At 35.1% G+C, this 144,179-nt stretch overlaps 1 protein-coding gene and 1 long non-coding RNA gene across 2 annotated transcripts; one reads left to right on the top strand and one right to left on the bottom strand.

Annotated features, from left to right (window-relative positions):
* Window positions 1-26,646: 26,646 nt before the first annotated feature.
* LOC123621555 lies at window positions 26,647-121,787 on the bottom strand. The gene is made up of 4 exons (XR_006729179.1): window positions 121,672-121,787; window positions 119,750-119,969; window positions 113,699-113,768; window positions 26,647-26,705 (listed from the first exon to the last, which is right to left on the bottom strand). It is a non-coding gene; the product is annotated as an uncharacterized LOC123621555 (long non-coding RNA).
* A 1,851-nt stretch (window positions 121,788-123,638) lies between these two features.
* DSEL (dermatan sulfate epimerase like) lies at window positions 123,639-129,568 on the top strand. Its single transcript, XM_045527642.1, has one exon. It carries the CDS (start codon window positions 124,099-124,101, stop codon window positions 127,735-127,737), a length of 3,639 nt encoding a protein of 1,212 aa, XP_045383598.1. The 5' UTR covers window positions 123,639-124,098; the 3' UTR covers window positions 127,738-129,568.
* The last annotated feature ends 14,611 nt before the right edge of the window (window positions 129,569-144,179 follow it).

The raw sequence follows: 144,179 nt of genomic DNA, 5'->3' as shown, positions 1-144,179 counted from the left end.
CAGCTCTGATTTCAAGGGGAAGCAAAGATGGTATGACAGGAAATAAACCACACTTAAGTAATATAATAACTGGAATCTTGTTCTAAGCCACAAAACTGGGGCTAATGACCTGCTAAAATTGGAAAGATTGTTTTCATGCAGCACTCAGCATGAAGGACAGAGTTGCTCAAGAAGAGGAGACAAAAACATTGCAAACATCTTTTCCATTGTTTTCAAGAAAGTGACTTAATTTCCAGTGTGAAAACTCTTATGAGAATCTAAAAGTGACCTTAACAAAAAGTCATATTTTGTCATTCTCTGAGGGCATATGGTTTGACACTAAGTTATCATGATTTGTAAGCACTTTTTGGTTTAATTATTTTAATTATATTACTTACGTAAATTATCTAAATTTATCATAAATCATTAAACTTAAATATTTGCTTTTCGTATCACTAGTACTTTTGCTCTAAAATAAATATATATTTTCTTCAACTCAAGAAGAATTTGGGATAAATTGGAGACACATTTTTATTTTGTGAAATGCATGTTATGAATAAATGTAGAGTGATGAGCTGTTCTTTCCCTTCAGAGATATGACATTAAATTTTAAAACACTAAATAATTACAAATCTTATGTACCTCCAAGATTTTTGTCTCCTATCTCTATATCAATTATGTTCTTTTATTAAAATGAATTATCTCCTTTAATAAAAAATCAACAAATTAAAATTTTCTTAAAATTAGTGATAATTATTTTTCTCTGTTTTAGTTATATTAGAAAAATTTAAACCATATTTTTAAAGGTCAACTTCAGATATACTTCTTTTCTCAGCTGAAATCTGAAGTTTATATTTAATCCATGGTTTATAATTATTTTTCTAGAAGCAATGTTTATTTCTATTAATTCTGTATAGTGGATTTTTCTGTCAGGCAGAGAAATGTCAAAAAAGGGAAAAGTATTTGCAATAAATAACTACATTCGGAGACAAAATACCTTAGGACAATACCTTAGATTTCACACAGCCATGCTCAATAAGAAAAAAAAAAAACCACCAAACCTGTGAACCACCAAATTCCATGAAATCTCACCCGGATCCTGAAATATTGACCTTTTAAGACATTTTAAAATAATAGGGACTGTCTGGGGGATGGACACGCTTGAAGCTCTGACTTGGGTGGGGCAAAGGTAATATACATAACCTAAACATTTGTACCCCCATAATATGCTGAAATAAAAAAATTTTAAAAATAAAAAATAATAGGGAGAAAACAAGAAATTATTACTGACGATAAAGAAAGCTTAGTGTACTGTATTTTACTCAAGTTTACATTCTTTTTGGATATTCTTAAGTGTGTTCAGAATTTTCATAATTTCACTATGTTATGAAGCATATACTTTCCATAATACATTTAGAACACTATTTCCTCTGAGTATATTAATATAAATTATTTTATATAAATTGGATACAAATTTACACTTTGTGAAGTCAAACGTTCTTAATTATATTTAAAATGTTAATGAGGTTTTATTTATAAGAATTATAATCTTCTAATTACACTTAAGAGGGTTAAATATAATTAGTATTAAAAGAAAATGGGATTTGATTATATATACTCTTTAAAAACAAAATAGAAAATGCATAATAAATTCAGAATATTTATCAAGAATTTGTTTCAGAACATAAAATGAATCAAAATTTCATATTATCCACCAAATCTATTAATACATATAATCTTCTGTACTTTGTGAATCATTGATATCAATCATGCATGTCTTATACATATTTATTAGTATAAATTATTATTACTACTTGAGGATGATGTCCTCTTCCCCTCATTAGAGAAATATTTTATGGCAAGTCCTATAGACTATATCAACTGTATTTATAATTTGCAAATATGATTAATATTGATATCTATTTTCTAGTCCCATGACATTTCACACTCATTTCCTGCTCTTAATATGCCATAAATACACAAAGACACACAAATGCATGCATATCCTCTAATTCTGTTTTTGGATGTATATATGTGTGCATAGGTACATATATAAATAAAATTACATTTGATCTTTAAAATTGAAAGAAAACAAGTTTAGTTATTCTTGGTAAACCTCTTTAAAGAGCTAGTAAAAAGTATTTGTTAAATGCAGTATTCAAGATAAATGCAAATAACAATATGAATAAAACATAGTTCCATAAAATTGGAGAAAATAAATTTAAAAAAATTAAAAAACAAGAAAACGTACTACTAATAAAATTTATAAGATGGTGACTGAAAAGTCCTAATGTGATGATATTCACAATAAATGTGGATGAAGACTATTACCTTATTAAAAAGTGAATAATAAGGTTTAGATTAAATAATAACAACACAGAGCCAGTTAAAAGCTAAAAATGAGAGACCAAAATAAAACATAATTAAGTACAATGAAGGAGAGAAACTAAACTGACAGAGTAGAAAGAGCTGAGGAGAGAATGAGTCTTGGGATCTTAATTTGATGGACTTGTTGGACTCTGATAACATTAGCTGAGAAATCCTAAATATAAGAGAAGCATCCATTGTGTTTTTCATTTTGGTACTAATATTTTCACTTGGTAATTCTTGATATCATCTATTATTTTATTGATTTTAAGTGTTTTTGTAATTACTCATTGAAAAACTTGTGTCAAGACTGCTTTGAAATCTTTGTCAGATAACTCTAACATCTCTGTCACCTCAGTGTTGGTGCTCATCAATTGTTTTTATTCAAATTGCAGTTTTCTGGGTTTTGTTAAGATTTACAAATTATGAACATTTTGAGGGGGTTTTGTGGGCTGCCACCTTGTTACTGCCACGTAAGGGCAGAGCTCAGGTTTCCCACTTTCCTCTTTTTCACAGAGGGGAGGGACTTATTACTGCTGGTGAGGGCTGGGAGCATGGAGGGTTTCCAGCTCCCTTCCAGACCTTCACACATACCTGGTTGGCAGGAGGAGGCACGTCTCCTTCCTGCTGCCAACCTGGCTTCCACTGACACCACAGTGGGGATGTCTTGTTGCAGTTAGGGGTGGTAGGGGTTCTGAATCTCCATTTTGCCTCCACAGCAGCCAAATGGGCAAGGGATGCCGCATTACTCTTATTACTGCCTGATGCAGGTGAAAGTCCTGGATCCTCACATTGTCTCTGTGACACTCACTACAGGGGATGGGAAGGTTGAGGGTGCATGTCCTGGCTCCCTATTTCTCTTTTTCTGAAGGCCACCTATGCATGAGTTTTTCTCACAGGTGGTCACAGTCTGGAGAGGGTGGAAGTCTGGGGGCCTTAGCCTTTACTTAAGCAGGAAGGAGTGGGCCCACAATTTTGTCTTGGAGGATTACTAAACTATAGTGGTTGTTTTCTAGAAGTTTATTGTCTTACTAATTACCTCTTATTTTTTTGCTTGAAAGAGTAGGCCTTTAGGGGACTTTTTGAGTCTAAACCTTCTGACATTTCAGGGTTACTGACTTATTTAGCTTGAAGTTCAGATTATATGAGACTAAAATATAATTCACGGAGTTCACCTGCCGGTCATTCCTCAAGTCCCCAGGTCTCCAGGTAGTTAGCCTTCTCTCTACGTTTTAGAGTCTTATGTTTGCTTTTATATAATGTCCAGGGTCTTTCACTGCATGCTGCAGAAAAAAAGGGAAGATATGTCTACTCCATCTTCTGCAAAACCAGAAGTCCCAATACACATAATTTTAAAAGACATAAAGCAAAAGGGCCACAAGCTTGGACCGAAAGAGACCAGTTATCAAATCTCAAAAATATCTCCAAGCCCTTAAATTTTTAGAGACCTACAGCAAGCTGAGAAAGCCACTCAACTGTAAATACAGGGTTGCTTATTACTTCTATTGAAATTATTTTATATTTCATTGAATTTTGCTCTTTACTATTATATACTACTCTGCTTCCAAACTCATAAGCATTAATCTAATCAATGAATTTTTCTTATACACAGAGATGGAGGTCTTATCAACTTTTACCCCATGGAATTTCAGCACTCCTGTGGAACTTGTGAAAGCCATATACTTTCTGTTATTCCCATTTTTGAATAAAAGTATCTATTGCAGTCTTCTTGATGCTTTATAACATTGCAAGTTAAGTATGATAGAAGGAATTAATGTTTTTATAGTTCATTTTTTTTAGATCAACAGGAGCCATATCTGAGGAGCCACTGGTCAGACCTAACACAGATTGTGAGAGTAGGTTCACTCTTTGTCTTCTCAAATGTATGTAATTTGTAGGTTCATACAAAATTTAATTTGTCTTTTTTGGTTTTTTAATATTTTGTTTTATATCAAACTATGATTTCTGATGCCACATATATTTATTATGGTTTCATTACCAGTTTTTCTTTATTGAATCATTTTAAACTTATTTTTATATTGATAGAATAATTCCTTGGGGATTTAATTCTTCTGTGTGTGGTTTCTTCTATCTCTTGCATATGGCAGATTATTTCTTTTTTTCTTTTTCTATTTTTTTAGTTAAGAATATTATGGGGGTACAGATGTTTTGGTTACATAAATTGCTTTTGTACCATTTGATTCAAAGTTATAAGTGTTCCCATAACCCAGATAGTGTGCATTGTAACTGTTAGGTGAAAATTTACCTATCCCCTCCACCCTCCCACCTTCATGATTTCCAATGAATATTATTTCCATATGTGCACATAGGTGTTGATTGATTAGTTCCAATTTAATGGTAAGTACAAGTGGTGCTTATTTTTCCATCTTGTGATACTTCACTTAGAAGAATGGTCTATGGCAGATTGTTTCTTACTGAAGTTTGTAATGTTGGATTGTGAGTTCATGGTGGTTAAGACTTCATTTGTGGAATACCATAAACTATGGTGAGACTGTGGTAAGACCCTGTGTCATTCAAGGAGCATCACAATACTGTATCCATATTTTATGTTAGTATTTTAGATAAGGAATTCCAAGATCACAAGTATTGTATGAACTTATATGCCAAATTTCCACATGGTGCAGACCCATTATGAAAAATCCTCAGAGGACATGTTTTCCCTTTCTCTGAGGATGTATAGGTTTGCTAGGGCTACCATCACAAAGTACCACAGACTGAGTGGCTGAAACAAGGGGAATCTATTTTCTCATAATTCCAAGGTCTAAAAGCTTAATTGAGTCAATGGCAGGGTTCATTTCTTCTTTTTTTTTTCTTATTTCAGCATATTGTGGGGTACAAAAGTTTAGGTTACTCATACACTGCTGTAGGGTTCATTTCTTCTGAGGGCTGTGAGGGAAGGATTTGTTTCAGGCCTCTCTCCTTGTCTTGCAGAAGGCCATTTATATTCCTATGACATTTTCCATATGTACGTGTCTAGTGTCTGTGTCCACATGTCTTCTTCTCAGAAAGCACCAGTCAGATTAGATTAGGGCCTCTACTAATAACCTAATTTTAACTTTATTAACTCTAAAAATCCTATCTTCAAATAAGGTTACTTCCTGAAATGCTACAGTTTAGGACTTCAATACACGCATTTTGCAGACACACAGTTTAATGCATAATAGAGAGTAAGAAAAAACAGTAAGTGTTCTTTATTTTTTCCTTTTGACAGTTGGGAATGTTTATTTCACCTTTTTAAGTTTGCCATTTTACTAATGATATAGCTCTTCAAGCATCTGGCTTTTGTTCATGGGTCTCATTTCCAAATCATCTAGTGTTGCCCTCAAACCTCATGTTCTATCTCTATATATGCATTAAGCCACATTAAACTTCTGCATAACCAATATTAATCATATTTATACATGACAGAAGTTTTAATGCCTTGTGTTTAGTTTCTGCTTTATTTTTGGTTGCTTGGAGTTTCCTTTATTTTTATGAGCTTAGATCTTAAGTGCATTTATTATATTGTTTCCCTTACTTTCCAGTAAAAAGGGAAGGTGGGGGCAGTTACAGGGAGACCTTTTAAGTATCTAATCTGTTATATTCCCACAACCAAAAAATTCTTAGAGATTTCACTTATCATTTACCATACAAAAAGGAAGGGCCACTGTTTTAGACGATAAAATTCATTATCTCTCAGGAAGTTCTGATTATGTCCAATAAAAATTAAATGGAAAAATGATTAAAATGCTTGTCCCATCTTAAATTTTGTTAGGCTGCTGGGTAACTCTGTGCTGAAGTAATAAATATATTAATTTTTCTGTTTTAAGATTATGCTAGCTACCAATCTAACATGGAATAATTATTGTAATTATTTAACAAAATACATGATAAATCCATCAGACATCAATTGCAGCATTAAAAAAAGGACAGAAAAAAGTTAAAATTATGCTTTTAAAAATTATTAAAAAATAATTTTTATAACTGTTTTATTTCTTTGCTTTTACAGCCTGCTAAAAATATGCATCTGTTCCTCAGGTCCTCATGGATTGTAACATGCCATGCCACACACTCCCTATGACCTTTGTCAAGGTCCTTTGCCTTCCCAGGTGGTCTTTTCACATTTTCTCCTTTTATATGAGTTATGTTCATTCTCCCTGAAGTCCTTCTCCCTTCTCTGACCTGAGCAATCTCTTTTTGCTCTAAATTCATAGGTTTTAATTACATTTTTCAATTGTTTCTCCATATATTATTTTATCTCTAGAATCAGATCATAAAGCACATGACTTATAAGCTGTTTACTCAGGGCAATTAGTTTTTGTTATATATTAGGCATTCAATGTTCTAAATGGAATTGGATTATTTGGAATTATACATATGATTCTGGACTAATAGTACCATTAAGTAGCTTGATGACTCTCCAGGCATAAAGAATGTCTGGAAGTTTAAGCCTATAATGTCTGAAATAACTTTTCTAACTTCCACCTAGAACATTATATTCACAGAGAAATATTGTACTAATATTAAATCTCCACAGCTGAGATCACAACTCCTCCAGACAGTTTATTTTGTATAGTTCAATTTACATATGAAATTTTAGGCTCATTATTGATGCTTACAATGCTATTTATTTTTATGTAATTAGAAAAGTTTTTACATTTGTGAATAAAAATAGATTAAATATCCAGGGTTTGTCATACAGGTTACCATCATTTTTTTATTATCAGAGCATTCTGAGTAACAACTCATATCATGTGGTAATTGTGTAGACTCTTAAAACAGTGCCTGTTGCATAGTGCATGTTCTATACATGTTTATTATTATTTATTTTCTATTTTTACAAAACCGATGTTTATCTATCCCTAACCCTCATGTCAGTTAAATTAAGAATACCTATAGTCAACTTACTATTTAGTAATTCACTTGATCCACAACTCAATTCTGGAGAAACTCCACATTGAATCAAGTTTGCCATGTAAATTTTGAGTCAGATTTTGGAGTTTCTCTGGCTTGAGTTCAGAGAAGAAATGTGGCAGAAATGGTTTAATATTGGCAGAATTAATCAATATCATTGTCTTTACAACCTGCTGCCTTTCTGCAGCAAAATGATCAGCAATATGTCAATTACTTTACCATACAAATAATGCTGACGTGCAGTGTTTCTGGACATTAATTATAGGCTTCAACTAAAATATATGTGAGTAACTTGAATAAGGTGAGAAGTACTGTTAATTGTACAAATTATATAGTTATGATTAATGAAAGATTAGTTCTCAAAAATGGTTCAACTGTTCTGATTCCTTGATTTCAAGAACATTGAATATATTATATTATTATATCCTAATCCTTATTAGAAACAAGTAATCATTAATTTCCTACATTAAGTTAACTAGTTTTAAAAAATACAGTTGCTATTCAAATATGGAAAATATGTCTAACTTATTCATAAAATTGAATCTATTCAAGTGTATCTGAAATACACAGGTTTTAGTCTTTTTCCTTAGGAACAAATTTCCATTAGCTAACAGATAATTTAGACAGTATCTGTAAAATTTATAATATCAATGACCGTAACCTTTCTAGACTTCAAATGTTTATAAGAAGGGGTTATGAAAATATGACCTTATACATACTATAGTGATGTGCATGCTTCTTGCTTTTTTTCTAAGAAAAACATCAGCTGGGACTTTTGGGGTAGTTGAGTAAAAATTTGGATTGGGGTCTCTTGATATCCTGTACAGAGAACTAGAAAATATCTCTCCACCCCCAACTCCCATGAGATGAAAGATAACCTTGAAGTTATTCTCATAAAGACATGATAAAATAAAGTGGCATATCCTGGGAATGATGTGATCCAACGAGATCTTTCGAATACCCTGAGGTAGAGTGCACGTGTATGTACATGCGTGTGTAATTCTAAAATAGAGCTATGCTCCAACAAAAGATAGAAAATAAAAAATAATTCTAATGGGTCAGCATCCAGAGAAAGAAGAATTATTGATTATTTAAAATAAAGAAACACAAAGGAGACCGATGCATAGAAATTTAATAAGAACAATTAAGAAGATTCAAGACCAGTGTAAATTTTTTTTCTGAATCTACATGAGACATAATCTTTCAAATAAATAATTTAGTAAATAAATGAAGTGTATGAGACTTGAATTAGTGGCTTGGAAGAAAAAAAAAATGGAAGAAATATGTCAGAAAGAAGCCATCAGAGAAAAGATAAGAAATACAAAGATTATATTCAGAAGACCTAACGTGAATAATAGAGATTCCAGAAGGAGAAAAAAAGGAATGTATGGAAGATAGTTAATAATTAAATAATAAATTATGGTAGAGTATTTCCCTTACCTGAAGAAATACCAGAGTCTACAGATTTGTACTCAGATAAAGATTAATGAGAACTTTCATACTTCTGGGCCTAATTTTGTAAAATTTCTGAAATATAAGGAAAAATAGAAAAATATATAAAATACACAATTTGTTTAAATTTACAAAGGAAAATACTCTTACTACTCTTGTCAACAGCACTGGGTTATTGAAGATATATCAATAACTTCCATGGTCCACTATGAATGAAGAACTAAAATCACATAAAAATATATGTAGACTAAGTATCATGATTTTGCCAAGGAGAAGAAAATTGTAATCCTGGTGAAAATGCACCTTGTTTATTGATTTAAATGAATACAAGTAGCTTGTCTCGAAATGAACAATTAAGTAGAAACTATGGATTCTTAAAGCCAAATGGGTATATGTAGCTTGCATTGGGATATGAATTAATTTGAACTAAATTACCTAATGAGAACAACTAAAATCCTGAAAAAAATTAGTATGAAAATATTAAAAGTGTACATGATCTGAAAAAGAAGAAAACAGAAAGAGAATCCAACTTTTGGATTCACTTTTGAAATAGAGGAAAAGAAAGCTGAGAATATGAGAAGTTAAGGACATCTTTCATGCCCAGGGATATGAAGGACAGATCTGAATATTAGGGACCAGCAAGGCCAGAGTAAATGCTCTCCAATAACCCAAACTTTTATTTAGGAGCCCAGGTATTAAATCCTAGGGTTAAGAGATTACTTGAAATAGATCAACAACTACAGAAGCAAGTTATTGCAATATCTGAAGAGTAAATGGCTGAGAATTTACAAAAATGATGAAAAATATTAAGCCAGAGAGATTTAAGGCAAAATTTACAAAGAGGAGAAAAATACAAAGAAAATCTCAATTAGGCAGATTTCAGTACAACTGCTTAGTAAAAAAGCAAAAGTAACAAAAAGAAAACATAAATGCACACAGAGGATAAAGAGAGATTAACTTTAGCAAAGCAACAATATCTTTGCACATCTCAAGAGAAACAATGGATGTCAAGAAATAATGGAATGATACCTTTAAAGTACAAAAGAAAATAACTGCCTGCTCAGAATTCTATAACTGGAAAAATATTCTGCAACAATGAAAGTGAATGTCATGAAGACAAGGGCAACTACCCAAACAGCATGTCAGTACATGCATGAAACCAGCTAGAGCAGGGGTCCCCAAACTTTCTGGCACCAGGGACCAGTTTCATGGAAGACAATTTTTCCATGTCCTGGGGGTGGTTGCAGGGGGATGATTTGGGGATGATTCCAGTGCATTATGCTTATTGTGTACTTTATTTCTATTATTACTACATTGTGTAATATGTAATGAAATAATTATATAACTCACCATAAATGCAGAATCAGTGGGAGCTCTGGGCTTGTTTTCCTACAACTAGATGGTCCCATCTGGGAGTGGTGGGAGACAGTGACTGATCTGACAGGTAGTGGAGCTCAGGGGGTGATGCGAGCTATGGGGAGGAACTATAAATACAGATGAAGCTTCACTTGCTCCCCTGCTGTTCACTTCCTGCTGTGCGGTCTGGTTTCTAATAGGCCACAGACCGGTACTGGTTCATGACCTGGGGGTTTGGGGACCTCAGAACTAGAACATGTTCATCAAAAAAATACTGCAGAGAAAGAACCAATGGCATGATTGTGGTCCTCGTTGCCCTATCACACTGAGAGGGAACACACAGTCTAACCGAGTAGAGTACAAAGCCAAGGAGGACCATCCCAATCCTTGAGCTGAAGGCTGTGCATTGCATGATTAGGAAAGTATTGGCCTCTCCTGGTCAGGATTCAACAGAACATGGTAGGTTACAGCTCTATCTTAGTAACTCAGTTTTCATGTGTGGGGTTAAACATGGTCTCTCCCTAGCTATCTTCAGAGGCTTGGGTTTCCAAGCCTTATAGTTGCAACTCTATGATATAAAAGCATCAGAATTCTCACCTGCATTCATGGTTAATAAAGTATGCTGGCTTGATAGAAAGGTTTGGATTTAAGCCTAAGTTTGACCCAAACTGATGCCCTTACACTGGGCCTTAACCAGTTTCCATGGAGCTTTACAAAAATTAACTCCTTTTCTGGGACCTCATCCTACACAGGGTCAAGGTTGGGGGGAAAAAACACTTACCTCTCAGTGAAATGAATACATTTTTAGAAAAAAATACTTGAGATAATATGTCTCAGCATAACTCCAATAAAGGAAGAAATAAATGGTGTTATTAGTAAACAAGAAAATTATTCTAGATAGAAGCTGAGAGATGTAGAAAGGAATAAGAAAAATTTAAAAAGCAAAAACTCATGTTGCCATAACTAATACTGACTTATTAATATAATAATAATACTATCTTATTGAATTTTAAATATTCATAAAATTAAAACAGTCAATGAAAATAGCAAGCAAATCAAAGGCAGGGTGCACATGTAATAAAAAGTTTGCTTAGAAGCATAGATCTATAAATTAACCAGGAAACTATTAATAAAGCCTTAATTTAAAAGAGTCATAAATTAATCAAGAGTGCATGTTGTAATCTCTAGCTTTATCAGTAAAGAAAAGAAAATAAGTATGATTAACAACAAAATAGACGCAAAAAGTAGATAAATAAAATAAGGCAAGAAAGGTGAGACAAGTAATATTAAACAGTGGGAATGAATAGACAATAGATAGGAAGAAAGTATTACTTTAGGTGTAAATGACACAGTGTTCAATTAAAAGACAAAAATTACCAGATTATTTTAAGAAACAAAACCCAACTGTATGCTTAATATAAAAGGCACATATAGAAAAATGGGTGAGGAGGATCAAAAATATTAAAAATAAAGAGAGAAAACACCCATCAAAAGGAACTTGGGATAACTTTATAAATGCCTGTTATATCTAAAATACGTCTTTGTGGAAGAGCAGGAACCTAACTTAAAGAAGCACCAATTAGCAAATACTGATGGCTTAATCACATTGACCAACCTCTTCCCTAATACCACCCAGGACTTTCCATTAGCACATGCCAGTATTTACAAATCATTTCCACCTGTCTCTCAGTAGTCTTGGGCCCTATTGTCATAGTCGTAAACAAAGTCTTCCTTACTGTTTTTAGCAAGTGTCCAGTGAAATTTTTCCTTTATAGAGCTCAAATACAGAGAAACTAAGATTTAGTTAAAATGGAATCCAGCTATATGCTATTTGAAAAATCATTAATTAGTGTATAAAGAAAGATTTTAAAGGAAAAAAGGAAAAGAATCTATACACTATTTAAAGGAAACACAAAGCAATGTGACGAAGTGTGACAAGTTTTTTCTTTTAAGTCATCCATGGATACAGCATGCAAAATGCAAACAGAGAGAGAGAGAGAGAGAGAAGGGGTAGGGGAGAATGTCACAATTAGAATATGTGGAATTAAATTAAAATATGTTGCAAAATGAACCTACATATGGAAAATTATAAAATGTTATTAAAGAAGAGGAAAAAATATCTGAACCAATGGACATGTCTACTATGCTCTAAGATGGGTTGAATTAATATAATAAAAATTCCAGGTTCCTAAAATCAGTATATGCAGTAGCATGTTAGGATGTAATCTTGACTGCCATATTTTGACTCAGGTGCCAGTGCAATGCACAGCAGATAAATACATGAGTATGAAACATAACTTCCACACCCTTAATATGCAGATTTTACAAAAGGAAAGGAAAAATCTATGCAATCACTGGAAACCTCAAATAGATAAAGGTTGCAAAAAATCAAATCTTGAAGATTGGTAGGGAAGTTTTTTTGGAGAGGGCTGTGGCAGTACCTTGTGGGATCTCCTCTCATCTCATCTACAGAAAAGGCCTATATTCTATCACTTGGATAGTGTTGACACATACTTCCTGTAAATGAGAAGCACAGATCACGAAAACATGACTTTATTTTTTTCATCTGTGAAAAAATAAAATACCATTGAAAACTACACAACATATGTTAAATGGAAAGAAAACCAGATGTGAAGAAGCATTAATACTATGAATCAAATACCCTACCTTGATATGTTTTAGTACTAGAAATATAGTATAGATAAGGATAGATACCTTTGTCCTCAAGAAGCTTAGAGTTGGTAATTGAAGACAAACAATTAAACAGGCATTTACACTTGTACTGGATGATGTGGGTATTATGGGATAATATAATCTAAATTAGGGAAGTCTCTCCCCCCCAAAAAATGACACAGAAGCTCAGTCCTGAAAAATAATTAGATGTTAGACAAATTAGACAAATTAACAGAATCAAGGAGAGTTATTCCAAGCAGAAAAAAGGGATTGTGTGAAAGGACTAAACAAAGAAAACAATAGGAAGATCAGAGCCCAAAATAATTTGGGTATTTTGAGGCCCACAGAGCAAAGCAAGAGAGGTGAGAAATGGTATTAGAGAGGTAAGGGGAATCAGATCACAAAGACAGGAGAATTATGGATTATCTGTATGTGAGTGTCCTCTGAAATTTTCAAGTTTTATTTTTCATACAGTACATACATGATTTTTAAAAGAATAATTTATTTCACTATTAAGGCAATGGACAGACTTGTTCAGAACAAGGTTCTTCAGTCTGTGTAATATATAACTCTTTTCAAACAACAGATTGAAAAAATGGTTTAACAGAGATGGGTCCATATATTTTTGCTTGTTCTTGTTTTATTTGGTTTTGTGTTTTCTCTAGCAAAATATTTTTACATATATTCAGCAACAGGTTTTCTACTTGGAAGTAAGCAAATTAAATATGAAGACCTTATGCATTTGTCAAACGAGAGAGACTGGAGCGATACTATAGAATAATTTGTCATAAAGAGTTAGCACTAACAGGGCTTCCTCCCAGCAGCAGTCGGGGGTGCTCCTGACATATAGCAGCACGGCAGCTGTCACCAGGAGAAACAATAAATATACCAGGGAAGATCCCCTCCCCCAGGGTGATACTCTAGAATGATAGGGTTTCCTCTGAGAAGGTAAATATCTCCTCTCACACTGGAGAGTTAATCAGTGCGTTAGAATCTGCAACAATACATTTGAATTGCAGAGCACACCTAGCTTTTACTGCAAATAGCAGCACAAGGCAGTGAACTACTTGTTGAGGGTGGGGGGAAGTCATAGAGAGAGAAGTAGAGAGAGAGAGAAGTAGAGAGAGAGAGAGCAGTATAAAGACAGGCCTAACTTTTTGTTGCACGATAGTGCAGAAAACAGCAATTGAGAGGGCAATTCACTTTGACAAAGCATCATTAAACAATAACTAAAGTCACATTAATTGCCAAGAAAATAATGTGTTTGAGAATATAAAGGTAAAAGAGGGTGTATTTGATTCAGAGTATGTAAGAAAGGGAACATACCTAAAAGCAAATTGTGAATGTCTACAGATTTTGGTGTAATCAGAACCCAAAAAAATAATACAAGTAAGAAATGTGTACAGGAATGTTCACAGCTCCATTATTTAAAATAGCCAAAAAGTGGGAAAAACCCAATGCCCATCAACTGATGAATGAATAAAAACCACGTGATGCATCCATACAATGGATATTACTCTACAATAACACATAATGAATTACTGACACATGCTACAAAATTGATAAACCTTGAAATCGTTTTTGGTAAGTGAAAGAAGCCAGACACAAAAGACTACACATTTTATGATTTCGTTTATATGAAATGTCCAGAATAGGCAAATTTGTAGAGAGAGCAAATAAATTAGCAGTTGCTGGGGTCTAGGGACAGAGGAAAATGAGAAGTGATTATTAATGGGCAGAGAGTATTTGGGAGGGGGATGACGATAATATTCTAAAATGAATAGTGGTGATGGTTGCACAATTCTGTGAATATACTGAAACCATTGAATCATACACTTTAAATCAGTGAATTGCATAGTGTTTGAATTATATCCCAATTAAACTTTGTAAAAATAGTGTAGGAAGGATTTAAAAGCCACTTGCTACACCTGCTAAACAAAAGATTAAAGACAGGTGTACAAGGACTTACAAGACTAGATGATTATATCACCTCTAATGATAAGACAACATTGGGTGTGAAAACTGAAGGCCTACACTTCTATTTCCACCCAGCAGTGGCAGGGTAGGTAATTTGGATACATCTGGAAATAAATACAATTTTTAAAATCTGATAAGGATGTTTTGAAAATTAAGTTTTTTAATATCATTAAGGAATTCAGAAAATACTAAGAAACTATAAGCTAAGAAATAAAATAAAAATATAATGGAGAATGAGAATCAAGATTGTCAAGTGAGGCACTACAGATTTTGCTCTGAGGGTAATAGCTGATTCAGACAAACTTGTGTTTCGTTTTTAGCTTTTCTATAGAAAGAAGGGAAAATAGGGAAAAAGTAAATAATCCAATAATATCAAGTGTTGGTCAGGATATAGAGCAACAAGAACATCTCAGGTGAAAGTGGAAATTGGTAAAGTCATTTTGCAATAAAAATGATAGAGTAATTAAAGACATAGCTATATACAACTATATTCAACAACAGAGACGAATCACTAACCAACACAATTATGGAGAAAAGAAACAACTATAAATAATGGGTGCATATATGCAGTTCAGAAAGATTCCAAACAATACAATATTGTTTAGTGTTATATATATAGTTGGTGAAACAATTTTAAAAAGAGAAATCAAGCAAATATTTATTTAAACAGTTTAGGACAGTATTACCTCTATAATAGGAAGAGCCTAGGCACATTCAAGTTATGTACCTGCATGGTAAATAACTGATATTTGCTATATTAAAAATTAGTGACATGTATAACATTATGCTTATGTTTATACATGTCTCTTTACTATAATTTACATTATAAATAGATAAATAAAACGATCAGACTCAGTATCTGTAGTATCCGCCAAGTATCTGGACCTGCTTTTCCCTCATGCGGACTGGCTCTGTTCAACTCTGGGTTATTGTCCCATGTTGATCCACATGGAGTTAGGCATTAGGGGATGAATTACATAACACCAGATACCCGACTTACAGGGGAAGTGTATCAATAAGATGAGGAGTGTTGCCTCATGCTCCACCTTTGCCTTATTATAATTTTTTAGCTCTACTTGAATTCTATGAACTGTCTTGGTATCCTTCTAATGAACTTCATATTTTTTTCATAGATAAGGAATAAAAGTGTGAAAAAGTCTACCAACTCCTTCTACAAATTAAAGAATCTTTATCCAGTTAATTGTTTAGATTTAGATAAATTGCTTTACTGATTTATATAACCATCCATAGTATATAATTGCATTACCTATAAATACTCATCTTTTAGTACAATGAACCTTTTAAACAATTCAATCATATGTCGACATTAAAAAATATCCTGATACAATGTGGCACTATTTACCATCTAACTCCTATTTGGCCAAGGAAGAATGAGTTATTTATGTTGGCAAAATTACTCTGGATACTACTAAACTTTTGATAGTAAAATCTAATGAACACATATGTGTGTTAAACCCAAACATGCTAGGTTTCTAGTCTTTATGGGCACTACACCCATTTTATAGTGTAGATTTAACATTGATTATAATATTCTAACATACTTGGATTTGATATTCATGTTTATGCAAATTATCAGTAAATTTAGTATAATCTGGGAATTTGTTCAAACTAAACTATTATTAACCACTTTTATTCTCAATAGCGGTGGTTGAGTTGATTATTAATATGAAAGTCACTGTAAGAGCATGTTCAATTGTAGAAGAACAGAGTCTGTTGGTCACGGACATGAACCAAAAGATTCAAGGATAAAGAAAATGCTGAACTGTAGTATTTAGGTGAATTATGTAGTTTAATTTTCAAAGTGTTGCATTATTCAAGAAAATAATACATTATGCTATGGAAAATTATAAGTGGCATGTTAAATTAAACTATAATTACATAAATATTCCATCATGGTCAATGAAAGGTAATGTTCATTGCTCATCAGCAAAATATTCTTTAAAAAAAAATCTGATTAGTCAGAACTGATGGCCTAATAAGTTAGAGCTGAGAGCAATTACCATCTTGTTTTTGATGGATGTTCTAGTGATCCAAGGTTACTTTAAAATTGCCTTGTAAGAAAATACAGCAGAAACGTCACTGTTTCCAGTATATTAAAATGACAAATAAATTTTCTTTACTCATAGATTTGTCTTAGAATGTAAGTTTCTATACTTATTACATTTTTACCATGAATTAATATATATAGAAATGCAGGGCTACTCACTAGAATTAGAGACAAATAGACTACTAATTGGTAATATGGTCATAAAGACTTTAACACTATATTACATAATATACACTTTCAAATAGCTAGAAGGAGGATATTGAATGTTCTCTATACAAAGAAATTATAAATGTTTGGAGTGATACACATGCTAATTACCCTGATCTGATCACCACACATATGCATCAAAACATCACTCCATACCCCATGGATATGCATAAATTATTATTTATCAATTAAAAAGATACAAGTAAATTTAATTTTTTTTTAAAAAGTTAGAGGTGTGAGAAAGGAGAAGCAAGTCAGTATGAAAAAAAAGACTTTAATAGTTTATCATTTTATTTGAAAATTACATCAGCAACTTCAAATCCTGCCTTTCTTTTCATGGGTTAAAAGTAGGAAGAACCTGCCCAAACTCTAGTAATACGCTGTGAGGAAATTCTAAGACATTTCTTTTAATTGCCAGGCAATTCACTTTTTATGTTTAGTTAAAATATATATCCTTACAATTTCAAATTTATGGATTTTGTTCTATAACATTTGACTAAATGTTCAAAATGCTTTCTTTCATGAATACGCGCTCTCTCCTCCCTTTTGACATTTTTTTCTCACACATTTTATGTCCCCAGTTTTAGTTTATATCTTACTTTTTAAGTTATTTATCCTTATCATTTTTTACTGAATGAACTTCAATTTGCTAATATTGAGTTTATTATTCCTGTTATTGCTTTACATTTACTTTTTCCCATCTTTTTGTGTTACAAGAAAATGCAGAGTTTGACTGTGTTCATGTAACCTATCCATAAGGAATGTTTGCTTTTGCTTTCAGTTTTGCAGAAAACCTATTCAAACCTAATTCTTCCCTTGAAATTTCACTCTCCCATACCATCGTGACAAAATTATTTATCATCTCAAGCACGACATATATAAAAGCCAGGAGAGGAATGATAGCATTCTGTTGATTCAGAACTTCCAATTCCATAGCACCCTGCTGAACTTATGACTCATGTCATCTAACTATATATATCACCCTATTCCTAGTATCACACTCATTCCATAGTTATTCTTTAACAGTTTTGTTGCCTGGTTTTCAGTCACTCTCTTCCCTGGGTCCTACTGATATTTATAAAATACAATTGTCTAGGCATACCATCCATCCTCTAATTCACCCTATAACTACCTGGAACTCCTTAATCCCAAAGATGTTTCCCTACACTCAACTTTACTAAGCATTTATACTCAAGGCAGTACTCCAGATCAAAAAATGACAAAAACCTGTGATTAAGATATCTCAGCTTACACTTTTCTTATATATGTCCACAATATCTGTCCAGTGGGTTTTCTTGGGTCTTCTCTACATATTCATCTGCCTTTTAACCTTGACTTTCGCCTCATCCTTTGATATTTCTATGTATTTCTTAATCTCTAAGCAACTTCTGTCTTACTTTTATTTTCCCTAGACAGTACACTACAGTTAGTCATACTAAATTTTTTCTCAACACAATTTTCTTTTCCTGTGTACTATTATTCCAAAATACCAACCAAGCGAAATCATAGCTTTGATTACAATACTGAAGAGTGCTGTCATCTAATCTTTATTTTTATACGCAGAGAACTAAGAGCTACTGGAGAACAGAACACATTATGTCCACTAATACCAATACAATTTCAAGGACTTTTTATTTGGCTACATCATCTGCACTGCTGACCATCCTTTAATTGTTATTTTGTCAGCGCACTCAGAGAACTGAGATATCAAGGCAACCGATGAGCCTGATTTTAAAGATAGGTACCTTTAAGGAGGGGACATCAAAACGGATTCACATGTGGACAAACCTGGGAGGAAGAGGAGACACTGACATATAAGCAACTAGGAAGAAGTTAGCTATTTTTGCTGATGCAGAACCTATGGATACAAAAGACCAACTTTTTGATCATGGTTAAATTTGCAGATTCAGGAGCCTGTGGATGCTGAGAGCCTACTGGGAGATTGGGTATTTGTGTATTTTGGTATCTGTGGGGGTCTGGAACCAACTTCTTCCCAATGCTGAGAAAGGATTGTACTCACAACAAAAGATTGGAGAAAGCTTCCCTCAATAGTGAAAGTCTAGAAGAAAAGAGTGGACGCCACAGTGAGAAAAATAAGACATCCCACTTGCATTCTTCTTGACTGTGGATCACAAGTTTTAATTTTCAAGGGAAAGAGAATCATAGTTTATCACCTCTGGGAACAAATAAGAGAAAAAGAAAGAGGAATATCTACTCCCTGGGTAAAGAAAAGAATACCACATTGAGTAGATATCATAGAAATACCCTAGCACTGAAGAAGAGTCAAGATTATTGGGAAAAATCTCTTCTCCGAGATTCAGAAATTTCCTGAATAATTAAGAATAATACTATGTTTAATTTTCACTTGCCTCTTGCTTTCTCATGAGAACTCGCCCCCTTGAATTATGTGTTAATTAAATTTTTTTTAAACTTTTGGGCAATATATCCTATAAATGCTTGACAACAATTAAAATTTTATTGCATTAAGTTCATTAAGCAAATCCTATCAGACTGTGGGTTTATTGTCAATTTTAACTTGTTCAAGTGTTTCAATTACAATTCAATTTTGAACTGTAATAAGGTGGCTGATAAATGACAATGGTTAACAACTGCTATTAAAACTACCCAGGGCAGAACTCCATAAATGTAGAACAATTAGAGTAACAAATGATAGTAGCAATATGCTATTATCTTTACATTATTCAATTGGTTTAGTATAGCATTTTAATAACTCTATCTGAAAAATATGTTCCACTTGTTTTCACTGGTTTATGTCATTGTTTTGAAGCAATTTTTAAAATCTATTTTATTTCTAAAGAGGAATAATCAGTGTTAAGATTTTGAGAAGTAAACATCAGATAATGTGGAGAAGTATCAGGACGTGGAGGTTAAACCTCAAGGTAAACAATTACTTTGTTAGGGAAATTGTTAACTAACGTGACTAACAATGATTTTGATTTTTTTCTTTCAACTTCCAAACATAAATTGGGAAAACATCACTCAAATGCTAACTTATTATTTCATTCTTAATATTAACTATTTTCATTTTCTTAATTTTTGCTTTAAATTATTATGGTGCATAATAATTGATTTTAATGTGCCCTTCACATTTGGAAAATACAGCTGTCAGTGCCCTGAATATTTATATTTAATAAAGAAAATGATATTTAGGTAATACCAATGCTTCATTTTTCCATAAAGTTATTAATGATTTACTTATAAATATTGATAATATGCTTAGAAAGTATTCAACATCCTCCACTCAGTTATATTCTCTGAGCATCGATCCAGTTTAATCACTAAAATGATTTGAATGAGTCCAGTGCTTTCTTCAGAAAAATTGCTCACACTTTCATACATATCTACTCTGTTGAAAATGACTTAAAATGTAGCTACTTTTAGAAAGCCCCATTTTTGAAAATAAATGTTAAAAATTTAGGAAAGATTTTTAAGAAAACATTCTTGAAATAGAACAGAACATTGGGTATCAAATAATAACTATTTGATGGAGAAAAGCTCCCACATCTCTTCTGCTGAGACAATTCTTCCTTAGTCCTGAAGTTTTAAGTTAAAAGTTTAAAAGTTCCAAAAAATATATTTGCTTTGTAATTAATTTTCCTTAACTATGTACATATATTTTGAAGTATATTTCACAAAGAGTGAGGCAGCAACATTGAATTATTTTACACATATATATTCTCAAAATAATGGAAACAAATGTAAAATAAATTTTAAGAATCCTAATGGAATTCTCCAATACCTTTTAATATCCGGAAGAATCTTATGATGGTTGCTGAAGATAGAATAATGCTTAAAATTTCTCAAAACCTAACAGTTATTTTGTGGGATGAGGTTAAAAACCTTTATTTACTTTAGATCATATTGTGGCTTTTAATGTTTTAAATAACTCCCAAGCTCGGTATTGTTATACCTCAACTCATAAACCATCAGAGAAATCTGAAAGCTTTATGGAACTTAAGATTGTTTAGAGATGTATCATCCTGACATAAAATTCAAACACGTTTAGCTTAAGTTGTATACAAATTCTTGCCCAACTGTGTGTTTGCTTTTGGTTAGTTTTCTGTGCATCCACTATTCATGTAACTTCTAAACTTCTCATGTAACTACATTGTCTGTATATGTTGAACTAATGCTTATTCCATATAATGGAATTAAGATATGTGAAAAAAAATTAATTCTAATTAAAAACGAATAGTGTTGGAATGTAGAAAATATAATTGCAACTTACAAAGAGTATTGGTCAAAATTCTATAAAAGACAACATACTCAATGATAAATTGCTAATTCTGTTTCCATTAAAATCAGGAATAAAATTCTCACTGGAGATTTTCAATATTACCTTGGAAGTTCTAGCTAATGTAATAAGGTAAGAAAACTAATGTTTAACAAAAGAAACTCAGCTGCATTTTATGATTATAAATTTAGAAGACTTTGCTACAAACATTATGATAATCTCTAAATTTTTAATATGGCTGAAGGGACGATACATTGTTTTACATACATCCTTATATCTTTTCTTGCAGCAGTACTTTTTGAACCTGCATACACTCATTCTGGAATTTGATTAAAGTAAAACTGTCCTTTTACTCAGTTTAGGTTTCTTGGTAGCATATAGAAGATAACGCTTTTTAGTTTGGATGTAAAGTGTTGAAAGTTTATCCAGACTTAAAGGCCATTTCTGTGTAACACTGTGTAACAATGTTTTTACCCTTGTTATATCTACCTTCTGAGACCAGCCTTTAGCCTTTGCCTGGATGAGATGAACTCCAGAGGATGAGGAACTAATGCCAGCCTGGCCTGCAGCATGCAGACCCCACAGGGCCCTGAGTGGGATGCCCTTCCAAGCTCCCACTGGTGTGGGGCTTATGCTGCTCCATCCAGGCCCTGGGGAAGCTATTCCCAGCTCTGTGGTCTTTAGACTGTCTCCTCAGCCACCTAGCTAGTGAGACATCAACTGAGTAGCAGAGCAACCACCTAAGGCAAAGGTGGAATATACAACTTGTCCCTTTCTAAGCCAGTTCCCCCAAAACTCCCCTTCCAGAAACTTCTCATGAGTATTGCCATGGTAGGCATTGCTAGTTGAGCACAGTATTCTTTGTAATGGAACCCAGACACAGGGCATATTCATTCAGAGTTGGCACAATACATGGAGCCTCTTTGGCATTGCTGCCCTAAGGATACCTCAGGGGTGACAGGGTCAAGGCAGCACAAACAGACCTGGGTACAGGCAAATGGGAGGACCCAAGTGCTAGAGGGCCAGGGTCTTTTAGGGCCTACCTGTACCGGATGAGGATCAAACTGCATGTGGTATAGGGAGAAATGGGCTCTGTTGACATAGACATTGAAAGAACAGCAAAGTCAGAAGAGGAAAACCAAGTGTTGGGTGTGGGGCTCTCATACGTAAACTACAGAGTAAAGCAAAAAACAGTTATTTAAAAAAAAATTGAAAAGTACTCATTTGAATGTATTGATAATATGAAGAATTTGAGTTCTTCATTTTCTAATATTAAACAGAATTTATAATTCTGTAATAAAAATTACTTAACTAAGATGCATGATTATACCTCTAGGTTAAATTTGCTAACATCTAATTACATTTTTTTAATCTGCATTCAGATTAAATTCATTCAGATGATTAATAGCTTTTGAAACTGCTCCATCATTTTCACATATATTTTCAAGGCTATACTCTCTTCATAAAATAAATGGGGAAATACAGCTTTCTCCACACCTTCAAATAGGCTATGTTGCAGGGAAGTAATGAATTTCTTTAAAGTTGAATATATATCATAATTTTTAAAGTCTGGCTAAGTGACTTATAGAGATTTCGCCCACTCCTGCAATTTAATACATCTGGAAATCCTACAGGCTTTATCTGCATAATATATCCAGAATCTGACCATTCATTTCTCATTGCCTCCCTTGTTCTTTTGAGTCACCATCCTTTCTTGCTGGGATTACCGTAACAGACACTGTAATAAGTCTCCCTGCTTCCATTCTTCACCTTCCCATTTCGTTTTCCACATAGCAGAAAAATCGGTCCTACTAAACAAGCCAGATCATGTCACTCTGCTGCTCACATCAGCAAAGTCTACACATTTCACTCAAAGCATAATAAATGCAAAGTCCTTTCCCTGGTCGCAGAGACCTGGCTTTCTGTTACTTCTAGACCTGCTGTTTTCCTTCTTACTAATTCTGCTTCAACTACACTGCCCTCCTTGGTCTATCTGGAAGATGGCAGGCAAGCTCCAAGGTAGGCTTTTCACCATAGCTGCTCTCCCTACATGGAATGTCACCCTCACGTGTCCCCTCACACATATACAGTATTACTATGCTACAGGTGTATACACAAATCCTATCTTCTCTATGTCTTCTCACTTGGCTACTCTGTTTAATACTGAAAACTCATTCCCTTTCCCTCTTACTTTAACCTCTAAGACCTTTTACGTTTTCTTTTTTATATCTGCATCACTTAACACTTTCTGCCATTGTAAACTTTGTTAATATATCTGTTAGTTCTTTGTAGATTTCCTCTCATTGAGTTGTAAAATCCAAAAGCATATTCTTTGACTGTTTATTTAATGCGAGGATCCTCTGAACTGAAAACATGACTAACAGATAATAGGAACTTATAAACATTTATTGAATACTTGAAATGTTCTTGTTCTACTTCTTAAGATAATTATAAGAATTAACTGAGAAAATCAATTAGCATTCATTCAGATTTTCAAATTTATTAACAAAATGTTTGTTATACATAATGATTTAATCATATAAATTTTATAAAATATATAGCATATGATGTGCAATATGTCATAAACAAATATATAATCAAGTAAAATAATTAAATTATTCTAATTTAATTTATCTTTATTTAAATTTGTCTACTTTATGTATAAAAAAAAGAGAGGCTGTGATAAAAGCCTCTGATAATATTGTCTTGTTCTTTATTCCTCTATATATTTCTAACAATGGCTTCTCTAAATTTTCAAATTTATTTTAATCTATAAAGTTTTCAGGAAAAGTATATGCAATGCATAATTTCTGAACCCTTGAATATTTGAAAATACATTTTTTACCTACACACATAAATAAAAACTTGAATATAGAATTCAGGAATCACAGGCTATTCTTTTTCTCAACATTGTGTACAAATGAATTCATCACTTTGGGTATTTAGCATGATGAAGTCTAGTGCCATCCAGACGTTTCTTCTACTACTGTTTAACCAGCTTTTTACCAGTTGGCAGTGATGGCTTTTGTGACATTCAATAATTTTACCAAAGAATGTCTAGAGGTTGATCATTTTAAAAAATAATAATAATTTGATTGCTATATGTTAAGTTTTTAGATCAGCAGTTAAATATTCTTTTTTCAGCTTATTTTTTTTTATCCATTACATCTCTGGTTATAGCTCTGGTCTTCCATGCATCAACATCAACCTATACAACATTTGTAATATCTCTGTCCATATCTAACTTATCTTTCCCTTTCCATTGACGTTCACTTTGTGCTGTTCCATCCTTTTACTTTGCATACTAACTGTCGCGCAGCACTCACCTGCAAGGACGACGCAACAAACTGGAGTTCTTCCAACAGCAGTTTAATGAGGCATCTAGTCTAGTTACATGGCGAGAGACCCCGAACAGGAAGGACAGTGGGCTTATATACCATTGCAGGTAGTCGTGGCGGGAAGTGATTGGTAGAGGGCCCTGACAAGGCTCCCAGCAATGATTCTATTGGCTATGTGCTCACCCGTAATCAGAGACCACTCCCAACAACTAACAGGGTATCTGAATGTTGGGGTAGCAGCTATGTTTGAGGGGCTATCATTCTTCACATTGCATTCTTATTTATATGATCTCTGTGCTAAGTATAGATTGCTGAAGTGCCCAGCCTACCTCCTCTGTGGGCCCTAGAGTTGATGCGATTGCTTTAAATGTCTAGAATTTCTCAGAATAGCTTTTTGAACATATACAGTGTGTAATATAGTTTCAATAGGAAATCTTCTGCTTACTTTCCACTATTTTACTTTCCACTGTTTTCTCAGAAGAGAGACTTAGAATTAGACTCTGGATCACTTCCTTTTGTGGGCCAAAAATCCTTCCAAGATTTGCACATGTTTTTACCTATTTTTAAATCTTTTTGATTGAACCAACAGGGACAAGGAAGAGGGGACCAAGTTCTAGTTGTCACTTAATTGTTAGGTATGTTGCCAAAATGCTACAGACATAATTCGTGCTATCATATCCATATTTTTGCATAGCATTCATACATCAAGTGCCTGATGTGTTGCCACATAAACCTCAAATAGTTTTAGGTTTAAAACAAGAGAGACCCTTTATTTGAAATCACCACTACTCTGCTATTATGCAAAGGTGCAGAAAATTACTTCTAAAACAATGACATATACAAACGTGGCCCAATCCATAAATACATATCCTTTAAAACCAGTACCAGAAACATTTTATATTTTCACTTAATCCTAGCAAATCAAACCAATATGTTCTTATTTCTTGGTGGATAAATCAATATGAGGTCAGAGGAATTTTCAAACAAATCAGTACATTTTGAGACATTGATTTGTGATTTTATGTAGAAGTAGACCTTAACATTAGGCTGAAGCCACTCTGATGAAATGAATACTTTAATAGGATAAAAATACTGTGCTGAACTCCATAAGTATTACTAGCTACATGGAAATAAAATACATCCTATTGTACCAACACTGTTCCACTGTCCAGAAAACTTTAGTTTTTATTTTTTTGTATCTAGTCCAAGCTAGAAGGCAATGTATCATGCTGTACTGTTGTTGTCAGCCCCACCATCTGACCCTTCTCCCCTTTACATAGTTACCTCTTGTCATTAATTAGTCACTTCAAATTTGGGGTCCCATGATACAGATGCCTAATAACAATGACAAATTTTTACATTCACTAGCTTTCTCTTAACTCCATAATTCTACGTGTATGTTTTCCCCTGAGAATTAATAGGAAGAAGTAAGAATAAATATCTCCAGATACTTAAATAAGAAATATATACAAATGGAAATATAAAAATATTGCTGAAATCTTCTATACCAATAATTTTATTTACATTATTACTGTTACTGTTTTTTAGAACCTGGATTATGTAAAAGAATAATCATTTCATGCAATATGGTTTCTTTGTCTTGATAACTCTATGGACTAGAAATTTAAGAATGTGAAAATGGTATCCAAATTAAGATAGGGTAACAAGTTAGATATAGGTAGGTTAGGATATAGAATTATATATTAAGAGAGAAAAATAATTTGCAGATCATCATTTTTCTAGGTATTTTTAATCTATCTTAGTGTTAATCAGAATCATAAAAATATGAAATCACTAAGAAAGTCCAAAATGAATCCAAGTATACTTAGTTTCTTACTGGAAAAAAATGATTATAGTAAAATGCTATGCCAAGCCAAAAACAAATGTCTAGTCCACTAATGTAATTTTGATCATATATTTTATAGTTCAAATAGCTGGACATAAAAACATCACAGGAATTTGGAAAGTCATCCTCAAAGCTTACTAAGAAAGGTTTAGCAAGGATGTTTGGAAAGATAAATAATGATAAATGTAAAACATCATCTTACCCAAATTTCCACTGGCATTACAGCTTTCAATATAATGCAGACTATGAGTTTGAGTTTTCCAGTTTTAAGCTCTGAAAGGTGAAAAAGAAAGAAATTTTCCATCCCAAAGAAAAACAATGGAACATGTGTAGCATATCTATAACAATAAATTGCCAAAAAATGCATCAATTTTTGTAGAAGTTCATTGCCAATAATAACTGTATCTTTTACAAGAAAAGTGCAAACTTGCAAGAAAAGTATCAAGACCAAATTAATAATACTAAGTCGCTTAAATGGCAATATAGCACTCAAAATGCAAGCATCTTCCAATTTCTAATTGGTTCTATTGGCCAAGGTAACAGTTGAAGAAAACATGCATACACCTATTTAGAATTCTGTTAATCTCAAATGTGTCTAACTTACAGTGAATCAAATAATAAAATGTGCATAAACACATTGGCTTATATAGTTATTTTCTCTATATAACAAAGAACATGTGGATTTATAAATAATTCAACATCCATCACTATCATCCACTTAATTAAAGTATGACTCTCAGTAGAAAAAATGAATTAAATATTCTTCAATATCTGTGCTTAGAACACACAGTGCACGTGGCTAGCATCAGATGATGTTCTGGCTTCTCAAAGTTGACTCTACTTATTAGACACTAAAGGCAACTTAACTATTCTTTTGTGATTTAGCACTATTTTTTTTCCTTTCATCAATGACATAGAATTACATATGACATGGAATATGACTAGAGGTATATAAAAATTAATTTAAAAATATAAGAAACTAATACTGAGCATATAAATTGGTCTTATTAAAAATGGGAACTCTAACAATTACATTAATTCAAAAACTATTTTTTAGTTACATGATATATACCAAACACTTTTGAATGTTTTGGGGGGTACATCACTGAACAAAACACACAATCAATTTTACCTTTGTGATGTTTACATTATAGTTGGTGATGTTAAGCCAAAAAACCAGTAAACTCATAATAATTACTATAATGAATAAGTAAATAAGAATTGTATCCTTGCATAATAAATTCTATGTAAAAATTGAGTAAAATAAGGGTGATTGGGCATGGGCTGTGTTGAGCTTTCATGGAAGTTTCTTTATTAACTGTGGTGTGGAGGCTAGGACTCCTTGAGAAGGTGACATTTGAGAATGTACTCCAAGAAGGTGAGGGAGTTAGGCAATGAGGAGTTCCAGCAAAGTGCATTCTAGGTTGAGAGAACAGCTAAAAGAAATGCTCTGAGGCTCATGGCTGGAATACTTCAGGAACTCGAAAGAGAGCACTGTGGCTGGGACAGTGCAAGAAAGGGGAGGACAACAGCAGATGAAGATAAAAGTTTTAAGGATGCGAATGCCATACCAGGCTTTCAAGGCCAATGTAAGAAATTTGCCGTGAGTCAAAAGAGAACCTTAGAGATTTGGCCAAAGGAGTTACTTGGTCTGATTTATGTTTTAGAAGGACCACTTACTTCGTTTGGGGTTTAGACTGTAGGGAGAAAATGAAAAAAATCAAACATTGTTTTTAGGAGAATACTGCAGTAATTCTTATGACAAATGATGGTGAGTCAATAAGGGAGTTAAGAATTCATATGGGGAGAAGTGGTGTCGTGCTAGATAGACTCAGTAGAATATCCTGATGTACAATATGAAAAGTATGGGAAGGCAAGTCTGAGACATTGAAATGATGGAGATACGTTCAAATAGGATGGGAAAGGCAGTGAGTAGAATAAGATTGTGAAATAAAGAATCCAGTTTTGCTGTCATTGAGTTTGGTATGTCTACTTGATATGCAAATGGAATGTGAGGAAGGTAATGGGATATAAAGGTTGAACGTTCAGCATGGGTATAGGAAAAGAAATAATTTAAAAGATCGGCCATGGCATTTAAGCTGTTAAAGGTGGATAAGGACATCAAGCAGGTGAAGGAAAGTGAAAAGGTGGTAATATGTTGGAGAAATGAGTGGTGTGAAAGGATTGTTATTTGGAGTGATCAAGAAACTCACACAATAGTGGACGAACAGTAGGAAACATGAAATTGGAATTACAGAGAGGTGGATGCATGATGCACTGGCACCAGAAGTATATGTGTATGTAGCAGAGGAGAAACAATGTTTGGAATGTGAGAAGCAAAAGTTCTTCTGCCAATCAATAGACATGTAAAATCTTAAGTAAATGTTTGGTTTTATAGACACCTAATCAAAACTGAAATCCTCTCTTGTTAGGAATGTACATAGTAATGCAGCATCTATGTATAAAACACACTATACGTGTTTTAGTTTTTGATGAAACCTTGCAAAATAGAGCTTATCAGAGTTTTTGTGTTTGTAGGAAACAAATATTTAGTATTCCTACAAACACCAAGTACTTTTAAGGTTACATGTTTCATGGATATCAACTAGCGATAATAAGTAACATACTTAATCCATAATGCTGATTTTTTAAAATTCTCTTTATAGGAAATTGTATTTTAAAATGATTTATAAAAAAAGACAATCAAAGGATATGCAGTAAAAATGATAAAAATGTTTTGCAGATATATATATAATTATATATGTACGTATATTCTAATTTTGTAATGTTTGGGTTGTCTGCCTTTATATTTTTAAATTTCTTCTCTTTTAAACACATACTAACTTTTGTATCTAATTTATCTCTATATGTTTTATTGCTCTTCTTAAAGAGAGCCCCTGATTTGTATTATATAAACTCCAAATCCCACAAAATCTGCATCTGCCCCAGATTCACACATTTATTTAGTATGTTAAATGAAGTTCAACCATATTAATGTCTTGTTTTTTTTCTTTCCATATGAAAATGTAAATATTATTTCATATCCATGTTGAAGGAGATGGAAAACCACAGTCAAAGAAAAATAATGTGGAATTGCCATTGGAAACATGATTGTTTCACTTTTTATTTCTTGAGTTTCAAAAGTCATAAGAATAATTTAGCACATGGCTAACTTCCTGCACACAAATATCTTTAGGTAAAGAGCATTTCAGCTTTTCTTCAGGTGAAAGTACATAGCCTACAATAAACTATTTTTTCTTCATATTATATACAATATTTTATGGGTGCTGAAATGGTTCCCTTACTAAGCAAAGCATGACATTGTTCCATTGTTTTTCTCTCTTATTCTTTTATTCACAAATTCTCTCTAATTCACCTTGTACCTTCCCTCTCTCTAGATGGCCCTCGAGACATAGAGTTGCATGTTCCAGATGGTGTTTTTCTTTTTTCTCTGTGAAGATAAAAAGCTTCTTTTTGCAGGATGTTCAAATAACCATTCCAATTGTTTAAAAAAAATAAATTGATAATGTTAATAATTCAATATTTATAACTTAGAAATGGGACCATGTGGAAGAAGTGAATATGGAAAAAAAATAAAAGATTAAAATGATCTGCATACAACAGCGTGAAACTATGATGCTAAACTGAATTGGGAGAGAGGTCGGGAGAATGTTAAATGCAGCAATTAAGTTTTAAGATGTAATAGAAAAATAGCAATACATCTTATTAATACTTTAGGATTTTTTTACAAAAAATATAGTATAATAAACTTTTCTTTGTGCTTATTTTCCCTAAAATATTTGATTTGTGTGGACAAAAATGAAAGAGAGGGCAAGAAAAAGAAGAAAAGAAAAAAAGGAGAGCAAGAAGTGAACGAAAGCACACTTCATGTACTATTTGGGTTGGGTAATCTCAGTAAGTATATTTCTGTCCAACAAAGTGGAAGAAAATCTTAAGAGCAGAGTAAGAATACATCTAAGACAAGTTAAATTCTTTCCATTAGTCATAACATTCATAAGGTCTTTCAATACCACCACACACAGAAACTACTCTGAAAACAATGTTATTAAAATGTATTATAATACACTCAATTTCAAAACCATTGTGAAAAGGTTTGCAGGCACGAAGTAAGGTATAAGGCTACAGACACTTCATTAGCATTATTTTTAACTGAATTATAAAATATTGGTGATGATGAGTAAGAAGCTGGTAAAAGAAACAGCACTGACATATTTCTGCCCCATGTGGAGAAGACAGACTGCAGTGAACAGCATGAGAGGAAGATTTTTAATATATCGAATCTGTTCTACCCATGGCCCCTGTGTGGTCCCCCAAGACATACTATGCCAGAACAAACCAGAAGTAGTATCCAAGTTGTGATCACGATGATGGAATTTTTATACATTGAGATGAGTTGATATTTTACTTAGTTTGCATATTCAACAGTAAGTGTATCTCCTGAAGCCTGAAAAAAATGGCTTTGTTTCCCTTATTTAATGTTTTGCAACCATGAACTAGCCACCTTCCATGACCCCAATACATAATGGTAGGTTGGAAGATGTACATAATTTCTGATAGCTTTAAAAACTCTAAAACTTAAATGCATTTACAAGGTTCATATTTATACAGCTTCCAATTATCTGTATTAATGCCACTGAAATATTGAATTGATGAAATCCACAGAGAAACTATCAAATTTTATTTTAGCCAGTAGTTTTAACCACCTCCTATACTTCAACTTCACAAGAAACCACAAAAAAAATTTAATAATACTATTGAGCGGTAAAGAGTCCCACTTCCCTCCCCAACCTATTAATAAACAGTAGCAGGAACCAAAGGTGAACAACAGAGGTAAACCAACAACAAACAAATTACTGTTGATGAACCATGAAGAAAATAAAAGTTGAGTAATAAATTTTTTTCTGCAGATTGTGTCAAATATAGTGACTATTTAAATTTTGCCTAAGAAGGAGGTTGAGCCTTCAAGGAAAATAAGAAAAATTAACAATATATTTTAAAAATAAATGCCTTTGGATACTGTTCATTTATTTCAAGGATCTTTAATCCAGAATCAATGCACCTGCTGATAAACAATGCGAAATTCTATGGCCATATAACATGGCTGCCATCACGTAATGTGAGTTTATGCCTCAAAAAAGTTTGAGTAATTGATATATTCTAATCATGGTACTGCTCAAAATGCTTTGAGTTGTTGATTTTGGACATTGTTCCAAAGCTAATTAGGAGCAATGAAACAAAATATTGCATTATATCATATTCGAACATTGTCTTTGAAACAAGTGTAATTTTCACTTGCCTGACTTCAGATTACTTTTTTCCATGAAACATTAGGGCATAACAGAAAGAGCATGAACTTTAGAGACAGCCTGGGTTTTGAATTCCTTTTCTGCTTGATGAATGAGAGAATGCTATTTAAAATCTCTGAACCTTGGTTTCATCATTTGAGAAAAGTAAATAATATTTACATTAAAGTTCTGCTGTGAGGAACACATTAGACACTATTGTAATGGGAATGTACTTGGCATATAAAAAGCACAACATAAAAATTAGTTTTCCTTATTCTCTTCCAACAATTAAATCCCCATTTAAATAGAAAAGCACTCCATCACTAAGTGTATTAAGTGAACATGAGGAAGAAATTAAGAAAAATATTTGATGAAATATCCTGAGTAATGGAAATATTTTTGAAGTAAATTTACATAACAGCACTGTTAACTCCCATAAATTATCAAGTTTAAAGAGAGACATTCATTTTCTTGTATATATTTACGTAGTTTAGAGAGAGTCTGGTTTCAAGAACCATTATGCTAATGCCACAGTATTCTTTTTGTCATCTGTGCATTGGCAAGCAAACATGAGAATAAAGGAATCTATCTTCTCCCCTTTTGTCATAGAAGGATACAGGGATCCACTTAAACTTTCCTTCACTTAATTTAAGGCCCTATAAGTACAGAGAAGCTAGAGCTACCAGTGTATTAGAACATCAGCTGAGGACATTATGTATATTAATATTCACTGAAAGGTGTTAATATAATATCCTGTTTTGCTTATGACATCATTTGTAGAACTTGCTTATTCAATCTTAGGTACATGTACCTTACAATAAGCTAATGCACAATCACAATGTAGGCAAAAAAAGATGCAGACGTATCAAACTTTTAGAAAGTTCCTGAATTTAAATTTGACAATAGCATTGTGTTGAATTTGGAAGATAAAGGAAAAAGAAAGTTTGTACTTAAGCAAAATTGTTCTCAGATATAGTTCAGTGTCATTGGGAAATTTGAGTCTGAATCATACAGAAAAGAAAGAAACAGAGATAAGGTAGCAGACAAAATATAATTAGGTCCAGCTTGGAAAATCTTTCCCATACAACTCCTCTGTTGTTTTTCATGTCTACATTTTCAGTTGTAATTTTTAAGATTTTCTTTGAGAGATCTTTCTCTCTATTTTTCTTAAATCAATTTATTTTGGTTAAAAAATGTAGAGGAAAGAGCAAGTGAAGTGAAAAATAAGAAGCACCCTCCACGCTCTCTGTAGCATATTTTGTTCTGGGATTTCACTTTTCTTAGAAGTGCCCCCTTTAGTCAAGGCTTTATTTGTTCTTCTTAGCTAACTTTAAGTAATTTTCTGCTTTTCATGAAGAAAAATCTGAAAATGTAAGCATTTCTTCACATTGACTGAAACATGTGCCTGCTGACTCAGGTTCCTCTTCTACCATTTAAATTTCCTAATACAAGTAAGACAATCAAGGTAAAAAATTAGCGTGTTTGAAGCACAGGTTTACAGTACAGGACTGTACATCATTATTGTCAACTAATAAAATTAAGGGTCTATTGAAAATCTATTATTTTCAGAAAATACAATCTGGTAACAAACTCCAAAACCATTTTCCTATGATGTGAATCAGGATTTCCAAACTCTTGACATAATTGAGAGCTAAAATTGTATATTACACAAATAGGAAATAAAATGTATTTTATGATGTTTGACTCTGTATATTCTTTTTCTAATGGGTGATGTTACACACCAGATTTAGCTTTTATCTTAAAACTGAACTCCAGCTCAGTGTTAAAGTAAGATGAAAATAATACTTGATCTCATTGTTTCACCACCTAGGATTTGAAACAAGTTAATAAGCAGGTAATCATCACAGCGAAATGTCACAAATTTTAACTAAGACAAGGTGGCCGTGGTAGCGACAGCATGATTTTGAATTTTCCTGAATATTTTTCTCCAAAAATGTAAACGGAGCCACTAGAACAGCAAAACAATACAGTACGTAATCCAGAGCCAATATGTACCACAAAACTACATTACCAGATTTCCACATGAACTCTAAACTGTGAAGTGTACATGTTAGAAGGGAGGGAGGGATTGTGTCAAACCATTACCAATAGCAAAACCACATAATTTTGTCAACTATGCCAGAGTAAGCAGATAGCAAACAAGTAGATTCACAACCTGGAGAACTAAGAAAACAAACAGTAAAAGCAAGTACCCCAAATAGAAGAGATTTTAACTCAGCCTGAAAGCATGGCTGGATATTCTGGTAATAGCAGGTAAAAGTGGGAAAGGATTTCACTAAGCAAGTTTTACTTTGAGACAATTGTAAATTCACCTGCAGTTGTAAAATATAATACAGAAAAAGCCTTTGTACCCTTTCCACTTTTCCCAATAGTGACATCTTACAACTATAGTACAATATCACAACCAAGATGCAGACATTGATACAGTCAAGATAAAGAACAATTCCATTACCACAAGGATCCCTGGTGTGGTCCTTTCTAGTGACACCCACTTCCACCCCACCCTGACTCTTCTTAACTCCTAGTGACCCATACTCTGTTCTCCCTTCTTTAATTCTGAAATTTAATGATGTTATGTAAATGGAATCATACAGAATATAATCTTTGCCATTATCTCTTTATCATTCAGCATAATTAATTACAGATTCTTCAGGTTGTTTGTATATCAATAGTTAGTTCAGTACTTCTCATTGTATACAATGATATTCTACAATTGTGTGAATATAGTACTGGTGTTGTTGCATCCTTCACCCACTGAGGGACATCTAGGATGTTTCCAGTTTTAGGCATTAGAAATAAAGCTTTATGCCAGAAAATAGCAAAGATAAATAGTTAAAATATTTAAGGAAGGAAAGGATAAGCCAAGAAACGCATATCCTACAAAATGTATTTTAATTGTAAAAACCAGACAAAATACATTATAAATATTCAAGAGCACAGAAAATACCGTTCTCCTGAGAGCTCCCTGGGGAATACACCAGAAAACAAATCTCAGACTTCCAAAGTGGCTAGTGAGACCTCTGCATAAAGGATATTGGTGATTATCTCTGAGAGAGAGTAAAGTGTGTAAATATCACATTTTCTGACATTGTAGATGCAGTAGAACTATCAAAATAATGGAAGGAGATAAAGGAGAAAATATAGAAATTAAATAGTACTGAATGTTTCAGTGGCACTAACTGGGGGAAAAGGGCCACTACTTTATTTTTTTTTTATTTTTTTTTATTTTTTTGAGACAGAGTCTCACTCTGTTGCCCTGGCTAGATGCCATGGCGTCATTCTAGCTCACGGCAACCTCCAACTCCTGGGCTCAAGCAATCCTCCTGCCTCAGCCTCCCGAGTAGCTGGGACTACAGGCATGCGCCACCATGCCCGGCTAATTTTTTCTATATATTTTTAAGTTGTCCAGCTAACTTCTTTCTATTTTTTTTTTTTTTTTTTTAGTAGAGACAGGGTCTCGCTCTTGCTCAGGCTGGTCTCAAACTCCTGAGCTCAAGCAATCCTCCCACCTCGGCCTCCCAGAGTGCTAGGATTACAGGTGTGAGCCACTGTGCCTGGCAAGGCCACTTCTTTAAATTAGAATTGGGTGATAGGGAGGGAAATGTATGCAAAATTTATTATTAGTTAGTTTTAATATATTTTATAGAAAGTGGAACTAATAGATTACCCTTCAACCAAAAAAAAAAAAAAAAAGGAAAAAGGGAAATACATAACGGTGTTATTGACCTTCAGTGAAAGGAAGAACAATTAAAAAAAATAAACAGAAAAGAACATTATAGACATGTCAGGAACTGTCAGCTGGATGAAAACTCATATAACTGGAGTCTCATCATGAGAAGAAAGAAAGAGGCAGACTCAATATTAATCTGATAATAGCTGAGAATTCTCCAAAACTCATGGGCTACTAGAAACTGTCTATAGCTTAATCTACATGGGTATAATATGTGGAGTTATGGTTAAGGTCAGTGTTCCTTTATGTTTTTACTGTATAAATTTTATTCCTTGATTAAAAAATTAAAAATTAACAAAAATGCATGAAAGGAGTTCTGAAAAGCAACTGTCTTAGTTGGGCTTCTCTCAAAGCAGATCCTGAGATTGGGATTCTAGTGCAAGCGGTTTATGTGGGAGATAAAAGTAGGGAAGTTGGAAGCCAGACAAAGAAGAAGAGAAAATCAGTAAGTCATGCTTTTAAAGCCCTTCACTACTATATGCAAATGGAGATAAATTCCACCAGGAAAACCCTGAGAGTCAGTAAAAAAGTACCTCAGAGTGAGTCTACCAAATTCCTGTCAATCCTTGGGAGAAAATGTGAGGCAGGGCTTTAATTTCCTAGCATCTCTGCCCTGTCAAATGGGCAGCAAAAATAACTCAGGTAACCAGAGAAAGTCCCAAGAAATTCAGGAGATGGGATTCAGATATTGGGGAACCCTACACTGAAGTTATCGGCCATTTGGGGTGGGCATCAATGACATCTGATACATTGACCAATCAGAATGTCTAGTTTACATCCTGATTCAAGCAGGGAAATTTCAGGATTGCCTGGACGTTTGAGGTCATTAAGGAATTAGTATTAGTTTTAAGAGATATACATTATTCAGTAACATAAAAAGAAGTGTGTTTAAGATATACATAGTGAAATATTTGAAAATGAAATATTACATGTGTGGTTTTATTTCAAAATACATGAGAAAGAGGGGAGAAAGTTGGTAGACTTGATTAAACACTTTGCTGTGAATTGATAATTGCTTAAGTTGGTGATGGATCCATAAGGTTTTATGATAAAATTCTCCCTAATTTTGTATATATTTGAAATTTTCCACAATAAGTTTTCATATTTTTATTTTTATTTTTATTTATTTATTTATTTTTTGAGACAGAGTCTCACTTTGTTGCCCGGGCTAGAGTGAGTGCTGTGGCGTCAGCCTAGCTCACAGCAACCTCAAACTCCTGGGCTTAAGCGATCCTACTGCCTCAGCCTCCCGAGTAGCTGGGACTACAGGCATGCACCACCATGCCCGGCTAATTTTTTCTATATATATTTTAGTTGGCCAGATAATTTCTTTCTATTTTTAGTAGAGACGGGGTCTCGCTCAGGCTGGTCTCGAACTCCTGACCTCGAGCGATCCACCCGCCTCGGCCTCCCAGAGGGCTAGGATTACAGGCGTGAGCCACCGCGCCCGGCCAGTTTTCATATTTTTAATAAGAGAAAGGTAGACAGATACAGGTGATGTACTAATACCTAATAATTTAGGGCAGCAAAATTTATCTAGTTACAATGTGGAAAATTTCGTAACAGTTAACTCTTACTTTAGTGACTAAATTTAATTAAATTCCATATAAACATTATTTATAATTAGGGCAATAAATTTGAAGAAAATTTAACTTTGAATATGAATATTAATATTAAATCAAATTACAATGGAAATTAATTGCTTCATAGCCTTTTTACTTTGAATGTGTCTGAATGAATATTCAGAATGATAAATATAAATCATACATAGAAATCACAAAAATTTCTGTGAATAGTATGGGTGTCCCCTCAAAATTCTCATATTTTTTAGATAACCTGCATTGCTGTCTTCTTGCAGATTCTTTTTTCTAAGAGCTTATTCTTAAGTTATTTATCTATGTGCCATGCAATGTGAACAAACCAGAACCTAGCACGGAATGTATTAATATGATCATCTGACTGTGAAACAATGAGAAAGTTTTAGTTCTCGGTTGCCGAATAATTTCATACAGCACAATTTAGTCATTTGGGAAATTGCCCAAAGTATTTTTCATATTTTTGCCAGAAAAACACAGCTAGAGTGAGTCATATATTAGTTCTTGCTAATTTATATGGTTCTGTGATTACTAATTACAAAGAAGATGTGTTTTTCTAAGTTAGAGACCTCTGACATGAATTAAGTTCCTAAAATCCATGCATAAATTAAAATTTACATAAAATTAAATGAAAATCAACCATAAAATTGCTTAAATCCAAATATTTTAAGAATTATATCTGCATTGTATTTGAAACTTTTGCTAAATGAGTAGATTATGGCTGTTCTTGCTATGGGGCCAGGAAAATGGTTAGCCATGTGAGATGATGAATATGTTAAATTGTTCTGCTGCAGTATCCATTTGACTATACATACGTATCTTATAACATCATGTTATATGCCTTAAATATATACAATAAAATTTATTTTTAAAAAGGAATTATGTCTTAGTAAGCTCAGTAAAACCAGATTGTCATTTATCAATGTATAGGTGTTTGTTCAATTTTCTTATGTTATACATTCTTGAAAAGTGAAATGTGAGGCAAAGGGACATTGGAGACAATGAATAGGGACAAGAAACTTGCCATGTTCATTGCTATATTTTCTGATAAAACATGCAGTCTTCATAACACTAGTATCTCATAAAAGTAAAAATAAAATATTCTATGCTGGAATAAAATAATTTTAAGAAAACATTTTATCTCTCTCTACATTTTTTTAAATAAAGGTGGATCTCTTTCAGAACAGTTCACTGCCTAAAAATATCTGGCATTTTATAAAAATAAACAGATTGGCTTATTTAACTTGTAGAAATGAAATCAATACTCCTTGTTTTTAACTTCATGATTTTGAAAGTCAGACGTCTCAGAATTTTTATCACACTAAGGAGCAAATAAATTTTCAAGTATGCTTGCTTTCTTGACAACATTAGTATATAAATAGATAACCTGAATAACAGAGAAAAAAGATTTTGTTCAAAGATACTGATCCTGTCAATATATTTAAAACCTTTTATGAGCCAGTCTGTAAGATTCTTAGAATTAATATGCAAAAACTGGATAGTATGTATTTAAGAAAAAACCTAAACTGTATGCATAAACTATTATACAAAATACTAAAAGAATTTTGCTATCAAACACAAAAGAGGACTCATGTTTTCCAAATATTGAAAATTCATTTAAAGAAGAAAATTTTAAGCAATTGCTTTGTTTTCAGTATTATGGAGAACAGATTTGTCTTCCTTTTTTCCTGGCATGATTAAAATAAATTCATATTTTTATCCCCAGTATCATCTGGACATTGTCACAATATTGAATGCTACAAAATAATATAAATTTGATATAAATATGAAAGCCGATTTAAATATCAGTTTAAAACACAAAAAAATTATCTGGAATTATGGCCACTACCACCATTAAGAAAATACTAAACACCAATTTGAAATTCTAAAGGGGGCATCTGTTGAATCCTTTGGCATCTTCCTATATCATTTGATTCAGCAAAAATCAGGGCAAAATGTCTGGGATGACCCAGGTAGGCAGGAGAAGGGATTTGTAGGATCCAAGGTAATTTGGACAGTTCTTCAGGCAGCAAACAGTTATCATCAAACCAAATGAACAAATAACATAGTATTTTACTCATCAAGAAAAGCAGCTCTAGGCTGGGCGCGGTGGCTCACGCCTGTAATCCTAGCACTCTGGGAGGCCGAGGCGGGTGGATCGTTTGAGCTCAGGAGTTCGAGACCAGCCTGAGCAAGAGCGAGACACCGTCTCTACTAAAAATAGAAAGAAATTATCTGGCCAACTAAAATATATATAGAAAAAATTAGCAAGGTAAAGAAGCTGGGTAGATGGGTTCTGCATGAATTAAATGAGCGTCAGAAGAGAAAATGTCTTGAACTTGCCTTTCTTTGCTGTTATGACATAAAGGCGACCCATTTGTACACCATGTTGTTATGTGTGCTGAAAAATGGATTCTTTTTGACAATCACAAGCACTCAGCACAATGGTTGGATAAAGATGAAGTGCTGAAACACAGTTCAAAACCGAATATTGATGAAAAAAAAAAAAACTAATGGTGTCTGTTTGATGGTCCAGCGCTAGTATTATCCACTACAGCTTCATGAAACCTGATGAGTTGATTACAGTGGATGTCTATTGCAACCACTTGGATGAAATGATGAGGATGCTTGCAATTAAGCAGCCAAGACTGGTCAACAGAGACAGGCCAATCCTCTTGCAAGATAAAGCTTGACCACATGTCGCACAAACAATCCTGCTCAAACTACAGAAGCTGGACTTGGAAACTCTCTGTCATCCACTGTATTCACCAGACCTTGCACCAACTGACTACCACTTCTTCCAGGCTTTGGACCACTTCTTGCAAGGAAAAATATTCAATTCTAAACAAGCTGTGGGAAACACCTTTTGCAATTTCTTTCCCTCTTTCTCTCCAGGCTTCCTTGCTGCTGGCACAAACAAGCTACCATTAAGATGGCAAAACTGTGTCAATAGTTTAGGCACACACTTCGATGAATTGTACTGCCTCTTGTTTGAGATATATAATAATAACACTTTTCATTCAAAATTGGACATTTCATATTTAGTGACCTTTTTTGTTGTTGCTTCTTATTTAGTAGTTAGTTCACAACACAGGCAGGGAAGAGAAGAGCTATTTATTGATCACATTGAAAACCCCAGGGCTGTCATGTTATGCTAATCCAAGGATTACCACTCATACTGTCTTTTATGATAAATGTGCTCCCTGCAGCACAAGTATGCAAAATCACAACAAATATGTCAAAAATGAAAAATTACCTGTCTTTTAGTACAAATGAGTATATTGAATTGCTCTTTAAATATTTAAAAATGATTTCATAAATCCATAATTAATTCTGGACATTTATGTCAATTCATTTTGTTCATGGTTTTGTCTTAAGACAAATTAAGTTAAACTGAAATAAACAATTGAAAGTGCTAAAACACACATGCACATTATCTCTTCAAACCACAATTATTCACTTTAAAGCAGCAGGTATTTAAGACACTGGAATATGATAAATCAGGTCTACTGTTCTATTCCCTGAGTTTTATGGGATCTTGAGTTGCTGGCATTTGTGAAAGGAAAGGTAAGAGTTATTCCTGAAACTTAGCTTGAATTTGCTTGACACCACAAACACCATCCTCCTTGACAAAGGCAAGTTCACTTCACAGATGGCCTTTTCTTAATCTCTCTCCTTCCAGTTGTATTTAACTGGCTTTGTTTGTCTTCAAAACTGTCTTTGACACCTGTTTTAGTTCAGTCTAATCTTTATAAAAATATCAGGAATAGTGAAGCCAGAAAGCATACAGTATGATTTTTTTCCTAGGTTCTATAAACTATAGATAAGACTCATCACAGGGAAAACACACACAAACACACACACACACACACACACACACACACACACACACACACACAGGGAGTGTACACCGACTCTGTCCTCAAGAAATCCATTGTTTTGTTGGAATGTCTGAACACACAAGCACACCATAGTTAAAAAGCCATATTTGACAGAGGAAGTAGAGAAAGAATCGAGAATTAAATCACTCAAAGGGAATCTTGTCTACTTCTGCTTTGCTAATTGTGCATGTCAATTTTGTAGATCCATACGACCAAAGTAAATATAACTGGCCTATACATCCAAATGAAGGTTTACAAAATAATTGATTAATAAAGTCATTTAATGACCAATAAGTGAAAATTAGATTAAGAATCTATATATGCACACATATGTGTATATATAGTCACTTCTGTGAACACAATCAGCCAAACAATTTTTACCAGACTATTCTTCATATTCCTATTTCATGGATACCAATTAATTAACTAATTTAAAAAAGAAAATAAAATGAAACAAACACATAAAAATCTGAAAAGTTTCCATAGAGGGGAAAAAGGGAAACCTTCATAATCCTTTTTGTTTGTTATAATATATAAAGGATTGTAATTAGGAGTGTAACTTCTTGTCACTTAATGATTCACCAGAAATGCACTATTCAAATACTTATTACCACACTAGGATTTAACGTTGCTCTCAAATCCCAAAAACTTTGGAAAAGAATCTCTCAGAAATTGTCAGACTCAATACTCCCTGCCCCATTGCATTCATACACACAAACCTGCCATCTAAGAGATCTCTCATTATATAATCACCTTTAAGAGAATAGGGAAAGAACAGTGGAATGCATATCTTTGAGGTGAGAAGAGCAGTGTAGTTTGAAAAATCGTTCCAAAGTGAGCTTCTAATTCACTTGGGGGTGGTATGTGGATGGTGAGGTAGGATTGTCTAATAATCCCATAATAAGAAACTGTTATTTTGTTAATACAATATAGTTTAGTAATAGTTGGAATGTGCATATAATCTCAAAGCTTCTGATTTTTCTTTATGAAATTTTACAGATTTTATAATGATTATCTTTTCTTGAGAAAAATATAAATTGATAAATTATTTTTGAAAGAAAATGTCAAAATATTGAAATCTACTGTTCTCTCTTTGTTATGCCTGAAATCAAATTCTAAAATATAGTGGGCCAAAAGTGAAAAAATTCTCAACTCATTAGAGATTCATAACTTTTACTGCTTCCGGGAAAAATTCAAGACAAAGTAAGGACCTGTGTATCCTTATATCCTGGAAATGGTTTATCTCTTTTTTCCCATTAAAACACCTCTAGTAATGGTGACATTAAATTCCCATGGAAAATGCCTTCATTTTTTAGATGAAACCCTTTTAGGCATTCAAAAGGCTGGAGAGAGAACTCTTTTTAAAAAATGTTTCTATGCTTTAATTAATTGTCTCAATAATTCAGCTCAATTTTCTGATAGTAACATAGATATTTTCAGTTAGCTATCTTCTTTATTTCTTCTGCCTATTGGCATATATATCTATATATATTCATATATAAAGATATATATTTTTTCTAAATATGGTCACTTTATTTTTAGTTTATACATTGAGTGTTTAAGCCACACACTTACTCATACTCTCTTATGTTTCAGAAATTCAATTATAAAAGTATAAACATCCTGGTCTATTGCATTTGAGATCCTTCTAGGTAAACTAAACTGTACATTTCACAATTAATATAAAAGGCGACTCAGTCATTAACAAAAAAAATACTACATTTGAGGTAGAAATGATTATATATACCAAATCTGCAATCTTTTTGTGAGAAAACTTCTATAAATAAGAAAAGTTTACTGCACTAGACCTTCGTAGGCCTGGAGCTATAATTCAGTCTTTTATCTCTAAATAGAATCTCTCTATCATTAATTTAGACAAAACCATTAAACTTTAGCCAAAATGGTGATTTCTCCTTCTAACCAGGTAGATAATTGTGGGTTGTGGGTTTGTTTGTCTTCCCATATGAAAAAAATTTTTTTATTCTTTTTTTTCATTTCAGCTTATTATGGGGGTACAAAAGTTCAGGTTATATATATTGTCCATGCCCCTCCATCCCCCCGAGTCAGAGCTTCAAGTGTGTCCATTCCCCAGACAGTACGAATCGCACTCATCATGTAGGTATACACACATCCCCTCCCCCCAGCCCCCACCTCTGTCCGATACCCAATTGGTGTTATTCCCAAATGTGCATTTAGGTGATGATCAGGGAAACCAATTTGCTGGTGAGTACATGTGGTGCTTATTTTTCCATTCTTGGGATACTTCACTTAATAGAATGGGTTCCAACTCTCTCCAGGAGAACAAAAGAGACTCTATATCACCTTTACTTCTTATAGCTGAGTAATACTCCATGGTATACATATACCACATTTTACTAATCCACTCATGAATTGATGGGCATTTGGGTTGTTTCCACATCTTTGCAATTGTGAATTGTGCTGCTATAAACATTCGAGTGCAGGTATCTTTGTCATAGAATGTCTTTTGTTCTTTTGGGTAGATGCCCAATAATGGGATTGCTGGATCGAATGGTAGGTCTACTTGAATCTGTTTAAGGCATCTCCATATTGCTTTCTACAGGGGTTGCACTAGTTTGCAGTCCCACCAGCAGTGTATGAGTGTTCTTGTCTCTCCGCATCCACGCAAACATGTATTGTTTTGGGACTTTTTGATAAAGGCCATTCTCACTGGAGTTAAGTGATATCTCATTGTGGTTTTGATTTGCATTTCTCTGATGATTAGAGATGTTGAGCATTTTTTCATATGTTTGTTAGCCATTCTTATATCTTCGTTTGAAAAATTTCTATTCATGTCCTTTGCCCACTTTTTGATAGGGTTGTTTGATTTTTCCTTACTGATTTCCATATGAAAAATTTTGTGATGGATCTGCTAATTAGTTTGATTTAATCAATTTACAGTGTATATATATATCAAAACATCACATTATATACCATAATTATATACAGTTTTTATTTGTCAATTATACCTTAATAAAGCTGGGGAAATGGAACTCTTATATTTTGTTTTTATGAGAACAATCTAATCCAAATAACTCCACTGCACCCTGAAAAATGTTTTAATATATTGTCATTCATTCATCAGTTGATACTGAGCAAAATAACATAAAATTCTCTAGTATTTTTCAGCGAAACACTTCAACTAGCAATTACTTCTGATCTTAAATATTCTGATCTTTGTTCATTTAACAGTGTCTTTCTCCTAAGCACCTTGGTATGTGAGATAAATGCAAATTGCAGTAGGGCTGACAATCACTCTCTATTCTTGTTTGCAGTCTAGAGATGATTTGATAGGCATGGCTATTAGGCTATCTCTTGAACAGCAAGTCTGAATGATGTGACCTGCCAATCTTTCCAGCAGAGCTGGCTGGAGGGTATGATGTGCTGATCTGAAAGAAGCAAAAGATTTTGTTTTGATCACTGAAAGGAGGAGATCTGCAACTGCCTTTATTGTAATCTTACCCCTGCACCTGGCAAATCCAGATATTACAGAGAATCGTTGTTCAGCAAAGCGGAGTAAGAAAACGTTGATTTTGTCTCCTCATATTTCTCCTCAGAGATTCAATAAGGTTGAAGGCTGTGATTCAGAAGAATTTGTTAATTTGCCAAACACAATTCTAAAGCAGTGCTATTTTCTTTCAGAACTTTAAACTTCATTGAATATCGAGGACTCAATTTATTTTCAACAACTGTGCTTTCTTGAGGGCACCATATTAACGCAATCAGGAGTGGGTTTCACAGCTCTTAGTTTTCACCACATGCCAGTAAAAGCAGTGTTTTGGCAATAGCACCAAACTGAGCATCTGGAGAACTGGATTTTTATAATAACTCTTTCATTACAGAGTTAACTGTTAGGTGACCTTGAACAAGTCATTGCTGCTTTCTGGGCCTCCCTTTTCTCACTTATAAACATGCAGGGCAAGGAAACTAATTTTGCATGGGTGGTTTTTAACTGTAGCTGAGAAGAATTACTTGGGGATCTAGTTAAGTGTACAGGCTCTAAAGCAAACCCATTGGGCTTCTAATTCAGCACCTCTGAAGTGGGGTAAGAGAATGTATATGTTGAATGTGCTTCCAAAGTGATTCTGATGCAGTGACTCTAGAGACTGGCATTTAAGAACCATTAGGGTGAGAGTCACTGTGATCCCTTTAAGTCCTAAGATGAAATGCTTTCCCAAGGTAGATCCTGGCTGGATGTTAGCCTTGCATGCTTTTGAAAGCTTGCCGATGCCCTGAAACCATTACCAGACATTATGTTGTAACTGGTCTGAGGGAGAGCCTGAGCAAAGATACACATGTTCACTCCTCCAACTGGTACTAATGCACAGCCAAAGAGAAGAGCCACTGCTTCAACAGGCTTTCTTGGAGTTTAGCTCCTCATTATTGAGGGCCTAATACATTCCCTGTGTCTGCCACATTGTACTCACTTTCAGCCAAGTAGTATTACCTTCATTTCACACAGGAGAAAACCAGGGTTTGCAAAGGTCAAATAACTGCCCAAACATCAAACAATTAAAGACCTGTCGCTGTATCTATCTGACCCCTGTGTTCCTTTCCAGCACACTGTGCAACCTTTCATTGGTTAATTGGATGGCTGTAATGCACTGACATCAGAATTGGGCAAGCTAATCAAATTTGGCAAGATTCCCAATTTTACTAATTCCTAAAATGGTCAAAAGACTTTCCTCATGGGAACTAAATCTACTACACTTTATCACAGTATTCAATATTATAACTGTTTTGGGTCAAATTCAACTGCCATAATTATGGCAGTAAATCTTAGCACATTTATATAGAATGCCCTTCCCATCACCCATCGTGAAATGTAGTACTGGTATTACTCAAATAATCAATCTTTGAGTCCCAAATCAATTAAGAAATTGCCAGAATTTTTTTGGAACAAATCATGCTGATTCTGTTTTAGGAAACATCCTTGTCAGACATTTTAATTAATTCCAACAGTAGGTCAAGAAGGCCCTTGTAGAAAAGCCAACAATCAGGTTCTCAAAAATGCTAATTTTCCTTTTCTGAAATAAATATTTCTAGTGCAAAGATTTATGTGACCAGGTAGTAAGGTTGAAATGTCTCTGAACTATTTCTTCAGATTACTTGTACAGGTATTCACTTTACCTGTTCAATTTTCTGCAGCTTCAGATAATAGGTTTTGAATATTGTACATCTAAAATACAAAGGAGGAATATCACTGGTGACAGGGTTCTAGGTCCCCAGCGGAGTCCACATGTCAGCAAGACATTGACATTATTCATAAATCCATGACTAAATTTAAGGATATGTTTACTACTTGGGTCCTTTTTTTACGTGTTTATTTGTAAATATTTGCTTCAGTTTTTATTTCCTGGCTCTCTGCTCATATTTGGTTTGTTATGGTGTGCTAAATTCCTAACCGTAAACTACTATTGGCCCTTCACACCAGGCTCTGTTAATCCACCAGTAGCTTTTTCATTGTCTGACCTCAGCCTGCTGTCAGTTATTCTAACTGCATATAGGTGCCAGAAGAAGTAACTAAAATTCTTTATTCAATGATATGTGTAGGAACCATGAAGATGGCAAATACCTGAGCGACCCACAGCAGATGTGTCCTCACTTTAACAAACTGGTCCACTATCAGTGACTCCTACAAAAGTAGGCCCCGTCAAGCCATCTCTGAAAGAGACTTGCTCAAGCCTTGGCAGTCATAAGATTGGCTTTGTCCATATTGATTCTACTTATGATTCCTTGATTCCGATTTTATTGAAATTTTTATCCCTATGTCAGCGTGTTTTCATCAGCCACAGCCCTATCATCTTTATTGCATTTTGGCTGACTGCGTCCTTGCTTCATAGAGGTGATTTGCTGCTACTCAGAGAATTAATGCAGATTGCTGACTGTCAGTCTATAGTCAGCTTTGTACTCAAGAAATTCGAGTTCTATCTGCAGCATAAGTTCTGCAAAATGGTCTTGGTTATTGACTGGTCAGAATATAAATACAGTAAAATAAACATAGGGTTATTTTCATTTTTATCTGTCAGAGTACATTGTCCTTGAAAACAAATAATGTTGTTTAACAATGTCTTTAAGGCTAATTAGCATTTTTCATTTGTTTTGATAATCAAATGGGTCATAGAAAAGGAAAAGTTCTATTAAGAAAGCATTTTTGTTCAGAGTAGTTGCATACTACACATAAATATTTTAAAACGTCTATTATCAAACTTGAAGAAAAAGCAGAAGTGGTTAAGATATTTTGCTCGATTATAAGTAATCTACACATTATACTATATAGACTAATAAAGGGCAAGTAAGGCCTACCTCTAGGTGATTAGTTTTGAGAATATATGAGTTAACCTTAAAGACTATTTCATTAGAATGACACCTATTCTGAATGAAAAACAAAACACATAATTGGTTTCACTCTTGTAACTGTGAAGTATAGGCCTATTGATCTAGTTGATACAATTGATTCAGCTTTCCATTTGGTAAAATAGTGATTCTTTGTGAGATATTTTCTGGAAACAGAGAGAAATGTGATGTAGAGGTTTGGGGTGAATAGGTAGTGAGAAGTAAAATTGTATACAAATTACAGACTGCCTCAAATGCACTGAAATAAAACCTAACAAGTAAGAAGGGTAACTTTGTAGCTGGAGAAATACCTGTCTTTAGATATAGAGCTGGAAAGTATTGGAGATCTAAAAGCATGCATTGCACACACATTCCTTACTGCTAAAACAAAACAAAACAAAACTGCAAAAATGTGCCCTTCTACTTATAACAGATTTGCAAAGCTAAGACATAAGTCAAAACAGGTTGCAAATAAAAATACAAACCTATTTGAAATTTGGCAGTCCTGCAACTATATCTGTCTTGAATTCAGCTAAAAATATGGATGTGAATATCTATAGAGATCTTTGAAGGGAAAGCAAATAATGTTTTCTAAATGTTAAGGACAAAATCTCAAGGACTTTGTACACTGTATGTAATTTTGATCCTAATTATACATATTTTAGGCATATGTTTAATAAGTATGGTTATCTGATTTTTAAATTCATAGCAAATTAGTGGTGGCAAAAAAGATTACTATTAAGAAGGAAAACTACTAATAAAAGCCTATAATGGAAACAATACATAAAATTACAAGGCAGACAAATATTTCTCAGTGAGCATTGTAGGTTTAGTAACGTAACAGTACCAAAAATGTAACACTATTGGAGCAACCCTCTAATATAACACTAGAGAAACTTTTATCAGTAGCGATTATACTAAGCAAGCAAGGAAACAAATTATCATTTTTTACTTCAAAAGTCATAGAAATATACTATCTATTTTAGTAATATGTCTATCTACAATGGCTAAAATAAGAAAAAGTTTAAACTCAAAAAGAGTAAATTTCCAGTTACTAACAAAGCTTAGCTTACAGAATAAATTATTTCCCAAAGGTTTTGAAAAGTTGAGTTTTCATTCAATGGAAAAGAATCCAAATAACAACAAAATAATAATATGCCACAAGGGAAACATGATTATGCCTTTGAATGAAATACATAGGCAATTTCTCTAAGAGCTCAGAAAAACATCAATGTGGTGGGAAGTTGACCTTTATGAGAGTTTTCAACTAGGTATTGAAGGATAGAGAAGATTTAGATAGGAAAATAAAAAAACAGAAAATTTGATGGGAGGTTGGGATTGCAGAAGCCTTATCAAGAATTTTAATAACTGCATTGTATATTCAAGAGGCAGGTTATGAACGGAAAAGCTGACACTAAGTGTTCATATGCAGGAATGGTGAAATATAAAAACACTTGCGAAGAGTTTTTGAAATGTAAGGTTGATGCCCTTTGTATTTCAACACTCAGGAAATGAGAAGTCTGTAAATGAATGCTTTGCTTTATAGGGAAATGATACAATAATAACAGTACTAGAAGAGCTGAATGTGGTACTATTTAGGATGAAGAGAAATTTAACTGGGATAATATGGAATGAAAAAATAATCGCAGGCAAAAAGTCCATTAAGAAAGATATCAATAGCAAACTAGACATGGAATTGACAGCTCAATAGGAACTGAAGGCATGGAACCCTTCTCAGCCCAAAGATTGTTCGGAGGTAGCCCCACTTGTTTTGAAGATTAGGACACTCAGAGAGGGAAGGCCAGTAACTTGCCCAAGGTCACACCCTTAATTAATGCTGAGACCAGAACTAGAGTCCTAGTTCTCAGCCTAAGGATATTTTCTATTTTCATACCTTTTTAAATTAGGTTTCTTTAATTTTTCTAAAAAGTATTAGCATTCAGAAACTGGCCAGAAGCCAAGAAATTAAAATTTCATTGCCTGATCTATGCAGAATTGTTTTCTTATTGTCATTTAACCTGTCTGTGCCTTTTCCTACACCTCTAAGAACATTTCTCCTAGATAATATTTGTTGAGGAGAAATGCCATTTTTCTAAGAACAAGGCAGTGTAAATGTGACTTGCAAATGTAGCCTGTTGTGAAATACACAGAAGTCAGACAATTTTCCTCATGTTGTGATAGATTTTTGCATGAATATTATGAAAGATGATGTGTATTATTCACAAAAATATTTTTCATATATATGATTTCAATTTCATCTCCAAGGAAACTCGGGTTTCCACTAAGCTGGCAATACATTTTCACTAAAAGAAAATTAGAAGAAGAATGTATATAATTTTTAAAAACAAAAAGGGACTTACAGACCATTTCCAATCTTTTATCATCTAGTAACTCCTGCACTCCCCTTTTCTTCTTTTTTTGTGCTTATTTGTTAATTTAGAGCATGCTGAATCAGCAAAGGTCTTTTTAAAAAAATATTATGGATATATAATAATTATACAAGCATACAATGTGTAATGATCAAATCAGGATAATCGGGATATCTATCACCACAAGCATTTACCATTTCTTTATAGTTAGGAACATTTCAATTCCACTCTTCTAGTCATTTTGAAATATACAATAAATGATTAACTATAGTAGCCCTATTTTGCTACTGAGCACTATGTATTATTCCTTCTATCGAACTGTATTTTTGTATCCATTAACCAGCCCCTCTTTATCCCCCCTCCCCACTACCCTTCCCAGCCTCTGGTATCCATCATTCTACTTTCTATCTTTGGGTCATTTTCTGAAAGCTGAACTGAATCTGCTTCCTTCCTCAGGTTAAAGTATCTTTAACCTGTTATTTGACAACACCAACACATTTTACCCTTCTTAGTAATTTGTTCCGTTTTTTATTTTGATCAGGTTTTATTTGTGTCAACATAAACCATTCTTCTTGAGGCACTATTTTTTTGTTTCCCTTCAGTTTACCTTCAATTATCTCCAAGAGCCTTACTTGGGGTTCCCTGTTGGATTATATCTCATTTTATGTTTATGCTTTCATTTGGTAATACTGTTGGATTTTATGACTGATTTTGCACCCCCAAATTCCCAAAGTCCCCTGTGCAAAGTGAATGATCCTTTTGTATCCTCAAGACAGTCCTCAAATAAAGTACAACGCTGATAATCTAAAAGAGGCCAGCAAGATGAACTTCAATGGCCTTTTCTCTGTTCTTTTAAAGCCATGTTTTTCCCCCAGGTGTTGTGTTTCTTTAACAGAGTTTTCAATTTACTTTATGCTGTTGTCTTTTTGTGATCTGGAAATAGAGAGTATGAAATAAGCCACAACAGAGGTTCCTATTAGAGCAGTATTTTGAGATGCTGTTATTACTGAACCCTGCTATGGTTTATGTTCTAACCTTTATTATTTTTGCCACATTTGTGGGGTGGTGCTTAATTATCTTGAAGAGTTCAAGAAAAGGAAAGGGATGATTTGACAGGTCAACAGAGCAGGGCAATGAAGAATTTCAGAGACAACAGAATTAGAGAGACAAGCCAACAAGCCAATGGTTGGGACTGGGTAGTCCCCGGGCACCTGTCCAGGAGAGCAAAAATAGAATGAAAGGCAAGATTCACAGTCCTACAGTGTAGGCCACTAATGCAGACATTTATGGCCACACACAATAATTTTTGTTAGAATGGTTCTTGAGTGAGAATATCAGAGCCTACTGAGTGGAAATTGGGTCAGTATTTTAGATGATTATCGGCCATGGGAACCTGACACTGAAGTCCTGTGTGCTAAACTATTCATAATTTCCTCTTTTTCTCACATCAGTATTGGCCTGGAGTCTGGTGTCAGTGTAAGTCTTCCTTCAGATGAGTTGAAAGATGCTGACTGTAATCAGAAAAGGATAGAGAATTGATGAGCTAGATACATCTCAAGAAAGTATTCAATTTAAATACAAACATAGAGACAAAATAGAGATAAACTCTAAAACTAACTCAAAGAATAAACAAGTACCTATAGTCAAATTAAAACGGTGAAAACATTAAATATTAGAGAATCATTCTAGAGTTTCTCTGATAAAAATAATTGCAACCATTTTTCATTAGTCTTTAATGCTGCAAAAGATTGTTTTATTGGGTAAAACATATTAAGGCTTGCAATCTAGCAGTACTTCAAAAATAGCTTGCCACATATAAACTAGAGCACTGGGTGAGCAAATGCAGTCATATTTGCATGAGTCTTCTTGCCACGCCTTCAAACAGAATGTCGGCAGGCTTCTCACACTTAGATCTTTGAGTAGTCCTGAGTCCATGTCTGGGGTGTGTCATCCTCTGGCCCCAAGATATTACCTCAAGAAAACTGTTTTAGGCTGTGGGCATTAAATCCCAAAAAGTGTAGGTTTAACACCAACATGCTCCTCTTACATGACCTTAACACTTGGAGCTTCAAATTCCCTATTAATAAACTGAAAAGTGCATAATCTGCCTCATGAGGATTAAACAAGAGGATGCAAGAAAAATGTCTGGAGCATATTGGACACAAAATGAAGTGTGGTATATCTCACTCTATTAAGTATGAAATATATTGAAGGATTAAATATCTGTTATCCCTTTCTGAATGACAAATGTGACTGTTTTTGAAATTGTGGAGCTGCCTAGAAAATCTCAAACAGGAACACCATCCAGCCTGACACTAAAAGATGCTTCCATTAAAAATCAACAGACCCGTCCTTTGGCAACTCTTACTGCTAACAGGCCTTCCTTATTTTTCTCTCAATAACTGTGGCTCCCAGTGGTGACAGGAGCTGATCTTGGCAATAGATCCAATTATGTGCAGAGGCTGTTTCCTTTCTCTGTCAGTGGTTGTTCTCAGTGACCACAATATTGATGGGACTATGTGTCACAAAAATGTGACAGTCTACATTCACACTCATGCATTCATCCACATGTTCAAATTATTTTTCAGCAATTACTATTAGTCTGGTACTGTGTTAGACTTGGAGGACACAATGATAATAAAAACAAGCAGAGTTCTAACTCTTTACAGTAAAGTGAGGGAACCAATGTTATCTGCCTGTAGAGAAATAACTAAATCTGGTGTTAATTAATTTTTATGTAACAGATAAAGGCAGAAGAGGCTTCTGCAGTAGCTCTATTCTGTCATTAATGCCCCATATCTCTTTGTACCTCTACATCATTCTTATGGTGTGGTTTTTATCCTCATATCCTTTTTTAATTTTCATTTTTAATTGTAAATTGACAAATTATAGTTGTACATATTTATGGGGTACAAAGTGATATTAGGATTTATAAATACAATGTGCAATAATTAAATTGAGCTAATTATAATACCCATTACCTCAAATATTTATCACTTTCTATGGTGAGAACATTTGAAATTTACTCTCTTAGTGACTTAGAAATGTAAAATACTTTATTATTTACTATATTCACCAAATTGTTCAATATCCCTCAAAGGAAAAAAAACACTATTTCTCCTGTCTAATTGGGGCTTTGTACCCTTTGACCATCATCTCCCCACTTTCCCCACATCCTCTCCCCCCAGACTCTGGTAACCCTGCTTTACTTTCTGCTTCTTTGAGTTTGATAGTTTTAGATTCTACAATACATGTGAGTGAGAATATGTGTTATTTGACTTTTGTGCCTGTCTTATTTCACTTAGCATAATGTTCTCCAATACTATCCATATTGTTGCAAATAATTTTTTTTCCTTTTAAGGCTGAATTATATTTAATTGTGTATATATACCACCTTTTCTTTATTCATTAATCTGTTCCCAAACAACTCTATAAAAAGAAACTAAATAACCAGATTAGAAAATGGATAAGAGACTTGAATAGGCACTTTCCCAAAGAAGACATACAAATGGCCAACAAATATATGAAAAAAATGTTCAACATCATTCATCATTAGGAAAATAAAACCACAATGAGATGTCACCTCACACCTTCCAGAATGGCTATTATAAAAAAGAAGAAAGATAAGTGTTGGCAAGAATGTGGACAAAAGAAAACACTATATACTGTTGGTGGGAATGCAAATTAGTGCAGCCATTATAGAAAACCTTATGGAAGTTCCTCAAAAAATTAAAAATCAAATTGCGATATATCCAGCCATCTCACTTCTGGGTATGCATCCCAAAGATTTGAAATCTGTATGTTGAAGAGATATGTTCATCATATCTATGTTCATCACGGTACTATTCATGATAGCCAAGCTAAGGAATTATTCCCAGCTCTCTTAAGATAGCTTTTCTATCTTCAGTTTTACTTCTACATTTCAGGTAGGAGTAAAAGAAGTATAACAAGGAAAGGAAGCTACATGAGAAAAGTAAAATTTTCTGAACAAATGCCCAACCTATGGATTTAATTCTCATTGGCCAAAATGTGTCACATGACCACTGTACTGCAAAGGAACCTGGGAACATAATGATTCAGCTGGGCACAGTGTTGTCCCAAAGCAAACTGGGTTTTCTTAATAAGATAGAGAGAGTAGACAGTGAGTAGGCAACTCATAGTTTCTGCCACACCACATATTATCTTTGTGGAGATGAGCACCTACCAAAAGTAAGGCACTTCCAGAGTTGGTCTAATGTGATGAAATAATTCTCTGCATCAACTAAATCTTATTCAAGAATGATCAAGACTGCAGGTTCTGGAACTTATGGGTTCAAACCCTAGCTCTGCTATTTAATACCTCTGTAACTTAGGCAAAGGTATTTAACTTGAGTGTACCTTAACTTTCTCATTTTTTAGGATTAATAATAGTCACCATCTTAAAGTGTTGATATGAGGATTGATTAGGTGGATATATGTTGAGTATTAAAACACTGAGTGGCACTAGCAAGCATTTACTGTATTAGCTGCATTTTAGATTAATCATACAACCTATTTGTCTCACTATGGTTTCCCACATATATTTCCCTACTGGACAAAAATTCATGGACCACTGATGTGATTAATTCCACTTGGCCTGTTATGTGTCCATTGTACTTTAATCCATTGACTCCTCTGGTATATTTCTGTTTTGTGTGAATTTGATAACAGTGCATTTGAGAAAATCAAATCAGTCTGCACTACATAAAATTTCTGAACCTGTGGAGCTGAAACACAAGATTCTCCTCAGTGGAGTAGAAGCAATCAGTGAGGTGTGGTCCTTTAAACTGCAATGATAGTAATGTGCAGATTGCTCCTCTTTTTTTTTTCAACTTTGAGAATCTTATATTCTTCTTATATGATTGTTAAAAATACGTACGAGGTCTTAATTAACTCTCTCCTTGAAAGGCTCTCTCTTTAAAGTACTCAGCCCAAAGATCCTCAATAAGCAAGAAGGAGGGTCAGTTCTGCAATTTTGAATCTGGTTCTACCACTGACACTCTGTTGGGCAATCTACATTCTACTCTCTGGGTCATTAACTTTCCTGTCAGCTGCAGAATACCCCACAGGAACACTTAGCTACCAGACACTTTGCCCTTTTCAAACCCGTGGCTATTTCTTTATTGCATTACAGTTGCATAGCACTAAACCTATGAGTCTTCTTAAGCCCAAATTACTACTGGCTTGTGATTTAGGAACTAGGGAAGAACAGAGAAGTGGGTGTGCAATGTTTTTTCCTCTTTGGAGAATGGCCTGAGCTTTGGAATACTTGAGTTACTTAAGTGCCCTTTGGTTTGAAAAATCTCAGTTGCTAATTCCTAAGCAAAGATGGTCATCTGCAAACTGCAAATTACATATCTTACAGAATTCAAGTGTGAACCATTAACTGCCAGGGAAACCCTATTCTCCTTCTTACTGCTCTGACATAGTCAGGAGTCATTCAATATTTTTCAAAGGATATTATTGGTACACATAGGGGGCAATTCCTCATTGTTTAGAATCCCTGGTCTCCAATAGCTAAGTGCCAATTGTTCTGAATCAGGTGGCTATTGCTGCATAATTAACTCCCACAAAACACACAAAGATAAATTAATAAGTATTTATCCCACACACTTAGAAGAATTTTACTGGTAGCTCTGCAGAGGACTCTCTAGCCCATGGGCCAAGCCACATAGGTACCACGGAGTCCGGAAATTGAACTAGAACAACCTGCATGTGTAGTTTAGGCTCAGGTCATGTAACTCCCAACTGTCCAATCAAAGTGGTCCATGGTGACCTCTGAACCACGAGGGAGCTCCTCATCTGGGCACTATAAAACAAGAAACACCATAGCCAACCCCTTTTCTTCCCCTTCCCCTTGCTCTCCCTTTGCTGTGACAATGGATCCACTCATCATCTGTAGAGTATATATCATGTTCTGTAAACTTATATCTCACTCTTGCCCTATAATCCTATCTTTCTCTCCTCAATAAACCTCATTTTCGTGCTTGCCTTACTTTGGTGCATCTGGTCATTCTTCGACCATGGGCGCATTAAGAACTGACATTTTTAGACCAAAATGTGACAAGACTATAACCAAAAGCTTTTTGTTATGACAGAGGTTTTGTTCATTGTCTGTGGCAAACATATCTTGCTCTTGCTCTATGAACCTATATCTTGCTCTTGCTCTGTAAACCCATCTTGTCCTTCCTCAATAAACTTTGTTTCCCACTTTCCTTGCTTTTGGTATGTCTGGTCATTCTTCAGCCAAGAGCACACCAAGAACTGAGAACAGACTATGACCTGACAAAACTGATAAAACATAGTGGAGAAAGAAACATAAAGATAAATTAACTTTCAATATACAATCTGTAAACTGGACCAATGTAGAGTTTGTTTTTTTTTTTAAAGGTTGTGTGTGTATGCATGAAAAAGAGAGAGAAAGAGAAATGCAAATCTACCCTCCCCCACCAGCTTCCTTTCATTTATTGGCTTCCCACTGTTCCTGGGATTGCTATTCCTTTGCTCAACATGATGTGGCCCCTGCCATTTTCATCAACTTTCTGAACATTAGTCACAATACATTTCTCTTTTTTAAATTTTTTTTCACACTGATTATCAGTGTATAAATTTCTCTTGATTACTCAAAATCACTGTGCTCCCCATGGCCACAGGGACACTGCCTAGAATTTCTTCTGCTGGAATGCATTTTCTCCCACCCTTATCTAGTTAATTCCTAATCATCCTTCACAACATATCTCAAGTATCACTTCTTCAAGAACTTTAAGAACTTCTTCAACTTCCCCTGTCAGAGGTCCTCGCAACTACTCTACATTCCTTTGTGGCAGTAATATTTGAATTGAATGGTGCATCATATTAAATTACATCATTGTTAAATGCCAACTCACTCAAGGAATGCATTGCTATAAGAGCAAGGACTGTGTTTTTCTTGCTCACCACTGTGGCCCTGGCTTCTGTTATGCTTAAACAGAGAGCACAACCAATGAATGCATGCTCAGTTAATAAAAGGATGGTACAAAGGGCAGAAAGCAACAAAAATTATAGGTAAGAAGGGCACATCTAATATAAAAATCAACTGTCTTAATACAGGATAGAGAACACTATTTTCACAGTAGTAACTGTTAAACTTACTTAGGGTTTTAGAAAACTAGAACTCATTATCTGTCAGAGAAGTACCTAGGCTAATTCATTAATAAGGTACAGTGCCAAGGACAGTTGGGCTAATAGTCCTATTCCAACTGTATTCTGAATAGATTTTACCATATCTGGAATAACATCTTTAATCCTGAATCTCAGAACTAAAGAAAACATTAAAATACTAAAGAAAGGCAGAGGGTGGTGATATATGTTGTAAAGTAAAAACAGCAGAGTTCGATAGATATAAAAGCTTTTCCAAATATCTGAAGAGATATTATGAGAAGGGGCTTTAGACTTATTCTCTATAGGTACAGAGAAAAAATAAGGTAATTTTTTTGTTCAAAAGAAGAAAAAAATTAAAAATGCAAAAATCAAAAAAATAAAATTATGTACTTAGTATGTAATTAAATACATGACAGGCTGAGCCTGTCAAGGTCCTGTCCATGGCTGGACTTTGAAGTGTTTACCCAGTTCTTGGGCTCCTGGGTTGGAGGAATCACAAGCTTTGGCCCACGCCACAGAGAGCGATGACAGACACTCATCAAGTATGCATGAAGAATTCATTGTAAGGAAAATTTAAGGGTGCAAAGCCAAAGTACATTTCCTAAGGGGAAATGGGTCTGTCTCAGGAGTGGAGAAGACACTGTTTTCTTCTATGTTTCTCCTTTTATATGCTAGTAGTATATGTTGATGTAAAGGTCAGTTGTAATTACTTATGACTATATGTCATGGGTTTTGGTGGCTGGATTTTTCCAGGTATGGACATAAATTAAAGGTTATGTTCCAGACATTCCTTTCTCCTATGTGTGTGATGGAGAAAGTCACCATTTATGTTGTTTTTCTATTTTCTGATTTGGTGGTCCCTGTTCCATGGTCTAATTACTCCATTCTTTAAGACTGAAATAACTGTTTTCCCTGGTTATTTTTTTGTAACTATTTCCTTCTTGTTGTTTTTCTGGAACTGTTTCCTCCTTGTTTTTCTGCTCCTATCATTCCATTATCTCTTGGTTTTTCTGTCCCTAACATTCCATTACCTCTTGTTTTTCTGTCCCTAACAGGCGTATAGTCCTAACTACTCCAGAGGCTGAGGCAGAAGGATCACTTGAACATAGGACATTCGAAGCCAGCCTAGGAAACAACCCCTGCAGCTAAACAAAAAAAATATTTATTACCTTCTGGAGTATTCAGTTTCTATCACTGAAAGCCTTACAGAACTGGTTGCAGAACCAAGCATGGATCTAGAATCTAGACTGGAAAGGATCCAGGAGGAGATGAGTTCTGATGTTTTTATTGTGACAGTCTTTTAAATTTGACATGAAAAATGTCAGTTATTCTTACAATTCCAAAGATCCCGATAAAGGACTTAGCATGTTAAATCATTGTACATGTAAATTTTTTGCATACACTTCCACTCCCATCCTACCATGAGCTATCAGGAGAAAAGCAAGTTTATATTTTAAACTCTCATCAGTATTAAAATTAGGTTGCCAAGATAAGGTATTTGAGTATCATCACACAGTTTGTACTATATATGAATTAACATTATTTCTAATTTGTAGTTTAAAAAAAGGTGTCTATACCAGTTCTGCTTGAAGAACCTTCTGGAAATTTTACTATTATAGGCACGCTATTTTAACTAAGCCAATTGATTCCATATGCTCCTGGAGAATTACCCATTAGCATATGGCAATGTCTGGAAATTTTTGTTAAAATACCTAAATTTCTTGAAAAACGTTCCAAGATGCTTCTGGGTCTGGAATAACCTCAAATTCATCCCAATTGGCTGATTTATTAGTCTCTCAATGAAGTATTAATAGATGTATCAGTGAACTTCAACTTCTGTCAAAACAAATTAGGTTATAAATGTGCAGGTTTCTGTAAACGTCTATATGTATGTAATTTAACACATCAGAGGGTGGAGCTTAAGACAAACTTAGGGTAGACAAGAAATTTTCAGTTTTAAAAGACTATTATCAGAGCATGTCATTTTTACACTCTCATTTGTACAACTCTCTTGAGATCTCTGTTTATAATTATCAAATATGTGGGCTGTTCTGGCTGAAAGGAATATGAGCAAGATTTTTTGTTATAGTTTATTATATATGCTAATTTCCATCAGTTTTATGCGGTACACTGTGAAGCTTGTGGAGGACTTCCCACGTGTCACACATTAATAGATACACCCATTTACCTAATCTCTTAGTGTGTTTTGAATATAAGGATGTTAATTCTGGTCTCTTTGTCCTCAAGAATTTGTATAAACCAGTTAAAATTAAGTCCATCTGTCAAATTATTCTGTCCAAAACTAAGCATGGCTAAATTTAAAATTCATATGGATTCTTTTTCACATGTTGCAGTAATCCTTTCTCATATTGACATTTTATTTTTTCATGAATCTATTTATATATATTTATTCTTCAGCATGCTATTACTATGAGGGCAATTACAATCACCATTAGCCACAGACTACTCCCATCATTATCCAATTATCTCACATTTTCATTTGACATATTTATGATTATCTATATGACTTCCCACATTCTTTTTATTTTCTCAGTCTTATGCCTAGATCTAGGATTGCTTTGATCAAGTAAAGCCCTGTAGTTTTTTTTTTTTTTCCCCTAAAATTTTTGAACAGATGTATAATGTCTCCACTTGGATTTTCCACCCATATGCTATTTTGTGCCCATGGTAACAGAGTTAGCTTTGAGGGATGCCTGTTTTTTCCTAACATATCTAGCTCTAGATGACTAGCAAACACTTTGAATTAAAATGCCAGAATTTTAAGGGACTAGAGGCGTGGCAAAATACCAACCAAAAATAAGGACGAACTTCAAAAGTACAGTTTGTGACAAGTATGCAAAAGGACCGGGCATGCATCTGATTAGTTGCTTTGGGATGTGTTTACATGAAAGACTTGTCCCTCTTAATTGATACCTGACATCTGGGAAGGGCTGTTTACAGCAGGTATGAGTCACCATACAAAAACCAAAGAGCCAAAGGCTGTGAACTTTGCACATTTTCCTGCCATGTATTCCAGAAGACTATTTGATATTCTTATAGTCTTATGGTTATTTCAGGAGAGAAATTGTTTCTCAAGTGAGAAATAAAAAATGGCTTAGAACCTTGGCTTTCAACTGGTGTTCTATCAAGCCCCAGAATTTCAGGTTTTCACATCAATGTTTTTGATAAGTGTGTTTACTAGAAGAAATGCTTGTCTTAGAACATCTCCGCTTTCATGGTTTTTTTTTTTTAATACTAGTATTGAGTATACGATTTAGTTAGGAATCTACTTTTACACAATTGAAAACCACTGCTTTAGAATCAACTATTCTGAAGATTTTTAAAAAATTAATCTGGCTTTGATCTAACATTTTGATGTACTTAAGTAGAGATACTTTTTTTCATTTTATTTTACTCTCTTGTACAATTGTTTTATTTAGTTAACATTGCTTTAAAATTAAATTAATTGAGGTGTAACTTATAGTAAAATTCACTCAAGGTATTAAAAGATACTTTTGTTAAGGTCGGGTGGAATGTATACTTTTGAAATTAAAAATTTCAAGAGGTTGCATTAAAATGTTTCCCCATGGTTACAGGAGGCAATTGATCATTCCTGAATTGAAAGTGATTTAAAATTTTTATATATTAATATTTTTATAATAAAGAAATTTAAGAATTTGATCAATTTTATCATGTGTTCATATAATTCTAGTATTGTTTTCTTAGGTAAATATTGATCCTAGCTGCAGATATATTCTCACCTAATCTTCATTCAGAGGAAATGAAATCCTTGATTCTGTCTAGAAGTTTATTTCAATTCATTTTTGTAAGAGTATATCAGCTTTCTTTTCTGCTGGCTGGCTCCCTTGATCTGCACTTCATCAACAATTTTACATTTCTATACCTGTCTTTTGATAGAGAATTCAATCTCCACTTCTGCTACCTACATATCTTATATAAAAATACTGGTTAAAATGTAAGAAAGAAAAAAGGAAATAGGAGTAGTGCCTGAGAAATACGAATGCTCCTATTCTGGGTCAGACTATGCAAATATTATCAGAGAAGAGAATATAGGAGAAAAATAGGCAACAAATTAAATATAGTAAATGAGAAGGAAACTACTACTCCCTCTCTCTCTTTCTGTCTCCTCTGGAGTAATTCAGAATGCAGCAGAGGGGAAGAAAGTAGAAGGAGAAGATAGCAAAGGAAGAATACCTGTATGTATCATGGGATGAGAACAAGGAAATGATGTTTCTTGACCAGTTAAATCTGCTTTTGCAACACTGGCTTTAGTTATCTTGAATATGGTGTTAGATCTACTGGTGTCCTCCTGGTATGAATGTACAAAAAATAAAGCAATTAACTACAGTCAATATTGTCTTACGTACATTAAATACGCTATCTTGCTGTGTTTCTCCTGCTGCAGGTCATCACCATACTCCAGGGCTCCAGCGTCTACAGTCTCATATTTGAAGCATAAGTGATATGGTAGCAATCAAAAGTAATGGAAATAGCAAATCAATTAAAGAAAGATCTGGGCTGTCTGGAAAGAATAATAGTTTAAATGTAAGTAATGTTATCAAACTCATTTGAGTTTTAAACAACTGTTTTAAGCATTATGCAGAAATAACCTAGTAAGCCAAAGTTTATATATAATATAAAAATGGAAGGATTATTTTCAAAAGTGCCAGAAACCAAGTAAGAAATTTAAGATTCTTCATAAAAACAATCTGACACAAGGCTTTAAGTGATAAAAACAATAATTCCAAAAGTGTAACTCTTCCTTGTTTATTATTCACTCATAATGACACTTTCAAATTCTGGTCTCATACATCTGTGGTCTGTGTATTCACTCACACATTGTGATGTATTTTTGATGATAAATTAGGAGTATGGGAAGTTGAGGGAGGAAAAAACAGAAAAAGGAAGGTAGGGAAATAACGGAATGAGAGAAAGAGACAAGGTCAGAGACAGAGGGAGAGAAATGTTTTGTGTGTTTTAGCAGTCCAAATATGAGTCATCTGGATCACTTGCAATTGTGCTACATCCAACAAAAGCAAATATTTTATAGCCTAGAGACATTTTCCATTCTGTCTGGAATTTTTAAAATGTAAGGTTATGCATCCATCTAAATTATTTGCATTGAGATATAAATTTATGAAAGTAAGAATAAAGTAAGATAATCTGATTAGGGTGAAAATCAAATTAGATGTGGATTTCTTAGTGCCAGCGCATTTTGAGTTCTTCAATGATTTTCAAAGAAGAAAAAAATAGCAAAGCTTTCTCACTTTGCATTACTCTCTAAATTTGCTGCCAAAATCTATGAAATATTCATTTCTGACTTATTATACTTTTTCTTACTACTCTTCCAAGTTTCTAGTGATAGTTAACAGCTCAACATGTAGAAACTTTGTTTTCTACTGGAAATATAAAAACTAAGGCACTCAAAGATTCTAGGCAGAGTTTTCTCTTCAATAAATCCATAAGAAATGTGCTTCCCAATTAAAGAGAAACAAACATTACTTCAAAAAGGCAAACAATAATGATTAAAGAGAATTTATATTTTGATCCTTACATTAAATAAGAAAGAATTGGTGGTAAAATATAATAATGGTGTAAATCATGGATTCTTCTCTGTGTGTATTTTGTAAAAGCTTTATGACTGTACTGTAAAACAAACCTTCTATTTCAACTTCTCCTGGGGATTCAAACATTTTCACAGATAAAGGGCAGATGTGTCCCAAGCACTAAATGGCTGATACCGTTTGCTACAAGTCAATGCATCATGAAATCCCTATAGAGGAAAACAATTTTGTGAATTCTCCCTGAGAAAAAATTCTGCACAATGCATTAATATGTATTTCTCTTTCATTAAATCTCTGATTGTCTCTTCTGGGGTTGTTCTTTTAGCAAACTATCATTACATTCCACCTGGACCCAGCCACTGATTTATTCAAATGTCTTCATAGCCAGCTCTGAACATTGGGGAACACACACATGATATGGTAAAAATAAACATACAGATGCCCACATCCACAGCTGGCCTACATTACTAGTAAATGAAATAAGTAACAACGATCAGAGACACTGAGAAAAATGAGATGCCAAATTAATACACACTCAGACCACGTTCTTTTGTGATGTGTTTTCTCTCTTTCTCTGTACCCAGTATCTCTGATTTTGGTTAACATGTCTCTCACACAAACACAAAAATACATGTATGTTTGTGATAGATGAGGAAATATCCATGATTTTATGAAATTGCATCTGCCTCTCTGGTGGAATAATAACACATTACATATTATAATATTATTTCACTTTTAGTGTCTTTGAACTGCTACCACAGTACTGCTAATCCATAGCAGAGTATCAATTTGCTGGATAGTTACACACACAAAAGGATGTTGGGGTCCAGTGAAATGTGATATGCAGGACATAAAAAGAAACATTAATTTTTGAATATCAACTATGTTCTAGATACTGTATTAGTAACTACATACATTTTGTTTGATCCTCTCAGAGTATTGCAGGGTGTGTGTATTTATGTTACCATTTGACAGATGAGAAATGGGCTCACAGTGAAAAACTAAGCCAAGGGCAACCTTTCTGCAAAGTGATAGAATTTTAACTCACAAAGCTTTGACACAAAAACTGTTTTATAATACATCTATTAATTGGAGAGTAAAAAAATTACCATTATTCAATTTTTGCAGAATGGCTCTATTCAGTCTAAAGAATCAATCACATTTTCTTATGAGATAATGGTTTGAGGACAATTTTTATAGATATTTTTCAGATAATAAAGTTTCAGGGGAAATGTAAGTAATATCTATTTCTACCAATCAGGTAAAAATTATCTCTGTCTCTCTCTCTCATCTACTATTTACATACTTATTCTGTATCTATAGATTTCTATAGGTGTTCTTTTAACTCATGGTAATGTGTATAGATTTGCTACTAAAAGTGACTATATTGAGTACGATGTTGGAATATTAAAGTTTAATGTATAGATCTGAATTTTAGTCTCCTTGTCTTTGAATGATATCAGCAATAGTACCTACATCATAGTTCTGTGAAGTGTCAAAGACTAGATGAGATTTGGGCATGTTATATCAAATATACAGGTCCCCTGGGTAAAAGCTTTGCTCCCTTGACTATTTAGAATATTGAGGTTAAGTCAAATGTTGACAACTGTTAAGAATGAAACCACTGGCAATTTTAAAATATAAACTCCATTCTAGACGTTTCAACTGGCAATCCTATCACTTCTTTCTTGCCTTTTTGCACAAGATGGCAGCCCAGTTATAGTATTCTCCATGCAAACTATGCAAGCTACTGGACAGAAATTTTTTGTCTTGAGTCATTGTGCTACAACTTTATCTGCCAGGGATTTCTGAACTATCCAGAACTACTGATGTGTCTAGATATGAATAATATTTCATTCTCTGTTGATATCACCTGGACAATTATTCCTTGGATAATGAGGAGGCTGTATAAGCTATAGACATTAAAGGGAGGAAGTTCATCTCTAACCATACAGAACTGTGCAATGGTGTGTTACAGCCCCAGATAAGTACCAGGATGGTTGCCTGACCAGCGGAGAGGCATAAAAGACATGTGTTGGAACCAGCCTTCTTCGACTGACTGGATCCTGAAACATCTCACCAAGAAACCAGAAGTGTTGTGGCACACACACTGTCAAACTTTTAGTTATTGTTGGAATGATAAACAAGAAGTCCATTTCTTAGAAAGCACATAATAAAGAAGTCAGTTTTCCTTCACTTTTTCACACACATACACATGAACACAAAATCTCTTTGCCCCAGCCTACCCCCATCTAAAACCCTCAAAGTGCCTTCAAAGTGAATGATACAAACATAACTTCAAGATATTGCAGATTCAGTTCTACACAACTACAACAAAGTGAATATTGCAATAAAGCAAGTCACACAAATGTTTTGGTTTCACAATGTATATAAAATTTATCTTTACACTATACATTAGTAATTTAAGTATACAATTAGATTATTCCTAAAAGTGTATAAACCTTAATTTTAAAATATTTTATGGCTAAAAATAATACTAATGATCATCTCAGTTGAGAATTTTTTTCTGGCAGAGGGTTTTGTCTCATTGTTGGGAGTGGCTGAAGCAATTTCTTAAAATAAGAAAACAGTGATGTTTGCTGTATTGATTGACTCTTCCTTTCACGTAAGTTTTCTCTGCAGTATGTAATGCTGTTTCACAGCATTTTACCAACTTCTTTCACAACTGGAGTGAATCCTCTCATACTCTGCTACTGCTTGATCAACTAAGTTTATGAAATATTTTAAATCTTTTGTTGTCATTTCAACAGTGTTCACAGCATCTTCACCAGGAGTAGATTACCTCTCAGAAAAACATTTTCTTTGCTCATCTATAAGAAGCAACTCCTCATTCACACAAGTTTGATCATGAGATTGCAGCAATTCAGTCACATCTTTAGGGTCCACTTAGAATTCTAGTTCTCTTGCTGTTTCACCACATCTGTAGTTACTTTCTCCACAGTAGCCTTGAACCTCTCAAATTTATCCATAAATATTGGAATCAACTTCTTCCAAACTCCTGTTAATATTAATATTTTGACCTCCTCCCATGAGGAGGAGATGCCATTCTTAATGACATCTAGAATGATGAATCCTTTCCAGAAGGTTTTCAATTTACTTTTTTTTCCAAGATCCCATCAAAAGAATCACTATCTATGGCAGCTATAGCCTTACAAAATGTATTTCTTAGATAATAAAACATGAAAGTCAAAATTACTCTTTGTTCCATGGGCTGAGGAATGGATGTTGTGTTAGCAGGCATGAAAACAACATTAATTTCCTTGTATGTCTCCACCAGAGCTCTTGGATGACCAAGTACATTGTCAAAAAAATAGTAATATTTTTAAAGGAATCCTTTTTTCTGACCAGTAGGTCTCAAAAATAGGCTTAAAATATTCAGTAAACCATGCTATAAACAGACATGCTGCCATCCAGGCTTTGTTGTTCTATTTATAGAGGACTGGCAGAGTAGATTTAACATAATTCCTAAGGGCCTTCAAATTTTCAGAATGGTAAATGAGCATCAGCTTCAACTTAAAGTCACCAGCTGTATAAGCCCCTAACAAGAGAGTTAGCTTCTCCTGTGAAGCTTTGAAGCCAGGCATTGACTTCTGTCCTCTAACTACGGAAGTCGTAAATGACATCCTTTTCCAGTATAAATCTGATTTGTCTACATTGAAAATCTGTTGTTCAGTGTAGCCATCTTCATCAATAATCTCAGCTAGATCTTCTTGATAACTTGCTGTAGCTTCTATATCAGCACTTATTTCACCTTGCACTTTTCTGTTATGGACATGCCTTCTTACCTTAAACATCATGAACTAACCTCTGCTAGCTTCAAACTTTCCTTCTGCAGCTTCCTCACCTCTCTCAGCTTTCACAGAATTGAACAGAGTTAGAGCCTTATTTTGGATTAGGATTTGACTTAAGGAAATGTTGTGGCTGGTTTGATCTTCTATTCAGACTACTAAAGCTTTCTCCATATTAGCAATAAGCGTTTTTTGTTTTATCATTCACATGTTCATTGAAGTAAGACTTTTAATTTCCTTCAAGAAATTTTCCTTCGCATTCTCTATGCCCATCTGTTTGGCACACGAGGCCTAGCTTTCAGCCTACCTTGGTTTTTGATATGCCTTTCTCACTAAGCTTAATCATTTATCTTTTCAGTTAAATTGAGAGATAGACTATTCCTTTCACTTGAACACTTAGAGACCATTGCAGGGTTACTAATTGGCCTACTTTCAATATTGTTGTGTGTCAGGGAACAGGGAGGGAGAGAGATGGGGGAATAGCCTGTTGGTGGAGCACTCAGAATACACACAGCATGAGATTTGCCATCTTATATAGGCACCATTCATAGAGCCCCAAAACAATTACAATAATAACATCAAAGATCACTGATCACAGATCACCATAACAAATATAATAATAATGAGAAAGCTTGAAATATTTCAAGAATTACTAAAATGTGACAGAGACATGCAGTGAGCACATGCTGTTGAAAAGATGGCATTAATAGACTTGCTTGACAGAGAGTTGCCACAAACCTTCAATTTGTAAACCATATAAAATCTACAGAGTGCAATAAAAGGAGGTATACCAGTATTTAGTGTACAGAATTACTAAAAATATATTTTTTTCTTGGGAATTATTACTCATCAAGAATTGCATGGAAGAGAGCATTGAAGGTCACGTGAGCATAGTTTAATACTGAGGAATTCACTGGAGGCTTTTAAAAAATTATCTTGGATTTTTCTTTTAAACCTCAGAAGTATGCAGCTTAGCTACTGTTAGAGAAATAGTTTATCAAAGAAAAGGATAATTTTCAAATTTACAAAGAATTTAAAGGTTCTTTGTCACTGAATGCTCTTGAAAATTGTGGCTACCCCCTTTTTCTTTACTGGAGGAATAAAAATAAGAAAAAAATGTTTTTATGACTTTTCCAGAATTTTGGAGTAATTTCTTCCATAGCTGAGATCACTCCCTAGTGGTATTTCCATTCAGAAAAACCACAAACATTTTTATGTCTTTCTCCTCATACGAATTTTAATGGAAAACAGTGTCAAAATGAAAAGTTCATACGTAAGCTGTTTTGATATTGCCGTAAGCTAAATTTCATTGTGTTTTGAGTTATGTCTTCGAAACTGCTCTTTGAATTTGCTCTAAAGGACACTACAGTTTAATTAATTATTAATGATTTTTATGGAGTGGAGCGTAAAAATAAATCCCTCCTCCACTAAGTACATTACAATTCACATACCTCACATAACCACACGCCTGACTAATACCCACATCTGGTCCTTGCATCAGGGGATAGGGTGCTGTGTGTGGAATGCCATGGGGGTGGGTAACAGGGTTGTCTGTGCTCCTGTCACACTATACTTCCTCTTCTTTCAAGGGTGCATCTTCCACCCTAATGTTGTAACTGAGATTAAAATAAGTACTGCTTATGCCACAACTGCACTGCTCTTTTCTATGGCTTTTCAAATCTCAAACTATTGAGATCAACTTCCCCATATTTGTCACTGTGGACATGGTTGATTTGGTGGCTAAGACATCAATGTCTTTATCCTAAATGTGTAAAATCCCAGAGTGTGAGCTTACTATTGATTTGCATGCATTTTTATGCCTTGTACTAAAAAACATAACTCATTTAGAAATAAACAATAAAACATTTTGTGCATACAATCAGCAAGTGTACTCAAGGTCAGCAGTTAAATCTATGGTCAGATAAAATCAAGATTGGCATGGGAGCTGGTTAACACATCTCCCACAGATTGTCGCACTGAAAAGGGGGAATCCCAAGTCATAGTCATTTTCCTGCAAATGTGTGGCTCTATGTAGTTCTTATTACTGTATTGTATCATTTACATTCTACTATAAATAAAGAATTCAATGTATTATCCTTTGTAAATGTTATACACTCTGGCACATTCCAGAATTCAAGGACTTCTTTCATTTCAAGGTGTTCAGGAAGTAACACCCATTCACACCACAGCAAAGTGTAACTGCAACAGCATTTCATGCGCCAAGTCAGACAGCTGAGAAAGTTTGGAATGTGCTCCCAGCTGAAGGTGCCCAAGTAAGCTTCATTATCAGTTGAAAAGACTTGTGTCAGTGGTTAGAAATGGGAACTCTGGAGGCCAGGGGACGCTTTACAGACCACATTGGAAGTTGAGCTGAATATAGGAGATGAACACAGGTCGGGTACAGATTCCATCACAGATTCATAAACTGGGGACCATGAGCTAAAGAGGATGACTAAGCTGCTGGAATCGGACTTTCACGACTCAGAATGATATGAGGTGTGTTCAGGAAGAAAGTATGAGACAAGTTGAAGCGTTTGGTCTTTGGCAACTCTGTACTACTGGAGAACTGAAAATGTGTTTTACAGATTTTTTGGCACAAAAAATTTCAATGGCAAAGCAATAAATTGTAAAACACTTCAGTTTCTAATCATAACACTAATTAAAGTGTTTTCTTTCAATAAAAGAAGGAAGCTTGTCTTTATGAGACAAATTCAGCATTTTAGAATTGGAAGGATGCCATAGGCTCATCCAGCCCAACTCCATTATTCCACATTTTAAAAGCTGAGGCAAGAGGGTAAATGATTTGCTTTTAGAACTGAGAGCAAGTGTTAGAACCAAACTTAAAATGTTGTATATTGACTTTTAGGCTGATCCATCTTCTCCTGTATCACTGGTAATCCTACTACAAAAAAATGTATAACTTTGACTCAATGTATTATGAATGCTAGAGTAAATTTGGACTGAAGAGGCAATAACAGAATTATGGACTAAATATATGTGACTTCTAAAGTTCAACTTAATGTCCTAACCCCCAGTGTAATGGTATTAGGAGACAAGGCCTTTTGGAGTTAATTAAATTTAGATAAGGCCATTGGGAGCCTCCATGATGAGATTAGTATCCTTATAAGAAGAGGAAGATATACCAGAGTTTCTGGCACGTGAGGATATAGTAAGAAGGTGGCCATCTGCAAGCCAGGAAAAGGGCCCTCACCAAGAACCCAATGATCCTGGCCCCCTGATCTTGGACCAACAGTTTCTAGAACTGTGAAAAATAATTTCTGCTTAAGCCACTTAATCTATGGTATTTTGTTATAGCAGCTCTGGAAGACAAAACAAGCAGTGTTCCCAGAAAGGTCCATGATGACCTAAAAGCAGATGGAGAAAGTCTCCTGCAAGTGTCTAATAAGGAGCACTCCCTCTCCTCCTGTGCTCCGAGTCCCTCTTTGATTGACATCGTTACTTTGGGGCTGTGCACTGTATCTGCTGACACAGACTGACTAGATGCCCTAAAGCATTTGTTCCTCACAAAGCCCAGTTCCCTGACAAATACTGCGAAGCTGTTGAGCACCAATAAAGCTCTGTCTTGGGAGGCAAATTAAATCTCATCTATGTTGAGCTACTTTCAATAAAAAAAATTTCAAAATAATTCTCTTGACTCAAGTACCTAAAGATATTTTAAATAACTCAGTCTTTTTTTATATTACTTGGATTTGAAAATACTATACTTTTTAGATTATTTATGGGAAGTACCTCCTGACATAGAAATGTAAGACTATTCTAGCTTTATGCATTATAACCTATAGTTAAGTACTTCTGGGATTTGAAAAAAAAGTTTTGAATAGATAAGATATTAGTAAAATTTAGGGCACAGCAGAGACATAAGTCATTTTGTAGAAAAAGTTCACCAGGGTAATGAATGTAGATACAAATGAGAAAAGGTTCAAGAACTTAGTTCTGATACGCTCCAAGGCTAAAGCGGTCAGCAAGATGAAGAAGAAACCAGCATGAGCGGCTGAGAAACAGTGACTAACTAATGAAGAGGAAAACCGCATCAGCGTGGTGTCCTGCAAGCTTAGTGCACAAAGGAGGGAGTTTCTAGCAAAAAAGATACAATTGGCTGCTGACTGGTCCTGTAAGATGAGGGCTAAGAATTAGTCACCGTATTTAGCAATGTAGAGGTTTCTATTCAATTGCACAAGAGTAATTTGGGTGAATAATGGGGATAAAGCATCATTGAAGTGAGTTAAAAAAGGGATGTCAGTCTATCTAGTTTGCCTAAGACAGTATAGGGTTACACTAAATGTCAATCATTAGTAGCATTTCCTTTTATTCTCAATGATATCCTGGTTACCCAATGAATTAAGTCATCCCTTAGTTAAATAAAGAACAGGAGGAAATAAATTGCAGACAGCAAATACGGATGTTTTTTTTTTTAAGAAGCTTTGCTGAAAAGAAGAGTTGGAGAATATGTAAAGAGAACTTGGATCAAGACTGGTTTTTTGTTAGTTTGTCTTTTAGGAAGGGAAAATTCACTGAAGTGTTTTATGTTGATGGTTATGTTCATTTAGAGAAGAAAAATTTGATATTGCAGCAGAGATAAGAAAGTTTCCAGAGCACTTACTTTTGGTGGAGAGGAAAAAATCTAGTGCACAATGAAGGGTTGGGTTTATAGATTATACCACTATTGACTTAAGCAACTGCAGAGAGTGCAGAGTAAATTTATAAGCTGAAAAAGGAAACGCATTGGAGAGCTAAAAGTGAGGACAGGATAAGTGTTCCAAAGACAGAAGAGAGGAGAAGGAATTAAATAACTGCCTAGGAGATGGTAAACATGAATGGGTTGGGGAAATATAGGAGCATTGCTGGGCAGCATGATGGGGCATGTTGGCCCAGATCATGAATTGCTCGGAGGATTAACACTGATGCTCAGGTAAAATAACAAAGAAGGAACAAGAGAGGTAAAGAGGGAAATGAAATTGAGTGCCTTTACAAAGAAGACCTTGAGGATGAGGAAGAACAAGAAGCAAAGATCCCTCCAAAGCTCTCTGTGATGGGAAAATAGTGGACCCTTTATCTTAAATTTATGAAAGAAAGAGAAGTCTTCTTGCACATGATGAATTCAGTTTGAAAAATATTTACTTGTAGTGCTCTTCACACTTCTAGAAAATTGTGTTAATATTTACAAATGTAGATTTGGAAATTTGATAGAGATTAAGATGGAGAATATAGGTTTGAGAGTTAAGCTCACAAAAATCATTTCTGAAAGCTCAAAACTGGATATTTTTGAAAAGGGAAAAGTTAAACAATTAGAGTAGAGAATGCTGAACAATTTCTATACCTAGTACTATCCAATATCTAGCATAAAGTCTGGCAAACAGTAGACAATCAATAAATGTTTATTAAAGAAAAAAAATAAAGTGAATATATCCATTGTACAGCTAGTAAGAAAACAGCAGGAGAAAGTGAGTTGTAAAGTCTTGTCTTTCAAGGCATTTGATGGCCAAATGAGGTAAAGAAATAAGAAAATATTGTAATTATAATAGAATGAAAATGTTTTTACTGGCGTTTTTAGAAAGAGGAGTAATGATAGTTTTAATAAGGCTAGTTTTCCTCCTTGATTTCATTTGCTCTTGCCTTTTCAAAGACTTTTAGTAGATCTATGAATAAAATAAAAAAGCCAAAATGCAAAAAAAAAGAACTGGACGTGATTTTAAATTACTTTATGCAATACAGAGATCAGTCTATGAACCTTATAAATGGAATATGAGGCATTATGATTTACAATTAAACTTATACATGCAGTCACCAACAAACAAAGTTGCCAAAGGCTATCATGATGCCACAATACATCATATAACACATTGATAGCCTTTATAATTATATGTAAAATATATGCACCTGTTTTCTAAGAAACATGAGTTCATGTTTGTATCAGCAGAGACCAACCATGATTTCTTATTTTGGTAACTTCTAACAACTGTTTAAAATAGGTTTAACACTTTACAAAGTTTAGCCAGTTATTATTCTCCCTACACACGGAATTCATTTTCACATTCCACTAGAAGCTTGGCTCTGACTGGCACAAATGATTAAATAAGCTTTAATTATACCCCTCTAAGCCTGAGTGCTTCTATAACTACCACTCAAGACGAGTGTATTTTTTCATATCACAAAGACTTGCTTAAGACTTCACAGAGGCCAATGAGCCTTTGTGTAAGGAGTTGCAATAGGCAAATTTTATTTTATTTTTAAGCGAAAGATTCCTTGGTTTATACCTCACTTTTCCCTACTGTGTTATTCCCTTGCTAATAAATAAATTTAGTTACCATGCTTTTTCCTAAGAACGTTAAGGTTCTCCAGAGAAAGACATGGCCTAAAAACCTTTATGAAGTCATTTTTGGCTCTGGAGGATAAGCATTAAGAACTCCTAGAAGAGATGGCACGAAGACGCCTCGACTCTCCTGAGCTCCCTTGAGAATCTAAATCTCATCACTGCAATATTGTCTAAGGACCCATCTGGCAGACTGAAGGATCAGCTGCTTCTTTTGAACTGTGTTCAATATTTTGGGAAGTGTATTGTTTTCAACACTTTCTGTTTTTTTCATTTTTCCTGTATATTATGTGATTTTATTTTATCTTACTAGCACAACCAAGTAAAATGCACTTTAATATTAGTCTTTGACTAGGAAGGATCAAAAGGCAAAGCAGTGACAAAAAAATACTTCTTTGATGTATTTTTTAAATTTTTGAAGGGGAAAAATAGTGAATCTGAAATAGATTACTTATTCTTCAGTCCTAATCTGACAGGCTGTCTTTTTCAATAAAACTCAAATATGGAGTTAGAACAAAGATGGGGTGCAGAGAGCATCACAATGGTTTTCAGGGTCTTAATCTTCCCCATAGATGTACATAGATCTAACTCACATATGCTTAGCTGGTTCTGGTTAACAGTGTTTGCTAACAGGCCTTACGATGATAAAAATTATTAAAGTATAAATGAATTGTTAAGCAAGTATTTCTTTTTAATTTTAGCAAATATGAAATGTTATAGTTAAAATGCAGATTTAATCTAGTCTTTTAAAGTCTGCCTACAGAATCTATCTATTTCTATAGTTTTTCAACTGTGATAAAGTTGAAAAATACTTCTTTGTGTTCCATTGGACCCTGTTGAAATAAACTGATCAAATAGCCATATTTCTTCAAACTTTGTTGTTTAGTTCACTTTAGAGAGAAACTATGCAATTATTAAAACATCTGGTTTCATAAATCAACTGAATTTCAAGTAATCAGGAGTCAAAAGAACTAACCCTCTTCCCCCCAAAAAATTTACTTATCTGTGATCAAGTGCCCATACAGAGATCACTAGGGCCATCAGAGCAAAGAGACAGAGAATGTATCAAAAGACAACACCCTCAACCATCCCCCTTGCTCAGAAGCACTTTACTTCGATGCTTTAAAAGCAATGTATGTGGGCAACTGGCGATTATTGATTTTACCTCACTCTTTCTCAGTCTCCTTTGGACACATGTTACTAAGCTGGCAATGGAAGTCCAAACAGAGGAAGCGCTAATTGTCAGAGGAAGATCCATATGTGGGCAATGTCTAACATGCAAGGTGAAAAGATTAATTCACAAGAAAATTAAACGGTATGTAAATAGTTAGAAATTTACTTATTTGTATCATGAACCTCAGATGTGAGCATTACAATGAAAGGAGAAAAAATCATAATAGCATTATTATAGTAGAATATAGGGCCATTTCAAGACAGAGAAAAATGTTAATTCAGTGTCCTCTCGCAATTAAATATTGCAACAACAGTTACACTAATAATAGCACTTGTTATTAGTAATAGTACTTAGTAATAGTATTTACTATTGTTATTTTTATTATTTTTATTATAAGTACCATTACTATTAATGCTACTATTTACTCTGAGCCAGGAACTGTGCTAAAGACGTTTTGTGTATTACCTCATTTGGTTGCTAACCAAAATTTCAGAATAACTCTGAAATTAGGTACTATTATAATCCTCCATTTTATAGATTGAATTTTATAGAGCTATAAAAATTTCAAGTTAAGTAGCAGAATCAAGCTTGAAATTTGCACCAGGAGAAGTTCAACAGGCAAAGAAGACTTTATTCATGTTCTTGCAATAGGGGAAGGAGGTCAAAACTAAGGCTACGCTCAATTCCACTAAAACAAAAGGGTGGGAGAGGTTTTTAAGAACTAGCTAATTTTAAGAGCTTGCTAATTGGTTTTACGCAAAGAGAAAGTAAACTTTCTTATATCTTCATGACAAGAGGTAGTTAAACAACTTAGAGTAAGGAAACCTCTGAAGTTAGGTTCCTACCCTTCTGTGGAAACTGGGAGAAAGGAGTGCTAGTGCTATCTTCCTTGAGAATTATACAGTCACATGTCACTTAAGAATAGGGGTACCTTCTGAGAAATGTGTCCTTCAGCAATTTTGTGGTTGTGCAAATATCACAACATCATCGAGTGCACTTACACAAATCTAAATGGTGTAGCCTACTACATACCTAGGCTATATAGTATAGCCTATCGCTCCTAGGCTACAAACCCGTAGGGCATGTACTTTACTGAATACAATAGGCAACTGTAACACAATGGTAAGTATTTGTTTATCTAAACCTACCTAGCTGTGGTCCCCTACCCTGACTGATAGGGACCAAACCACAGAGCTCTTCTGCCCCCTCCCCACCCCACTCTCAGTCTATAGAAAAATTGTCTTCAATGAAACCCATCCTTGGTGCCAAAAAGGTTGGGGACCGCTGCTTTAGGATGAAAATGGTACACCTGCATGGGGTACTTACCAACAGCGAAGCTTGAAGGACTGGAAGTTGTTCTGGGTGAGTCAGTGAGTGAGTGGTGAGTGAATATGAAGATCTAATATATTACTGTACAGTACTGTAGACTTAAGCTACACTAAATTTGTAAAGAAATGAAATAACTGTGCTACCATGTTACAATGGCTACAGCATTACTAGGCGATAGGAATCTGTCATCTACATTATAATCTTATGGGACCACTGTTGTACATGTGGTCTGTCATTAACCAAAGTGTCATTATATGGTGCATGACTGTGTTTTAAAGGGATGGCTCCCAGATCCTAGGGAAAGACATTCCTGGGTTGTAAAACTGGCAGAAAGCTTTTAAAAAGATTTACATCTCAAAGGGGCAGAGAAAGGATTTACAATTATAAGTTCTCTAAAGTAAATTGTCTAAGAAAAAAAAAATGGAAGTCAGGGGTTAGAATCAGGAAGAAGCCTATCTCAAATTTAGTCCAGCTGAGGGTAAAAGGCCTTCTTGGTCAGATCTGAGTCGGATCTCACCCCCATGCCCAAGTACGAGAATCCATAGCAGTACAAAAACCAAGCAGTAAAGGAAAAATATTTTTAAATGCCCTATTTATTTGCTTTGCTTCACTGAGTTTCAGTTTCCCCATTCCTAAAATGAGGTTTCCCCAGATCTCTAGATTACAAATCATATCTCTTGGAGCCCCAGAGGTTTTAAGAAGCTAAGAGTTGCCAAGGATTGGTGAGGGATGTGGTCGATGGCTAGGAAAATCTACTTGGTTCTCATTTTGCTTCAAGGAGAACAGATCTGTTTATCAGTGTTATTATGTAAGTGTACTTCTGCTTATGGCTTCATTTGAAAAATGAAAACACAGAGGGCGATTTTCTTAGCAAGATAAAGTGTGATAAGCACCAGACAGTATAACATAGCGTAGGCCTTATGATTATAACCCATTATGATCTCTGGGTCACCGCAGATTTTAGAACATTCAAAGATCAAAAAAATATCAGAGGACTGAGAAGAAAAATTAGCAATTTCTTCTCCTTTATAAAAACCGCTGTGCATGAGGGCATGGCTATTGTAGTCACTAACAGCCCTTGAAAGCACAATCAATTTCCGAGCACAGTAGTATGGAAACACTAATGACATAAACCTATCCTGTCCCTGATCCCCTGCACAGGCAAGTGTACACGCCCATGTACACCACCATGTGTCAATCATGAGTCTAAGAACAAGGCACAGAGCCATAGGAGATCCCTTCTGCCGAGGTGCTATTTTAAATGTAATTTTTCAATAAATTAAATGTAATGCACCACGACATTCTACAGCAGCTGATGAGTGACACAGCAACATGATTTTGCCAGGTCCTGGTAAAATAAAACTCTGACTTATAAAATATGAAGAACGGTGGTAAAATTCATGAAGTCTTCCAATTGAAATTACTTACATTCCAAAGTTCTATTTGTTGTGGCTTCTTTTTAACATAAAATATCCTCTAAAATAATTACCTGAGTGTAACTCAGCATTTCCACTTCTTTTTAATATTCCTCAAAACTAGTATTCTCTGGATCATACACTGTGGTCATTGCACGAGGTATTTTTTATGGGGTGCTGGTAGTCCTTAATTTTTAAAATCTCCAGATTATATTTGATTAGAAAATATGTTCTCATTAGACGTTAGGTTTTAGCTGGGTAGTGTTCTAGAACTGAGCGCCACTGCCCAAGATTGAGGTTGTTGTGTTCAAAAAAGATCTCCTAAAGCAATAAAAACAAAAACAACAAAATATCATAATTATTGACTCTTTCATAGTTTGAATAAAGCACTTCAGCATGTGGGAAATGAAAAGGATTAAGTTATAGAAGAAAGGACTCATTGAAGGTGAGGAGAGGAGCTGAGTCCCAGGAGCGCGGAAAAATGGAGTGAGATCTTACCCTGGGCCACGTTCATGGCCACCATCTTCCTTCTCTGTCCCTGCCTGTGGGATGCTTGCTGGCTGTCTGTTCTGACCTACAACTACTGCTTTAAAACAAACATTCTCTCTCTGCTACTCCACTGTGGAAGAGAACAGTTGTATACCTTTTACCTTATCTGTGGCTAGTAGCAAAAAGAAATAGCAATAAAAAGGATTTTTTAAAAAGTTGTATTTGTATAGTGTTCTGCAATATATAGACTATTTGCATGTAGTCTGTGCCCTCCTCAGAAAAAAAGGAAGTACTTTTCTGCAAAGAAAAATTTACACATAGATAATAACATAGTTTTATAAATTAATTGTGTGGCGGTGAACTCATTCTCAGGAAGAAAAAACAAAAAACAAAAAACTCTATAGCATTTGACAATTTCCATCCTGTAAACACTCTTATTTTAAGTGATTTTTATCAACATACTGTCACTGGGACAGAGTTGGGAAGGGATGTGTTACAGTCTGCACTGCCACACCACCAATGTTACTGACATGTAAAAGATGGAGGTCTTAATTTATTCATCTTTTGCAGTACAATTTAGGATCGTGTCCCTTCAAACAAAAAGTAATGTATCAGAATTCAGTCTTTGCATTTAACCACTCCTTTCGAATTTGATACAAGAGGAGGTTTATGTTCAAACATGGGACATTTTATTATTAGCTTTTTTAATAAAAAATGCCTTTACTATTTTGATGATATTGGCAGTGTGGTTGGATATGATTTGGAAATAGAACAGTGAGTTAAAATTCAGCCTGATGATAGCTTTGGAGTTAATGTGCATTTTATGTATTTAATGTACTCTCCTGACCCATTTCAGAGCCTTCTGTGAGTAAAATCTAATTATCCACCCATTATCTGAGAAAGATTTGTGTTGAGGGATCTACTTCATGAAAGATAGAGGCAGGACTGTTTTATCCCAGTAACTATTTTCTCCCATGAGGGAAAAAGTTATCTTCTGAAAGACTTTAGATCAATAGTTAAATCCAATAACTAAAGGCTGAGGTAACATTTTGCTAGGCACTCGTTTCCCCTGGTTTTAAGTCTTCATTTTGAGGTACTGCCTTTAGGGTACCAACACTATCCGTTAGTGTTACAACACTATCTTCTTAGGGACAACCTCACTTCTCAGAACAGGATGGGATTTAGCTGATGGGAATGCTTGGCTCAGCCTCTTCTTGCTGACTGCAGAGATGCCACACTCTTGTCTGCTCTCTTCGTGACTTGTTAAGTGCAGGGGAGCTGGGTCTACCTTCTGCCCAGGAAGCCAGCAGTGTGGGTGCCGAGCTCGTCTAAGAGGAGATGTAGCAAGCTCATTTACTAGCACTGCGAAATCTTCTCCTCCAATATGGCTTTTCGTCTGTAAGAAAACTAATCCCCACCCTGCAACTGTCTCTCAATGGTTCTGAACTCATTAGGAAGAGACATAATTGATATTCCAAAACCCAAACAGCCACGTTTTTTATTTTCCTTGTCTGAAGTATTTTTACAACACCACTCTGACACCAAAAGAACAGAGGTTTTTCCCCACACCAAACAATTCTCTGACACCAACTGGGGGTCCTACAATTTAACTGAATTCTGACACTAACCACCCTCAGTTAGCAGCAGGCTCCACATGTGTAAGGGCTCCATCCGCAAGACTGCCCTCACTTCAGAGGCCCATTGCAAGCAATGGGTCCCCAGGTGACCCCCGCTTTTGACCCACTTGGCTACAAAGTTAGGGGTTCCTACGACTTCTCTGTCAATTTTGCTAATTTGCTAGAATGGCTCACAAAACTCAAAAAAACACCACTTACTATCACTGGTTTATTATGAAGAATACAAATGAACAGCCAGATGAAGAGGTACAGAAGGTGAGATCCAGAAGGATCCCAAGTACAGGAGCATCTGTCCCTATGAAGTTGGGTGCACCACCCCTTGAGCACATGCATGTGTTCACCAACCTGGAAGTTTTCTGGTATCTACAGTTTAGCAGTTTTATGGAGGCTCCGTTATGTAGGCGTGATTATTAAATCATTGGCTATTAGTGATTCACTCAATCTCCAGCTCCTCTCCTGTCAGGGGAGTCGGGGGATAGGGAGTGAGGCTGAAAGTTCTAACACTCTAATCTCATGGCCCGTTCCTCTGGCATCCAGCCCTACCCTGAAGTTATACAGGGCAGAACAAGAGTTGCTTCATTAGCATAAAAATATGATGGAAAGTGGCTTATTAAGAACAAAGAAAGATACTCTTCTCACCCCATCACTCAGGAAATTCCAAGGGGTTTTAGGAGCTCTGTGCCAGGAACCAAGACGAGGACTAAATATGTATTTCTTATTATATCACAATATCATACCTTGTTTAATGAAAACCTGTCTCTGTTAACTATTTATTTTCATTTCTGTGTAGTTTTGGAAGTTAAGAAAGTAGCTTGTGTTCAATATTCAATGTTTAACCTGCTAGTCTTGTCACTGAGACTTATGGAAATACTTATGGAACAAGTACATTAAGAAAGATTAAAGTTTGATTAAGCATTGAAGAATACCAGCTGACTAAGTTGTATCTGTGTCTAAGTACTTTTTGAAACCTTACTCTACTAACTGCAAGACTCAAACTGTGGTCCACAAATGGCTTTATTGTAATCAACTTAGGTGTTTCTGTTGAAGATTCAATTCCAATTGATGATCCTAGGGAGGAGCCAGGAATAACTGCTTTGATTCAAGCCTTCTAGATGATTCTTACATAACACAGGATGAGAAAGAAAAAATAGAAGAAAAAAGAAAGATGTGGCCTAGGAATTAATGATAAAATGTTAAAGGCAAAGAGGAATTTTATGAGAATCCTAAAAACAAAATCAAATTCTTCATCCTGGAGAAATAACTTGGCAGGCTGATCTTCCTTTCTTCCCTTCCTTTCATTTTATTTAGTGGATCTGAAATATTAGCATGCATCCAAATCACCTGGAGGGCTTGTTAAAACGCAGGTTGCTGGGCCAAGCCCCAGAGTTTATTGAATGTTGTCTGAAAATCTGCATTTCTAACAAGATCCAGGTGATACTGCTGTGTTGGTTAGGGAATCTCACTTCAGAAAGACTGCTGTGGTACTACTACTCAAATCTTAACTTTTATTGGTACAAGGCTATGAGGAGGATTAGTAATTTTCAGATTTAGAGAAGGGAATAACAAAGGAGATAAGGAGAAAGACATTTTAGTTAGCAACAACTGGGTCATCTAACTGGAATGTAGTTCTTCCATTCATATATTCATCAAAAAACATCTAAATATTATGCTACAAAAATTGCAACAAACAATTTCAATGTCACTATATGCACAAAAAATCATATTTTTTCAGAGTGCTTTCATACACATTAACTCATTTGATTCTTACAAGAATACTTTGAGGTTAATTAACCAGTTATATTGTAATTATTTCCATTCCATTTTACAAATAAAAACTAAAGATAAACAAGTGTGTGGTTTTCCAAGTTCACATGGCCAAGAAGTTCCAGAGATGAAACTATATCACTCATGTTTTCTTAATTTTAATCTAGTGTTTTTACTACTACATCACTCTGGGGTTTAAATAAGACAAACCTATGTTCATAATGGTGGTAAGTAAGGAAAAAAAAAGTAAATAAGACAAACCTCAGAAATCAGGGGTGACTCATATGTATAAATTCATCGAGCACCAGTATATAAAAGCAATGATCCTTCATGGTGAGGCAAGTGAGGTCCTCACCTTGAGCACAAAATTTCAGGGAGTAACAGAAAACACAGTAATCAAGAAAACAATAATTTAATGTAACTTTTTAAGAAGTCAAAATTAATGTAAAAATCAATGATAAATAAAATATTAAAAATTTTAAATTATTACAGGTCATTTGTTTGTTTTACAATAGTCATTGTGGTGCAATGAGAGCAGTTTTAACCCTGTATTGTAGTGCAATGGGAACATTTTTAATCAGCCCATGATTTCTGAACCTGCAGGACTGCTATGTTCCAGTTGGGCAGGGTGATGAGTATGGACAATGGTATTTGAATAGATTGGGCACTGTGGGGCTTTGTATATAGTCATGCCTTCGACTGCAGGGCTTACATTATTGTTTTATACCGGGTTTAAAAATATGTGAGGATATTTTAGTAAATGTATATGGGGCACACATTTTTCCTTTTTCTTTCTGCTACAATGTGTCCCAGCAAGGCAGTGTCTCATGGGTTAATTCTTGATACACTGAGGACTTCTGGAATTTCTATTGAGAGCTGAATAACAATAAGAAGGAGGATTGAGAAAGTAATTTATCTTTAATGGTAAAGAAAGACTTTAGTTAAATATCCACTTCAATCATATCTGTCTCATAGTGGAGTAATAGCTTTTGAACGCTGATTTGGCTTCTTAGCAATGGCAATTGGCCATGCAGGTTCACAATTCCAGAAACTCATGGAAGAAAAGGAGTGGCTAAGGTAGGAAGTTTCAGGCAGCAGGGATGTGAGATATAGACAATAGGTTAAATATGTTAATCTGGTTCTTGTAATTGGAAACAGACATCGCATGGTTTATAGACTCAAATCTTTGTTTTCTGCAAGTGGTTTCTTTGTTTATGCTTTATGGAGTTTACTTGTAGACAGTCTTCTACATTAACATAAATGATTTTGACACAAGAGCCTGCATAAAGTTTTTTTAATTCTCTGAACACCTTCCCCAGCCACTTCAAGTATTTAATTTTGTATACGATCAAGATAATTACAACTGTCATTGTTAATGTCACTTTAATGAGAAAAATAATTTTCTGGGGTACTTTTTAATAATGCACATTCCCAGCTGCCAATCCTAGATATTATGATACAATAGGCCTGGGATAAAGACCAGTAATTGCATTTTTAGCAAGCATTCTGATGATGATTTTGATATAGGTAGTGCCCACAGGTCAAGCTATGGGAAGCAGACTCTGAATCAAAGATTTGCTTGCAAAAGTTTATTGGAAAATGCTCTCTGAATTAATTCCTGTGGTGAGGGAGTGAGTGGGCAGAGAGAAGATACACAACAGCCTCAGCCATCCTACAAGGAGCTAAGGGGCTGTAAGGACTCTTCAGAAATGTTGGACTTGGTATAAGAGGCTAGAATCTTTTACTGTTATCCCACCAAGCAGCCATTGCACATAGGTTGCCCTAGGAGAGAAGGTCTGACCCTGGGAAAGAGAGCTCTTTTCCTGAGATGGGAAAAACATAGTCCAGCATCCAGGCGCATTAGCTCACATAGTTATCGTTTTTGTGGTGAGAACACGTAACATCCATTCAGCAGTTTTCAAGTATTATTCTACTTCTTCCAATGCATTTTAGAAGACATTTTATATATTTTCATATATTTTATATATTTCATATATTTTATCCAGCATTATTGTCATAATGAGGCCAATTTTGGTACCTGGTACTTGCACTGATGGAAACAAATGCTATTTTATTTCACATGTATAAAGCATTAATGAGCATGGAATTTATTATTCTAGATGAAGATAAACAGGAATTCAAATTTATTTTCCTTAATATGACTGTTTTTTAAAATAAAATATCATGTTCTTTCTATAATTAGATGCCTACTCTCTCCCTCTTTCTCTCCACACCTACACATACCCACACAAACATGCAAATATACCTGTAAACATATTGCATCTATTTTTTGTCTCACTATCTAATTCACTGTCTATTTATTTACTGCTACATTAGACAATATTGTTTTAATGTCAGGAAAGGCAAGTTCAACCTCATTAATATTTTTCACAATTTTCTGGATATATTTGGATAAACATTCTTTCATATGCACTGCAAAATAATTATGTACAATTGCTAAAACAACAAAAACAAGAATAACTACAGCAACAGCAAAAGCCTTATGATACACCTTCTGTATGTACTAAATTAATATATTAATTTTGTAACAATTGACATTTTTGTATTAAGAATTCACAATCAACAATGGGATATTTCTTTTCATTTCTGAAGACCATATTTTATGTGCTCCAGTAAGATATGATAACTTGATTCATTTAGAGTTTATTTACTTTTATGTTAAATGCATTCTTAAATATTTTATTGTGTTTGTTTTATTTTGAACTGGCTATTTCCAGCTAGCTAACACTAGTATCACTCTTAAATATTAATACTACTACAGTTAATGATTTTGGGGTATTTTCTTTATTCTCAGTTGCCTTATCACAGTTACTTATTATTCTGATAATCTTTACTAGAGCCTTCTGGATTTTTTGGTACTCATTAATACAATTTATCAAAAGAGTTCAAGCCTTTGTTTCTAATATTTATTGAAATTATTATTTTTAGTCTTAATGTATTCTGAACACATCTTAGACAAAACTTGAAAATGATGATGGTATTACTTTCTTGTCATTTCCCAATTTTGAAAGATACTTGCTCTTGTTTTTTGTAGATAATTTTCATCATATGCAAAAAGTATGCTTTATTTATAGCTTTAATTTTACTAAGTGATTAATATACATTGTTATAACCATGTGGCTTATATATTTTATTAATAATTTACTTGTTACAGTTAATACATAGATGTATTTCATAATATTGAAACACGCTAACCAACTAAGGTTATAATATTTTATTCTGTTATTTTCCTGCTTGAATTGAATTTCCTAATATTTGATTTAGAATTTGATGAATTCCACATGAGCTTCCAGCTTTTAACTGCATTAGTGACATCATCATGTACAAAATTGTCTTCATTTGTGCTTCCATCACGCAGGGCAATTCAAGTCCTTGGCCTTCAGGCTTCCACAACCTCTTCCAGCACTGACTTTCTCTCCTCTTTGTCTAGTCAATTCCTCTTCTTCCTTTAGAAATTAACTCAATTATCACTCCTCAGGAATCTGGTCCTTGGCCTTCCCAGAGCAAGCAACATATCCTCAAAGTACTATTCATCTCTCATTTATAGTATTACTGATGGTTGCATATAAACAATCGATTGTGTAATTGATTACACAAATATTATAATGAAAGCCCCAAAACTGCAGAAACTATTGATATTTTATTTCAGAATTTTTTTCCCCAGTGTTTTAAACATATTTGATTATAAGTGAATAATTTTTGAAAGACTGAATAGCTCTAAGAACTAGTAAAACATTTCTAAGTGGAGTGAGAGATAGATACGTAAAACATTTCCAGTTAGAGTAAGCACTGCCCTTTCAAGCTAAGTGTGGGATCACATAAATCTAGTTAAGCTAAGGAAGGAGGGACCTTGTTCATGGACACATACTACACAATAGGAAAATTGTACCTGAAGGGTATGGCAGAGGAAGAAAGGTCATGGAGTATAGATTTTATTCATGTTTGATCATGTACAAATATATGAATGTGAGCATCCCAGCTTAGAAAATCACGTGAATAGTCTCTGCTCCGGGCATTTCTCTATTTAGCCAATAATTTTCTAGAGCATCTTTTTGGAATCTTAACGGGATTTTTAAAATTCAAACTAGAAACAAAAATTAAATTTCTTGCACAATCTTTCATTTAGCATAAGAAAATTGAGAATAAAAAAATACATTTTTTGATGAAAGGAAGTGTCCAGGTAGGGGAAGAGTTAGATAAAGTTTAAAGGCAATGTTCACACCTCTTTAAAATCTTTGAGTATGCTGTAGGACTTGATTGAATTATAAGACTAATGGTTTATAAACCCATTGTTGAGTTAAATGGAACATCTACTAACATATTTAAAGCAGTTATTATCTGATCCCTTCTGAGCTTATTCACCAATAGAACAGGTGAATGCATTTCTAATCAACTAAAAATGCAAATGCTAAATGATCATTTGGTCCATTAAAAAAAAGTAGTGGGCTTTCTAAATGTACCAATATTGGCACACTTAGATTACAGCCAGGAAAATATTAGCAAAACTTGCTATGTATCTTTTGCTTTTATTTTTAATGATTATATTTAAAAGCATAAAATCAAATATGCTTAAATATTTCAAAGAGTTCTATCTTTCTAAAAATAGCAGATTCTCTAAATCTTAACATGGTAGATTGGTGAAAAAAGTAAAGACTAACCTTAGTTTTTCAAATACACCTTTTTAAAAATATATTTCCAGAGGCATAATTTGGGGAAAGTATTGAATAGTAAGTTAATGAGTATTTTTGAGATTGCCTACTGTTATCAACAAAGAAATCACTAAAAATAAGGAAAGAAAGAAAGAAGAAAGAAGAAAGAAAAAAAGAAAAAGAAAGAAAGAAAGAAAAGAAAACAAAAGAAAAGAAAGGAAAAGAAAAGAAAGAAGGAAGGAAGAAAGGAAGGAAGGAAGCAAAAGAGAGAGAAAGAATAACTTACCAATACTTAAAGCTTTAACTGGCACAAACTGAGAAGCACTAAAAGTATCAAAAGGTAAAATAAAACATAATAACACTGTTCCTCTATTATTAATAAAATGTATAGCCCTAGAACAAAAACTGTAATTTTATAATTTAAACTTTAACCTCAAATTGTGATCACAGATTTTATGATAATAATTATAATAACCACTATTTCCATCATGATTTTATACAAAAATAACCTAAATAACTTTATAGTGAACAAATTATAGTATTTGCTACTCTTATACTTCTACGATAATGAATATAAAAATCAAGTGTAAAATATTCAAAACAATTCAAAAGGAAAATAAACTTGATAAATTAGTAAAAATGAAGAAAAACACTTTATATAATTTATATTTCTAATAAAGAGCCAAAGATTTGTTAGCTAGTTTTTGAAGTTAGTTTTCTTATATAAACTTAAGTATATATTATTCATGCTATAAATAAAATATACATATATAGTTACAACTTACGTTTTATAACCAGTATATTTTGGCATGAAAAATGTGCATGCCAAAATTGATAACACATACTCCTTACAAAGTCAAGAAGAATTTCTGTTAAACTTAAGAGTTTTAATCCTGGAGGAGGAGGCTACAATTCAACAGTGATTAAAAAGAATAAATCATTTGCATAGCATATTCATTCAATATAATGTTCACTTTCAAAAAACAGAGTTACTCCAGTAAAACTGTCAAATGAAGCAGGTCCTTAGCTATATATGTTTGATGTCCTCATAATTACTTAATACCAAGATCTGTGTTGGATATAATGAATGTAGGTGCTAAATGTGGGCCTGCTTTTGGAATTTTAGAATCATAAACTAAGATTGAGGACATGGCAATAAAAACTTCCAAAACTGAAAAGCAAAAAGAAAAAAGATGAAAAACAAAAACAGAACAGAATATTCAAGAACTGTGGCAGAACAACAAAATGTGTAATATATGCATAAAGGCAACACCTAACGGAGAAGAAAAGGAGAAAGAAAAAACATAGTATTTGAAGCAATGAGTGAGGTTTTTCCAACATTAATATCAGACACCAAACCACAAATCCGGGAAGCTCACAGAACACCAATCAGGATAAATGCCAAAAAACTGTGTCTAGGCATATCATATTCAAACTTCAAGAAATCAAAGATAAATTAGAAATCTTAAAAGAAGCCAGAAGGTAAAAGCCCCTTACCTTTAGAAACAAAGATAAGAATTATATCTGACTTCTCAGAAAACCAGGTAAGCAAGATGAGAGTAGTGTGAAATGTTTAAAATGTTGACAAGAAAAAAACCCCACCAACCTAGAGTGCTATAGTCTGTGACATTATCCTTCAAAAGTGAAGGGGAAATAAAGACTCTCTTAAGCAAAAATTGAGGGAATTTGTTGCCAGTAGACCTGCCTTGCAAAAAAAAAACAAATGTTAAATTCTTCAGAGAAAAGAAGAATGATATAAAGCAGAAATTGGAATCTACATAAAAAAAGAAAGAGTGTTGAAGAATGAATAAATGAAGAAGATAAAAGCAGAGGGAATACATCCTAATTTCATTCTGTGAGGCCAGAATTACCTTAATACAAAAAATAGACAAAGGCATTAAAAGAAAATACACCTATATCCTCTCAAGAATATGTATATAAAAATCTTCAATAACATATTAGCAAATCCAATCCAACAATATATAAAAAGAATTATATACCACAACCAAGTGAGAAGTATGCAAGGCTAATTCAGTATTTGAAAATCAACTAATGTGATCTATCACATCAACAGGTTAAGAAGACAAATTACATGATCATATCAATAGATGCAGAAAAAGTATTTGACAAAATTCAACACCCAATCATGAGAAAACCTCTCAGCAATCTAGGAATAGATGAGATGAAACTTCTTCAATTTGACAAAGAACATTCACAAAATAACCTACAGCTAACATGACCCTTAATGGTGAAAAACTAGAGACTTTCCATCTAAGATCAAAAAATAAGGCAAGGATATCCCCCCTTACCATACTTCCAGCATCATATTGTAAGGCGTAGTTAATGCAAAAAGACAAGAAAAGGAAATAAAAAGTATTCAGATCGGGAAGGAAGAATTAAAATTATTTTTGTTCACAGATTACATGATTATTCACGCGGAAAATCTAGAAGAATAAATAAACAAACAAAAACTTTCTGGAACTAATAGGCAATTATAGAAGGTTATAGAATACAAGGTTAACATACAAAAGTCAATCATTTTTTTTGTATATACCAGTAATAAACAAGTGGAATTTGAAATTAAAAACACATTATCATTTACAATAGCATCCCAGAAAATAAAATATTTAGATATAAATTTAACAAAATATGTATAATACCTACATAAGGAAAACTACAAAACTATGATGAAAATATTAAAAAAGAATGAATTAAATAAAAACATAAGGCTGGGTAATGTGGCTCACACCTGTAATCCCAGCACTTTGGGAGACCAAGGCAGGAGGATTGCTTGAGGCCAGGAGTTTGAGACTAGCCTGGGTAACATAGCGAGACCCCATGTCTACAAAACATTTTAAAAATTAGCCTGGCATGGTGGTGTATACCTGTAATCCCAGCTACTTGGGAGGCCGAGGCAGGAGGATTGCCTGAGCTCAGGAGTTCAAGGTTACAGTGAGGTATGATCATGCCACTGCACTCCAGCCTGAGCAAAGAGCAAGACCCTATCTCTAAAATAAAATAAAGATATAGCCTGTGCATGAATAGGAAGATCCAGTGTTGTTAAGATGTCAGTTCTTCTCAACTTGATCCATAGATTTGATGCAATCCCAATTAAAATTCCAGCAAGTTATTTTGTGGATGTTGATAAACTGATTCTATTATATATACAAAGGAGGTAAAGATCTAGCATAGCCAACTCAATATTGAAGGAGAAATTGAAGGAATGGCACTTCTTCACTTCAAGACATACTATAATACTACAGTAATCAAGTCAGTGTGGTATTGGCAAAAGAATAGACAAATAGATTAATGGAACAGAATAGACAGCCCATAAATAAACCCATATAAATATAATCAGCTAATATTTAATAAAAAAACAAATGCAATACAATGGAACAAAAATGATCTTTTCAAAAAACGTTGCTGAACTCATATAGGGGAGCTAAATATTAAAAACAATTGATCTCATGGAGACAGAGACAGTTACCAGAGGCTGGGAAGAGTAGTGGGGATGCGGAACAAGGTGGGGATGGTTAATGGGTGCAAAAATAGAGTCAGATAATTAAAATGAATAATATTTGATAGTACAAAGTGACTATAATCAACAATAAGTTAGGGTATACTTTAAAATAACTAAAAGTTTGGCATTGAAATGTTCCTAACACAAAGAAATGTTAAATACCTGAGGTGAGTGATATCTCAATTACCCTGATTTAATTAATTCACCTTTGGTGGTATCAAAACATCACATGTACCCTATAAGATATACAACTATTATGTACCCATAATAATTAAAAATACTTTTTTAAAACCCTACAAATTTAATTAGGTGAAAGTAAAAACACACTAATTACTGACACACAATAACTTTTGCATTCTTCAACACATAAAAAGGATTTTGTAAAAAAAAAAAATTGAATGAATAGACAGAATACAGAGGATTTTCAAGTCAGTTAAACTATTCTATAGGATACTACAATGGTAGATATATGTCATTATACATACATCACAACTCACAGAATGTGAAACACTAAAATCAAACCCTAACGTAAGCTATGGATTTTGGATGATGATATGTCAATGTAGGTTCATTGATTATAACAAATGTACCATTCTGGTGTGGAGTGTTGATAGTAGGGAGACTGTATGTGTAGGGACAGGAAATATATGGTAACTCTGTACTTATTGGCAACTTTTGCTGTGAAGCTAAAACTGCTCTAAAAAATAAGGCTGATGAATTTTTTACAAAAATAGGCAAAGTATTTAAAGAAACATTTGTCTAGGTTATGATTAGGCACAATATACAATATATCATGTATAAACATGATATACAATAATCACATGGAAATACACTCAATATCATTAGTCATTAGGAAAATGCAAATTACAACCACAATGAAGTACCACTTCACACCCACTAGGATGGATAAAATAAAAAAGCAGTCAATTATAAGTGTGAGTGAGGACATGGAGAAATTGAAACTCTCCGACCTTGCTGGTAAAATGTAAAATGGTATAGTCTCTTTGGAAAACAATTCAGCATTTCCTCAAAATTTTAAACATAGAGTTACCATATGATCCAACAATTCTACTCCTATCTATATACTGGAGAGAACTGAAAACTTAAGTCCACATAAAAGTATGTACACTAATGTTCACAGTAGTACTATTCGTAATAGCCAAAAATATCCATCAACTAAGGAATAGATAATCAAAATTTGGTACAACCATATAATGCAGTATATTTTTTGGCCATAAAAATAAATGAAGCATTTATGCTTGCTATAACATGGATGAACATTGAAAATATTATGCTAAGTGAAAGAAACTAGTCAAAAAAGAGCATGTATTGTATGATTCCATTGATATGCAGTGTCAAGAAAAGGCAAATCTGTAGAGATAGGTGCATGATTGCTTAAAGCTGGAGGGCGTAACAGAATGGACATGGGACATGAGGAGCGACTACTAATGGGCGTGGGGTTTCTTTTCGGGAAATTTAAAGTGATATTGGTGATGGCTGTACAACACTGTGAATATAAAAACCATTCACTATAAAGCCACTAAAAACCCCTGAATGGTACATTTGAAATGGTGAATTTTATGGTATATGCATTGTATTTCAATAAAGCTATCAAAAAGAGGTGGCATTTGACTTTTCCAGATAAAGACCTTTTGAGCCCCCTCCATCAGTAAGTTGCTATTCATCCTTCAGTAACCTAAAATAAATAAGATTGCATTTTGAAAAGTGTAGTAAAAGTAGGTTAAAAGAAAATACTTGATTTTCATAAGTACCCATTGTCTGGGAGGATGGGCACAGTCAGATAGACTTGTTTAAATCCTCACCTAGGAGGCTGCTATGAAAATCAGCCAAATTAATGGGGGGAAAATGAATGTTTGCTTTTGTCTGACTGAACATATTGCTATGCACTAAGTCACTTAATCAGATGCCTATCTCCATTTATTTTTATAAGCCCTCTCTTCATTTCCTTCATGGTTAAATTGCATGATATGTGTTGTTCTGCTTCAGGAAAGCCATCTGTTGTGTAATTATCACCAGGGGCTAACCATTATCTCAAGGTGCAGAAATTCAGCATTATAGGTAATACGAATGCATAATTTATCATGCCTATGTACCTAATTGAAAACCCAAATATATCCAGTTAGAACTATATTTGATCAAGAAAGCTACATTTTGAGAAATGGCATTTTTCTTAAACTTGTGAACAAAGTAACTTCTAAACCTCAAAATTTACTGAACAAAATTTTTTAAAATGCCAAATTTCTTTGCTTTAAAGCAATTACACTTGACTCGAGAGAACTCAAAGGCAGAAAATTAATTCTATGAAAAAGGAGGAAATATTTCCACTGACAAATAGTCAAATGTGACTTTGAAGCCTTATTACTATTTTGAAACAGAGAAAGGGCAATTGTAATAATAGGTGACAAAGTCAATCAGAACACAGGCAGCCATCCTTGCCATAATGGCTTTTTTTCTTTCTGAACAACTGCATAAATTAGAGGGAAAAATAAAAATCATAAAAAAAATAAAGATAACTTCTGAGGATATTTTCTGTTATAGCATCACCTAATTTTAGTCCCTAGACACAGGTTTCTGTGTTTATTAGACAAATTGTGTGTCAATGGAAATCTTTAATTTTCATTAGAGTATCTCAGATGGATAATATGAGCTGTTATTTACAAAATATTAAAATGAAAAGAGAGTATATTCATCTCTATGTACAGTATCTTTTGAAATGCCCCATAAATCATTTTCCAAAAAATCATAAGATTTATAAATTTAACACTTGCATGCTGGCTCCAATTTCTTCTCTCACGAGTTACTAAAAGCTATAATAAATAACAAAATCACCTAAAAGTTTTAGCTACTGTGACATGCAATGAACCTACCAGGAACAGTCCTGGTCTATTCTTGCTGTACTTCTGTATTCTGAGAGCTACTGTCAGTTTGGACACACACATCTGGTTCAGATATATTCCTTTAGCATTCCTTGAAAAAATTCTCTAACCCCAGAATTCACATAGATAATAAAAATTTAATTGGAAAATAACACAAATTTAAGTATATTTATTCAAAATGCATAGAATTACTGATAACTTCTCCTGTACTTTTTCTACTGACTTTCAAACCAACATAGACACTGAATTTGTGAAAACTTTAGCTATTACCAAAAGGAAATATTTGTGATTTAATTGTGCAGGGGTTTTCAGGGTGTGTTCTCACACTACCGTTATCAAGATCACCTGAGTGTTTGTTAGAACTGTAGAATCTCCCACCTCACTCCAAAGGCCTTCTGGACGGGAAACTATGGGCTGGTGCTCAGCAATCTGTGCTTTAACAAGCCCTCCAACGGATTCCAATGTACACTCAAGTTGGAAGAACACTACTATAGTTTAGTATGACTTCTCTCATCATTCAATTCTAGGTTGTCTTCTGGTCCACCTCTTGGTGTCTCTTTAGGAACATCTTTCACATGAATGGTCATTTTCCTGTTTCAGGAATTAGGTAGCCATCTCTTATTCTTGACTGACTGGCATTGTTTGAACATCTCAATATTTTGATAGTTTAATACATTGTGCATTCCACCCTCTCACAGATTTCCAAATATTCAATTTTTCATGCTTCCTTGTTGCTAGTGAGTAGGCATATGGCCTAGATTATACCAATTAGATGCACTCAAGTGAGAATTGCATGTGAAAGGGGCAGCATGAAATGATGACCACAAGCAAGTAGATCTTTGGACAAGCAGAGTAGTGGAGATGTCCAGTTTTCTGGGAGCTCTGGTAGGACTTCTAGTGTTTTGTCTGTAACCTGGTCAATGCCCAGTGATGAGCTGTAGCACTTGTGGTGTTTCTACTAGAACATTCTCACTATATATTTGGGTATATCTCCTGGTTCCTTCGTTTCCAACTGAGGAACATCAAGCCTGATTCTTTCCCCCTCCTGAAAATTCCGTGATCTCCCCTATTTCCTTTAATAAAAACTTGCTTTTCAACCGTGCTAGAATAGATTCTGTTGTTTCCAACTGAGAATACTAAATGAAAAGAATATTTGTAAAAGAATACTGAAAATTCTCCATGTCTTTGGCTGTAATGAGCAAATAAGTTTTCCAGTGGGCATCAGCTCTATTTTTAAGTTCTAAGTACTTCTCTCCTTAAAAACAATATTCTCACTAATAAGTGGGAGCTAAATGATGGGTAAAGGACATTGAAAATTAAGATGAGAAAAGGGTGGAGGGGGTGAGGGATAAAAACTTCCCTATTGGGTACAATGAACACTGTCCTGATGAAAGGCACAGTGAAAGCCCTGACTTCAGCATTAGACACTGTACCTATATAACAAAAACATTTGCACCCACTTAATATTTTGAAATAATAATAATAACAAAACAATACAAGTGGAATGCCTGCACTGTCAGAGAGAGCTGCCGGTTATTCACTACTGAAGAATAGCTTCTTTGTACTTGCAGTGCACTTCGCATTTCTGTTCTGCATCTTTTTCAGCAGTCTGTCATCTCCCCAAATACCTCTATTTGATTCGTTGCATTGTTTAGTGTCTTTGGTTCAGTTCCGTCAGAATTGTCCTTGAGTGTACTGTGTTGGTGGGCTGATTTTATGCTTCCTGGCTTTTTGTCAAGAACAGCTTCCAATATGAGCCTGACCTTGATGCTGCACTGAGCGGGAGTCCATGCACTCTTGATTACTTCCTGCGTATCCAAATCACTCATTTCCCCTCCATCCTTGCCTGCAGCTACCAGGATTTTATAACTGAATCATTTTATATCCACTTTGTGGTAGTGTTCAACTCTAAGATTGAAACGTCTTTATTGAAGAATCACAATAAAATGGCATTTGGTAGGATATATTATAAAACTAATTTTTAAAATGTTAAATTTTATGTTAGAAAATAATGAGTCATCTCTTTGACCCTAATTTTGAGAACAAGAGGAAGAAAATAAACCAACATCAATAAATCAAGAAGTAATAGGAGGATAGACAGGACAAGATCATAGAGAGTCAGGCTCATATTACCCAAAAAAGAAAGAATTTAAATAACTTACTTTAATAAACAGAGCCAGTTTACTTAAATATTACAATATAAATCTGTATATCAAAGCTTTAATATATGGGTGGGGAAAACAGAGGCTGGGGATGAAGAACATGAATTTGAGGAATTTTTTCATGAACCAGTAAGTAGACTTATAATGCTTATTCTAATAAGACATTTAACTAATATAAGATGCAGGACCTGCAAAACTAAACATCTGAATTGAAGCAGCCATTAATGTTACAAAAGATGCAGAATTGTCTGTTAAAAATAAATTAAAATTACTCTTTACAACAGAACTATTATCAAGATTGTTGTTGAAACCACAAGGGGGTTTCAGTCTAGGTTCAGCTGCTCCTTTCACAAAAATCCAATTATTGAGACAATGAGGATTAACAAAGAAGAGAGTAATTTTTAATACCACAGATGTCTTGCCCAGAGAACAGGAAAAGCTACCTGAAATCTATCTCCCCAACTAAAAAGGATGTCCTGGGCTTTTAAAGGACAGGTGGTGGTATATCTCACAAGGGTATACATGCATTGGGGGCAGGACCTGGGGGATGGTGAATTTTGGCAACAGGAAGTGTGCCCTGGGACCTTCAGAATCTCAACTCCTTTGTCTTGTAGAGAACCCATCATTTTTGGCCAGGCATGGTGACTCACACTTATAATCCTAGCACTTTGGGAGCCTGAGGCAGGAGGATCCCTTGAGGCCAGGAGTTCAAGTCCATCATTTCTGAGAAGTAACTCAAAGGGTCAAGTAGTTAGTTAAGGGAGAGGATTATAAAAATCATTTAGGGGACCATTGGGCCAGTTACAAGATTATGATTTATGAATCTGATTATTAATTTTCCTCTGGTGAATGCTAGCCACTTTTTGTCTTCACCAGCTATATACTATGGCTGAAGAGTCACAAAAGAAGCAGGTTCACAGCATTCTATTGTGTAGATTATTTTGTTCCCAAATACATGGTCTATTTATTAAATAAATAGACATGGAAATACCAAAATAAAATAAACTTTCTAGTAGTTCCAAGGGCAAATTACATAATGAGAAGCACTATCAGACCATCCAGGCTTGCCTCCTGGCTCAATAAATTAAACAATTAAGATGGAATGTTTCCCAACATTTGAATTTGTCATCATGCTTCTTTTTTCAAAATTTCCTAATACTGGAAGGTAGTCAAGCCATGCCATTTATTTAAAAATACTAACATTGTAGATGTGTATTGCCATATCCTCATTTTGTTAAGACTTTTTTGTTTTACTAAATTATATATTTCTTTAGAATAAAATCATTCTTCTATTCCAAAGCAGGCATGAGGATCTTGGCATGGGATAGGTGAGAAATAATAAAAGTATGAATTAGAGCAGTGACATAGAAAGGAGGAAGTTTGTTTCAGACATAGGTGATAAAATCAGTAGGATTTTGTGATAGATTGAGTGAAGACAAACAATGTAAATTTACTCTTAAGAAGCTCAGATGAGAATTAAAGAAGAAAGTTAAGGTAGTATCTGTCTAAATAAAACCCAAAGAACAAAGAGATATTTTTATGGTGGGGGAGCTCTATGCTTATTTTCCAGATAAATAGCTAGCAGAGAGGGAGAGGTCAAAGAAAATATAATAGCCAATATTTATTAGGCCTTATTATTAAGGTCTCTTTCTAAATACTTTATAAGTATCTCATTTGATGCTCACCGAATGCCTTACTAGGGAGATTACATTGTTATCATATTTTACAGCTGAGGAAACACAGACACAGTCTTCTAAATAATATGCCCAAGTTCACACAGCTAGCAGTGGTGAAGGCATACTGAATCTAGTCCTTAACAAACTCTCTACTGTTTCCCACTAAATAAAGAGAAGATAACTGATGAAAGCCCAGAGGAAATACGATTTGAGCAAGAGTACATACAAAGGTTTATTCTGAAAGGAAGATTCTCTGGGAGAAGAGGAGATGGCATAAAGATCGGGACAGATGCAGGTAACATTTTAAAAGAGGTTAGACAGGAAGTTAAAATACGTCATGCCTGCCAGCTGTCAGTTACTTAAAGAAAGCAAGGCTGTCTCCTAATTCTAAAGGAAGATGAGTGTTAGGGAGTTGCATTTAAAACACTTGGAGAAGGAATGACTACCAGAATGTGTGAGTAAAAACTAGCAAATTTTATCATATTCTAATGATTTCACTGTGCAAGAAACCTAACAAAATCATTACAAAATGACCATATGGTGATATAGCTGTATATAAAAAGTAAGATGGATTCATGCCTTACATTTAAGTCTTTTATCCATCTTAATTTTTGTATACAGCAAGAGATAGTGGTTCTACATGTGGCTATCCAATTTTCCCAGTGCCATTTATGGAATAGGACATCCTTTCCTCAGTGTATGTTGTTTTCTATTTTGTTCAAAATTAGTTGGAAACGTTGGGGTTGGGAATGGTGACCCCAATCCCAATGTTTCTTTTAGTAGTTTCATAGTTTCAGATCTTAAAATTTTTAATCCATTTTAATTTTATTTTTGTATATGATGAGAGATAAGGGTCTAGTTTTATTCTTCTGCATATTCCAGTTTTCCCATTTATTGAAAAGACTGTCCTTTCCCCACTGTATGTTCTTTGCACCTTTGTGGAAAATAAGTGTACTATAGATGTGTGGATTTATTCCTGGGTTCTCTAGTCTGTTGCATTGCTCTATGTGTCTGTTTTTATGCCAGTATCATGTTGTTTTGGTTACTACAGCTCTGTAGTATAATTTGAAGTCAGGTAATGTGATTCTTCCACTTTTGTTATTTTTGCTCAGGATGGCTTTGGCTATTCTGGTCTTTTGTGCTTCCATGTAAATATTAGGATTATTTTTTCTATTTCTGTGAAGAATGTCATTGGTATTTTGATGGAGATTGCACTGAATATGTAGATTGCTTTGGGTAGGTAGTATTGGGCATTTTAACAATATGGATTCTTTCAATCCATAAGCATGAAATATCTTTCCTTTTTTTGGTGCCCTCTTCAAATTATTTTGTTAATCTTTTATAGTTTTCATTATAGAGATCTTTCACTTCTTTGGTTAAATTTATTCATAGGTATTTTATTTTATTTGTAGATATTATAAATAAAATTGCTTTTTTCAGATTGTTTACTGTTGGCATATAGATATGCTACTGATTTTTATGTTGATTTTGTATCCTGTAAGTTTGCTGAATTTGTTTATCAGTTTTAATATTATTTTTTTTGTGTGTGGAATCTTCAGGATTCTGCAGATATATCATATTGTCTGCAAACAACGATTATTTGTCTTCTTCCTTTCCAAATTGGATGCCCTTTATTTCTTTCTCTTGTCTGATTGCTCTAGCTAAAACTTCCAGTACTATATTGAATAGCAGTGGTGAAAGTGGGCATCCTTGTTCCAGATCTTAGTGGAAAGGCTTTCAGTTTTTCCCTATTCAGTATGAGATTAGCTTCGGGTCTGTAATATACGCTTTTATTGTGTTGATGTACGATCTTTCTATACCCAGTGTTTTCAGAGTTTATTATGAATGGATGTTGAATTTTATGAAATGCTTTTTCAGCATCAGTTGAAATCCTCATACAGTTTTTGTCCTTCGTTCTGTTAACATGATGTATCATATTAATAGCTTTGTGTATGTTGAACCATCTTCGAGTCCTTGGGATGAATCCTACTTGATAATGAAGAATAATCTTTTTAATGTGTTGTTGAATTCTGTTTGCTAATATTCTGCTGAGGATTTTTGCATCTATGTGCATCAGAGATATTGCCCTATAGTTTTCTTTTTTGTTGTATCCTTGTCTGGTTTTGGTATCAGGGTGATACAGGCCTCAAAAAATGAGTTCTCTCTGCCTCGATTTTCTGGAGTAGTTTCAGTAGGATTGGTATTAGTTCTTCTTGGAATGCTTGCTAGAATTCAGCAGTGAAGCCATCAGGTTCTGGGCTTTTCCTTGATGGGAGATTTTTATAACTTTTTCTATCTTGCTACTTGTTATTGGTTTATTCAGGTTTTGGATTTCCCCTGGTTCAATCTTGGTAGGTTGTATATGTGTAGAAATTCATCTGTTTCTTTTAGGTTTTCCAATTTATTCACATATATTTGCTCATAGTAGTCTTTAATGATCCTTTGAATTTCTGCAGTATCAGTTGTAATGTCTCCTTTTTCATCTTTGATTTTATTTATTTGAGTCTTCTCTCTTTTTTTCTTTGTTAGTCTGGCTAAAGGAGTGCCAATTTTGTTTATCTTTTCAAAAAACCAACTTTTCATTTTGTTGATCTTTCTCTTCTACTTTTTTGTTGTAGGCACTTATTGCTATATATAAACTTTTCTCATATTACTGCATTGTCTGTATCCCATGGGTTTTCATATGTTCTATTTCCATTTTCATTTTTTTTGAGAAATTTTTAAATTTTCTTCTTAATCACTTCATTGACAACACTATTCATTCAGAAGCATAGTGTTTAATTTCCATGTGTTTGTATAGTTTCCAATGTTCCTCTTGTTATTTTTTTTCTTGTTTTATTTTATTGTGGTCAGAGAAAATACTTGATATAATTTCATTTTTTTTTAATTTTTAAGACTTGTTTTATGGCCTAACATATGGTCTACCCTTGAGAATGATGCATGAGCTGAGGAAAAGAATGTATATTCTACAACTATTGAATAAAATATTCTGTAAGTATCTATTAGGTTCACTTGGTTTACAGTGCAGATTAAGTACAATTTTTTTGTTGATTTTATGTCTGGAATGATCTGTCCAATGCTGAAAGTGGGGTATTGAGGTCCCCAACAATTATTGTATTGGGGTTTATCTCTCTTTTTAGCTCTGAAAATATTTGCTTTGTATATCTGGGTGCTCCAGTGTTGAGTTTACATATACTTAGAATTCTTATACCCCCTTGCTGAAGTCACCTCTTTATCATTATATAATGACCTTCTTTGCCTTTCTTTACAGTTTTTGTTTTCAAATATATTTTATTTGATAGAAGTTTAGCTACTCATGCTCTTGTTTAGTTTCCATTTGCATGGAATATCTTTTTCCATCCCTTTATTTTTAGTCTATATGTGTCTTTAGAGGTGAAATGGATTTCTTATAGACAACATATAGTTGAGTCTTATTTTTTATCCATTGAGCTACTCTACGCCTTTTGACTGGAGAGTGTAGTCCATTCACATTCAACATTGTTATTGACCAGTAAAGACTTACTACTGCCATGTTGTTATTTGATTTATGGTTGCTTTGTGGTCCTCTCTTTCTTTCTTCCTTCCTTTGTTTCTGTCTTCCTTTGTTAAAAGTGATTTTCTCTGGTACTGTGTTTTAATTTGTACATTTTTATTTTTTATGTATCTGTTGTAGGTTTTTTGATTTGAGGTATAATACATTGTTATTAGCTATCAGCACTGTGCCATATAGTAGATGTCCAGAAGTTAATAATCCTTTAATTTCAGTTAAAGTAACTGAAACTTTGTGCCCTTTGATGATCGTCTTCTTGTTTCCCCCTCCCCTAGCCTTGGCAGCCATCATTCTAGTCTCTGCTTCTATGGGTTTGACTATTTTAGATTCATCATAAAAGTGAGGTCATCTAGTATGTGTCTTTTTGTGTCTGGCTTATTTCATTTGGCATAGTGTCCTTCCATGATTGAATGATTAGAACTACTTAATCCCAAATCTTTTCCATTCAATAGTGGAAACATTTCAGTCAGACTGGTAGTTTAAATTAATGAATCAGTATAGTCAAAGTTACTGAAGCCCATCTAGAATTGAAGTTAGAATATCCAGTTTCCATGAAACTTTCTGGGTGTTGTTTATCAAGTAATTCAGCACTTCAAGGCCTATATCGTCAAAGGTGGCTGATTTTATATGTTAGCCCAACACTAAGGGGACCTGGTAGATGCTTAATAGATATTGATTGAAATCATGACTAATACATGCACCTCTTACCTTTCATCTTCAGAAAAGAAAAGAAATTTCACAGAGCTTTCAATGGCACTTGGCTGTATTTTCATGGTCATAAAAATAAATATTTTACAAACAATTATAAAAATTTTAAGAAGATATAAGAACAATTCTTTAGAAAAGTATGAAGTGAAGATATATCTAATGCTCTAAACAAAATCATGTATTTTTCTGCAATATAACTTTTATTCTTTGAAAATTATATTTTATTTTTATTATTCAATTAATTACTACCTATAAAATGCAATAGTGTTTAAAAATAGAATATACTAGTGTTTAGATCAGAAGATATTAACCTTTTTTTAGCCTTGGAAATATTTCACATGCATGATTATCCCACCATGGATAAATTCCAATTTTGACATTACTAGGTGTGTTTCAGGTCCTTGCCAATTTCCAGGATTCTAGCTGCAATATTACCACTTTCTCACAACTGCGGCTTAGTCAAAACCCAGTGATCTGGATAACCCCAAGACTTATTAAGTACTTGTAATATTAGGGTAAAAATAATAATAATAATTAGATTAAAATCCATAATTCTAATTTAGTTGCAATTATATCTCTCTCTCTATGGAGAGAAGTCTGCTATTTCTCCATAACTTCCAAGTGCTAGGCTGACCTTACATCCCATTTTCTCTGTGTGTCTATCTTCTGATGCATCTTGGCTCTGGTACCAGCTGTTTTTTTCCTACTTTCTCTCTTGGTGACTTCCTATCTCTTCCTCCATCTTTTTCTTTTTTAATCAGTAATTCAAGCCAATATTCTTCTTGATGTATAAATACGTGATTCTTTTCCTAGTCTTAATTATTGATATTTACATCTGTTCCCTCCTTGATCTCTAATATCTCTCAGATTCCACTCTGACATATTTGGAAAAACATGTTTCTCTAATATATGCATTATAATTTACTCTTAGATATCATTAATTGCAATGAATCTCAAAGATCTATGTGCAAACAAAAAAAAATATGACTCATTTTGAAGATATTACTCAAGAATAAATATTAAAATTTTCATATTTCTTTTCTGTTTTAAAATTCAGTGGAAATCATGTCTAGAAAAATACCCCACCAGGAAAATTAAAATATGTAAACTGTGTTATAGTTAGAGAGAAGGTAGAAATTCTTTCTACAGAGAGCAGCTGGCTGCACCAGGGTCCTGAGTTATGTTCTCAGTTTTGCAGACCCAGAGAACAAATGTACCAGAAGACATAATTCAGGAAAATTGAATCACACTCTTTCAGGAATCCTTTTGGTTACACGTACATATGCACACACATATACACACATTTGGAATTACTCCACCTTAAGCTATTCAGCACTAGTATGCATATTTAATTTGTTAAAGACTACATGTTTGAAGACTGATTTATTACCATTTTGATAAACAATGACAGTAAGTATGTATTTTTAAATCCTTCAGAATCTATAAACTTTTATTTCTTTACCATAATATAGGGAGAGAGGAAAGAAAGAAAGAGAGAAAGAGAGAATTGTTCATTTTTTTCTGCACTGTCCACAGGGGACTGCTACTCTTCATGTTTCCATAGCCTGATGCATTTTGTAAGAAACAAGTAAAATAGGAGTGGTCTACTAACTGAGTACACAAAAAGATCAAAGTACCTTTCAGCGATATCTATTTCCCCCTTTTATTGCACCCTTTGGACCTACATTTGAGGAATCACAGGGAAGTTACCATTTATGTACATAAAATCACACACCAATCGTTTTAAATCTGCCTCTTACCCTGTGCTTTTTTGTCTCTCAGACTTCCATATCAGCATCTAATACAGTTCCTGGGCTCAATAATATGCTATTTTTCCAAAAGAACTTATTTTACCTGATTTAATTATCATACACACACATTACACACCCAAAATGCTAACTGACTTTTCTCCAAAATAAATAAATAAATAAATAAATAGATAAATTTTGGATGCCCATATATATAAGACATCAAATCTAGATGTATATACATGCTTTTGAAATTACAAAAATATTTTAATTAAAATATTTTCATCTCTATATTGACCTTTTCATATATTATCACCAAACTAAAATTGTATTTTTTTCTCAAAAATCAGCTCTCCCTCTAAAATTACATTCCTCATTTAGTATGCATGACCTTTTTGCCTTGTTATCTTTGTCAGAATCCTAGGATTTCAATTTGCATCATCACTCTCCCTGGGAAAGAACCCTACTTCTTAAATTTCTCTTGAATATATAACTCCCCCCTTTACCACTAATGACAGAACTGACCGCTCCTTAAGTGTCTGGGTCTCCTAAATTTCTTTATACAAAAAGATAATAGCATATTTTTGTTCCATTACAGGTATGTTCCTGGGTTGGTTTGTTTTTCTTTTTCAGGATATACTTAATCTGAGTCTTAAAAAAGGACTGGGACATTGTGGCATACAGATGCATATACAGCCCAAGTATAATAGGAGGAGAAAAGGCAAACCATCAGGTAAAGCACTGTTGTAGCTGAGAGCATGGGGCCTGTGGCTAGATGTGGATGGAGACTGCAGGGTGCCGGCAATCCTCACTCAGTGTTCCTGAAGTCTATGTGCACATCCAGATAGATGTTTTCTCCACTTTTTATATTAGTAATTGTTAGGAATCTGCCCTCCCTGGCAGGCTGAGAACAATGTGAATATGTGATCCCCATTTACATATCTCACTATCTCCCCAAATCACCTAGTACTTAGTGTGGTTGTATATTAAACATTTATTAAATAGATGTGTGAATAAATGCGCTTTCAAAGTTCAGTAGACAAAAAATTCATTATTATTTCTTTCTACCATTGCGAATACGTGCAAAGGAATTTCATCTATAATCCAATTATTAATATATGTAAAATTGCTGAAACTGTAATAAATTTTAACTCAGATACTAGTAACTTACAATACCTTTAGAAAGTTGTATGACAGGGATATAGTAATTGTTTTGTCCTCAGTGGAGCCAAGAAGCAGTCTGTCTTACTGCAGAACTTGAATTAACTGGGTGATTTTTCGGTTGTTGTTGCTCTGTTATATAGATGTCTTTATTCAAAATGCCGATTCCCATTTGCTAAGGTAGTTTGCCAAACACAGGTTTCAACTAATTCTTTCTGAAACAGTTAATCAACATCCTAAACAACTAATCTCCCTCCCGTTGAAACCCTTCATTTCCAATCCCTTAGGTACCTGGCGTCTCAGATTCCTTGGTATTGTCAGGACGGCACTGCAATCATTATCTGTTCTCAACTTTTTTACTGCCAGTTACGTAACAGCTTTCTCAGGTATGGTAAGTTATCCCTCTATTTTCTAGATTCCAAAATTTATTATTTTCTTATATTTTCTTTAGCTCCCCTGATCTTGTGGTTTAAAAAAATCTTATTTCTAAACTCTATTAAAATATCAGAAGGGAGCAAATTAGACATTTGTATTTAATCTCACCTTTTCATGGTATTCTCCATGATATTTTTTTCAGTACAGAGTCTGATATTGTAAACATTCATATGAACACTTTAGAGTTCAACTTTTCCTAAAACTCACTGCACTAAAAAATATCAATGCCTCCTCTTTCTTTATTGCCATTGATAAAACTAAGTAGAATCTTTGCATATGGCCTTGTGTTAGATTTTTATAACATTTATATTATTTAAACTTTTAGATTCTGTATCAGAGGACAAAAATTGTCAGCTCACTGGCCAAATATTGCTTTTCAGTTTAGCCAGCAGGGTATTTGAAAAAGAATACAATATTATGGGGTATGTGCTCTTATCACTTACAACATTTAACTATCTGACCCCTGGAAGTTAGGTCCCTAAAGTAGTTTATCAACACGAAATGAATGAATAAATGAGTGAATAAGTTATGCTTAGTCAACTTCTTTCTGCCCTAAAATAATAATTTTTGATCATTTTTTCCTTTTATGTATACATTCCTTTGGCCAATACACATTGTCTTAACAATGATTTTCGGTTTGGTGCTGTGTTACTTGAATTTCTTTGTCAGCAATTATAGATATTATCTGTTCATATCTTATAAATGGATAAGAGCTACTACTAATTTCAGTGTTTGCATTTGCTTTTGTTCTTACTCATGTAAAATACCTATATAAGTACCAAAACACAATAGCTAACTTGGTATTTTTGGTCTAGATTTTTAACATAACACCATTACATATATTGTAATTATTTCTATTTCTAGAAACTGTGACTTTCCTCAATGAACTGTGACTTTTTCAAGGACAGTAACCTTGACTTACTAATTTTCTGGAATCTCTATGCTATTAGTAAAAAGTTTACAATGTTATTGGGAACATCTTAGCCATGCAATAAATATTGGTTAAATCGACTCAGTTAAATGCCCTTTTGCCACCTCCTCAGACATCTGCACAGACTGTAGTTTTGTTTGAACTGATCTAAATAGAATATATACTGTTATATAAATGGTTTCTCCAGAATACAAAAACGCCTGGTCAGTTTGGTGAGGAAACACGCACACACAAACACACACACACACACACACACACAAAGTTGACGTTATGGATGTAAAATTGCCAGTGTCTTCTTCACTTTTCTCTCCTTTAAAAGGATGTTTTGGCATTATAAAAACAGAGATACTGCTGTGCAAATCAGATGGCAATTAGTCTCCTTTCCCATTCCTTCTTTAATCTCACTTCAGCAAATTGATTTTCCTTGCTCAGAAATGGATCTGATATAAAAAAATATTACTAGCTTCACAATGATTCTGGAATCTCATGTATAGTAATAATTAGCATGGCCTTGCTTTATAATTCAATTAACTCCAAAAGAATAATTTTCTACAATAGATTTACCTCTACTATCCCTAATAACATTGACAAGGCAAGGGTATAAATGGCATTATGAGGGAGTCCATTCCTTTGCCCATATGCAGACTTGCTTTGAACAGATGGATGAGGTATCAGAGGGTCTGGAATAAGAATCCATTTTGTAGGAAGGAGTCCTTCTCTCCTTTTCTGCTTCTCGGACTGCAGTGATCTAACTGTAATGTGCTATTTGTGTCACATATACATTGATTCTCCTAAATCCCTAATAATTGCTAAGCTAAATGTCTACTGCTGCTATTATTCTTGAGGTTCTCTATTTTTCATAATAATCTCTTTTCCATATTTTACTTTTCAAGAGTGGCCTTTGGGATAATAATAGTTTAGAATTTTTGAATTCTATAAGGAAGTTAGGATCAGTGAGTGAAACAGTGATCTTTTCCTCAGGACAAAATAAGGGTTAGCTTGTATTCCACTAAGGTCCCTTCCTGTTCTAAGATTTTAGGATCAAGAATCATCAAAGTGCTAGGGCTACTATTTGACACAAGTCTTGCAAAGGGCTCTCACATATAGGCTGCTCCTAAGGGGCCCACAAACAAGTTTTTGACCCCATAACTGTGCCCTGGCCGGCAGCTCACTGGCCAGCAGAGTTAAAATAGGCCTCTCATTAGAGCTCTGGCTACAAGGGTCCCCATACAGAAAGACTCAATTAAATCCAGTGCTTGGGGAGTTCATTTAGCTTGAGTCATTACAGAGGAACTAAGTTAGTTGCTAGTATCAAGAGCTATAGAAGTAGACCCATAGAATGAGTAATAATGGCAGAAAACCAGTAGATAGAAATGAAAAATTGTCAAACATAAATTCCAGATTTTGATGTTCATGGTATCTTGAACAAAATTGCAGTTTTCTATGGGGTTCATAAAATATTTTCTGAACTTTTGTATTATATATATATATATATCTATGCATATATATATATTATATATTATATATATAGATATATATATAGATATATATGTATATATCTCCTACAATTAAGGCCTTAGCATTGTGGTAATTTGAATATGTCAACTTTTTTGTGTGAAGTAAAGATTCTCAATAATAGACATACAAAACTATTGATTTTTAAAACATCCTTACATTATGTAACAATAGAATGCAGCATAATCACAGATGTTTAATTTTTATTTTGATTAGGTAAAATATAATATTTGCATAATTCATATTTAGTAAATTTAATTTAGACTGTTTTCCTTTTAAGTTTAATTATCTGTGCAGTTTTGAAAGAAATAGTCATATAATCTCAACCAAACAGCAGAATTACACAAAAGCACTTTTTAATAATTAAATCTATTTCACAAAACTCTTCCTTTAGCTCTCAAATAAACTATATGGTAGCAGAATAAGCTGATAGTCTTAAAATTAATGACTTTTAATTTTTAAAAGAAAATATGTATGGGTTTAGCTTTCTTCAAATGTTTCTGAAGAATTATTTGATTTGTTTCTAATGTACTTGACTTTTTCCAATCTATTTTAATTCCACTGAAATATGAAACCCCTGGTTCCTCATCAGAGCAAGTGATGTAATTAAATCAATAGTATCATAATATAAAGGTCATCTGATTCAACGAGATTACAGACTAAAAACCTCTTTTTTTTTTTTTTTTTTTTTTTTGAGACAGAGTGTCACTTTGTTGCCCGGGCTAGAGTGAGTGCCGTGGCATCAGCCTAGCTCACAGCAACCTCAGACTCCTGGGCTTAAGCGATCCTACTGCCTCAGCCTCCCTAGTAGCTGGGACTACAGGCATGAGCCACCATGCCCGGCTAATTTTTTTGTATATATATTTTTAGTTGGCCAGATAATTTCTTTCTATTTTTAGTAGAGACGGGGTCTCACTCTTGCTCAGGCTGGTCTCGAACTCCTGACCTCGAGCGATCCACCCGCCTCGGCCTCCCAGAGCTAGGATTACAGGCGTGAGCCACCGCGCCCGGCCTAAAAACCTCTTATACAGAAAAAGAAGAATATATGTGTAGAAAATATGGAAATTATAGCTTTTCCCCTTTACTGTTGTCTTTTGGTGATTATATAATACCAAAAGTCTTAAAATTTTAAACAGCAATTAAAGAAGCTGGAATGAAATATTTGAAGCTATTGAACTATACTGGGTTTCACGCTTTAAAAAATAATATGTTCTTAAGCAAAAATGAATCCAAATTAAATGCACATTAAGGAATACTATTCATGGCACAAGTATGAAATGCAAAGATAAGGTCATCTGGAATGAATAATAGAAATTAAGTTAACTAAATGAATGGAAATGAAGTGACCATTTGGATCCATTTTTAAGTTCCCCTAAGCATTTCTTTTTAAATTGTACATTTGAGAAGTTTTTATTCATAATTTTAAATTAGTTTTTAACACAGGAGAACAGTTTAAAGGCAGAAGGATAAGAATAATGAATTATATCTTCACTTTAAGAAGTGTATTGTTTTTCGTGAGGCAAAAGAACTATCTAATTAATAGTATAGTTCACGAGAAATGGTCCCCTGTTAGGGTAAAGTTCTTTTTATGCTAAGAGTTTTTTACTCTTTCACACAAAAAAGAGAGGCTTTATAAGTTGCCAAAAAGAGAATTATATGACACAGACATGTGAAAAAGAATTTCAAACTTTATAATTCATACATGACCTTTTGCTCTATCCTGTTAACCTCGCCATCCAGAGACTCATCAGATGCACGCTGAATCCGGATAAACATCACCTTGGCGTAACATTAGACACTAAGTTCTGGCAATGGCGCTAACAGTACTTTACTTCAGGGCCAGACAACTTCCTTTCCACAGTTAAGAAAACTTTAGTGGTCTTCATATTTTTTAATTAAAATTGGTATTCCTATCCTTTATTGATGGTGTACAAAAATCTTTAAATGAAATTAAGGATGATATTAAAATAGATTGTAAGAGAAACAATAAAAGCTAATCTATATAAGCTTGATCTTCATTTTTTTAAAAGTAGCATTTATTACTAAATAAGGACAGTTATTAAACCTAAGTATTTACCTCTTCTTTAGAGAAAACAGACTTGAATTTTTTTTGATGTTCTGAGTCTAATATTTATCTAATATTTGCAACATCATTTATCAAGGATTATTTTATATAAGGATCCTTTTTCCCCTTTTTAATGGGAAAAAACCCTAAAATTTAATATAATTTAAATATACTGCTCGATGTAAAATTTGATACATGTACTTGATAAAATAGTAACATAACTGGAATTATTTTTAACCTGTGGCTCAGCTTTTAGCATGTAAATGGCCCCAGCTCACCTGCCTTGGAGCTCATACATGTGCGCACGTAGGCTCCCTTGCTCTCTCTCTCTCTCTCCCTCTCTCGCTCCCTCTATTTTTCTAGCAGGAAAGTATATGTTCTGAAGAGACAGAACTCATCGTGTTTCAACATTATTCATCATTTACATGTCTTCTCCTTTTTATTTAGTCCTGCAATACTGAGTCTATGATTGGCTCTAGAATTATCTCCTGTTCTTAAACAACTTTTGCCTGGAATTTATGCTTTTCAACTCCATCACATTCTACCCCTCCAGATTGTCATTAGGGACCCCATCATGACACCTCACCACCTGTGGAGGACTACCATCCAATTCCTGTAAACATCTGTATGGATGAACCTTTTATGGCTTTCAGCTCCTTGAACATCACATTCCAATAAAATTATCCTCTACCTATGCTCATGCTCTGGACCTTCTCATCACACAAAAATCACTAATTACTGTATCCTGTTCTGGTTTACCTGATACCACTCTTTTTTCATCATAGTTTATTCACCACACAGTTTTCAGAGAAATTTTTTTTTTTTTAAACAGTTCAGATCTTGCCAGTCCTCTGCTCAGAACACTCTAATAATTTCCTATCACACCAAGGATACAATCTATTATCCTCACCAGGGGACACAGGCCATGCATTATCTGGTCCTCACTTAGGTTTCCAAATGCTCACCCCACATCCTCCAAATGCCCTCCTGGTGCACTGGCTTCCTTACTTTTCTTCAGTCTCACTAAGCACTCCCTTGTCTCCAGGCCTTGCAACAGCTGATGCATCAGCCTGAAATTTTCTTGCCCTTTCTGTCACTTCTTTTGGTCTCTGTTCAAATATTGCTCCCTCAGAGAAGCCTCTAAATTAGCATTTCAGTGCTTCTGCTGCTACTTAATCTGTTTTATTATCTTCTTCTTATTAATACTATATAACATTAGATTTTTTGGTATGTATTATTTGTTGTATGCTTCTTTCCCTGGCAGGTAAGTCTCCACGGTGGCAAGGGATTTATTCCTTTGGTTCACTCATATACCTTTAGAGCTAGGTCTGGCTAAAAAGAAAAAAAAAATGTGAATGCAAGAAAAAAAAAAAGGATAAGAAAAGATAAAGATTCTTGTTTCCTGAAAACACTTCTTTCAGCTTACTTGTACAGTTATTTCTCTAAGGCCATTTGTCAGCCACATCAGAAATTTAATACATAAGTTTGCCATATTCATAGTTCCTTCTGTATGCAGCTAGATGTATGACATATTTTTTCAATAGCACTGCTAGAAATACCACAGTCTCCTTGTACTGTGTACAAAGTAAAACCTAATCTTGGATTGACTTTATAATCTGCTTTCTCTATGATTATACCCATACAACTCACTGCTACTATAGAGAATAAGAAAATAAAGCAAATGACATTTTAAAAAATATTTATGGGATAGAATTGACATAACTTGGTGAAAGATAAATTATGGAGAGATGGAAGCATATAAGGTGACTGGCATTCTGACTTATGTGACTGGGTGTATGCAACACTTCCTAAAATACAAGGGAATGGAAGATGATCAAGTTTAGGGTAGGTGGAACTCACAAATTTGAGCTTGGCTATGCGAAATTTCATTTTGATTTTTGAGACATTCAATTGGTACTATTAAGAAGGCATTCGATTACCTTGATCTGGACATACAAATGTGGGAAATTAACAATCTATGAATGGCTATTAAAGATGTGCACATACATAAGATTTTATAGGTGGGAGAGTAGAGCAAGGAGTATAGATGGCCCAGGAAATTTGAGGACCTTTGAGGTTCCAACATGTAATGAGGCTGATGACATAGGGAAAAAGGAGAAAAGTTTTTGTTCAGAGGCCAGTGTAAATGATGGCTTCAAGAAGACAGAGTGAGTGGCAACATCACATGCTGCCAAGAGGTCAAGCAAGATGAGACTTGGAAAAAAATCTGTCGGATCCAGTAATGTAGATTTCACTGGTGTCCTCAGAAAGAGCCCTTTCAGGAAATGATGACAGAAGACACCAGAATGGATCAGGTTAAAAAGTGAATGGGAGGTGAGAAAATCGAGGCATCAGTGCTGTGCAGAAGAGAGAGGATAATTTTCAGGATCCAAATCAGAGGTGAATTATTGACTTAGGTGAAGGTAGTGATACCTCCCATACTGTAATCAGAGAAGAAGATGGGTTTTGTACAGCTGCAGAGAAATTTGCAAGTCTGATAGCTGGACAAGGAGGCCGTCCCTGTCTATTAATTTTTTTAAGTTTTCAAAGAAAAAGGGAACAATTTCCCCTTTTGAGAGTAAGGAGAAAGATGTCTGGAAGTGAAAATGGGGTCCTACTTTAGAAAAGAATGAAAATGGCTTTTACATGGAGAGTAAAAAGGTCGGTTGAGGAGAGAGATTCACTGAAGGAGTGCAGCATATAGCTGACAGCCCATTTCTGGAATCAAGCTCCATCTGTCCATCTTTGCTGCCACTGATCTGGTTCAAGTACCATATCTTGCCAGAACTAAGGCAACAGATTAATTGGTTCCCTCTACACTACTTGCTAATATGTTCTACTCATTTTAGCCAGAGAAATATGTATAAAACTCAAATCTTATATTCATGTGACCCTACATTTAAAACCCTAATGATTTCCTATTATTATTAAGATAAAGATCAAAATCTTTTAACACAGATAGGGTGATCATAAAATGTATCATCAAAACCAGAAGACTTTCAGCATTGACGGGGAGCACTACTAATAATTGTGCTGGGAAAGCTAATGTAAGCCAGCATTGCCCTGGGCAAAATGAGATTGATTACAACCCTATAGATTGGATCTCACTTGGTTTAACATTTCCAGTTTTCCTTCATATTGCATTATCTTAAGCTTTCTTCTATCCAGATAAATAATTCTTTTTCTTTTCCTGTCTGCCTCCCTCCCTCCCACTGTAGGCACCTGCACCTGCTATTCTGTCCACAAGAAACTTGTCTCTCTCCCAACTCCCTGCTGTGAAAACACACCATAGGCTCAGTTTTTAAAAACAAGACTTTATCATCAATGGGAGTTGCACTGTAGACAAGGTGCAGGTGAGTGGTCACAAGTCAAGGCATAGACCACCACATCTAAGAATCCAAACCCATAGAAAAACAGGTTTTTTCAACATGTAAGTATAACCAAGATTCTCTCCCATATTTTCCTTGTGGCTAGTAGAGAAGGTCACACCTCATGGCTCTCAGGAACCAAAAGTGAGGTTCTGCAAAGCTTAGTGGGGCTGGGGAAAAAGAACTTGGTGATTGTAAGCCAGTGATCCTCGAAATGGTTATTTTTACAGAAATTCTGATAACATATATTGAAAGAAGCCACAGTATTTGTCCAGGAAAATATTCACATTTATGAAAAGGCCATTAAGGAGATAAGGGAGTAAAAAATATTGAAGATATTTAAAAGGATGAAAATATTTTCTAGAGTTAGTAAAACATTGATCATCTCTTTGTAAGTCAAGATTGCTTAATTTTTAGAATAAATGATATTAAGTTCAATTGATTATAAAGGGTCCGATTCCCAAAACCCCTTCACTGCTTGTTCTGATTTTACTTCAAGGACCAACTGCCACTTTTACCAGGAAGCCTTCCTTAACTATTCCTACATTCTCCCTGTCTGCTTTCACAGTGCTAGGCAATTTTTTTTTTCACTGTAATTCAGCTTTTAATTATATACGTATTAGTGTGAATATGTCAGTGGAACGTTTTTCCTGCACTAGAACATAAACGCCATGAGAACTGGGGCCATGTTCTTCTTGTTCCTATTGTATAACATATGCTAACCACAGAGCTCGGCATATGATAGGGATTCTAATAATATTTATTGAATAAATGAATGAATAAACATGCAGATGTACTGAGCCACATGATTCCACATATTGTTTTTTTTTTTTAAATGGCTGTTTTAATATAAGGAACTGGGGACTTCAGCCGCCGTGTTGTATACACAATCAATCCACCCTAGGGCAAGGTCCACATGAGGAAGAACGGAGGCTTCATGCCAACAGCCTTGGGTGAGCCTCCTCAAAAGCAGGTCTCCCAGCCCCATTCAAGACCTCAGAAAATTGCAGCCCTGGCAAGTTGTAATAGAGTTTTTTTAAAAAATGCTGTCTTGACCATTTTGAGACTCTGGCTAGAAGCCAGTCAGTTTCCCTTCCCAAGCAGCCAAGTAAGCCCACATCCCAACCAACTCCCTTCTTGGGCTGTCATACTCCAGGTGACTATACACCCACCCTAATCACCCTGGGGTCAAGTGTCAGAAAACCAGGGATGACCCGTATGACCAGAGCCCATTGAACTTACTCAAACTGGCTGATCGTAAGCCTGCTTCCCCTGCCTCACCTGTGCCTTCCTGCAGACGCCACAACAAAAACGCTTTCCCCCATTCCCCTTTCTCCCTCTGGCTCATGACTGACCCCATGCTTTCCTTGAGCAACGCTATGTGGCTGCCATGTCCTCCCCAGTGACCTGCCAGTACAATGAAACTGTAGAACTCTTTACAGTTTCTCTCTCTTGATCTGCCTCTGGTCTCACCACACTGCCCACCCAAGGTAATACGGTTAAGATACAAACATCTTGACTAATGCTCCTGGGAGACCCTGACCGGAACCTGACCATCCTGGTAAGCTGCTTCAATTGTTAATCCCCAGAAATTGTGTGAGAAAATAAATTTTTGTTTTCAGCTGCTAATTCTGTGATAATTTGTGATGTAGTAATAGTTAACTAATATCCAAGTTAACATTGTTCAAAACTGTCTTAAAAGCTAATTTTCCTCTCTATCTCTCTGTCTTACATATACAATATATATGTAAAATATATATCATATCTCATATGTCTTATATATACATACACATATATTTTCTAGATAAATATATCTGGCAGGAGAATTATGCTTGTAATTAAAAGAAACTTATCTAAATGTATCTTTGGAAATGAGTCATCTATAGATGTGCTTCACAGATTTTTATATAATCAAAACATCTGACCTTAATTTGATTCCACCACAGTTCAATTCTATGAGTTAGTAAGTAGAAAGTATATGCCTAAAATTCTGGCTGGAACTGATGGGAAGACAAAAGAAGGACAATGCATAATTTCTGCCCTCAAGGAAAGAATGGTTTAATTAGCTCTGTCTCAAATTTTTATTGGTAAACTTGATAAAAATGCAAATTTCCATACCCTGATCAACAGTCTGATTCAAAAAGGATTTCTAATGGACAGAGATACCTAAGTTTTTAAAATGCTCCTAAAAGATTTTTGGTACAAATGGAACCTAGAAAAATTATTTGAAAAATGCTCTAATTCAAGCTGCATATATGTATATATATATATTTATTTTATGAATTAATTGTTTTACTATCAGAAGAAGTACATCTAAAATACGTATCATTGGCTATGCTCACAGACAAATAGTTTGATCAACAATGCAACGGCAAGGCTGCAGATGGGCAGTAAAGAAGCCTGCATTCTGGCCCCAGTGGTCCTTCCGTCTCTCTCACACATTAAACAAATCAGTTTGCTTCACTGGAGCTCAGATTCTTCACCAGTAAAATGAGCGAACTGCATTAAATGTTTCCTTCAAATATTCACAGTTTTTAAAATTAGACCAATTCAGAAAGCAAGTCGGTAGACACTAGTGTCCTGTTTTTGTCACAGTATCCTAACATACGGTATTTCCTATCCTAAATTTCTCTTCCTCAGTTTTTTAGTATATAAAATTGTGTTAATCATATATCATTCACATGATTATTAAAATGATTAAATGAAACAAAGAATGTAAAATTGCTTTTCAACTACTAGGAGCTGTCCTTGAGCAATCCCCAAAAGTCTGTGCTGGGAAATTTACCTGCTGCTTGTCATTTGAACTTCTCAACTGCCCCATGCAGTTAGTAACATTGTAGCCTTATTTTACAGATGAGGACACTGATACTAAGAAAAGTTAAGAAACTGGCTCAATGTCTCACAGTAACTTACCATATGGTGTCAGGGCTTGAATTCAAACTCAGGACCATCTCACTCCAAAATCCATCACGTAACCATACACCTGTAAGAGTGGACACAGAAGTAAGCCTAGGGCGACACACCATAGGTAACTGGGAGTAATACCATTATAGGGAAAGAGTCATTCTTTATTCTTCTACTTTAGTATTTCCTAAATTTCTCAGGTGATAATAACCACTTGACATACCTGCTAAGAACATCAAATTCTAGATTCAGTCCCACACCAAGCAGTCTGTGTTTTCTGTTCAGGATATTAAGAGCCTCTGGTGATTCTCATCATCAGGACTTTTGGAAAACATGGTTCTGTACATCTCTTTTCTACTTATGATATTTAAAATGGTTACCAACAAGAGAGATCATTTTCACGTTGCATTTTGGGTTTGACTGAATCCCTTCATAAAAAGCTCTAGCCCATGATGAGGCGTATGCCAACATCATGCCCTGTTCTCCGATAATGGGCCTTCTCCATGGCTTACTTTGTGGCCAGCTGCAGAAAAATAGCTCAGTCTCATCCCTAGGACCAGATATATAAATAGCTGAACTACCACATTTGTTGCTTTTGAATTTTCTCATTGTCTATAGGAAGTCTCTGGCTAGCTGTGCTGGAAACTCTGGAAGCATGTCAGCAAGACAGGTTTCAGGATTCCTTTCTGCAGGAGTCAGTCAGCTTGCTTTGTGCCTGGCTGGACTCCAGGTATTAGAAGGGGTGCAGCTCTGAAAAAATGCAAACATCCTAGAGATGTCTTACAACATTTAGATTTCTATCTATTTTCCAAGCTTCTGAGTCACTACTAATCTTCCGTCCTCATCAATTTAAATGTGCTTGCGAAAATAATGGAATCAAGATATAGATGAACCTTCAAAGCCATTTAAATCAGATGAAGTAATGATTAAAATACAGGAACAAATGAAGTAATAATTCATGCTTTTCAGGCCTTTTCTATCCATGAGACTATAACCCCTATTTGGCTAGGAACTTTTTTTCCCTTGAGGTTTCTCAGTGTCTGGCACAGTGCATTATTGAGCACTCAGTGAGTATTTATTGAATAAATTAAGGAAATAAAATTTAATATACTTCTGCAGATTAAAATATGATTATTTGAATACATCATCAGTCTTTGACTGTCCCAGACTGAGAGGAATTATAGTAGTAGATAACTTAAAAGAAATGATGATACTTTTCTCTCTAGCACTAAAATGGGAAGCTGAATTCCAGGGCTGTTGAGATAATACAAGCAAAATCAGGAAATTTATTTTTGTGCATATAGCTTCTCAATCAAAAATCAAAACTATTAAGTTTATGATCTCAATCCATCTCACACGTATATTATATTTGGCCTTCAGAGAGTTTTTAAAAATTTTAAGCTATTTTTAAAAGTCAGATAATTTCCCATAAAAGTCCAAATCCACTGCTTCCAATATGCCAGAGTATGGCCCTCTGGTGTATGTCATTTTATAACACATACTCTTAAGGTATGAGCCATCTCTGTTCTCCTAAGATAACTGATACCCAAACCCACAAGTATCAGTCCTTATATTAATGTTCAAACTATGTAACCCTGAACAGCTTTCCATCACTGTCTGAGTCATGGTGGAACCCTGACACTGCTGTGCAACCATCTCTTCTGAGAATTTGGATTTGGACTTCACCAAAGACAATTTATTTTTTTGCCTAATGGCAGAATCAAGGCAATATAAACTTGTGCTGAAGAAGAGCCATGTTGCGTTGTATCCCCAGGAAGGAGCAGGTAAAGTTGATCTTTAGAAAAAGAGAAGAAGGAAACAAAGGCTTGGAAGCAAAAGGAGAAGTCTCCTGGCCTTGGAAGCATGGAGAAAGGAACCTTTCTTTTTAGCAGCTTTCTAGCAAGGAAGTCTCCATCTGCTACCCCCGCTAAACTCTCACTGTTTCAAGGGCAAGAACTTTTCTACTGTCAGTTAATCAATTTGCCCAAAAACATGTGCAATGAAAGTTTCCTTGTTCCTAGGTTGTGTTCATTTTCCCTCTTTTCTGTCTTATAACTTCTATTTACCTTTATTGCTTGACTGTATCTACCACCTCACTCCCTCATATGTGAATAAACAATTTACATGTAGAATAATTAAACTAGCAGCAAAATAGGTACCTACATGTCCCTGAGTTATTCTGCAACACTAATTAGTGTCTCTATGCCTATGGCAGCCTGAGGTTGTTTCTGCCACATAGCCAAACAAACCATCAGATACATACCACACATGCATGTGGAGTAGGAGAAAAGAATAAGAATTATCTTAGAACAGTGACTCTCAAAGTCTGTTAGGTGCTTGAGGAACATTTGAAGGTGTAGATTACTAGGTCACACACTGAGATTCTTAATCCACAGGGCTTGGATAGATTTGAGAAATTGATGTCTTTAATAACAACATGGACTTTCTGATGCTGGTAGTCTTAAAAATTTTAATTTGAAAAACACTGTCCTACAGGAAAGAAATCAGATAATACAGGTGAGTGAGGTGGTGTGTGTAAGGGGCATGGTGGTAAGAGGATATGCTTTTATTAACATCAGAAGGGCATTTCTGATAACCATCAAAAGCACATTATTCCAATTATTACTTGGCAGTAATTGGCTTATTGCCAGTTATGCCTTGTAGGCAGAGCCCAAGATTTTATAAGAGGTGAGGCAGCTGGATTTTGGAGTGTCTTGGGTCAAGTGACGAGAAGTGGACTCATCAACTGGTAAACAGAAAGCCATCTGTGAATAATTTATTAATAGGTAAGAGCTCGTGTCCCCACTGTCCTACCAAATACCACAGACTGAGTAATTTATACATAGTAGAAATTTATTGCTCACAATTTTGGAGAAAGTCCAAGTCCAGGGTGTTACCAGAGGCTATGTCTGGTGAGGGCTTACTCTGCTTCCAAGACAGTGCATCTTGCTGCATCCTCACATGGTAGAAGGGGCAAAAAAGTAATGAATACTATGTTCTCACATGGACAAAGAGATGGAAGTTGCTACGGTCTGAATGTGTTCCCTACAAATCATGTGTTGGAAACTCAATCCTCAATGCAACAGTGTTGGGAGGTAGGGCCTAATGGGAGAGGTATTCAGGTCATGAGGAATGGATTAACACTGCTATAAAAAGAGCTTATAGAAGTGGATTCTCCCTCTCTCTCTTGCTTTTCTGTTATGTGAGGATAGTCCTCCCCTCTGGAGGATGCAGTGTTCAGGCATAATCCTTGAAAAAGAGAGACCTGGCCCTAACCTGCCAACACCTTGATCTCAGACTTCCCAACCTCCAGAAATGTGAGGAAATAAATTTCTGTTCTTTTTAAATTACCCAATGTCAGGCATTCTGTTACAGACGCACAAAACAGACCAAAACAGAGGAACAAAAAGGGATTAGGGCACCCCCTTCAACCTCTTTTGTAAGGGCACTAATCCCATATATGAGGGCAGAGCACTCATGCGGTAAGTAATCACTTCCCAAAGGACTCAACCTCCTAATACTACCACATTGGTATTAGGTTCCAACATACGAATTTTGGAGGGATACATACATTCTAAACCTACGGTCCCCAACCCCTTGGCCATGGCTTGGTACTGGTCCACAGCCTGTTAGGTGTTAGGAACCAGGCAGGGCATTACCACCTGAGCCCCACGTAACCACCCCCCGCAACCCTCCCCACCCCACTCCCTGTCTGTGGAAAAATTGTTTTCCATTAAACTTAGGCACCAGGCCACACAGCAGGAGGTGAGTGAGTGGTGGGCGAGTGGCTAAACTTCAAGGCTTCTTCTGTATTTACAGCCACTCCCCGCCACTGGCATCACTGCATAAGCTCTGCCTCCCCCATGCCCCCATCCATGGAAAAATTGTCTTCCATGAAATCAGTCCCTGGTACCAAAAAAGTTGGGGACCACTGTTCTAAATCATACCATCTGGCTCTGAGACAAGCTGCACAGAGGTGATTGGGAAGCCCAGGGGATAATACAGGACTTGATTTGAATTGCCAACAATTCGCACATAATCAATTGTTAGAGTCAGTGGGCTAGGCCAGAGTTTCTCAACCTCAGCAGTGTTGACATTCTGGGATGGATAATTCTTGTTTTGTAGGGGAAGAGAGGAGGTTTTCCTTTGCATTGCAGGATTTTCAGCAGCATCCTTGGCCTCTACCCACTAGATTCCAGCAATTCTAGCAACCCCCATCCCGACCCTAGATCAATTGTGATCATCAAAATTTCTCCAGACATTGCCAAATGTCTGCTGAGAGGCAAAATTGCCCCAGTTGAGAACCACTGGTATAAGTAGAGGAGAACAGAGGGAAGGGAAGGAGGAAGAACCCTGGAGAAACCATCCTGTGATCCCTTTGCAAGTTGCACTTTGTTTAAAATTTTCTTTCATAGCAAAAGGCAAACTGTATGTAAGCAGATATAGTAGCAATAAAGCTTCTCATTTATGAATACAAGGCTTTAGTAGACTTATGGGGAAACTCCTTTCCTCAGAGTTTGGCTTTGGTATTTTCAAATTTTTATAAATCTAGTTACTGTCATACTGACTGTTGTACAGCTGGGTAAACAAACTGAAGGAACACTCTCAGCCACATCTTCATTAGCAACTCTGCAGGCAAAATCCCTGTCATCTGAGATGTTTTGTATTCAAAACAATTGCAAAAAGAGTATTTCCAGATTGCACTGCCTGCTTTAAGTCTGTGGTTTGGTCTTTATTATTGGTGTGGCCTGTTACTGCTGGTCAACTGTGCAATAAAATTTGCAGCTTATGTTTGGTGTCTGTTTCTAAACTCACAGCTGGGGGCAGATACTAGTTCTGACATTGCTAGCAGATCAATATCGTATACATCTGGCCCTAGTAAGTGGTTCAAGAAATCTGCATCTGAGCTCTCGCAGCCAAAGCCATATCAAAGAAGGCCTATGTTATGAGAACAGTAACAAAGCCATTCCCAGATTCAAATGTGTGTGCTCTGTGAAAGCCCATGTATTGGAGATCTGTACTTGGTTAGTTACTGAATACACAGTTCTTGGATATCTTGGCCCTATTTATTAAGAGTCCACCAGCATAACAGATCATGGACAAATAAGATTTTAGACTAGGGACTTTATATAGTATCTAGGTTCATTTTATTGCTTGCACTTTATTGTTCTGTAAGATGATACAGTATTTACCTTATGTTCTAAGGCTCAGAACTTGAATTTGCCTATCCTAAGATATAAAATTGGTGCAGAAATCCTCTTTACAATATTGTCTGACTTTCCAGTCTCAGATGCCACTTGAATGAAGTCACCTCAAGACATAGTTCTAATTATAGGTTGTGTGGTGACAAGCTTGAAAGCACAGTTTAGAGGAAAAGAGTGTGTAACTCTGTTCAGAATTTGATAACTCACTTTAGATCTTTACGCCTTTTTCTCTTCTGCCATAAAATGGGGCTGATAATTCATGTTAAGCATTGAACATATATTCAATACAAAAATCCCAGGCTCTGCGATAGATAATGAAAATTTTTTTCAAAAATAAAAAATAAAGAAAGAGAAAGAAAAGGACAGAAGAGTGGAAAGAAGGAGGGGAAGGAGAGAGAGAAAGGCTTCTGCTCTGAAAAATCTGTTCTATAATAGCATTGTTTCTGGTATAAATTGGGTGGTTGGGGCAGGTTGAAAGATATGCAAATAAAGAAAACAGATATTCATAAGTGCTTTAATATCACTGAGTAAAATCTCATGTAGATTTAAGATCCTTTTATATAGAGGGAAGTCCCCAGAGCAATAGGCTGAACTGTTCTTCACTCACATTAAAATAAGATACTGCTCCAGGATTCTGAATTTAGCAGCTGTTGGTACATGTGTCTCTTGCCACACTCATAAAGGTTTTTAATGTACAATAACATAGCATATAGCTCATCCTTTCTATGGTTGGATGCATTATTTATAATTAGCTAACTTTGTACCACCTTCATGTGTGGAAGGAACAATAATTGGAGCTATCCATTTTTAGTTCACAGGAAATAAGATTATCTTCATTTTTAATAGTGCCATTTACCTGCCACCCTTTCTGCCAATGATTTGAATTGTTCAGTTGTAGCTCCTGTTTTGTTTTAATGCACTCACATTTCTCCACTGTGAGAAGATGACTGTTCAAAATGAATTAGCCTGAAAGCTCATCTGAGAATGCCAAGAGGCTAGCTGCTTCCCCGGAGCTTCAGTATCGGTGCATGGGGCAGAGGTGAAAGGAGGCAGCATCTGTGCCTGAGTTCATTAATCTAGAAAGTGAAAATGATCATATTGATGTTAAAAAATCTGAAAAAAATAAAGGACAGAAGTTAAAATGTTGGCCTGACTGATGGTCATGTTCATGCAATAATTCCCCCTGACTCACCTTGCCCTCGCATCATGAGACACTTTGAATCCACAGAATGAAATAGCCCTACCCACACATTGTGTTCTGAGAAATGTTCTGCATATTTACCAACCATGTTTACTAATACTAATCCCTAGTCTCTTCTCTGCAGAAAACATAGAAATATCTTCAGCCAGGCTCCTCTTTCCCCCAACTCTACTCCCCTAAATGAGGATGGAGGCCATGGGTCATCCTCCTCCATCGGGGGCCTGTAGAGGGACAATGCAGACTTTACTGGAAGTTCTGTCTGTGGAGGTCAGAGGAGGACCTTTCTTTTGCAAAGAACCTCAGTGGAGAAGACAGGGCTCTATGTGAGCCCAATTGTTAAAGGTTCAACTTCTTTCAAACACAGATATAGACCTTACAAAGGGGACTGAGTACTACTCATGACTCGAAGGAGTTATGAATGGGGTACAAGAAAGAGTCAGCCAGCTGAAACAGTAAGCATGGTACATACCATCTAAAGGGCTGAATATGGACACAAATAATATAGTGCTGGTATAATACATTCTGGCTAGGGAAACTCAGGAGGTATTTACAGAAGAATTTGAGAATCTGAGCTGAGACTAGGGCAATAAGAGAAATTTAACAGTCAGAAACCTTTACCTAGAAGTTGGTGGAGGCTAGGCAAAGGGCACTTTGAAGGAAGGGAATAAGCATAGTTACTGAAGTGCCAAAGCAAGTTTGGCCATTTGGACTGGGCTAAAGTTCCTACTAGGACAGAGTAGAAGGATGAGAAAAGCAGGTGGAGACCACATTTCACCTCCTAGTTAAATTATCTGAAATTCATTCTGCTAGCAATGGTCTACTCTTTGATTTTTACCAGGAAGTGATCTAAGCAAGACTCTCATTTTTAACATTTTTAATACATCTTATTAAATATTACCAAAACAGTATGGTATAGGAGGAGTCTGAATGTGTTACTAATTCCCAACTTAGGATGGAATTGCACATTTGTGAAGCCTGATCTTTTACTGTGTTCCTGTTACTGCTAAGTGCTTACTTGTGATATTAGAGGTCAGAGGCTGGGCTGGCTTATGCCGAGTGGAACCGCAGGTGTCTGCGGGAAGTTCCACACGTCGAGCGCAGCGGGAAGAGCAGTCTGCTCTAGGATTTCCAAACCCTGGAACTGCACACACAGGGTGACCAAGGCACACGGCACGTAGGCTTTCTTTACTGAAAGCCAGTTTTCATTTCTTCCACAAGCAAAAGGCTCCTTCTACCTGTTTGTCCCGTATTTTTTCCTGTTGATACTGCTGCAGAAATTATTTTCATTCAGGAAAGCTGATTAGACTTGGTTGTTTTCCCCTGAGCTGCATTAGCATCTGGACCACTGAAGTTGTTCTCATATATTAATTTGGATATTCTGATTTTGCCTTTCTAAATGACAGCCACCTCACCACGCGGCCTCCCCGCTGCAAGGGAGCGCTCGTTCCTGCCCTCCGCTCCCACCCTCGCTCGTCCCCGAAGGGTGAGCCCCGTCACCCACACCCACCACAGCTTCGCCCACCGCTTGTAGTCAACCCCAAATCCCTCTCTGTTTCTCCCAACCCTGGGCCTCTTACAGTTGTCCTCTTCCCACAACGAAAAGGTTTTAACGCCAGTCGGGCGAGGTCTCCACTCGCATTCCCAAACTTCCCCTCTTCCAGCTGCGCCGGTCCGGGAGCGCGCGGCAACCCCTCAGCGCGTACTCGTGCGCCCCAGCCTCCTCCCTCCGGGTCCCGCGGGCGCTCGGGCCCGCCCGCGTCGCTCGCGCTCTTCCTCCCTAAAGCCCCGCCCCCGGCCCCGCCCCTCGCCCGCCGGCCCGAGACGCCCGCTCCGGCCCTCCCGGAGGCCCCGCCCCCGCCTCCGCCCCGCGCCGTTCCCGCTCCGCCCCCCGCCCGCCGGCCGCGTCGCGGTCTCTCGCCCTCCCAGGGCCGCGGAGCTGGCACAGAGGAGCGGCGGCTGCGGCTGCATCGCGGCCTGAGGACGCGGGCGCTCCACTGGACACGGCGGCCCCGAGGGCGCCCGCTGCCCGCGGATCTGCCTCCCGTGGTCCGGGGCTGCCCCCGTGATCGTCCGGCGTTCCTGGGGGCGGGTGTGTCCGGGCGGTGCGGGGCGCGGGTCCGCGCGCGGCTGGCACGACCTATCGGGGCGGGGGGGGCGCCGCCGGGGCGCTGAGATCCCCGCGGGGATCGCGGGGCCGGTTCCTGTGCAGAGAGCAGTTTTCTCGAACTCTCCACCTCCGCCTCTCTTGGGGCCCAGCGTAGCTCGGAGACCCCGCTGGAATCTGCCTCAGGTAAGCGGACTTGGCCATTTAGGGGCCTCTCGCCCCCAAACCACGGCCGAAGGTCGGGGAGTGGGGAGCGGAGGATGGTGGAGTCGTTTTCGTAGGACACGAATTAAAAATATGCAACAGGCGGGGCGGATCAGGAAACTCCTAGCGTTAATGTTTCCTGCAGAGAGGAGACTTGCCCAAGACTGAAACTTGGTTAGGTTCTTCAGAACCGTAGACGGGCAGAGGAGAGGCTGCTCCTTAAATCTGGGTCTGAGCTCCCTCTGGTGGCTTCTCTTAAGGACGTTTAAAGGAGGTTCCAGGTGAGACAGTGGAGTGGACTGCTGTTCCTCTGCCAGGACGCATTGTCATGATTTCACCTCTGAGAGAAGTGACTCATCTTAGTAGTTCTCATTATGAAGATACCTTCTGATACTATGAAAGCCAAACCTTCAACCGGAGTAAAAAGAAAAGTCCTTTCAGCTTTTACTTTTTTATCCCTGAATCCTTTGTAACAACAAGGAAGATACAAAACGCATCTTTGTGTAAACTGCATTTGAATAAAAACATTGTTAAGTGACTAACACAAGCCACCGTTAAAATATAAATACTGTCGGGAGAGTTATATCCTGTAATTGCTTGTCTTCTGCTAACACTCACTGAGATGCAAATGTGTGTATTTAAAAGTATAAGAAAACAAAATCACTTGAGCTAATTCAGATTTCATATAAGATTTTATTGTGATTCTAAAATTTCTATCATGAGATGCAGAATATTTCGATCATTGATATATGTACACTCCCAGCATACCTGTAGCCTCAGAGAATTTCTTTGTTCTGTTTTTCCCCCAGAAAGGAGTGTCATGAAAAAGGAACAGAAAAGAGACATCACTGTTGGTGAAAGGGGAGTTTCTTTCCCTGTTGGTGGTTACTTCATGATTGGAAGAGAAGTATCTAGGTGGCTGAAGAGATTAGATTTTTATTGTTGTACAGATGAAGCTGATAAAAGAAGATATGAAAATGCTTTCTGTGTCACAATAGGCTGATGAGTGAGCCTGAAAAAGACAGATTTGAAAGGAGGGCAGGAATTTTGATTTTTTAAAAACCAAGTAGGACTTTGAACACTTGTTGAGGATGTTTTTCTCCCAAAAATGGAAGAAGAAAAAATTCAGAAAGCAAGAAGCATAAAAAGTAAAGAGTAGTACAACTGAGTCCACTCACTCCAAGAATGTCAGTACTTTATCATCATCTTCTGGCAAACACACATAAATACATCCATACATGCATGGTGGGTTTATTACCAGTGATGCTTTTTTATGCTAGGAGTGACTCTTAATTTGAATTTTGGAGTGCTTTTTATCTTTTTTGCAATTCGTGTTTCAACTCTTCATGTTAAATAGATTCATTTAAAGGAAGTAAATGCTGAATTTATAATATTTCTTAACTGTACTGCTGTTCCCTGGAGAAACAGTATGGAGAAATTACAGACTAAAATTCCCTGAAGTTTTATTGCACGCAAAGCTGTGCCAGGGACACAGATACGCAGTGTAAGTTTTCTCTCCTTGGCAACTGCACTTGATTAGAATGAACCGAACGTCAGCAGGATTTCACAGCATATAAGATTTGCAGTCTTTGTTTTATCAAGGCCTTTAATGTATGTTTTATAATTACCAGATGGGAAACACATTGCGCACCATGTTTGACATGTATGCCTAAGGAAAGGAACTCCCCCATGGATCATGGCGTTAATGTTTACAGGACATTTCCTATTCTTAGCATTATTGATGTTTGGTTTTTCTACTTTTGAGGAATCTGTGAACAATTACTCTGAATGGGCAGTTTTCACAGATGATATAGATCAGTTTAAAACACAGAAAGTACAAGATTTCAGACCCAACCAAAAGCTGAAGAAAAGTATGCTTCATCCAAGTTTATATTTTGATGCTGGAGAAATCCAAGCAATGAGACAACAGTCTCGCACAAGCCATTTGCATCTTTTTAGAGCTATCAGAAGTGCAGTGACAGTTATGCTGTCCAACCCTACATACTACCTACCTCCACCCAAGCATGCTGATTTTGCTGCCAAGTGGAATGAAATTTATGGTAACAATCTGCCTCCGTTAGCATTGTACTGTTTGTTATGCCCAGAAGACAAAGTTGCCTTTGAATTTGTCTTGGAATATATGGACAGGATGGTTGGCTACAAAGACTGGCTAGTTGAGAATGCACCAGGAGATGAGGTTCCAATTGGCCATTCCCTAACAGGTTTTGCAACTGCCTTTGACTTTTTATATAACTTATTAGATAATAATCGAAGACAAAAATACCTAGAAAAAATATGGGTTATTACTGAGGAAATGTATGAGTATTCCAAGGTCCGCTCATGGGGCAAACAGCTTCTCCATAACCACCAAGCTACTAATATGATAGCATTACTCACAGGGGCCTTGGTGACAGGGGTAGATAAAGAATCTAAAGCAAATATATGGAAACAGGTTGTAGTAGATGTGATGGAAAAGACAATGTTTCTGTTGAATCATATTGTTGATGGTTCTTTGGATGAAGGTGTGGCCTATGGAAGCTACACAGCTAAATCAGTCACACAGTATGTTTTTCTGGCTCAACGCCATTTTAATATCAACAACTTGGAGAATAACTGGTTAAAAATGCACTTTTGGTTCTATTATGCCACCCTTTTACCAGGCTTTCAAAGAACTGTGGGTATAGCAGATTCCAATTATAATTGGTTTTATGGTCCAGAAAGCCAGCTAGTTTTCTTGGATAAGTTCATCTTAAAAAATGGAGCTGGAAATTGGTTAGCTCAGCAAATTAGAAAGCACCGACCTAAAGATGGACCAATGGTTCCTTCAACTGCCCAGAGGTGGAGTACTCTTCACACTGAATACATCTGGTATGATCCCCAGCTCACCCCACAGCCTCCTGCTGAATATGGCACTGCAAAAATGCACACATTCCCTAACTGGGGTGTTGTCACTTATGGGGCTGGGTTGCCAAACACACAGACCAATACCTTCGTGTCTTTTAAATCTGGGAAACTAGGTGGACGAGCTGTGTATGACATAGTTCACTTTCAGCCATACTCCTGGATTGATGGATGGAGAAGCTTTAACCCAGGACATGAACATCCAGATCAGAACTCATTTACTTTTGCCCCCAATGGGCAAGTATTTGTTTCTGAGGCTCTCTATGGACCCAAGTTGAGCCACCTTAATAATGTATTGGTGTTTGCTCCATCACCCTCAAGCCAGTGTAATAAGCCCTGGGAAGGTCAACTGGGAGAATGTGCACAGTGGCTCAAGTGGACTGGTGAGGAAGTTGGGGACGCAGCTGGGGAAATTATCACTGCCTCACAACATGGGGAAATGATATTTGTGAGTGGAGAAGCAGTGTCTGCTTATTCTTCAGCAATGAGACTAAAAAGTGTATATCGTGCTGTGCTTCTCTTAAATTCTCAAACTCTGCTAGTTGTTGATCACATTGAGAGACAAGAAGATTCCCCAATAAATTCTGTCAGTGCCTTCTTTCATAATCTGGACATTGACTTTAAATATATCCCATATAGGTTTATGAATAGGTATAATGGTGCCATGATGGATGTATGGGATGCACACTACAAAATGTTTTGGTTTGATCATCGTGGCAATAGTCCCATGGCTAGTATACAGGAAGCAGAACAAGCTGCTGAATTTAAGAAACGGTGGACTCAATTTGTTAATGTTACGTTTCAGATGGAATCGACAATCACAAGAATTGCATATATCTTTTATGGGCCATATGTCAATGTTTCCAGCTGCAGATTCATTGATAATTCCAATTCTGGCCTTCAGATTTCTCTCAATGTCAATAATACTGAACATGTTGTTTCCATTGTAACTGATTACCATAACCTGAAGACAAGATTCAGTTACCTGGGATTTGGTGGCTTTGCCAATGTGGCTGATCAAGGGCAAATAACCCGATTTGGTTTGGGCACTCATGCAATAGTAAAGCCTGTAAGACATGATAGAGTCATCTTCCCATTTGGATTTAAATTTAATATAGCTGTTGGATTAATTTTGTGCATTAGCTTGGTGATTTTAACTTTCCAATGGCGGTTTTACCTTTCTTTTAGAAAGTTAATGAGATGGATACTTATACTTGTAATTGCCTTGTGGTTTATTGAGCTTCTGGATGTGTGGAGCACTTGCACTCAGCCCATCTGTGCAAAATGGAGGAGGACAGAAGCCAAGACAAGCAAGAAGGCTTTGTCTTCAGAAGGTCACCACATCGATCTTCCTGATGTTGTTATTACCTCACTTCCTGGTTCAGGAGCTGAAATTCTCAAACAACTTTTTTTCAACAGTAGTGATTTTCTCTACATCAGGGTTCCTACAGCCTACATAGATATCCCTGAAACTGAATTTGAAATGGACACATTTGTAGATGCCTGTGAATGGAAGGTGTCAGATATACGCAGTGGACATTTTCGTTTACTCCGAGGATGGTTGCAGTCTTTAGTCCAGGACACAAAACTGCATTTGCAAAATATCCATCTCCATGAACCCAGTAGGGGTAAACTGGCCCAATATTTTACAATGAATAAGGACAAAAAAAGAAAATCAAGAAGGAGAGAGTCTTTGCCAGAACAAAGAAATAGAATGAAAGGCGCCTTTGATAGAGACGCTGAATATATTAGGGCTTTGAGGAGACACCTGGTCTATTATCCAAGTGCACGTCCTGTGCTCAGTTTAAGCAGTGGAAGCTGGACATTAAAGCTTCATTTTTTTCAGGAAGTTTTAGGAACTTCGATGAGGGCATTGTACATAGTAAGAGACCCTCGGGCATGGATTTATTCAATGCTGTACAGTAGTAAGCCAAGTCTTTACTCTTTGAAGAACGTACCAGAGCACTTAGCAAAATTGTTTAAAACAGAGGGAGGTAAAGGCAAATGTAACTTAAATTCAGGCTATGCTTTTGAGTATGAATCATTGAGGAAAGAATTATCAAAATCCAAATCAAATGCAGTCTCCCTGTTGTCTCATTTGTGGCTAGCAAACACAGCAGCAGCATTGAGAATAAATGCAGATTTGCTGCCTACCAGCTACCAGCTGGTCAAGTTTGAAGATATTGTGCATTTTCCTCAGAAAACCACTGAAAGGATTTTTGCCTTTCTTGGAATTCCTTTGTCTCCTGCTAGTTTAAACCAAATATTGTTTGCCACCTCCACAAACCTTTTTTACCTTCCTTATGAAGGGGAAATATCACCAACTAATATTAATGTTTGGAAACAGAATTTGCCTAGAGATGAAATTAAAGTAATTGAAAACATCTGTTGGACACTGATGGATCATCTAGGATATCCAAAGTTTATGGACTAAATGCTGCAGGTCAGCAGAAGTTTGCACTAATACTTCCCAACCTACTTTGTGGATATGAATTAGAAGAGTTTGTTTATTCTTGTACTCCGTGTGTATGTATGTGTGTGGGTGTATGTATGTATGTGTGTGTTTGGTCTGTTATTTGCACAGAGAGATTATTTTAAGAATCAGCACCATATTTGGCCTAGCAGGATTTATTTTTATGGCACTACTTTCTTTGCCTTTGTTTCTGAAATTTTTTCCCTAAAATGTTTCTGCTATACAGGTGTAGATGAAGTTATATCATGGGGGTCAGGAGAGATGGGAAGATTTTAAAGGTTTTTGTTTTACTCTCCTTCATCTGTAACTGTGTTAATCTATCTTGGGACCTCAAACACTGCTAAAGGCCTTGCAATTCCTGCTTTACCCAAGCATCTCTTGCTTTCAAGATGGACTACAAAAGTTCCTTATCTTTTTGAAAAGGTCTTCTAACACACTTATCTTGCACAAAGAAAAAGAATTTCTTTTACTGTGTATAATGTTCAATGATATCACTGGGGAAACGGTGAAAGCTCCTATCAGAACTATAGGATTCCTTCTGCGGACGATACAGTTGGAAGTACAGGATGAATATGCTTTTTTGAGGTCAGAAACAGTGACCTGGAAAGCCTACTTAAAGTTTTTTTCCTTAGAAATAATAAGGAATAAGTCTTTGAACGATCTGAATACCAAGGGCTGGTAGTTTATTTTAGACATGCTTGTCTGTTTTAAACTCTCTGTTTTTTGCCTCCCTGAAACTACAGCTGTTCACCATCATACCACTTCCACCCTATCCTTTCTGTCACTGTCAAGCAAAACAATCAGCAGTTACTAATTGCTAAACTCTCAATATTTGTGGGGATTTTTCCCCCAGATGATTAATTTTTCACTAAAGACTGAAACAGACTTAGAATCAAATTTATTTTTGTGGAATTAACACTGTATGACTCAAAGACAGCAGTGTCACTGCTGCCAGTGTTTTTTTAGACAAGAAACAGAATTGGAAAACTGCCTGACTTATCTTGCATCCCTTTGAATGAGTTTACAGACTGCCAGTGTCTGCGAAAGTTGAAAGCAAATGGGAGATGATGTCAGAGGCATCTGTTTCCTTTACCATCTGCATCTTATTATAAATGTAGTCGTCATAAAATGTGGTTCATTTTATTTTGGTAGGCTCTGAAATAAAAATGCTATGCCATTGTAAGCCAGTGGAATAATTACAATGTATTGGATGAAAACTATTAGGCAGTGTCAAGACTTGATGAAAATCTCTGTACAGATTGCAGTCTTCTTGATGTTCCAAACTGTAGTTCCCCCAAGCTCTCTAACACTTGGGAGTCTGTCATTCTGACCTAGATAAAAGTGGTTCTTTCTCAGTGGTTTGTTATTATGTCAAAATGTGCTTCCAGAGTGATAAAGCTGTGGATTTGTTACATTCCAGCTAAACCTAACTTGGCTGTCAGTTTTTCTTCCATTATAGTGTGAGTGGAGACTGCTCTCCCTCCCCCACATGTACTTCCTTCCCATAGCTCTCATGATCTTTTCTCTATAATGTCAAAATTAATGAAAATCATATGAATATATTAATAGGTTGGTAAGTCACTGAAGACCTGACTCTACACTCTTTTTCTCCAGGGAGATCATTCTTTCTATCTCAGGGTTCCATCAGTGAGCATGTAAAATGCTACATGGATGATAACAATATTTCCTTTATTGATCGGAGTCACAGTGTTTACTTTCAATTCCCAGGATGTATGATCTTGAATCATATCAAATAAAAAGGCTCTGTTTTGGAAGCAGTATTAGGTCTGATCAAAGTAAGAATTACAAATGTGTGCAGGTAAAAAAGAAGAAAGCATAAGCTACCACTGCCTTTTAACATTGTATAGAAATGCACCCATGGGTAGGAGAGAGCCAGGTGGAATATATGGAGGAATAGGCGAGGAAGAGATGTGGAAAATGAAAATGATAGTAATTCTGAGAATGATTATGGGAACATGTTATTGATAGGAAAAGAAAGGTAGAGGCTTCCCAAAATTATCTTCGCAGTGTATTCTAACTTTCATGCCCACATAGCAATGCGAAATTGAATTTACCTGTCTGTACTCACCCACTCTCACTTCAAGTGAAAATTTCAGACATGAGCCCTACTATGTGGTTAATTCTAAAATAGTAAGTTTGCTGGAGAACACTTCTATTTATAGATTTCCTTGCGAAGAATGTTAGGTATGGGTGAGGGGATGATATATCCATTGGATATACATGCATGTGATCTGGCCTGGGACCCCTGCCTCATAATGCGAATACATGAGGGGACTGTTTCTCCTGCACTGCCACTGTGATCTTGGAGAAATCCAAATAGCCTCTACCCTGATTTTTGTTCTCATCTTGAAAATAATTAAAGGATAGATTATCACTATATAACACTTCTGAAGGAAGCATTTATAAAATGTTCTATCTACAAAATCAATCCCTTTCTTTATTACCTTCCTCAAACTTAGTCCTAATTGGGATAAAATATTTTATTTAAATAATAGGATTAATTTTTTTTTTTTTTTGAGACAGGGTCTCACTCTGTTGCCCAGGCTAGAATGCAGTGGCGTCATCATAGCTCACTGCAACCTCAAATTCCTGGGCTCCAACAATCCTGTCTCAGCCTCCTGAGCAGCTGGGATTATAGGTGTGCACCACCATGCCCAGCTAATTTTTCTGTTTTTCTATAGAGACAGGAACTCGCTCATGCTCAGGCTGGTCTCAAACTCCTGGCCTCAAGCGATCCTGCTGCCCCAGGCTTCCAAAGTGCTAGGATTACAGGCGTGAGCCACAGCACCCAGCCAAGGATTAAAATTTTGAAAGGATGTGTTAATCTTGCTGACAAAAAGTAAAATCAATAAATGTAATGATAATCTGATTTTCAAAGATTTCAGACAAAGCAGATTTACTCAGAATCAAATAAAAAGGCCATATCCAGATGTGAATTTACTGTAATGAAAATCCAGAGAAGATAGCAGATAGGAGAATCTGCTCAGGAGAAGGAAGCCAAACCTATGAATATGCTTAAATTTAATTTGTACAGTTAAATAAAATTCAAACTTTAATAAGCCGATGTACATATTAGGCCTAGACACTAAAATATTAGACCTTTGATTGTTTTTTTTAGAGTAGAATTAATAAATTCCTGGCAAGAATAGGACAATTCTTGTTCACAACAAATTCCAAGGACTGGCAGAGGACCTGTCACATTGCCTTCTCTAAATGTATTCAAAGAAAATTCCCCGCACACATACACATACACATGCCCGCACTCGCGCACACACGTGCGCCCGCAGACACACTGGCATGTCTTAAAAATTTCCTTTTTATGAAAATGTTTTCCCTTCCTCTCCACCACTTACTTTTGGTTGGCATCATTGATCAGCAGACATTTTTGTGCATCACCAAAGATCCCGGACATTCTTGATAAAGTGTATTGCATTTAATTATCTATAAGTGGGTAAACATCAATGATAATTTTTAAATTGCTATTTTTTAAATTTTTTTAAAATTTTTGATTTCTATAGTCTTTTTTTTATTTCAGCATATTATGGGGGTACAAATGTTTAGGTAACATATATTGCCCTTTCCCCTCTCCCCCCCGTCAGAGCTTCAAGCCTTTCCATCCCCTAGACAGTGCGCATTGCACTCATTATGTATGTATACAGCCATCCCCTCCTCCCCTCTCCCATCTGCCCAATGCCAGATAAATGTTATTCCTGTATGTGCACTTAGGTGTTGATCAGTTAAAACCAATTTGATGGTGAGTACATGTGGTGCTTATTTTTCCATTCTTGGGATACTTTACTTAGTAGAATGGGTTCCAGCTCTATCCAGGATAATGCAAGAGGTGCTATGTTTGTTTTGATTAACTGATCATAAATAGAAAAGTTTTCATTGATTAGGAAAAAATGGACATAGAAGGCAATATGTTATAACACCACTTTCAGAGGTGTTATATTCCAGTACCAAACATTCTAAGATACACCAAGACATTTAATATGTAGGCTATTTACTGCTTATTTAAATGTTGACCAAAAATCTCTAATATGTCTGACTAATCATTATTTCATTTCCTTTTGGCAAAAAAAATACCCAGATAATTTTTAAGACCCAGATGACTTTGGATTTTTGCACAGAGGATTTTAGACACTTTAAACAATAGATTCTAACATTCTTTTAAAAACCTTGAGATGCTTAAGCTACAATTTACATGGGCTTATGTTATATTACTCCAAGTAACACATGCATGTTTAATTGATTCTTTCTAAAGGTAAGTTCAGCTAAGTTTTCCAAACCATGAGATTTTTTGTTTTTGTTTTTTTTTTGTTTTTCTTTCACATCTTAATCCAGTTGTGCAGCAAAGAAAACATAGACTGAAGATCATAAACTGGTTTATACATATTATACATATGTATAATAAGATTCCTCTGTTAATACAAAAATAAAAAGCTAAAAGTAACTTGGCTATGATTGAGATAATGTCACCATACCCCACTTCTTTAGTTCTTTGGGTAATGGTGTTAGGATTTAGTATGGAGCTGAGGAAGTAGAAGTTGGAAAATGAAGGACAAGTTGAATACTGATACTTAGTCCCACAATTTCAGCTGCTAAACTGGAACACCGATCACCTCCCATGATAGGCAATTTTTGCTTCTGTTCCTGTAACTTAATTCCAAGTCCTGACTCTACAATTTTCTAAATGACAAGGATATGCTTGTACTAAGAACCTGTGTTCTACATATGCCTCTCCTGTCACTGGTAAGTTCTTCATTTAGTCATGATACGATGAAAAGGAAGAAACTTCTTGCAAGTTTCTACAGGCATTCTAAATAGATGATACACATGCTCTGATTTCTCTTCAGATTGTATAAATCTTTTACTAAATAGACGATACACAGCAGTATTCTCCAACCCCCAGCTGAGGACTGGTCAGTGGCCCCTTAGGGACTAGGCTGCAAAGCTCTGCCCTCCCTTCTCACCCCACACCGTGTGGAAAGATTGTCTTCCATGAAATGGTCCCTGGTGTCAAAAATATTGGGACCACTGATGCCCAAAGTTGGCATAGTGAAGACACCTTTTTTTTAGTAGGATAAGGATCCATCTATCATGAATTAATCACTTGCACTATACCTTGAATCATAAGGTTTTCATATATCTTATTGCAATCCTCAGAACAACTCTATCGTAATTATTTTACATAAAAGTTTGAAACCCATGTCAAGTGCTTTGTCTAAAGTAAATCATCTGATAAGTGATTTGACCAATATTTAGGCATAGTTTTCCGAACTCCAAAGTTTTTTGGAAGAATTTTGAATGGATTTGTAATTAATTCATCAGTTCTCTCATTTACCATCCTTTGAGGTATCTATCGTCAAGGTGTTGACTAGTATGAAGGAAGAACGCAAAAATTGGTTGGCTATGAACCTGCCCTGTGAGGAATTGACAGTCATCTAGAGACTTCAAAACTATTAGGTAGCCATCTAGAAGGGAAGAGGAGAGGCATTCGAGGTAGTGATTACCACCCAAGGAAAGGCACCAAAAAGTGGTACCTGTTCTGTAGTAGACATGGTTTACTGGCACTGAGATCTTAGGCAAGTTTCTTAATTTTAAATCTCCATTTTTCCATCTGTAAACTCCCTCAACAAAGCAAGGATTTAAAAAGGATTAAGTGTGAAAATTAATAGAAAGGTACTTATTTTGTTTTTGTGACTACCTCCAATTCTCTAGTCTTATTGATGTGGGGGGCAGGGGAGCAGAGGTATGTTTACTTTGATTCTATTACCGTATGTGCCCAAAGAGAAGGCAAACTCTAATGTGATGCATCATTTTCCAGTAAAAAAATATTAAAAACGTTTTTGGATAATTTGAGCATATACAGTTAAGATACATAGACCAAATACTCAGACATCTATTTTAGTATTTAATATATTAATTGAGTTGCACAAACTTGTAAAAATCAGTTACACAATTAATATATTAATTTAAAAATACTGCTTTTTCATGTTTATATTTCAATAAACAGTTTTATTCAAACTTTCACTTACTTTAACATCTTCATTTTGAGAGCCATGTTTTGACTTTCAGAGCATATTATATTTACTTCTGAGATGTATGAAAATAGGGAACTATGTGAATTCATCTTTGATGCTATCAACTTATTTTGTGTCACAAGTGCCATTTGCATAACATTAAGCATAACTCCTTGTTCATACCTTCATTTGGGAGATAGATATTTGTTATATTCTTAACTGTAAATTATTGTATTTTTCTACCTTCATGTTTTCCACTTATTGATTAAGTATGCATAAAGCTGGGTGTGTCTAAGACTATGTGTGAACATTACATTTACTCCACTGGCTATGATGATAGAATAAATAGAAACCAATTGGAGGAGGTATATTCACATTACATATAAATGCCTATGTATATATTATTGTTCACCTTAAGGCCACATATAATAGGATTATGTGAACACAAAATTAATCCATCTATAATAAACTTTTCTATTTATTCACATATCATTCACACATATTCTTTTGATTGGGGTAAAATTCCACAGTACCTTATTTTCTGGTTGGTGCTTTGTAAGTTTGGATGCTTTCTTTCTTCCATGGCTGTTGACTGGGACCCAGGAGCAAATTCCAGAGCCTCTAGCCAGAAATTCAGCCTTTCAGTGAGGAGAACAGGAGTGTTTGTATAACTACAGTGGGACCAAGTGCCATAGTGCTATGACAGTAAAGCACATACCCTCAATTGAGAGGAGCTCCCTTCCTGTGATTGATTTTTCTGGGATATTGCTGTCCACATTGCTGGTCTGTAGGCAGTTAGAAACCACTATTGTGTTGATACTTGCATGTGCCAGTTCTACTGCTCCTACCTATTAAACTGTAGATATTTGGCTATGCAAAATAGGTTGCACTAATATGTTGATAATGAAAGGATGCACTGACCCTAGCAGGGAGGTTGGAACCTCACCCCTATGGTATTGATAATCTGCTGTGGCTTGAGCTGGGATTTAGATTTAGAATTCTTACACTCACACATTCTGCAATATGGTATAAAATATATATAATATAAAAGATAGTAAAAATATAAACATGAGTGTACCCATCAACAACCCTAAGAAATGCACAATTAATATTAGTAGTAAGCCCTTCATCTGACCTTTCATTTTCACATCCTCTGCTTCCACCAACCTTCCCAGAGATAACTTCTGTCCTGGATTTTGTGTTTAGCATTTCCTTGATTTTCTTTATAGCTCCAACATATATATCTCTGTCTTAATCAACATATTGTATAATTTTACATGTTTTTAAGGTTTAATTAAATAGTAACACTGCATGTATTCTTTTCAACTTGTTTTTCTTTGCTCAAAATTTAGTTTATCTGATGCATGTCATGTTCCTAGGTGGAGATCACATGTTTTCACCATGGTAGTGTTTCAATGAATAGGCCATTACATGGATGTTTCTTACCTTATTTATCTTTTGGCTTGTTGATGGATTTGGGGGATATTTCTAATTTTTGTGAATTCAAGCAATGCTCTATTAAAATTATTATTTTTATAAAATTATTAAATATTTTCTATAATGGTCAAAGGTTATACATATGCAAGATTTTTTTTTTGTTTTTATCCAGAACCTTTCCATCCACATGCAACCCACTCCATCTTCCTTTCTAGCATACATATCTGTGGCTGAAAGGTTCTGCATTACTATGTACATGCTCGACTATTCTAGACAATGCCAAAGTATCTTCCAGATTATCTGTATAAATTGGCACTTTAGCTAATATAGAAGAGTTTCTGTTGTTCTAGATTTTTTTCTTGTACTTGACATTTTTAGACTTTTCAATGTTTTCCTGTCTACTGAGGTAAAAGCATGTCACATTTTGGTTTTCATTTATATTCATCTGATTATTGACTTAGAGGAGCGGTTCCCAACCTTTTTGGCACCAGGGAGTGGTTTCATGGAAGACAGTTTTTCCATGGACTGGAGGGGATGGTTTGGGGATGATTCAAGCACATTATATTTATTGTGCACTTTATTTCTATTATTATTACAGTCACTTGCCACTCACTGATACGGTTTTGATAGGAGTCTACAAGCAATTGATTTATTATGGTCTCTGTGCAGTCAAACCTCTTTGCTAATGATAATCTGTGTTTGCAGCTGCTCCCTAGTGCTAGCATCACTGCCTCAGCTCCACCTCAGATCATCAGGCATTAGATTCCCATAAGGCATGTACAACCTTGATCCCTCACATGTGCAGTTTACACACATAAGAGTTTGTGCTCTTATGAGAATCTAATGCTGCCACTGATCTGACAGGAGGCGGAGCTCTGGCAGTGATGCCAGTTATGGGGAGTGGCTGTAAATACAGATGAAGCTTTGCTCACTTGCCCACCGCTCACCTGCTGTTACAACCAAGAGGGTAGAAACTCTGCTAACAAGGTACTATAATCATGAAAGTGACACCCTATCATCTTTGCAGTGTCCTATTGACAAGTCACAGTTCCCACCCATGCCCAAGAGGAAGGGATTACATGAGAGCATGAATACCAGCAGAGGGGGATAATTGGGGGTCATTTTAGAATCCATCTGCTACAGTTTTTGTGTTTCATATTTAAATATTATGCTTTATATTAATTGTTGTGTCTGGTCTGAGTTTTTTTTTTTTTTTTGTCTGTATGAATAACCTATATTGTCCTAAACTGAAAAGACTGAGTAATCTTCTTTCCCACTGAACTTCAGTGTCATCTATACCAAACATCAAGTCTCTATATCTTGGATGAGTCTACTTCTGGGCTCTCTATTCTATTCCACGCTGAAGTTTGATTATGTCAATGACAATATCATACTGTCTTAATTACTGTAGTCTTGTTATTAGCCTTGAAATCTGGCAAGGTAGATCTTTATTTTCTACTTTCTCATTTTTGTCTGGGATCTTCTTAAGCTTTTGTTTTTCCATATGCATTTTAGAATTATTTGCACATTCCACAAAACAAAGAAACAATCAAAATAACAATACATTTTAATTGCAAATGCATTGCATCAGTTTTGGGAGAGTTGACCTCTTTGCATTAATTAGCCCCTATTCATGAGCATGATATGCCTCTTCTTTAATTTAAAATACTTGTTAATCCATTGGTAGATTTAAATAAGAGCACTTTATATATTGTCATTACAGTGGATGATATGTATTTTTAATTATATGTTCTAACTGTTGCTAGTATATAGAAAATGCAATTGAATTTTGTCTATTTATATTGTATCAGGGACCTTATTGAATTCCCTTACTAATTCAATAATTTACCTTTAGATTCTTTTGAAATATTTATGTATATGGTTTGTAATATGTAATTAGTGAGAATTATATTTTCTTCTTTCTAATTTTATAACTTTTTAATATTCTTACTTCATTTGTTTAGACCTCCTGTGAATACTTAATGGACTTGGTAATACCTATGTTGGATGTTCTTTTGCTATTCCTATTGTTAATAGAGTGCTTCTAATATTTCCCACTTACAAAGTGGATGTTGTCAGTATTTCTTAGGTACATCTTATCAGGATGTGGTATTCCCTTTTATTCCTAGTTTGATAAGTGACATTTTTATCATGAATGCATGAGATTTATTGAATGTCTTATCTTATTGAGTTATTGATATGATTCTTTTTGCCTTTATCTGTTAATGTTATTATGTGAAAATCTTTTTTGAGATTAAATTCAATTTGGTTTGCTGTGATAAAGCCAGCCTTGGAGTGATTCATTATATTTGTGTATGTTGCTGGATTACATTTGGTAATAATTAATTTGAGATGTTTACAGCAACATTTATAATTGTGATTTGTGTATACTCTTTTCTCATACTGTACGTGTCTAATTTTGAAGTCAACATTATATTTGTCACATAAAATAAGTTGGGAATGTTCTATTTGTATGTTCTTTAAAAGAGTTTGCATAATATTGAAATGATCTAGTACTCGAATGTTCCTTGGATCTCATCTATAAAACCATCGGACAATTGTGTTTTCTTTGTGGGAATAATTTTAACTATGCATAAAATTTTATTTGATGCTTTTATAGGCTTATTTTATTTATCGCACATATTTATTTTGTAGTCTGTTTTGGCAAGTTGTATTTTTAAGAATTTGTCCATTTCTTTTAGTTTTTCACATTTGTTAATCTGAATTTGCTCAAAATGCATTCTGTTGCCTCTCTATTCATCCTCTACATATTTTTTCCATCTCTAATATTTAGTATGTGTGCCTTATTTCCTTGTATTTCCTGATTGGAGTTTACCTTTTATATAGCCTTTTTGGAGATTAACTTTTAGCATTTTTTCATTCCTAACTTCTATTTCATGTGTATTCGCTATTAAGTTTGGCTCCGGATCTTACATGTTTCCTTCATTCTATTTTATTTTTTCTAATTTGCTTTTGATCTTATGTTTTGTATCTTCTTTAATTAGGTATATGGCCCATTATTTTTTGTCAATGTCCTCCAGCCCCAAAGCACCAGGAGCAAGCTGGATTTATTGCTTATTGCAGTGAGAGAGATTTAAAAGGCGTGACTTTGCTCTGGATTAGCTGCTGTCAGAAAATGGGGGTAGTTCTGTGTTTGGGTATCTGAATACATCTTAGCCAGGAGGAGGGAAGAGTAGAGAGAGGCTAATGCTGTAATTGTTAAAAAAAGAAAAAAAAAAAAAGGAAAAAGAAAAAGTAGCCATCACTCATCCTAATTGGGAGGCAGGGATGTGCATTATTTTGTGGCTTAGAAAATGTTTATACTTTTTCTCTATTCAGACATATTAAAGAGTAGTCTTGTTTTTGTCTTGGCCCATTAGCTATGTTCTGTGAAAATATTTATGTTCAACAGGAGGACACTAGGCCTGGCTGATGTTGACAGGCCAGCTCCTCAATGTCAGGAGCTAATTTTTCTTTTCATTCTCCTTTTAAAATTTTTATTGTTCTTATTTTGCTAATTTGAGGCTGTTAATTTATCTTTAAAACCATATTGCTTGTATCCCACACATTTTAATATGTAGCTTCTCCGTTATCCCTTCTAAGTATTTTCTGAATTCTAGTGTGGTTGTTTATGTAACCATGACTTATTAATTATGACATTTTTAGGGTTTCCTAGTTATCTCTTGTCACTTTTTCTATTCAGTATATTACAACTTTCCTTTAAGTATTAGCATGTAATTTTTTATTCAGATATTTTCAAACATTTTATAGCCTGGTGTTTTTAGTATACGTCTTGTAAATAGAATGTAGGTAGATTTTTATTCATATCCTAACAATCATTGTCTTTTATCTGAAGTGTTTAATCTATTTATATTCATTGTAATTCTTTTGCTTGGATCTATTTTTAATCTTTAGCAGGTACTATGTTTATACCTCTATTAACTATATTCCCTTTTGATTTTCTCCTTTCTTGAATTATTTTGAGATGATTAATACCTCCCGCCCTTTTACTATTATAGTTTAAAAGCACATATCCTATTTCTGTTACTTCAGGGCTTATTATAGGAAAATCAAAAGTGATTATTATTCTTGTATACATCTAAATATTTGTTTCTGTTTATTCATATGTTTACTTTTTTCTTTCTATTCCATTATACTATTCAAACCTTGCTTCTGTGCCCATTTCTTTCTGCCTTAAGTATATCTTTAATATTTTATCAAATTTTTTGATTAAAATGTGTCTTATGGCATTTATTCTTGCAAGGTAAGTTTGCTATATATACAATTTTAGGTTAACAGCATTTTGAATACATTATTCTACTTATCTATTTTGACTACTTCTGTTTTCTCAGTGAAATAGGAAGCAAAGTAAACAGTGGAGAAAAAAAAAGGGAAGATGTCTTGGAGGTTGGAGAACAGAAAAGAAGGTATAAAATAGTCATGTGGGAAAGTGAGAGAATAAAAGAGATGGAGCAGGGAAATGTACCATTGCTGCACAGCTCTAATGGCCTCCTTGAAGGTAATAGCTGGGCATGTAAAGTAAGAGACCTGGTTTCCCCCAGCTTTGTTCAGCTGCACCTATGCAAATGTAGAAAATATGGAAAACTAGAGTCACATGATTGTATTTTTTTCCAGGAGTGAGATGACAGAAGAAAAGAATATAAAATGAGGTTGAATGCCTGGGACTGATGGTAGAGGGTGAAGAGGTTTATAAGAAAATGAGGCTCAGGAAACACTGTTAAAAAGGATTTTAGATTCATGTGGCATCAAAGATTGTTGGAGCACAGGTACTAGCTGGTAAGACAAACTAACCTATTTAATGCTTGTCATTCTCAAGATTGCCTCATGAACCAAGATGGCTAGTAGAGCTCAAGCCACCACTGCTGCATTTCAGGGAGCTGGGAGGAAAGGGAAGAGCAGCATCCCAGCTGGTGTCCTCTTCTGGAAAGAGTCTTCCAACCAACAACTTCTACTTTTTTGAGTTATAATTTTGGTAGAAAAGAAAAATTTTTGGAATTACTTGAAGAGATTTAAAAAATATAGCAAAGCAGAGGCATCAACCTCCAGATTGATATTTTCTTGGCCTGGGGTGGTCCCTGGCATCTTCATTTTTTGAATGCTCACCCTCCAGTAGATTCCATTGTGTAGCCATGGTGAAGGATCACTGTATTAGGCAGGTAATAGTCCAACTGATTAGTTGTCTCTTGTTTTTCGAAGTAGTTATGTTGTATAAAATTGTTGCAAACACTGAATTTGTGACTTAAAAAGAGCACCAAATTAGAATACATGATTTTACTATAAACATGTAAAAATTTAATATCGTCAATGTAGACAAAAGTTTATAAATCTGCACTGTACTAGTGCTCCTAGGAGAAATACAAAATTAGGGTCCTGGAAGCCTTTGGTCCCTACAGTTTTATCAATCCATCAATACCTGACCTTGTTTTTCTGTTTAAAGACACCTTATGTCTTTAAGGTGTCTTTATTATTTATTTATGTAATAAATATTGTTGAATCATTATCAACATTGAGTTTCTGGCCAGCAGTACTGTAACTCATACCTCAACAAAGTTTATCTAACCTTATATTTTTTCTGTAAGCACATCACAGCCTTTTGTACATAGGAATGCTAGACAGCACTTCAGCACTATACTTTGGGGCCATTTTATACAGCAAAATCACCAAGAAATGCACATAAAAAAGTGTGAAAATGCGGCACCAAATAGGCCCTGAAAAGAGCACGTGGTTATAATAGAAATATATAATATATAAATATATAATAGAAAGCTGAAATAAGAGGGCAGAGTACCACCTTGTTCAACTTCGGCCAGAGATGTGCTTGTCAGGTGATTGAAATTTTTTGCCACTCTGTGCATATCCACAAAAGACTGTTCACAATAATTATTGATTTGGGGATTACAAATTTTAGCAAGTAGACAAATTAGCAAGTACAGAATCTGCAAATAATGAGAAACAACTGTATTTGCAGTTTCTTCTCCTAATCTAGCTCTTTGATTTTTTGAATAATATCTCCCATACCACCCCTGTTCTGTGTACATGAGCTCGCTCTGTCCCACTTTAACAATCAGAATTATTTGTCTGCATGTGTCCTTCAATAATTTGCAAAAAGTTTTATTCTAGTCTCATCCTTCCTCTTACTTTCAGCATTTTTTAGAGTGATATTCTTTACTCTTATTACAGTGCAATGTTCAGAGAGGGAAGAAAATTTAGAAAAGTACCTTTTTTCTGATTAAAAATACTATGTATTCTTTGAAGAAAGTTTTGGAAATATAGAAAAATATGAAAGGCACTCAAAAATCCCTTCCTGAGATATATCTACTGTTAACATTTTACTTAATATCTTCTCATTTTCAGGTTTGGAAAGATACATGAGTAGATAAAGTGATCTGAATTTGGATAAGAGCCATAATCTACTTTTCAATTAATAAAGTAAATGTACACTCAGTAATGTTAATTTTGGTACAACTATTGAGCTAATTGCTAATTTCTTTAGATATATTTCAAGTTTATTCTTCACAATAGCTTTCTAAAGAAATTTTTATTAATACAGTAGTTAATGGTAAAACATTATTCATAGTAAGAACTAATCTTATTTTTCCCTGTATGCCCTAAAATTTATTGCAGATGGATTAATAGCATAAATGTAAACACAGACATTTCAAATTACTATCAGGAAATAACTGTTTATATAATATGATGCTAAAAAGACAGAAATAACTAACCTTTATACCAAAGCCAGGAACCATATAAGAGAAGATTGAAAGATTTACATATTTTTAAATCTTCTTTATGTCCAAAAACACAAACAATAACAAAATGGCATTTTAAAAGAGCACCAAATTAGAAAACATGATTTTACTATAAACACATAAAGATTTAATATCTTCAATGTGGAAAAAAGTTTATAAATCTGTAAGTAAAAGATTAAAAAAAAGAATATTCCAATTTAAAAAGAGAGAAGTCAAAGTGATAAGGCATTTATTGAGCAAATAATCTGTTTTACTAACTCAAGTAGAAATACTGTTACTTTTCTTCTATTTTATAACTTCTATCTTAAACTCCAGACTATTTCTCTTTATAGTCTGTCCTCCCACTACTAAATAATTGGACAGAAAAGAAATACAGGAAAAACAAAGTCTGAAATTCCATGAAATTTAATCAAAAGTTTTCAGGACTACTTCCAAACATAAAATGAAGAAAGACCCATAATCCCATGTGAAGAAAACTAACTGCTTCTCCTGGTATAAAGTATCACTATAGAGGACTGGTTCTGCTCAACAAAACACATGGCACTTGTCTACCGAGGCCAGAATCCCATGCTTATATTATTGCTGTGTAGATCACACTGGTGTCCTAAGCATAAAAGGCCAATTCATTTAGTTCACTTTTTTGCTTACTTTTTTCCAAACGCATGACCCACTGGACCATTGTTACTAGATCTAGAAGAGCTGCCTACATTAGGTAGATATGCAGACATCACCACTCCTCACACCTCCAACTGTTAAAAAACCATTAGGCTCTTCTGTTGAGCCTGATTATCAGCCTAAAATCACCTCTCCAGTTAATTTTATTTCAGGTGTTTTCTTGTCCTTTCCTGCACACATAATTGTTTGTGATCACACTGGACCAACTTTCAAGGCCTCCCTAACTGTGAAATTTTGAAAAAGAGGGGTTGGTTACAGGTCATTGCACTTCCAGAAATGTCCTGGGCTGCTTCTTCAGTGAAGAGACGAGTGGCTACCACTGTGACCAGCTTGACATCACAAGCCGTAGGTGAGGGACCCTAATGTTTATGCTTATGTATACAAGAATTATCTATACATCCATATGACATTTTATACGCACACACTCTTCTGAGTTATTTTGGGTCGAATGTTAACAGTGGTTATTTCTAGGGATTGAAATTTCAGATGAGTGCTTTTTTCCACTTAGGATTACCTGTGCTTTCCATTATTAGAAGGATTGTTTTAAAACAACAAAAGAAAAAAATTGAAAGCTTAAAATAAACTTATCAGTAAAGAATTTTCAAGAGATTAAATATACAATTCAGAAACTGAGTTAAAATGGCTATTAAGCAAATGAACACCTGTTGAATCTCAAAAATATGAAAACATCCTGAAATGAGATTTTTTTTGCCAAAAAATAGCAAATTATCTATTTGAAAAACAAGTACTTTTAAACACTTCTGCTTGTCACAAAACTTTCTTGAATAATAAATGACAATAAATATTAAAAGTTTAAAAAGTGTGGACAGCCTTTTATCCAGCACTTCCAGTTCATATTGAATTTCAAATAAATCAAATTTCCTTAATTTGCAAACATATTTCAGATGAAATGATTTAGAGCTTAGAAAGTTATTTTGTAGTTTTTTTTAAATTATAGAAATAAAAACATGCAATTTCTGCTTTCATTCCTTTTGTTCTATTTCCTTTTTTTCCCTCTCTTCAATGACCATTCATGAAGTGATAATTATGGCTAAAGAGAAAGATTAGTCAGGAAATTGATTCAGATTATTCCAAGAAATAACTACGGAAATAACATGAGCAGAGAACAGCTCGACCCAGTCCCTGGCCAAACCAAAAGTCAAAAATAAGCACTTAATAACAAACTTAGAAAAAGTACTGTTTTTTTGTTTGTGTGTTTCTATGTTTGATTTTAAGATATTGTGAATAAAAAATGGTAGTATATCAAGTAATTGGTATGAATATTGTCACTCTTGATTTCCTATTCGTATTCTGTTCCTTGGACAGTATTCTCCCACTGTTCTGGTTTCACATTTAGGGATGGATGGCAGTAATAGTGAATGTGATGGCAGTGAGTTCTCTTCCTTACATCTTGTTTACTTCTGGGCGCTGTTTTAGTTACTTGAAGGGGACATTGCAACATACCTACACATGGCTG

This window comes from Lemur catta, chromosome 16 (genome assembly GCF_020740605.2).
Source record: "Lemur catta isolate mLemCat1 chromosome 16, mLemCat1.pri, whole genome shotgun sequence".
In the NCBI taxonomy this organism is placed as follows: Eukaryota; Metazoa; Chordata; class Mammalia; order Primates; family Lemuridae; genus Lemur; species Lemur catta.
This window is presented reverse-complemented; position numbering and strand designations above follow the sequence as displayed.

What these genes read in the sequence shown, in the direction of transcription:
- DSEL (XM_045527642.1), top strand. Translation starts at nt 124,099, where the DNA reads ATGGCGTTAATGTTTACAGGACATTTCCTATTCTTAGCATTATTGATG.